Genomic DNA, 125,353 nt, shown 5'->3' with positions numbered 1-125,353 from the left:
AGATTGTAACTCACTAAAAATGTCACTTTTTTGCTTAGAAGAAAATTGTTTTTAAAATCTGTACAAGGAATGGGGAGATTTTCATCTCAGAAAAGCTTTTTTTTTAACTCAAAGGATTTGCCTTTTTTTTATCTAAACTATTCATCTGGAGTCCCTTCTAAGCACGGAAGATCCAGTCATCACATCCTGTGTCAGGATAGGTGAATCATCACCTGAAAGTGTCTGCTCCCTCTCAGCTGAAAATAGGAGCAGCTGGGGATGACTTGGTCTGACAGTGAGCAATGCTGTGGCCATTCAGTGCTGGGGGGGATGAATCCCACCCAAAGTCCCTATCTGCATATAAGCCATGGTAAAACTGTCAGCTAAAGACATGAGGAAAGATCAGCTTGCTTAAAAAATACGTGGGAAAATTTGTTTCTGATGAGAAGACCTAGAAACAGTAATGCTATCAGACATCTGCTGTTTGGTGCAGGCATCACAAATTCGGTAACTCTATTCTCCTAATTTCATGGAGATTTTCTAACTCGTTTTTGTCTCTCACATGCCCGCAGTAGCTCAGTTAGTCTTTTGGTAAAGTTTTGTATTTTCAAGGTAAGTTTGTTTCCGAGTATGCTAAGTATTACTGTGTATTGCAACCTGCATATCAGAACCATAGAGCTAATAGAAAATTGTACTTGATTTTAGCCCTCCTCCCATACATAAAATTGCATATGGAGAAGCAGTAATCTAAAGGCACAGTGAATTTTCTCCTTCTTGTACAGAAGCCTGCACAGCTAGCTAGTAAATGGAAAGCTTTAAGCTATGTATGATTTATTTAAATGCATCACTCTTGCAGTCTTTAGAATGCATGTTTATCATAATAGAAAATCACAATAAATTAAATTACTGACAATATGATGCCTAGTTTGCAGTCCATGCTCTGATAATATTTTATTTGACGTAAAACATAAATAAAACAGCTCTAAAGATTTAGCCCAGATTCACCCAATATCTCAGTGGGTCTCAGCTTCAGACTTAGAATCAATGGCATTCTACCCAGGGAGAATATTATCCACTCCTTTCATTTTAATTGATATTAGGACTTAGCTAATAACAATATAATATGAAAGGGTATAATTTACATTAATACAAATATGCTGGGTAAAAAGAAAGAAATGGTGATGCAAGTAAGTTAAGCTTTCTATCTTTCATAGATGAACAACCTTTCTTGGGTAGCAGAAGTCAGGAAAAATATGAAGCAGAACGTTTGTTCTTCAGCTTTGGACAGTGATAGCTTACTGCATTTATGAATAATTCCTTATAGTTTTTTATCACTTTCTACCCCGGAAGCTAAATTAGTTTTACAACTATTAATTGAATTGTCTAACTCACTACACTCTGTGAGATAGAAAGGATTATTAACTCCACTTTACAGATAAGGAAACTGAGACGGGGAGAGGAAACGATTAGCTAGAGGTCACACTGGGAATCAGAGACAGATAAATCCCAAATCTTTCGATCCAGTGCATTAAGTGTTGAACATCATTCCTTCTCCACACAAACAGACACTAGAAATGAGACACAACTCAAATAGAAGCAATTAAAACAAAAATTCATTAAAGATAAAAGCTTCAGAAATTCATCCTATGCTAGTGATCCCAGACATTATTCTCTTCTGTCTCTGTTGCATAGTTTAAAGAGCAGATTATCCCTGCTTCCTTCCTCCCTACACCACCAGTATGTGCAGCACATCAGATCACTTGATACGTCACGTAGCCCTCCTGCAAATATCTGCCCTGCCTACATGCTGTACAGTTTTATATGAATGCAATCACCATTTCCATTGGAATACACACAAGAACTAATGCTGTGAAGTATGGGGCCATCTCTGCAAAGAGACCAGTCTCTATATTACAGATACGCAACATGTTTTTTCTTTTAAGAAACTGCTGGGCAAGTTCGTGAATACTCTGTGCATGTTTTAACTCTCTAAATGCATGAGGGGATTAACAATAAAACAAACACTTCTTACTTTTGAGATTTGTTTGTTTGACCTTACCACACTCACTGTCCGGTTGTTTAGGAAAGCTCTAGCACACTTCGTACACTTCTAGCACACATCTCATACAGAACAATTTCATCTATCACCACTCTGAATAAAGTATTTGATTAAACCACCTGAATTGGTGTTTATTAGCTGACAGTCGTGAATACGTGAGCTAATTAAACGCTTCCACAGAGTACTTAGTCAACAGATTAGAATTTTCTTTGTTTTGATTTAAACTTCAGCGTCTTTGTTATAACTGCCTTAGCAATTACATCTAATCCTGGATTTCTTTAATTTAACAGATATTTTTCCATTATTTTCCACAGGAAAAATGTCAGGATCTCTATGAAAACCATAATATTATATGGGAAAAAATCAGGTCTCTATAAGATTCCAGTTCTGAAGCAACTTTAGTTTTTGTCTTTAGCACTTCTCTCCATTCTCCCTTCTCCACTGAATACCTGTACATAAGTTATTTCCATTTCTAACAGCGAAAGTGGTCTCATGTTAGTTTGATGGGGCAGAGATATCTCTAAAGAAGAAAATGGAGTAGTTACAGAGCAAACAGTAGGGCAGAAATGCAGATTAGTACAAAAGAAAATGTTTCAAATGTTGCAATTAATTGTTCCAAAAATCTTGTTTTAGCTACAACATTTTTACTGATAACAGCCTTTCTTAAGTTCTCTTGAGCAAGTTTATAAAATAAGGAGTTTCTAAATAGTATCGTGGATCAAAATCAATCTATTTTTAAATGTCTTATTTCAGACCTCTGCAAATTCAGAAAAGAATTAGCCTTTAGATTTTTTTAAAGTAAAATAAACAATATATTTGCCTGTGCTGATTTCAGTGGAACCCCTGGGAATAGGATCTGAAGGATTTTATTAGAGACACATGAAATCTAGAGCTTCAACAAACAACCTGGAATTCAAGAAAATGCAATTAAATACAATTAAAAAGACCTACTAATCATTATTGACACTATTACTGCTGCCCATTACTTTCTATAATTGCACATGATTTTCTGCCTGATAGTCCTGATCACTCTTACAAGGCCCAGAATGTGAATGCATTGTAATGTACCTCTGACTCTCATCAGCTAAATGTTAGGATGAGTTAAATACTAAGATTTGGTCTAGTTGTAGACAGAATATTTATTTGGCTTGTGGATGGAACACTTCTTTTAATTACTTGTGATTGTTCTTAGGACTGAATATATTCGATGAACAAAACTGTTGTGTAAAGAATGATAGATGAATATTTGAAAAACTGTCAGAGATCCTTCCCAATATTCTTTCCACATAGCAACAAAACAAGTTCAGTTTATTACTTTTATTTAAGAGTATCTAAGAAACAGATTTTATAATAAAAGTCTCCTGTTTGTTGATGACAAGTATTACAGCCTTTTTTAAACCTCAAATCACACATTTAAACTACAGCTATAGGGCATTAAAAGCCTGTGACATAAGGCAGCTGCACATTAAAAAAAAAAAAAAAGTAGGAAAGAAGGAAAGAAGGAAAAGAAAGAAACAGCCCTAAAAAACTCTGGAATGAAGCACTGCCCCCATTTTTGACCAGAAGCACTCCACAGAGGCAAATGTGCTCGGTTCATGATGCTCCCAAATGCCTGGGGCTGTGTAAGGGACAGGGACTGTCAGTGGCTCATGGACTGTCATGTCTGCACCCAGATTAATTTTCAAACCCATCCCCAGCAATTCCTCTAATACTCATTGTTGCCTCCTGAAATGCTGTGCAGAGGCTTCATCTGCTTCAGCTCCATTTTGGGTGCCAAGAGGAACGGAATGTTCTGCCACAAAATCCAGACTACAGCTGTGTCTGTTTAGCATTTTGTTTTGAGGCAATACAAATCCCAAGAGCCCCCATTTACTGCAGGTTGGGCTCTTTCTGAAGAGCCCAACCTGATGTCTGTTCTCCATATAGCCACCAATTGCATTTCAGTCCCTTATGGGAGCACATGAGCCTGTGACAGTGCTTATCACTTCGAGGTATGTTTGCATTGCTGCTGGTCAGTCCAGATCAGAGGTGTGCACAGGAAGCAGATCTTGGGGCTGTTTGACCCGCTCTTCTGTTCACAGTGCAGAGAAGTATCAGAGAAACCTAAACTGGATTCTTTGAAGGTAGAACTAACCCAGAAGATGTATTCCAAGAGTTTCTCCTAATGTGCTGCATTTACTAATGAGCATTCAGTGGCTGGGCCAAGATCTAATCTGCAGTAAATCCTCCAAAGTGCATATTGTGGATGTTAGGTTCTCAGCAGCAGCTGCTTCACTCTGCAGATCTGTTTTTCTCACAGCGTGATGCTTGCTAACCTAAACAAAGCCTCAGATAGCTCCAAACCACATGTGATGATAGTGGTGATGGTTTGGGGGGCCAAACTGAAACTAGTCTGAAGTAAAGGCTCTGAAATTCTCATAATGTAAAGAGTACTGATTAATTCATTGACTGTTACTTTATTGCACAAAATTACTTGCCAATGTGGATGTAGAGCTCTTTGCTGTCAGACAGTGGCTTCTGATGCTTAGCCATGCCAATCAGAAAACAGATATCCCAGCTCCTTCAAAAATATACTGTTTCTGACAACTGAACATTTATGCACACCTCTCTGATGCTGTAACTCTATTGCATTCCTGCAGCTGAGACTGCAAGCAGGCAGAGCTGGGATATGTGCTACCACAAAGACCCTGCGATGGGCTGAGAAGGAACGCTGGTTTTCATAGCTCTACTCAGTTAAGATTTAAATTCCATCATACAGCTTTTTTCTGATGGTTTATTTAAATCCTGCAAATGCAGTTTTATTAATGTGCTCTACATCCGATTAAATTTTGTGTATTTTTTTTTATCTCTCCATATCACCTAGCATTAAAAGTAGACTAACTGGAATATAAATAAATACATAAGTGAACTCAAATCCACCATAATTCTGCTGGGTCTGATTTCATGGTAGCATTAATCAGAACTGAAATCATTGAAAATATTAGAGTGCTCTTGATAGGTAGTGTCAAAAAGGAGTCCCCCAACTGCATTGCAGCTTCTGCTCTTGGAGACTTTAAACACCAAAGAGGATATCATGATAGAGCCTAAAATTAATCCGACACAAGGCCAAGACATGTCCTTCAGAGTCCCTATGAAAAGGGAACGTGCAAGATTTGACCAAATCTCAGAACTCAAAAAGTGTAAATGAAGGTTTTGGTACATCTCCACCTTCTGCCTTGTGGTTTCAGTCTGCTATAGAATTAACCTACAAAAGAGTATAAATCATGGCAGGACTACAGACGGAGATCAAGGCTGCTTTAGATTAAGTTTTAGGTATATATCATGGTTCAGCACCACCTGTTTTGTATTGAAAAAGAATAATACTTAAGGGATATTTATTTCAGTATAGTAAGAATCTTAAGAGCTTACATAGTCCTTTAAAGAATATACTGAAATTAAAGACAAAGTCCTACATGGGAAACTGACATTCCTTAGCATCTTTCAATAGACAGTCAACAGTTTTATGATAGTATTGTAAATAAAAACCATTCGTAATATACATTATTTTCACCAGCATCCTGTAAAAATCATCACCATTACTTATATTGTGCTACTCACATATTTTACAGACATATCCTGTAAGTTACAAAGAATAAACTTAAATCATACTACTCGCTGACAAATTTCTGTTATGCACCTATATTTATGAAGAATTTTATAAAAAGAATGTATTTGCTTCTTTCTAGCCATGCTCAGATCTATTTAATTTTCCTGTACTAGACTTCAGATAAAGTGGATTAAAATACATATAACTTTTTATTTATGCACTGTATATGAAATTGTTGCACAGTATTTCAGTTGCTGTTTTATAACTTTCTTCTTATTGTTTTGTTTTCTCAGTGTCCCCAGCAAATGAAGAACTCGATGAATAACCACATACTGTCCTTGAGCCCTGCAGTTACCCATTCCTCTATACAGTTTCAGCCACTTATCCGTGGTAGGAGAACTCTCAGAACTTCACAGTTGGATTCATGATAGCAGCCCACACAATGGCTCTGGAGGGATTTGAGATTTTTTAGTGATTCTTAGAATCCAGAGTTACACAGACTCCTGTTTCCTGAGTCTGGTCACAGGAGCAGCAGCACTAGTAGCATGCCAGGTGCACTGGCAGCCATGTAGCCAGCTGGCTGGCAAAAGTGATTTCTCCCTTCTGTTCATCTCTCGTGTCCAGTTTTGGCAGTCCCAGCACAAGAAAGACATGGACTTACAGTCCAGCCTGGCAAAGAAAAGGCTGAATGGAATCCAGCTGCCACTTGTATTGCCCAACTGGCACCTTTCTCTGAGCTGCACAGAGAAAGGACAAGAGACAAGAATCAGGTTGCAACAAAGGACATTTGGAGTGGACAGAGAAAAAAGTCATCTATGGGAGTGCTTAAGCACGGAAACAGGTTGTCTTGAGGATGTAGGAATCTGTCCATTTGATCAGGCACTGGAACAGGCTGCCCAGGGAGGTGGTTGAGTCACCATCCCTGGAGGTGTTCAGGAGATGTTTAGATGCTGTGCTACCTGGTTTAGTGGGGAACTGTTGGTGGTAGGTGGGCAGTTGGACTAGATGATCTCAGAGGCCTTTTCCAACCTTGATGATTCTGTAATTCCATGATTTATCCTTGAAGACAGAATTTATCTGGAGAAGGCCCACTGTGACTTGAACGCTGACCCTGCTCTGAGCAATGGGCTGGATTTGATGACCTCCAGAAGTCCTTTCCAACTCAATTCTAAGCCTACAAGCAAAGCTTGCTATCCTTCCACTATAATGCCTCTCATATCTAGTTTTTCACCATCTATACACTAAATCTGTCATCTACATCCTCACAATCTTGCATCCTGATTAATTCAAAACTGCTGTTTTCAGGCCATCTGTTATGCATATCCCCCCTCAATTGAGTATATACGAAATATAGCAGCCACACTATTCCCTGACCACAGTTTTGACATTACTGACTTCTTATGTCTCATCACACTGCTGCTTATTTCCCCACACAGTGCAGTGGGTTTGATTGCCAATTTGTCAGATTCTGCCACTGGGATCTGCCTGTGCTGGCAGATCCATGCAGCAAACCATGCACTCCCAAACTGGTGCTGGAACACCTTCCAGCCCTCCATTTCTCTCACACACAGTTCACTTACTGTGATGTTTTTTCAAGAAGCTGTCAGATGATGTCGACCGAGAAAGGTTACAGTGTCTGTCAATCTGTTTTTTTTTAAATGATTACATACTCTGCATGTTCCCCAATACTGTGGTACATCTTAAACTTCTAAGCAAACATTGGAAATTATTCACCTTCAGTAAAATAATTAGAGCAGTTTTTTCAAAGTGCATAGATTTGCAAACACACTAAGGGACATGCTTCTTCCTAAATGCATATTCAGGGTAAATGCTTGTTTTCCAGAAATACCAGTGAGAGACAGGTGTGCCCTCTTTCAGCACATTTACTTTCCATATTTATTTGCTGAAGTATTTTTCCAAGTCCACAGAAATCTCCACATTTCTCAAGGCAAGTCTTGAAAATTTGGTTCTTAATATGACGCAAATACAATAGCAAAAATAAAAATATCACAAATGACCATGATAGATCTTCAAGCTGCTTTACAGTCCAGTATTACTTATGAGTTTTTGCTGGATATGAAATTTAAAGTGAGAATGGAAAATAAATTTCTGAAACGTATATAGTGTTTTTTATAATGCTTCTGTTTCTTTGATTCTGTTCAATGGCAGTGGAAGACTGTAGTTGAAGTGGCAGTGCACACAGTGGAGAAGGACAGTGGTAACCTGGGAAGTAACCAGGAGTAGTTGTGAGTAATGAGGATGAATTAATTCCTAACAAAGCTAGCTTTGAAAAAAAACCAACAAAATGTACCTTGAAAATACAAGTCAATTGCACATATAAAACGTATGCAAACATAGCCAGGCAGCTGCACTCATCACAGGACTGTATGCTTATTTTCACCAGACTGCCCTGCCACAGCTTTATACTAGAAATGGAGCCATTGTATAGCTCTATGTCCTGAGTGGAATGGAGGTTAAATCCATCAGGCCTGCTAAGGTTTAATAAGTATGGGAATTATGTATCACTCAAAGAAACTGCATTTCAGGGATAGTTAAAAAAAAAAAAAAAAAAGTTAAAAAAAATTAAAAAAATATGAGTCTCACAGCTTCCAAAGCTTCAGCTATAAATGGGTGGAGATAGGTTCCTCTACCGGGCAGTTCAGAGCAGGACTCCCAGGAGTCATAGAATCCTAGAGTGGTTTGGATTGGAAGGAATCTTAAATATCACCCAGCTCAAACCTTGCCCTATCCCTGTAGGACCTGGTAAAAAGTCACATTCTGTCTTATAAAACCCCTTTAGATACTGAAATGCCTAAAACCAGATTGTGAACAAAAGGGTGAAAATCATCCTGCATATTAGTATGCATAAATGTAGGTATATGATTACAAATATAACATGTGAGTTAGGTGCCTAAGCTCCCATTCTGTATTGGTGATATATTCACTACAGCCAGTGGAGTCTCTAAAACTATGCAGCTGAGTAAATGGACTCGTGCCATCATTTATACCCACGTTGTGCTTCTGCAGAGATTCTCCTGGCAGTGAGGGTGTTGTCCTGGCCTCTGGCTGCTGTTCCAGAAGAACACTGTTCTCCCACATATCTGCTCCAGACCTGCTACGCCTGAATACCTGATGGAATCTCAGATGGTGCTATGTGCCTGTGCTAAATGAATTGGCTTGTGGTGGTGGTGTTAGGATGAGCTGAATTTTGTTCTAGCCTCCATGGATGTACTAACTAGATTTGCCCCTGAGAATAACAACTCCGTTAAGTGCAGTAACACATGCAGGTTGCTCTTTGTAGATAGATCAACCTGCAAACAAAACCCCTCCCAAAGGCTTGATTCAGATGCTTGTACACAGTCATCTGGTGATGTCACTTGAGATGTCCCATGGTCTTTAGCAGGTCACTGCAAAAATAGTCAGTCCTAGGGCACGTTTGGCTGCTACCCGAAGGTATCTGAAATGTCATGTGGTACCTCCACGTGCAGGCAACCAAGTTACAATGAAAAATGAACTAATTCTATAAGATACACTGAAACGATTAAAAGAAAGTGATAAGAAATCCAGAGGAACAATAAAAAATCATCATCAGTTATTCAGTATCAAATGTTGTGTGAATCAGTTCTTGGCACAGTAGAGTGGAAAGGGCAGCCGGTACTGGTGAGTCCAGTCCATGCCACCCTTGGCACGACATCCTAAAGCCCTCTCCAAAAACATAACTCCTGTCCTTGAGCAGATAACTCCTACCACTCTAACAGCCAAATGTGTTAATCAGGTATAGCTCAGAGGTATATGTAATAGTTAGACATGTTCAGTACTTTTCACTGGAAAGAACTATATTTTTGTTGTTTCTTATGCTCTTTCCTTTCCTCTGTAAGGGTGGATATGAGACAAGCTGGATATCAAGCTGCAAATTATGGGATATCTGCCCTCAACTCTCTGTTTACAACTCTGTTAGAGAAAGTTGATGCACTTACTGGATAACAACTCTGCATTTTCCATGTCTTCAGAAAAAAAACTGCAAACAATTACATCATCTTTGGCACTGCCACGGTTCATTTTGGACCAAGAATCAGCTGTCTAGATCGTGATAATTTGATCTATCTTACGCCAAATGAAAAAAAGAAGAAATTCCAGACAAAACCCTATCTTTCAAAGTGCTCTGACAAAATAAGCTACTTTAGGGAAGGATTATTAACATAAATAATGAATTAGTTTTGTACTGGATTGTCTGTGTAATGGGATGTCAGAAATGTCTGTGGCTGGACCCCAAACTGCACAGTCAACAGAACTTAACCTCACTAACTGGAACTGAGATATGGATTTGGTTCTAAGTCAAAGGAAGTGAGCAGTGATCACTTCCTACATCTTTGTTCATTTTTGATTTGAAAATCTTTATGAGAAAATTCGATATAAGGTAGAGGAAGAATAATATGAATACCAACTTGGCGTTAAAATTTCACTGAAAAGAATAAATGCACCAAAATTATAGAAAATACACCAAAATTATAGAAAACTTTGCCTGCCAGAAGACTAAGGAGTGCTATATTATGAATGCATAATTTCTTGAATACAAATACAAACACTGGCAAAATCTTAAACAGTACTGTTTCTATCAGTCAAAACATTTGTGTGCCCAGTGCACCAGAATACCCCTTGATGCATCCACATCATCTTTATTTAGCACAATATATTACTTGCAGATTGAACTTGACAGCTATGACCAGCTTATAAAGCAGTCCCACACAAAGTACAGCCCCCAACAGTACTTGTAGTAGGGGATTATTTTCTGGTTCTAGATACTTGTTGTAACAGTCTCTCTCTTTTTTTTTCTTTTTCTTTTCTTTTCTTTTTCTTTTTCTTTTCTTTTCTTTTCTTTTCTTTTCTTTTCTTTTCTTTTCTTTTCTTTTCTTTCTTTTCCTTTTCTTTTCTTTTTTCTCATTATTACAATATTCTATCCTCTTTCAGTAGAGACTTTGCAAATATGTGACTTGATTTCTTGCTGTTTGTTGCACGATGTGAGTAAAGCCTCCCATCTTTTTCATCTGAAAGACGTGAGGGACTGTGCAAGACGTGAGTCCGTGGCAATCAGGTCCACCGCTGAGCTCAGCTTTCAGCCCTGCCAAGCGTTTCACACCGCTTGCAGAGCTCGGGCAGCTAGCTCCCGCCTGGCATTCTCTTGCAGCTGGGGCTCCAACACACACATTGATTCAGCATTTACACAGCTCCTTTGATTCGACGCATGAGATCATGGAGCAGGAATGAAGCTGTTGCACGGCCGTGCTGCCGTAGCGGAGCCTCCTGCTCGCAGGGGTCCTGCTGAGGGATGCGTGCCGTCTGGCTGCAGCCCAATTCCCCAGCTCCGTGCCCGCCCACCTCGCCGTGCTGCCTGTCGCCTGTCCTAGGGCAGCGTTCTTACAGGTACCGAAATAAACTGGACCCGGGAGCACTGCTACCTGAGATCGTGCGATGCACAGAACTTGGAGTTTAGAATAAAGCAGAGAGTGCAATAAATCCCCCAGTATTATATTTAGTAATGGCATCATTTGTGTCATTCGGGAAAGCGCTCTCGATTCGTAAAACCCCACAGCTCTGAATAAATCACTTCTACAGTGGAGTGTTTGACTGATGAGACACTAACTGTCCTATAGTGAGAAAATTATTCAGACTGGGAAGATGACAGGTTCCGAGCATGAAAAACAATAAGCCACAGAGAAGCTGGAAAGAACAGCGTGTACAAAAGACCAAAGGGCAATTGTCACTATCCCTGAGTAATGACCATAACAACAGGTGCTAAAACATACAATACAACTATATAGAGCTAGCCAATTTCTGGAGTGGCAGAAAGTTCAATAGCCAAGTGAAACCCTTTATAAGCGAGAGCGCCTCATTAGCACAATGAAAGGGACCAATAAAAATCGGTAGAGATCTTGTTTGCAGTGCCCAGAGGCCTGCAGTGCGAAAAAGCTCACTGTTTTCCCTTTGCATCTCATCTCTCTATGCTGCAGCTAATACAATAGCTGCCAAGTGGAAGAATAAGCTAAAATTTTCTACAGCATTGAAATTGTTACACTTTCTTTCCTTGTCTTTTTTGTCAACAAGATTCCTGCCTTACCAAGTACAGCATATAATTATTCCAATTTTTACTCGTGAAGATGTACACTTTTTCTGATCTAGCCTGCCTGTCATATCTTGTTATAGCTTACAGAAATCTAAAATGTGCTCTTCTGATAAACTGACAGAATAATAACAGAGATATGTATAGTTAATAATTGTGATAGGGTTTCCACATTATTCTGAGAAAGACAGAAGTGAATATTATGAATAACACTCTAAATGTAATTTATATGAAAGTATAAATCCCTACCAGCTGTTCCAGTTTACTAACAGTCCTGAAATATTATCAGGTATTAATTGCTAATAAGCATGATTCATTATGACTTACAGTGAGCTGATTTACTGCTCTCAGTAGTGAAGCAAGCAAAGAGAAATTGGCAAGGAGCAGTTGTGAAAATTAAAAATATTTTTACTTATCCATAGGCCTGCCAAATATGAATTAATGTTTGTTGTAGAGCATGTCAGTACTTGTGCTGATATTCAGTACCTATGTCATGCGGAGCCTTTCTTTTTTTTCCTTTAAATTTACAAACACTTCACACAGCAGAATAAAGGAGCTCTATTGTAACATTGTGCCGCGGAGCTCAGCCAGCTGCAGATATGAAGTGGTACCAAGCTGTCATTTGGGGAAATGCTGCATCCAGATTTGTTAGGTCCAGTCAGATAGACCTGAAGGGATATTTAGTGGAATATTCTCCTGTATAATTGCAAATGACTTCAATGGTGAATTCAAGAGGTCTGAGAACAGGAAGCATAAGCCCCAGAGAATGATTTTTCGTTTGAAAGGCACATTAGCTTTAATCCCAAGCATATGTCCCTACCTCCTGCATGAATACAGGAAAATCCAACAGAATAAGCAATACCATCCTTTGATTTATTTCTCTGACTGCTCGCACTTCAGCTTTGTCATCGAGCGATCCATTTCAGCCTCATCTGGGCACCTTGCATCTCTTTCATTCTGCTGTTTCTCAAGGCAGTTCTTGCTGCTGCTGCTGCCTTCCTAGTAATGCACAAAGAGATTTTGGCATGAACATCTAATGACAAAGGCCTTTGAAAATTATAGAACTCATTTTTTAAAATTGTTTTGTCTGGTCGGTAGCTTGCAGCACCACGCCAAACAGAATCGTCAAATGGCTCAGTGGACTGAGATCAAAGATGGGCACCTGCGAGCAGAATCCTCTATTATCCTTTCAGTGTCAACAGTAATTGTTGCTAATTGAACAAGTTTGTTTAATAGTAATGCAGCCCAAGAGACCATATTCTGAGCGGATGGAAATAGATCTGGTTCTGCTGAAGTCAGCTCTGCTAATCCATACCAAGTGAGGAACTGACACAAAGAGGGGAACAGTTAACTCGTTGCTTAACCTTATGAGCTGTGTGACCAGCTGCTGGAACTGATGTCTCAGAACTTGGCCTGATAAAAGAAAAAAAAAGATTTTTCTTTGTCTAAATTTAACTGAAGTTAGGTACACACTTTGATATCAGTAGTCTAGAATATGTCCAACTGGACTTTAAGATAATAAAAATTAAAAGTTTAGAAGGACGCAAGAAGCTAGCCATCATTTTCTAAACGCTTTTACAAACTGATTTTCCTTTGCAAGAATCAAAGCTCCTCTTCTCCCCACCTAAATTTAACACACAACTCCAATCAATCAGCAAGCAGCAAAACCACAGTTCTAGTGTACAGATTTAAACGTTTAAAAAAGTAAATAAACAGAAATTCAGCACACCTTCAAAGCAGGCACCTTTATAAAAAGAGCTTGAATTAGAGCGTGGGTCTATCAGATACATTTTAAATCCTGGCACAGTGAATGGGGTGAAAAAAAAAACAACAACAAAAACCAAACAGCAACACAAAGGGCAAACAATCATTAAAAATAACTTCCTTTAATAGTAAATTAGATAGAGCTTTAAAATATATCTATTAAATGCACCACACTAGCTTGACTGTCAACAGCAAAATTATATACAATCAATGCTTTCTGGAGTAGCAGTTCATGTTAAAAATGAAATAATGTTATTTAGGGAGAGACTAAAAATAATTGTGATTGTAAACATAAATACTTTTTATTTCAGAATCGGTGCTGGTTCCTTCACTCAGCTTAGGCAGGAGAGCCTAAAATGGCTCCAAAGCCCACCCTGTCCTGTCTGGCTACCTGGCAATTCAGGCACACCTGATTTATTAGTGCTTGCAGCAGTTCCCAGCAGTGTCATAACGCCAATGCGATGCCGAGCTGCCGTGCAGATTGTGAGGTAAATGTCTACAGGAGTGCATGCTTTCAAGGCTGACCCAGCTGCGGTCTGAGCAGAGGAAGGTCGGCGTGGCTCTGGAGGTACACAGGATGTCGCACTGCGTGCTGCTGAGCAGAGGGCTGAGTAACACTCGGCCCTGGTGGTAAACCCAGCACTATCTACTTACAATGCTTCTATTATTACTTTTGCTTCAGCTGTAGTAACCCCCCCATTATGTTTACCACTTATTACATCACTTACATTATTAAAAATAATAATTAAAAAAAATCAATAAACAACCAAAGAAACAAACACATTAAGAAAAGAACTTGCAAAAACTCACTTGTCTAAATGCACTGCCGTGAGAGCAGCCATATATTCAGCATGAACATAAAGAGTCCAAGCTCTTTCTTTGCGATGAGAAGTGAGAAGCTTTCTAAAACAGAGACGCAGTGGGAGCCATTGCCCTACGTACCGGGCAGAGCCAGGTGGGTACGAGGCACTGCCATCCAGAACTGGTGCCAATACTGGGGGCTGTAGAATGGAGAAATGGATTGAGGCTCCAAAGCACAAACAGAAAGCAGGGCAAATTACAACGTGTAGTAATAATGTAGCCATGGAATGAACAGTTTTGAGATGGCCGTCTGGAAAGAGAAGTTGGGAACTACCAGCAAAGAAACTTCAGCTGATGTGGAAAGAGGAAATGACTTACAGTGCCTCTAAATAAACAACATTATATTGTAACTGTGTCTCTCTCTTTTGATTCCACTGATATTAGCTAATTGTGTGTATTACAGTGAAGAAAATATAGAAAAAAATACAAACCACATACAAAACCAGCAGCATTTGAACACTGGCTGGTAATTCTACGTTGGCAGTGATAGCATCTCTTACTTCATGGTAAGCACAATAGAAAAAGAATCAGTAACGTCTGGCCTTAAAAAAAACTTTTGATACAGAATTGTTCATTTGCTGGTGGTTTCCTGCACCGTTACCGAAGGCATGAGGTGTGGATTATGGAAATACCATTACTACATTTATCTCTTTAATTTATCTCAGATAACCTGCAAAAGCTTACAGGTTGAGATACGACACCATGAAACTATGTTGTGTAAAAGCCAATCTATTAAGAGTACACGGCATATGGAGAGACTATTTTAAATGATCACCAAAGCACAGAGGCATGAAGTCAGTAAGCAACGTTTCAGAGTATATAATCTATATTTCTGGAAAAGGAATTTGCTCAACACCACATTCCCCAAAAGAAAAACCTTGGCAACGAACAGGAACCAAATCTGCATTAGCTGAAAAGAGCAGGCCCAGGAGTGCTTCCAGGCTCTGTGCTTTGTGTGTGCTGAGCTGCATGCATCCTGCATCAGAGACCAAAACCCAGAGCCTCTCCAGTTTGCATCTTCCCCCTCCTCATCCCCATTTTGGTTTGTACAAGAAGGTCTCTGGCTCTGGTGGGTGAAGAAAACAAGATCCCCGAGTGCCTCACAAAAGCAGCCTGGATACACTGGGTACAGCTTCATTCAGTCTGGGTATAATAATTTGTGTGTCTGCCTCATTATAAGAAAGGCAACAGAAAAACCCAACTATACAGTCTAAAAACTTTGTTCAATACCTTTACCCTCAGCATTGGAGACCACACCCTCAAGCTGTTGTCCAAGGGTCTGTCCATGTTTGGAAAGTTTTTACTGTGTTCACATCAGCCATCAATGAACCATGTAATGCAACAGAACATGTGTTATTACTATTCCGGACAACAGGGATTCTGCAAAACCACACAGCACTCAGCCCTGTTCTGATCTTAGCACAGCAAAGGATGGTCCTGGGCACTCTGCTCCGGGTGGCCCTGCTTGAGCAGGGGTTGGACCAGATGGACCCAGAGGCCCCTTCCAACCTCAGCCTTCTGGGATTTAGAGAAATATTTATCAGTACGTTTCTACTCAGAACTAGGCAAGTACCAAATGCGTACTTTTACTAGAGGCAAGATCCAAGAACCTCTAACTTAACAGAAAAAGCAGAAGACAAAGGACAGTTGTGTTGCACAATATGTTATGCAGCACTCTGCGCACAGCTCTGTAACATTCAGTCCAGATGCCCTACAAACCTCCTGAATACACTTTGCCAAACACCCAAAATGGTTGGGCTGAGGACCAATTTCTTAATATCCAGAAATAGGAAACGTTTTGGTAGGCTGATAGCAAGCCAAGATAATTTCCAAAACAAGTGATGCCAAAACAATAATTGGATAGTAATAAAGCCAGGAAAGAGGGAGGAAATTAAAAATAAGTTCCAGCTAAAACATGAGCCTCAGTGCTACGCAGCTTCAGGGTCACTGTCCTAAAGCACAGCTAGACTCATTTCTTTTGCTCAAATTTCACTTTGCCCAGCTTTTAGAGGAGCAAAAAGGCAAGAGCTTGGCTGATTTAGATCTATATGCAAGCTGTGAATTACGTTATTTTGACAATAAGGCCTGGCACCACAAAAAGCCTTTGGAGACAGCAGTGCTGGCATGCTTCAAGCTACCCATGGGTTCATTAAGCCGCTGGCCAGGAAGATGCTGGATTCTCATCTCTAGTCTGAGTCTGGCAAAACCTCTCCACAACAAGTGTTTCCTTTAAGATTAGGAGGGAGGGTGTGTGAATAAACAGATGCTCTGATTTCCTACAAAAATTCCCCTGCCTATGAAGAGGCAAGAATGAAAAACAGTTTGAAGATACTTCATTATCTCTAAATATGTTTGTCTGACTTTAAAATAGTTCAGAAATAAAGGATGCTTACACACTCTCACAGCTAAAGTGAGCTAAATTAGAAAGCACAATAGAGGTATTCCAGCTAAAATTAAGGAATGTGATAACATTTAATAGCAATATATTAACTGTTAATTTACATAACTTTTAAATATATTTTTCATCTCTGAACCAATTTTCCAGACCAAGAGGTTATTTTCAGTTGATAAAAAATAACAGCTTTCATTGAAACTAGTATCTTTTTCAGCAAATATTATCTGTATGACTTTTGTTTGCGTAACTACAATCTTAGAAATGTTTGTTGTTGCTTTCTGGATTTCCAAATTCAGAAGAAAAATCTCTACAGGGAAATCTTCTTGTCTTTCTCAGTTGCAGACCTATTTTGCCTCAATTTTTAAGCAAAAGGAAAATAAAAATGTAACTCTGTACTCCGTACTGTTTTCAGAGTTGAGAAAGTGATGCAAATTACAGCGTAGATCAATGAAGAGGAACGAAAGAAAAAGGAAAAAATTGCTCATTTTCTCCTCCAAACAAGAAACAAAGGGAAGAATACAAAAGAAGTAAAACATCCAAATGATGAACAAGAAATGAGAATTCTAAATCTATAATTAAAAGAGCAGACTTTGACCAAGAGAAATTTATGTTTTGAATACTATAGCAGTGAAACAACTTAAAAATATTCATTAAACTATCTCCTATATTTTGCAAGTTTAGTAGTCTTCAAAGCCAAAATAAGGACAGAGCTGTCATTCCTTTGGCAAGGCTTACCAGGAACAGTGCTGCTATAAGAATGGAAATGAAACAGCATAATTTGTCCTGAGGACACTACAAAGTGTTCAATTTTTGAAGGATGTATCTCTTGAGAAAGCAAGATATGCTTTAAATACATTTGCTGACATGCTGTGTGAAAATATCTAGCCAGAAGTATGCGTTGTGTTAGATAGATGGTGAAAAAGGTGATTCCTTCAGTCATCCCTTCCTTCAATCATTCCCTACATTCACCCCTTAACATCTCTGCCAATATGCACAGTTTTCAAATACCACGTTCAGCAACAAACATAGGTCTTTATTTCCATCTATGTTAGCTAACATACTTGTTTTTAAAAAAACAGAAGTATAATAGCAAGGTAATTTAAAACGCAATGTCATTTTCTTAAGATACCTGTGCCCTAAGAAACAAGCATGTCACCTCCTGATTCACCAGATACCACCTAGGGATACCCTGCCTAATTTTGCATTGCTTCAGCAATGTTTCAGCAGCAGTACCTGAGGACATAAATGAACTTCAGCAAAAAACACTTTTTATGATAGGGGCTTCCAAAGTGTCATGCCTCACAGGCACAAATTCAAATACAGAAATATTGAGGTATTTTCTAAGTTAGTTAGTCATGTCAGTTAAACAACAAAATCAGTTTCATTTTATCATCTTGTTCAGGGTTATGCAGGAAGCCTATGGCAGAGCTGAGATCTCTGTTCCAGGCTTAAAACTTGCACTGCTGCACCATCTGCTCCTTTCCATGCGTCTCTGAAGACATTAAATACAGATGCAGAAGTACAACAGTGTGACACACCATTATCAAGCAATCAGATCCAGGCAGTTCCCAGATCTAGGTGCAGTTTCTAAATGAAAGTTCTAAGCACTTTGTCATTTCAAAACTAGGACTAATACATTCACAAGAAATAATCACCTATTAATTTAGCTTTAATGTGGTGTAGAAGGCAAGCCTACTAGAGAATACTACTACAAAGGCAGGACATTTTTCAGTATTCCCAGTCCATACCTGGTGAAGGAAGGGTGCCTGGAGAAAAGCCCACTTGCAAGCCAAAAGAATGAAAGTTCACTGTGTTGATTTCCCTTCTCCCTCCCCGCCCCCCCCAAAGAGGTCAATTGACACTGATATCAGGTATTTTAATGTTGAAGTAATATACCAAACTGAAATGCAAAGTAGATACACTGTAAATCATTACTCCAAAAGCCAGCTGCTTCTTGTCAGAAAAGGAAAGTTCCTTTTAACTGTCTTCTGAGACTGATATAAAACAAGTTATATGACAAGGTTTTTTTGTACCATATGTTATCAGGTATTTCTTAAAGCATAAATTATGACCAATTTTTTTTTTTTAATGGAAAAGAAGAATTATTCCAGACAAGCAATCCAGCTAACAATAATTCCACTTCTGATGTTTCAGGAAATGAGAAATGACTCCCCCAGTGGTGCTTTCAGTAACACTAGGAAGATCATTTGAAACACCTCGACATGCAAATTTCTAACACACTCAACAAATACTTGGATTTCGCAATAGCTTATGTGTTCAAACCCTTATGAAATTAAAAATTAAAAATGTTGCTTCAAGATATTCTTTCAAATATGTTTTTAATCCACACTTGATTTATTTTTGCAAAAGCCTTAATTTCATCAAATTGATAGGACATTTGGCCCTGTTCCTTCATAGTTCCTTTATAGTGGCTTTGTCATAAGCTAAATCATCAGAAGAAATTTCATTAAAATGTGTAGTTAATAAAGTCCTTATTCAGTCTATTAGATATTTAATCTCTAGAAAGCTCTTTAATTTCATAATCTCCAAACTTTAATGCAATAATATGTTTTGTATATATTTTTGTGTTATTATAAATTATATTTCAATAAAATATTTCTATCATTCATGAATATTTTTCAGTTATAAACCCTCATGGCATGTTGTAACGATTCTCATTAGTCCCCTTCCTTTGCTTCCTCATTAGAATGTTGTTACTTAATGACAGCGTTGGACTATTTTCACAAAAATAAATTAAAAATCATTTTTTTCTTGATCTATCTGTGTGATTATGACAAAGCACAATAAAAAAAATCCTGCATTTATATGGCTGTCACGGTGCTTGACTGTCTCTACCCATGGCAAACATAAAAACAAAGACAAAAGATAACCCATTTATTTAGACTATGGAGCAGGTAAGTGCCCACGTGTGCTCATAGTGCTTACTTTCCAGCCACACAACCAAACAGAAAATGACAATGGACTGAGGAACACGGAAGGGATGTGCTCAAATCTCACCTGGCATGTGCTCAAACTGCCACACAAACACACACTCCTGGAGGTGCTTCTGGCTGCTGAAGGCTAGGCATGTAATCATGGCATGAATAACATCTGGGCAAGAGAGAAGCGTGCTCATCTTTCTCCAGGTCATCTGCTGTTGTCCTTGCTCCTTACTGCCTGTATGCCAGTCTACTTCACAATACAGATGCACATTCATAACTTTTGTGAGATGGTGCTGGTTATGAGCATGAGAATCTTTAACCTTCAAGTAACTGAACATGTTGTTCCAGGACTGCCTTGAAATTGTGATCATGGACCTCATTATCAGAACCCTCTTCTTTCACATTCTTCGTTAACAATTATTGTTTATTTGACTGTTCATATGGAAATAAAGAAAAGATACAACTAAGTAGGGAGACTGGCTGTTTCAAATATAATTCTGATCATAAAAATTACCACCACTGAAGATAACAGAAGCTATCGTCATGGAGACCTTTTTGTTTCTGGCTAGCTCATCCCAGATAGTAACTAAGCATCCACCAGCTCCTTGCTTATTACCTACTGCCAGTGGGATGGGAGAATGCATTGGAAAAGCAAGAGCAAGAAGGAATTTGTGGGTGCAGATACAGGCAGTTCAGTAAGTGAAGGAAGAAAAATAAAAAATCAACGCAAAAACAATCATTCAGCACCTCTCACATGGAGACCAGCCACTTTCCAGGCCAATTTCAGACAGAAATCATGCAGTTCAGTGTGATTGCTTCTGTCTGCTAGACCCAGGTCAAGTATGAAAGGTTCTCACTTGCTTTCCAGTGGCGGTGCTGATCGGTCTTGATACATTTTCAGGGGGAGTGGTGATGCTAGAAGTGGATGAAGTGTCATCACACAAAGTGCTTCTCTACGTCTGAAAACGATCCACTTACTCTTCTGTTATGACCATAGTCATTTTTATTACAGTATAAACCAATAAACAAATAGGCCTGGACCTATTTGTGCTAAGATCTCTACAGATTGATACAGCTTGTAATAACAAAACTGAGTTTACCCTTGCAGAGCAACATCATAAAAAAAAATCGGGGAGAAAGCAATGATATTTGTAACAAAAATAAATCCCAGAAGGGAGTTAATAGCGGCTGTAATTTCTTTACATGTGATTACCTAATTTTTAGTTCTAAAAAGAATTATATTCGCCCATTTCCACTTGCTGTCCACCGACAACCTGGAGCGGTCGAACGGGCAGACACGAAGCGGGAGGCGCCATCAGCCTCCTCAGCGGCCGTCCCGCCTTCCCGCCCGCCGCAGCGCGCATGCGCCGCAGCCATCTCCTAGCAACGGGGAAACAGCGGCGCGGGCCGCTGCGGCGCGATCGCCCCCGGGCGGTGCGAGGGGCCGGGGCGCCCGAGGGCAGAAGGGCGGAGCGGCGGAAAACGGCCCGCTAAGGCTCGGGCGTCTTCAGCTCCAAGTAAGCAGAAATAACGCGTTTGTGGAAGTAGCGATGAAAGTCTTAAAGTCGGAACAGTAACGGGGGAGGTTTCGGCCCGGCCGCGTCGTGCGCTGAGGCCGCCGTTGGGGGCAGCTGAGTGCGGAGCTCCGGGCGGCAGCCTGGTTCGTGCCCGCCCCGACACGGCCGGGAGCCTTCAGAAGTTACGGGACAGAGTTTTAAAAACACCAAAGCCCTGGGTTAGTTTTCAGCTTGAGAACGTAGGTTAAAGTTTCCTTCAGCCACAGCCGAAACCGGCAGCTCAGTGCCTGCTTGGGCAGCACCTCTCCTGGAAGGAAAGCGGGCGCTGTTACAGGATTTACAATGGAGCTGTAGGGCTTATATAGCTATAGAACTTGTGTAGAATTCCTCTGAAACAGTAACGTGACAGGTATGAGGCCTGAAATAGCATGGACAGTAAGTGAGAGGGGAAAAAATGTAGAATAAAACTTCACATACGGAAGATTTACCCAAAAGAACACTAACAAGTAGTTAGGGAGAAAATCTCAGCCTGTTCGATGATGCTTCAGAGGTATGGGATGTATCTGCAGGCAGGACCTCCAAGACCCAGCGTGGGTTTGCTCACAGAGGAGCATCACTGGTGTGAGAGAACTCTTGTAACCTTATTGCTGATTGGAATTATCATCTATATAACACTTTCAATGCTGTATTATCTTAACCAGTGGAAGGTAAGCACAGCTGCTTTCTGATATTTGTTGGCTGTGAGCAAGCTTTCTCACCTTTGCTGATGGAAATACCAGAATGTTTAGGATTTTTATCGCTGCTGCCATTTTCTGATTAGCTCATGTTCTGCTGCTATGGTGAATGCCAAGATGGGCCTCTGAATCCTTACAGCTCATACTGCTGTCTGCAAACCTACTGTGTGTACTTCTACCTTAAGCTGTAATAGACCTTTTCTTTTACCCCCTATTAAAATATTACAGGCTAATTAGTGAGATTTAAAATTAAATAATACTCTATCCTTCTAAACTTAAAGCTCACAAGTGCACTAATGAACAGTTGAGATGCTTCCAATGCATGCAGGGAAGTGCAAGTACAATTTTGTACAAGACAGGAGAGGCTTCATCTCGGGTGTGTTCAGCTGAGGTCAGCTGTGCTTTCAAAAATTTCAGTTAAAATAAATCTGGGAAGAATTTCATAATTAAAAGAGGGGAGATTTAGATTGGATATGAAGAAGAAGTTTTTTTACGATAAGAGTGGTGAGGCACTGGCACAGGTTGCCCAGGGAGGTTGTGGATGCCCCATCCCTGGAGACACCCAAAGTCAGGCTGGATGGGGCTCTGAGCATCTGATCTAGTGTAGGTGTCCCTGTTCATTGCAGGCGAGTTGGGCCAGGTGATCTTCAAGTTGGCTCTTCCAACTCAAATGATTCTATGAAAAGACTTGCAAGAATGATGTGGGTAATAAAGAATTGGGTGTTTTGGAGGATGTTAGAAGAGCTCTTTAACCTGACCAAATGAAGGTAGAATAGAGTTATGTTTGTCATCTTTAAATATATATTGTTTGTACTGCATATAAATGTTATAGTACGTAGTATGAGTAGACTATAGGTAATATATGATATGTAGTAAAATTATTTAGGACTATATAGGATGTATAGAACATAGTAAATGTATACTGTGTACTATAAATATTTAGTAATCTAAAATATTTTGTCATATGCTAGGAAAGTGAGAAATGGACAAAAGCTTGAACACAACACAGATACACAGTAAACTATACTAAAAAAAAACCAAAAAAAATATCTGTAGTTGTTTGAACAATAACTTGTGCAGCAGCTTTTTAGTGAGAGGAATGGGAACAAAATACCCACTTTTTTTTTTTTTTTTTTTTTTAGTTATAGCATTGGAGTTTTCTGGTGGGATTAATGTGATGTGGTACATGTGGCAGGCAGGATTGAATCCAATCATTTAGATTGCTGCTTTCAGCTCTATAATGTCCCTATGAAACTGGCAGAGGGAAACATTCATTTTAAGACATGTGCATTGGTACAGCTGCTTAAAATCTTGAGTGAATTTAATTTTTACTTATTTTTAAGATGTATTTCTTCCTAAGGCAGACCTCTTTGACTTCTACATGAGGAATATCCAGCTATCATTGTTCAGAAAATGGTAACCTCTCTCTTTCTCCTCTGTCTCTTTTTTCTTTTTTTTTCTTTTTTTTTTTTTTTAGATTAAGTCAATTTTTCTTAGACAGAGAAGTTTCTCTTAGTTTCTCAGGGGATGAGGGATTTCACTGAGTCTCAGCGAGACATTTAAAATCACACACATAATTTCTAAAAATCTCCTTCATAGGAGTTGTCACAGCTTGGATTCTCCAAGGATAGACCCCAGGTTTGATATTACTTAATATGTTCATTATAACTTGGAAATGAGCAATAACATGGAGAAATCAAAATTTTCTACTGAGATAAGATAGTTTCTGTTAATTAAGATGATTGCTGGAAATGTCTGAGAGCTATTCTGCAGTTAGGTGAGCTGAGAACACTGCAACAGATGAAATTAGTTGTTGATACATGGAATGTAATTTACACAGGCAGGAATATTTGGAACAATGCACTTTTCAGTAGTAAACCTGAATTAACTATAATCTCTTGAAGGAATGACCTGTTTACCATATGTGGATAGCTTAGTGAAAATCTTCACTGACGAAATTGGGTAATAATTAATCCTCAAAAAAGGCATAATGTCACTGTAATAAATCAGTAGTGTTCTAGAATTGATTGTGGTATTCCAGATTAGGTTAATCATATCTGAGAAAGAAAGATTTAACAGTCAGAGGGGCTCTGGGACAAGAAACAAATACGTCTGGAAAAGCTATATGGAAAGAATAATTAAGACAGCTTTGAAAGGTGATAAATCAGAATGTACAGGGAACCATAAAAGAAAGTAGAGAGAAGATCAAGGCAGGGCATCTTTTAACTAAATTTGTACTGCAAGAATGTGGGAATGTTGTATTGAATTGAGTAACACATTTAACCTGTTGGCATATTTTTTAAGTCTGAGGAGTAGTTGCTTGAAGTACACTCGATGATTGGGCCTGTGCCACAGTGTGCCATAGAATGAAGAGTAGAGGGTTTAAACATTTATGTGGTCACTAAAAACTTTCTAACTATTGTTAGAAAGAGCATGCCAACTTGTTGTCTAAACATTTTACTTTGGGGAAATAAAAACCCTTAACAGATGGAGGAAAACTGACTTTTGGGATTGATTTCATGCATTTATCAGATATGTATCTGGAAGTAGCAGACTGATCTACCATGGAAAACTTCTTACCAGTGTAGTTTGCTCTGAGTCCTGTCAGTTGCTTTGCGATTTGCTCTCATGTTTGTTAATTCCTGTTACTTCATTTTATGCACATTCATGCACTGTCTCCTACACTATACAAATTGATGATACATTGTGCCTCTTCAGCTTAGAATCACAACAGGAGGGAAATACTCCTTAGTGCACCTCTTACCAGAAACCAAGCAGTTAAGCTTCAGAAAACAGCAAGTGTGGTTCTTGGACAACACAAAACCAGGCAGTACTGTTTGTCTGAGGCTGACAGGCCTGGTATCTCTCTTCAATTCTTTTCCTTTCTTCTGGCTGAGAGGAATAGGATAAATAGGAAGAAGGAGATGTGACAGTACTTGCAGGAGTGCAAAACTAGACATTCTGTTCTACCTCCTAAAGGGAGATGTTAAGGCTTCTATGATTTGGAGAAAAAGCAAGTGTTGAAAACAAAAACTGGGGAAAAAGCCAGGGAAGATCTTATCAGTGTCTATTAATACCCAAAGGGAGGGTGCAAACAAGTCACATTCAGGCTCTTTTTAGTGGTGCCCAATGTCAGAACAAGAGACAGTGGACACAATCTGGAATAGAAGGTGTTCTGTTTGAACATCAGGAAGTACTTCTGTGCTGTGTGGGTGGCAGAGCACTGGCACGGGCTGCCCATAGAGGCTGTGGGCTCTCCTCCTCAGGAGCTGGCTGGGCACAAGCCTGAGCATTCTGCCCTGGGTGGCCCAGCTCCAGCAGGGTTTTGGGCCAGATGGACCCCGAGGCCCTGCCGATCTTGGCCATGCCATGCACAGATAGTAGTAATGCAGCTTCAGACTTTCTTAGAGCATGAGTCTGTCAAATCCCAAAATAGATCACATAATAAGTAACTAATTGGAAACTATTCTTAAATCCTTCTTTGCTCTGCTGTTCCGTGGGAGTAGTTGCTTTCAGAAGGGAAAGAAGCCCTTGCTTCCTTGACAAAAGAGATTGGTTCCACAGCTGTCTATGTCTTGAAATTAGTATTGTACTTCTCATATCTTCCTAGTGTTCACTGTGTGTCAGGTCTTAGGTGTCAGTTATTTAAGATTTTAGAAGGCAGAAGATGCAAATGGATCGTGTAATGTTTTGTAAATGCTTTGTTTGACTTAAAAATCACAAAATAATATGACCTCTACTTGTATGCAGCAGGACTCTGACAGTGTCAGTATGTACCCCATGCAGTAAAGGAAGTGTTTATAGAATTTAAATATTTTGACCAGTACAACCACCGTAAGACTTTTCTCATATTTCAAAGTGTTATAAATCTATCTATGTTATAAAATCTTTTATTAATTACTTTACCTTTTTATTGATACTAATCAACTAATCCGTAATCTGGTGATTAAAGTAACTCAACAACTTCTGTGAACTGGTGAACAAGTGTATTGATGGAAAACAAGATGAGAGTCCAGTGATACTTTTGTTGTATTCTTTGGTGTTGTTTGGTTTTTGTTTTTTTGTTTTTTTGTTTGTTTTGTTTGGTTTGTTTTTTTTAGGAAATAAGTTGTCGAAGAACTTGGTTAATCACATTAGGAAATACTAGTTCTCTGAAGGAGTGGTCAGGCACTGGAATGGGCTGCCCAGGGAGGTGGTGGAATTACCGACCCTGGAGGTGTTCAAGGCAAGTTTGGGTTTTGTGTTGAGGGACATGGTTAGTGAGCACTACTGATGATTGGTGGATGGTTGGACTGGATGGTCTTGTAGGTCTTTTCAACCTTGGTGTTTCTGTGATTCTAAGATTCTGTAATCCAATGAAGCAGTCATATGTAGTTAAAAGCAGCAGTGCTCAATGTCTTGGAAGCCTAATTTATTTATCTTGGTATAGTGACTAGAAATAGGTGGCTACCTTAGATTTGTGGTGTAGGAAGTAATTCATGCTAGCAGGGAAGTTCCTAGAGTAAACTAATGAAAGGAAGTAAGCAGAGGAATAATGGTCATCATTATCTGAAGATTGGATACTTAAAGTCTGCTCTACTGGGTGGGCTTCTGCAAGAAATCTTACAAAAAATGGAGTAACTTTTCCTTATTTTGTTTAAAGTGGCAGAGATGCCAGGTCATCATGCAACAGCCAGAAGGTCTGAGGGTTCAACTTTTGAACTAAAAAGTCCACGTTTATGACCTTCCTTTGAATCATTTTCCACTTATGGGTAAAATGTTCTAGTCACAGAGATGTTACCAGAAACTGTTCCTTCAGCCACGTTTAACAAAACAAGGCAGTTGTGTTATGTCATGTGCCTAGTTCTGCTTGTACACAGTCTACTGTGATAGCATCAACCAGGCCTAGACCGGCATTTGGATTCATGTGGAGAAACAGGGTGAAATATTTATCTCACTCATTTGAATTGTCAGCAGCATAAATGTCAATATGTGAGCTAGCAAATCTAGGTTTCAATTTTGGTCAGAGGAAAAAACGGTCATTTTGGAAGGTGTGATTCACCTGACCAATTTTAGACACCTACTTTAGGATGGTCTGCCCTAACGGCTGTTGGACGTACTGGCTAGATCTCCATCCATTATTAAGAAGAGTGACTAGCTTAAGTACCGATGCCTAATTTAGTTCTGGTCCTGCAAAAAACTGGAGGCTCTTCTGAAATTTGGAGTGAAACAGGGCAGTGAGAGAGTTTTGGGGACTGTCATTTTGGAAAGAAGATGTAGTTAGACCTCATGTCTGCCTTAATGGCTGGGAAACAGCATCTGATCGTATCACTGCCCTGAGGAGGGCTGGGAGCAGAGTAAAACAGGGCTGTTTATCTGGCACTGAAATCAGTACATTCCAGGTGAAGGATGGGAAGTAGCACTGAATGGTAGCTCCATGGACTGCTCAGCTGTACACTGGCTACAACTGTTCAGTCAGAGTCCTTTATTACCTCTAGCTCTATATGATTTAAATGTTCAACCCTTTCATCTTAAGACACGTGAAAAACTGCACTCCTAGTAACTTAAAGAACATAAAGTATAGAGCACTACTCAAATAAGAATATTATTTGTCATAAAGATTTAATTAACTACATTTAATCAGATGTGAATAGAGTTTTAGGTTTTTAAAACATTTTCAGGTAACATAAACCCAACATTTAATCGCATTAAAAATACAAATCCCACTAAAAATTTTGTCTGGATTTAAAAATCTTTAGAATAATAAACTGAGTCAATGATGTGCATTCTATACGCAGTTATAGAGAGAAGTTGACTTAGTAACCTTTAAGTATATGTATTCAATACAGAAGATGCATTTCTAGCGTTTAATGTATTCTAGACTACTGTATGTGTCATAGCAGTCATTGTCTCACTAAAGGCAGAATACAAAGAGCTTTATGGGGACCAAGCACAGCAATAGTTGATGGCAGAGTGTACTGAAATCCAGCACAGTAACTGCAGTAGAGAAATAGACTGAAAGGCATAATCCATGGTAATGTAATTATCCAGTTCCCTGTGCTTGTTGCTGCATATGATACTCCCTTTTCAGTATTACTGAGGAACAAAATGCTTCTGAGCATGGGGAGCAACACAAAAATTCCTTAAAAATATCCTTGGAAGTTGGATGCACTTATAAAGCATAAAGAAATGCTGCTAAAAGCTTTGGTCATTCACAGTGTTAGAATATGTACGATATGTGAATCTGTGAACATTAGTTGCACAACACTTTCTCTTGTATGTTAATTGGTCCCTAGCCAAAACTGCAGTTTTGAAACACTGAATTCTTCTGTGTCTGTGTGTTCATATACTTGTGCGTGTATAGGTGCGCAAGGGTGAAGTAAATTGGAACTGAAAAATCTCCGGTGTTATGAGTCTTCCTCTCAAGGCTACAATTAGTGACCTGCCTACAAAGTTTTAAACTTCAGATCTGTGTTTAGGATGTGCTTATCAGCTGGATTCACTACTGTTGTGCTGTAGTTTGTTTGGGAGGCCAGTAGAGGACCAGCACCTGAAAAAGTTCAGAGGATTCAAGAAGAGCTCCAGAGTTTCAGGAACCACAATAAACCGTAGCCCTGACTTTTGTAATCAGCCAAGCTACGGATCTTGTTGTGCTAGAGAATTATCTCTTGTTGCACTGCAAGAAGCTGTCAGGCTAGGACTGGCTACAGGTGATAGTTGCTTTCCACTTGAGAACTACCAAGTTGTTTTTAAGGAATATTAAGAGTGCACATTTTGCTTTTATATGGTTGTATGGGGCTGCTGATTCACGGCCTGAACCTTTGATTGATCACCTGAGGCGAGCACTGAGTCAGCCACGGGAGCACAGGTGAAGGCAATTCTCCTGCGCTGCAGGAAGGGGTGGAGCTTGGCTGCACCTCTCCTAGACCCATTTAAGAGCTGACTGCCAGTGGGGAAGGATTTCTCTGGAGATCTGCTCCATCAGGAGTTCATCTCGTGAGCCCAGGACAGGGTGAGTGACTTTCTCTCATTTCCTTCAATATAAATTATATTAGCCAAGCTCCTAGATATAGATATAGATATATACACACACACACACCATCTGTATATCCATTGATTAAACATACAGTGTTAGAACAAACCTAAGTTTGGGGTAACTGGGGCTGTGTTCTCTGCAGTGTTAATGCTAGAGGGTCGTGTTGTGCTTTACTTTTTGCCTGTGGCTTAACTGGAGGGCTCTCAGATGAAGTTTTGCAAGCCACGTGAAATTAGGTCTACATGGGGTTATTACATCCATATGCTTCAGAAGCTGCTATTAGATGCAGCTGAGAAGGTCTTCCAGGTTCACTTGCACGTGTGCTAGTATGAAAAAAGCAGAAGACAGAACCTGGTGTAATATTTTTTAAAAAAATTGTTTTAAAATCAGTGAAAATTATACCATGCAAAACTGTACCTTTGTGCCCACAGACCTGATTTTTGTCCTCTGTTAAATATGGACAGAGAATTTGAATTTGAAATCCTTTCTCAAGGTAGGACTCATTTGTTCATTCTACAGCTGTACAGAATGTTGGCCAACAGATAATGTATAGGCAAACATAGGGAAATAGCCTGTTCTTGTGTGGTTTATAGGTGCAGTCAAAACTGACTTACGAAAGTGCGTGTCTTGCTTATCTGTACCACGTGAAGCTTGAGCCTGGGAAGTCTTGCATCTTTCCTTTTAGCTAAGTGGTTTTTTGATAGATACGTTTTTAACGAATGTGTTCAAGTGTTAGAAAGTTTGTTGCATTGCACAAATGAAACATTGCTGCTTGAAGGGATAGCTTTCTGTACAGAAATTATGGTGTCAATGAATTCTCCCAATTGATTAGATGGGTCAAATAAATGCAAAAGTCAGTCTTACAAGTTTTCCTAAAGCACTGGTAAACTGATTCGTGAAGCAGAGGAGAGTTTGTCTGTTTTTTATTTTTCATTTTTGTGTTTTTGTTTTTAGAATGGGTAAAAAAGTGAGGAAGGAAGTAGAGCCTCCACCCAAGGATGTGGTAAGTATATAAACTACAGTGTGCTATAAAATAAACATTGCACAATTATAGGCTCAGCTCTACCATCCTTACGTAGTTCCTTACTCTCCTAGCTTGCCCACGTTATTCTAAATATGTCTTTTAAAGATAATTCTGTTTCTGCTTTTTTTGGACAGCATACAAACCAAACTGACTGGGCATGTGTAGTTCTTTGAGGAGATTGTTGTCTTTGGCAGGCTTTGCAAGTAGTAATATATGAAACAATCCAGGCTTCTTTATATTTGAGGAGCAGTATTAGTTTTCCATTTGTAAAAATCAAAAGAAGGTAGGAGAGACCTGAAATCTGCTTCTCTTGAATTGTGGAAGCATTCCCAAGGATGAAAGAGTTAAAAGCCTAGATGAATCTGCAGGGCTTTTTGTTTTAAACTGAATACAAGAGTTTTACAGATATTTTGAATATATATAGCATATATTCTGGATCTCTTGCAAAGGTATATGATCTCTAGGAGTAGTTCAGGGTTGTTGGTTTTTTTTTTTTGTATCATTGAAAAGTGGCACAGTAAGAAGTACTTGGAGTTGAAGCCAAATATGGAATAACGATGGTATATGACTACTTTTTTCCCCAAAAAACTGGAGATTAAAGATCTGACACTAGCTAATTAACACTTTGAGGGTTTCTCTGAAGCTGTGAGGTACAGGGAGACCCAAAAAGAGGTAGAAATTTGAAGTATAGAAGTTTTATAAGTCTTACTGGTTTATTCAGAAAGAAGTAAGATTGAAACACTGAACAAACAAAACACAAATTCAGCACCAGATACTGAATTAATTAATGAAGAATTGTTTCATTGGATATTTGCAGAAAGAGCACAAAATTAAAGGCAAAGCTCAGTATGTGTGGTTTGGTTTGTTTTTAAACAAAAAAAGGGCTTTCTGAGAGTAATGGAACTGGAAAGCTTTTTCAAATGTCATAGCAAAGTTAATCAGCAAAAACTACATCATAGTGTCAACGCTAGTTAAGCATAATTTTGACCAATACAGTAAAAGTAATCGTTATGGTTGAATTCAAATGTTCAAAGCCATGATGTCACTGATGTTTAGCAGTTGTCTGATCTTACACAATGCATGGGAACTGCTGAATCATGGCCAGAACCTCTGATTGATTGCTAAGGCGAGCACTGAGTCAGCCATGGGAGCACAGGTGAAGGCAATTCTCCTGTGCTGCCTGAAGGGGTGGAGCCTGGCTGCACCTCTCCTAGACCCGTTTAAGAGCTGACTGCCAGTGGGAAAGGATCTCTTCTGGAGATCTTTCCTCTGGAGTTTTGCAGTGAGCCCGGGATGTGGGTAAGCATCCTATCTATTCTTTTTGGTGTAGTAACCTGCTTAGCCAAACTCTCTGGTATTTTTCATAATTATGACATCTGTACATTCATTGATTATACACACAACTATTTTGTGGATAGATTAATATTACAAATGTAATTCATAAGCTCCAATCAATTGTAAATGCTTATGAATGGAGACTTGAGTTAAAACTTTAACATGAAGGGTTAAATTGACCTAACACTAACCCAAAAAACGAGGAGACAGAAAAAAGATACATATATCTAAGACTAACTGAAACAGACTTGAATAATTAAACTAAATATCTTTTCAGTCTAATAAAAAAATGGAAAGGCATAATAATGGGTTTAGAGCCTAAAGATATGCTATTCCCTTCAAAAGTAGTAAAAAGGGACTACTTTAGTAATTATCTAGAAAATCAATTAGAAACAGGACCTTAGCTCCTGTATTTGGAAGCCACCATTTAGAGTTTCTGAAGAAAAGAATGGTGCAGCCTTCTACCAGTACAGTCAACTGTGAATAATGTTAGGAAAGATATTAAACAATTGGGAAAGAAAAAAGTAAACTTACAAAAAAGGTTAGTAAAACCATTAAAAAGGAAAGCATTAGAAAGAGTGAACTCCAGATGGCATCTGTGGTTTTTGGCTTAGACACTTACCCTTATTGTACTTCAGGCTAGCATCTCTCTTCTAGCAGTACTATCGGGGAAAAAACAACCGAATGTTGCATGGCAAAACAGTACTAAATATGAATATGGATCCTTGATTAGTTTTTACTGTTAGCTAGGAAAATCTTCTAGCTATGAGAATATTGTTGACACCGATCATGTCAAATCAAATTTCAAACCTTTAAATTTCACCTGGCAGGAAATGAGATGCAGACAAAACACCTGATATATTAGCTATTATTTTCTGATTGATAAGCTGCTTACGGAAATGTCAAGTCCAAGAAAAGAAACCTTGAGAAAATATGGACAGGTTTATGTAAGAGGGCAATGTGTAATTCTCTGAGAATATATGATACTGTAGATAACTAATTTGTATAGATTTCTAGGAATAGGTAGCAAATACATCTCTTAGCCTAGCCACTGATTAGATGTTTCAGAGAGTACTCCTGAGAACCCTTTTTTCTCCATCTTTTGTATATTGCTTTTTGCTATTATCTGTTCTTGGAGAAGCCCAGTCCTCAGAAAAACAATAATTTGGGTGTCCTTCTTGCTATGGATGACCTCAGACTATATTTTAGGCAGAAGAAATGTTAGCTTTCGCATAGGTCAGTAAGAACTTTTCATACATGAAGGCTGCTCCAAAAGTAGTGCCTCCTATTTTATGATGTTGGCCCACAATGTCAGAGGTGGATGTTGGTGGTATGGCAGTAGAGGCTGAATCTTCCTACCAGTATCCTGTTACATTTTGTTGCCATGTGACAGACAAAATGATGTCTGATGTGGTAGTGTGGATGAAGCAAAGGTGTGGAATTGAATTCCTCCATGTGGAGAAAATTGCACCCATTGACATTCATTGACGCTTGCTGAAGATTTATGGAGACCCAAGAGTGAATGTTAGCACGGTGAGTAGGAGGGTGCTGTATTTCAGCAATGGTGGCAGTGACATGAAAGACAAGCCATGTTCTGGTCAACCGTGAAGATTTTTACAAGCACAGCATGCAGACTCTTGTTTATTGCTGGTGATCATATGTAGCTAATGGTGGTGTCTGTGTTGAAAAATAATGTTTTGTAGTTGAAAATTTTCTTTATCAAGTAGTGTTATTGTGCTTTTTATATCTGATGTAGTTTCCATGAAAATAAGTAGGAAGTATTACTTTCAGAGCAACCTATGTAGATAGTATCTTAAGTTTGTTCTAGACAATACTGCTATTTATTCGTCAGTTAAAGCACTTGCGTTAACAGAAAGCCTAAGGTTGCCACTAGAGAAAATACTGAGTCGTTATCCCTAAAAGAAAGATGTAGCTATCTGGGGATTTTTGAAAATAGCTTCACTTGTGACACTGATATTAAAAATCAAAGTATGAAGGAACAGAAGTGGTACTGTCAACTCTGGATGGGAACACCTTTTGAGGCATCAATACCTAAATATTAATTTGACTTGACTTTAGTAAGCCTTTCAATGCTGTCTTTCGTAACATAGACAAACTGATGAAGCATGGACAAGATAAATAGACAATGATGTGAATTAAAAACTGGCTGCTGAACTCAGAGGGTTGTGATCAGCAGCATGAAGCCCAGCTAGAGACCAGTCACTACTGTTGTGCCCCAGAGGTTAACCTCTTCATTAGTGACTTGAGTGACAGGACAGAGTGCATTTGCAGCAAGTTTACAGACAGTATGAAATTGCTGGGAGTGACTGATGCACCGATTGGTTGTGCTGCCATCCAAAGGGTCCTCAAGAGATTAGAGGAATAGAGAAAACAAGAATTTCAGTAAGTTCATTCAAGGGAGGTGCAAAGTAGTAACCTGTACAGACTGAGAGATGACCAGCTGCAAAGCGGCTTTGCAGAAAAGCACTTGGTGGGCAGTAAGTTGACCATGCACTACATGTGCACTTGTGGCAAAGAAGGCCAGTAACACTGTAGGGTGCAGTAGACAACATTGGCACGGCAACTTGTGGGGCATGACTGCTATCTTTCGCTCAACTTTGGTGAGATCAAATCTGGAGTGCTGTGTCCAGTTTGGGGTTCATCTGGTACAACAGTCACATGGACTCACTGGAACAAATCTGGCAAAGGGCCACAAAGATGCTGAAGGGCTTGAAGCGTTTGTCTTCTGAGGAGAGACTGAGAGCTACAACTGTTCAGTCTTAAGGGAAGGCTCTGAGGAGTCTTGTCAATGTGTATAAACAGCTGATGGAAGGGAATGAAAAACTCAGAGTCCCACTCTTCTCAGTGGTGCCTTCTAAAAGGGTGAAAGGCAAAAGGTACAAACTGAAACTCAGGAGATTCTGTTTAAAGACGAGGAAAAAAAAGCACATCTCTTTTACTAATGGATGATGGAACACTGGTTCATTTAGTTCAAAAAGAGCTTTTAAAGGATATTTTAGAAAAATAGCACGATTAAACAATAGAATAAAAGGAGATAAATACATCTTTCAAAAGGTGGGATCTGTCCAAAAATGAGTCTAATAGGAAGGTGCCTGTTACATTTTTCAGAGAGTAGGAATGAATCTAATACCTATCCAAATGTATAGATGCAAGACCAGTTCGACTCTGCCTATATGCCAACCTGCAGTTAAAGCCTAGGACTTATCAATGAATTGTAGTTTATACAATTACCTGTGAACGTGAGAGGCAAAGAAAATGGAGCAACATAGTAATAATTTTATTATTAGATCAATGTAAATAACTGAGATTTAAAACTCTTACTTTGTATTTCATTTCTTATTAACCTTCATCTGAGATCAATCTTTGAGTTTAATTTATGTTTCCCTGAAAGAGTAACTTTAATAAAAATTAATGTTTCATACTATCACCAAGTGTTTGGCCAGACACAGCCCTGCTGATGCCAATGAAGTTTCTGCAGGGTTGGATTTAACTTTGCCTCTTTATATGTCACTTTTCATTCAGAGCTTAATCTAATTAAATTGTCTGCAATTGCCTGGGAGAGCTATTAGGAATCTATTTTGAATTGTAATGTAGAAAATATATATTGTAACTTATTCTTTTATTATTTATATTTTTACTTTATAGAAGAATAACCAAGCCCTACAATCAATAGAGATAGAGAACATCTTCATCAGTGTGTGGAAAAAGGGCATACAAGGTGTGGCAAGGATTCTGCTCTGTGGCAGATTGTTTTGTGAATATCCTTCTCATAACTTCAGCCCTTGAAGTGCTGTACCAGACTTGTACCCTTGTGGAGCAGCTGCAAGGGAATAGAAAATTGCATCTGGGAAAAAAAAATTCTCTTGCTAGAATAAAAAACTGCCCCAAGAAGCTTATATTCTGTACATATGTAAGAAATATTGACAATATATCTTCGTTGGTCATAGAGAAGTAATATGTATTCAGCCAAGCTGAACAGACATGAATTTAGCATCAAAGAGGTATGACCTATTAGGCCTCTTAGCTGTTTTTTTGTTGTTTTTTTTTTAATTGAAAAAGGTTCTGCTCTACATGTTTAACTATATCCATGTCAGTACCAATTTGCTGGTAAAGCTTACCCACCCTGATAAAGCAGTAAGAGTTTAGATATAGTCCTAATGTTTTCTGCTAATGAAAAATCTAAAAGCAAAATTTCAGTCTAGATATGTGTGTGCTCAATTTTCCTCCTCTTGTACTGGAGAGGTGGCGTGTGTTCATCTGGGTTTAGTTAATGACTTCCAAAACTTCTCCTGTGCCTCCACCTTGTCACAACAAGCATGAAGAGGGACAGATCTGCATATTTTCAAGACCTGCTTGGGGTTAGGGAGTGCAATTAAGCACATTAGCCAGATAACCTTTTTATTATTAGGGAAACATGGAACTTCATAGAATCGTAGAATCCTTAAAGTTGGAAGGGACCTTTAAAGGTCTCATCTAATCTAACTCCCCTGCAGTGAACGGGAACATCCAGAGTCAAATCAGGTGCTCAAAGCCTGGTTCAGCCTGGTCTTTAGTGTCTCCAGAGATGGGGCTTCCACCACTGTCCTGGGCAACCTGTTCCAGTGCCTCACCACCCTGGCTGTAAAAGACTTTTACCTTAGAACCAACCTGAATCTTCCCTCTTCAAGCCTGAAGTCATTTCCTCCTGTCCTGTTAGCACAGACACTGCTAAAGAACCTTTTTGCTTCTTTCCTACAGCCACCCAGTAGATACTGAAAGGCCACTATCGGGTCACCTCCCAGCCTTCTCTTCATCAGGTTGAACAGCCCCAGTACTTTCAGCCTGTCCTTGCAGGGGAGGTGTTCCATTCCACAGATCATTGCTGTGGCCCTTCTGTGGACACACACCAACAGGTCCATGTCTCTCCTGTACTGAGGATTCCACATCTGGATGCATTACTGCAAGTGAAGTCTCACCTGTGCAGAGTAGAAAGGTTGATCACCTCCCTCGCCCTGCTGGCTGCTCTTCTTTTGCTGCAGCCCAGGATATGGTTGGCTTTGTGGGCTGAGAGCACACTGCTGGCTCATGTCCAGCTTGCCATCCACCAGTACCCCCAAGTCCTTTTTGGCTGGGCTGTGCTCAATCACAGCCATCATCACCGAGTTTGTATTGGTGGCAGGAATTGCCTTGACCTACATGCAAGACCTTGCACTTGGATTTGTTGAACTTCATGAGGTTCTCCTGGGCCCACTGCTTACCGTAAGTCCTTCTGGATGGCATCCTGTTCCTCAGCTGTGTTGATCTTACCACACAGCTTGGAAGATTTTTTTCTGTATGAGAGAAATCGGAACTGGAAATGAACGCTTTGTATCATTTCTGATGCAAAGCTCATCAGGGATTATCACGGAATTACTTCAGTGTGTGCAAGATTGTGGTAAGCTAGTGGTCAGCAAGTGAAACGAGTTGATGAAGGCACAGGAAGGGTCATTTTAATTTACTTAATTCTAATTACTCCCACTAAGTAGTAATGCCGCAGAGTAATCAAATCTTACGTCTCCCCATATTAGATTTGGAAGCTGTAGGATGTTCTTTTAGGTGTAACAGAATTGTGTAGTCTTTTTCCTTCAAAAAGGTGTACAGGGAACTGCCAGGGTTTTCCTCAAATCTTCATACAAGATGAAACAAGATGATTGTATTAAGTCAATTATTCTTTGTTACTTTTTGAAAGCATTTCAAATTGTTACTGAAAGTTAAAATTTTCCATTTATTGATGAAGTGTGGAAGTCTACTGCAGCTGACAGCAAGGCTCAATATAAATTCATACTATTCTTCCTTTTTTTGTTTTTGTTTTTTTTCCTAGTTTGAGCCTTTACTGATTGAAAGCAAAGCAGCAGCAACAGTTGTACTAATGCTTGATTCTCCAGAAGAGGAAGTTTTGGCCAAAGCATGTGATGCTATATATAAATTTGCATCAAAAGGTCAGTCTTCATTGCAGTACACTTTCTTCTGCCTTACTTATGTTTTGCCAGCAGTTCAGAACTTTTTGGTTTCCTCACACTGAAATTTTCAACCTCTGTTAAAATTTTGTTTTGTTTTTCCCTCAGAAATATCTGTCACTCCTGTATTTGCAGTTAAAAAGAAGTCCTGTGGTTTGTATGGAGATTTTTAACATTTTATTGTAGAAATTTATATTCTCGGAGAAATAGTTGTTTCAAAGTTCTTGTATCTCAATGAGATGCATATTCTGAAATGGAGGGAAATAGCTATGAACTGCGTACCCTAAACTCTTGCTGGCTTTCTCCCTGCTGTCCACAGTAACACAGAAAAGATAGGCAGCTTCCCCCTTTGTTCATTATAAAATGAATTATAAAAAGTAGTGTGGGAACTGAGAATACAAGTTGATTTTGGATTTTGTTATTGTTTTTTTTTTTAATTCACTTTTGCATGTGTGCTGCTTTTTCTTTTTTCTTTCCTTTGAGCAGGGAACAGAAGGCTGTAATCATATGAAACACTTTTGTTGGTGGAAATCTCAGGTGGAAGTTAGTGGTTCAAATCATGGTAGTTGCTTCAGGAAAGTAAATTTGGAAGGCAAAAAAATAGGAAACTAAAATGAGGTTCACAACAACATAATTCGCCTGTACTTCACCAAATAGAAAGTTATCCGCTGTACTGCTATTGTAGTCACTGGTAAATGTGTGGGTGGCCAACAGACAGAAGAATCCTTTCCTTTAAAAATAGGAATGAATCCTAGAGAACTGTTCCTATGCATTGAATTAGAAATCCAAAGTGTGTGATGATGCTAGACTATCCATTACACACATTAAGAAGATACAGTTTAATTTGAATAGCCAATTTTAGTACTGGAACTTCTGGCTTCTGAATGCTTTTTTTTCTTTAATGTTTCTTAAATTAATTGTTTTTATCACTTTTATATTAAATATTCAGATTGAGACGAATTATGTTGTAACTGGTAGCTTTTGAAAGGCATCCAAAAAGAGATTAAACAGATTAATGGTCCTTGATAATGTGATGATGAAAAGCCAACCTATATCCTTCCCCACCACTTGGCACAGTAGGAACAGGTTCTTCCTTACTTCTCTCCAGAGATGTATGGGATCACCATTTCCCCTAGTCTTCTGTTGTGTAGTAATATGTTATCTGTCCAGTTACCATGCCAGTGAAGCACCTAACTTTCAAAGCAGTCATTTTGGATTATCTGTAAATTCACTTAAGAGCAAGTGTCACCAAAACTAGTAAAAATAGTCTCTGCTGCTACGTAGCAGCAAGGGCAGGCTGCTCTGCAAGGCAAGGGAAAGCAGGAGTCAGTGACAGCAGAGCACACAGGGGTTCATGACCTCCAAAATGGGTGCAGTCCCATGAGTACAGTGAGAACACGTCCCACAGTGGTAACCAGTCAGTCAATGGTCCAGTGGTCACCAAGCAGTCTGTGGTGATGAGGCAGGTTTGAGGTCAAGCCAAGAAGTCACATCTGTGGTCAGGGTCTGGATCAGTGGATACATAGCCAGGAATGAAATGAAATGCTCTTGAGAAATGAAGAGCAGGGGCTCGACTTAAATGCAGTTCCTTATAGAAGTGGAGAGTCCCTGTGTAAGGCTTTTTTCAGAACGGAGCGAGTCCTGATACACATTTTCAAACTTTTTACGATAATATTGAGACCTAAAGTTATTTTTTTTTCTGTTGGAGACCAAGATTCTGTTTTAATGTTATGATCCAGGAAGGAGATCAACAGGATATCAGATCCATGAACTACATTTTTAAAGCGTGCGTTTGATATATTTTGTTTGATACTCTAAGATCTTAAGTAACTTTTTGATGGTATTATTGATGTATATTGACAAATTTATGTTCTATCTATTGTATTTTAGGTCACTGAAATACTGTTATACTTCGTTACATTAGAACTATGAGCTTGTTGCGTTGTTTTTTTTACATAACTTTTAACCTATTTACTCTTCAGGTGATGAAAACAAAGTGGCGCTTCTTGGTCTTGGAGCAGTGGAACGTTTGTATAAACTCATCTCACATGAAGATCCAATTGTACGCAGAAATGCCATGATGGTATTTGGCATCATGGCTTCTAATCGTAAGAGTCTCTGTTTCTCAGTATTTTTCCGTGTATATGGTTGTAGCTGTTACAGCAATAGGTGGCTCATATAAAATTAATAAATAAATGTTAAAAAAAAAAATTCCTATATCAGTAGTTCAAAAGAACTGGTTTTGCTAGAGATTTTGGAAAAAAAAATTGAAAGATAAGTGTATTTTCCTCCAGTCATTATTTTTGCTTTGACAGGATGAAACTGGAAGAGTTTACTATTGGAATTCTGTCTATCTGAGAATGCCTGACTACTTATGATACCCAGCTAATGTGGATATGATACATTTTGAACTTTTACAGAAGTTGGAAATGAGGGATAAAATGCTATTTATCACATACAGAAAATGCTGTGTTTACTGAAGGCATTGGTATAGCTACATTTATAGCATCTAACTCGGATATCAGCAAAAAAAAGTCCCGAACTTTGAAGCACTGATATGTATATTTACCCAACTGGTCAGTGTTGCTGTAGGTATTTGTTATCTGTATCTGAGCTAGTGAAGTGGAACATCTCAAACATCTCTCAGAAACATTTGAGTTATGGCAAACTTGTGTATCTAGTATAGCAGTACCACTATTAGATGTATTAACCACAACATAATGTTACTTTGGACCTTATGCAGAAAAACAGGTAGTGATGGCTTGAAAACTAAATAAAGGAAGAATTGTTTTTAGTTTAATCGCTGTAAGCAAAAATATTTTATCTATTCGCGTATAACTTGACAACTAGAACTATGTAAGGTATAGCAAGAAGCTGCTAGATGCAAGAATTTTTAATGTGAAGTATTGAGGAACTTTTCATATATAAAATAACAAAGAACGTTACAAAGAATGTTATCCAGTACTTTAAAATCTCCTGTGCATTTTCTGGGCCCATTTTCTTTGTTTAACTTTGGTTACATGTCAGTCTCAATCAGGTCTTTCTGTCACTTGTGGAGTAACCTTAAGTACATTTCCCTTGGAGCCGAATCTGTTTCTTTACTTGCTTGCCAGATGAAAGACCTCACAAATTTATTTCATTGTAGATGATGTCAAGAAGTTATTGAGGGAACTGGATGTCACAAGTTCACTGCTGTCACACCTGGTACCAGAAGGTAACTTACAGTATTCCTTGTGCAAAAAATACTCTCAAAAAGCATTTGCTATTGCTATTTGACCAAGCACTTTAATGACATTCTTCTCTTATGATTTGCCATAATATATATTAAATAGATGATCACTTTTATAGGCAAAGATCAGTTATTCATTAAGTAAAGTTTTATACTGTACAGATTGAGCAACATGTTTATGGAGAATTGAGATGCAATTAACAGCTAACATTTATTTTTTACCATATCTTAAACCACAGGTTTGTGACCATGTACTGTGTGCTGAATAAACTTGAACAAAATATTTTATTTTTTTTCTTACAGAAGATGTGGTTATTCATGAATTTGCTACTCTGTGTCTGGCACATATGGCTGTTGAATATACTACTAAAGTACAAATATTTGAGCAAGGTGGATTAGAACCACTTATAAGTCTACTATGTAGTCCTGACCCTGATGTTACGAAGAATTCAGTTGAGTGTATTTATCTCCTGGTACAGGTAAAGTTTATTGATTTTTTTTTTTTTTTTTTTGGGGGGGGGGGGGAGGGGGGGAAATTACAGAGGCAGATAAGCATTTCCCTGTGGGGTCAGTAATTTTAAAATATTTGGTTCCTTTACTCTCCAGCACTCGTCAGTGTGTATGAAAACATTAGTTGTCACATGAGCTGTGAATATAGCTGATTTGACTATACTTATGTCCAACTTAATGCAATTATCCATGCTGTACAGCAACGTGAGATCAGAATCAGATTCAGATGTGTTTTCAATTAAATATGTATTTGTTTTCTTATTTGGAAAATAGTAGTCTCGGTAATGAGAGTTATAACCAGTCTATCTAAAAGGCTGGAATAATTCTAAAGCTATATTAGTGATTTCATTATGCCTTGTTTTGGCCAGTAAGTCCGTAGTTACGGTTGTGAACATCTTTCTAATGATAGGTGGATGCTGTCAACAGCTACTTTCCATACTGGAGGAATAGATTTGTTATTGGCTACTTTGACACTCAGCACTAATGTCATCCATATGCTGCTTAGCAAAAGAATGGTGCATTTGTATGTCAGTTCTCTTCCAAAGCTTAAGCGAATCAATTCAATAATGGATTCCGTTTATAACTCTATCTCTTTTGGGGCATCAGAGCATGTCTATTCAGAATCACATTTTACTCTTTCTCCTTTTTTACTATCTCACTGTCTTTGTTGCAGGGTATATCTGGATAACTGCACCTGGTGCTTGCTTATATTGATAAGGATAATTGCATGCTGCACATGTGCAATGAGCTATTTAAAAGCAAATTGTAATTTATTTATATTTTTTCTATTTTAATATAATCTACTACTGTCTTTTATTAGGCAGCATATATATTGTTTAAATTCAAAAATTTTAATCATTGTTTTATAATTATTGAAGGAAAAGATGTAACCAGGCAATGACAGTGTAATGGGAAAACTATTTTTTCTCCCATTGAGATAAATAAAAATTATGAAATTAAATTTTAAACTTTCTTAAAAATATGTTGAGATAAACATGGCAAAACCAAGAGTAAACTGGCTTCTTTAGCTAGAGCTAGATATTGTAGTGTATACCTCAATAGCACAAAAGATGTGGATTTTAATGTAATGTGGGGGAGATTGTACTAAATCTGGTTCTTGGACAAAAAAGAAAGAAATCTTTAGAACTGCGGGTTCTTAAGTATTGACTCCTTTTTGTATTTTTGAAACTAGATTTTTGGTGTTCTTTCTGTAAACTCGGGAATTACTGTACTGCTTTATTCTCTATTGCTAACTTTCCTTGTTGAATATTTTACTACAGGATTTTCAGAGCCGTGCTGCTGTTTGTGAACTGAATGCAATTCCACCCTTGCTGGATCTACTGAGATCTGAATATCCTGTTATTCAGTTGCTAGCCCTTAAAACCTTGGAAGTAATTAGCAAAGACAGAGAAACGAGGATAATGTTGGGAGAAAATCAAGGATTAGATTGTCTTCTGAAGATACTGGAAAACAATGTATAGTTTACTTGCCATACAAGTTTTTTTTTTGTTCCTTTGCTGCTAATGTTTGTGTGACTAATGAGAAATATTGTTTGTGTTATGGAAGAAAGATAACAGAAGAAATAGCTCCTTACTTGGAGCTAGCTATGATGGAAACAAAATAAGCAAGGATACTCAGCTTGCTATAAAAAGCAAAGGGATTCAAAAAAATGTTTGTTTTATTGCTTTATTTATGGTACTCTTTCCCGTTTGCTGTCCTTTCTCAAATGGTTGTAAATATCAGACAGATTTGCCATATACTTTTTCATATGATGTTTTCTCTAAAATCTTTATTAGATGCTGAACTCTGGTGCTGATTTGCATTTTGAATACTGACTTTTCCTGAGTTTCCTTTGATATCCATGCCTTTAAATATAATTTCCTTCCTTGGAAATGCCATTGTTTATACTATAATTACATTCACTATAGTGCTTCTTGTCACATGTCAGTCACCAAGGGAAATATAATGCATAGAGAAATTTGTGAAGTTTTTGAAATTCTAAGGTGTCAGGTCCTTTCTGAATACTTGCCTAATCCATTTAGATATAAATGAGAAATGTTTTGTGGTTGGTTTTTTTTATACAGTTTTTAATAAGTTGAGTCCTAAAGCAGATCAAAGTATGTATACAAAAGATACAAAAATGAAAAGATGTAATTTGTACTATAAGCAAACTGTCCAAGAGAAAGTTGTGACAATTATCCTCCAAAGTTAAAAGCCAAAGATATTTTAATTGTGGTTTGAAGGTTATTTGTCTGGGCTTTTTTCCTCACTAGGAATTCAGTGATCTACACGTGGAAGCTCTTGCTGTGCTGGGAAATTGTCTTGAAGATGTGCATACTATGCAATTGATTCGGCAGACAGGAGGCCTTAAAAAGCTACTTTCGTTTGTTGGAGTCTCTACTGTTCCTGATATTCAGAAGAATGCAGCAAAGGCAATTGCCAAAGCAGCTGCTGATTGTATGTGACTTTTAAAAAAATCTGTGTGTGAATTTGTTTATGAAATAAATTTTTATCCAGAATGAGGTGATCTTCCCTGGTTGAGGATAGTACTTCTGCAAGAACATTGGATAATGTTTTTATATATATAAAAACATATATAAACATATATATATAAACATTTAAATATTAATTTATTTTAAGATTAATTTATTTTAAGATTAACTTATTTTTAAGTGTAATGTATTCTTGCAAAATGCTGTCATCAAACAGGAAAATACGAAAAAATACATAGATCTGAAAATATGGCTTTCGTCTTTCATTCAGTGATACCAGGTAACTTGCATCTTAAAGTGCCTCTGCTGACATAATTTCTCATCGATATCAATTAAGACTTAGTTGTGAGCTTAGTTCCCCTTGTATGCAACTGCTCATCTAAATGTCAGGCAATTGGATTTTAGGATATCAAGATATTGGATATTAGGGAAAAATCTCAGAGTGGTAATGCTTTGGAACAGGCTGTCCAGGAAAATGATGGAGTCACTGTCTCTGGATGTTAGGGACACAGTTTAGTGGGTATGATGTTGATGGGTCTTTGTGATCTTAGAGATCTTTTCCACGATTCCGTGATTCAGTTTCAAGTACAAATTCCTTTAATGAGGACATGAAAAAAAAAACATTTTGAATGGCTTGCAGATTAATATTTTCAGCAGAGTTAAATGGTTTCATTGTTGTCTTTTTATAATTCATCCAATGGTTTTTGATAGACATTTCTATAATTTATCAAGGAATCCTGAATTAGGTAGTATGCACTCATTTTTTTTTGTCCACAGTGATGCTTTTTAAATAAATCCGCTTTTGAAATTCCTTCCATACATTGGTTTCTGAGTTGCAATTTATGCCTAGTACTGCTATGGAAGAAAATGCAGTGTAAGAAATAATATACTTCTACCTTCTGTAAATTTTGATTTTTATCAAGGGATTTTTATAACAATAACAACGACTGCAGAAGTTGAATATTTTGTTCATATTTCTATCATTTCATTAAGTTATGGTTTTAATTTACATGTATTTTACAAATATCTGATTTAATACACAGCTAAAATCTCTCCTTTCTACTGTTCAGACCTCCTTTCTTCTTCATCTTCTTTCCAATTCTTTTCTCACCTTCCTTAGTTTGACTTCCTGAATATTTGTAATTACGTGGATTGTAAATTATATATTAAAAGAGTAGAATCTACCTTTCCTAGTATTCTGTGTTTCGGTATGCTTTTATCTTTATCTGCTGGAAGCTTTGCAAATCACAGAAAATTATTTTCTTTAATGTTTAGATATCAAAGATAGGAAGGAATCTTCTTATGCCAGTGTTTTCTTTGTGTATTTTTCCAGCATTGTTATTTTATTATGCTACTTAGGACTGTCAGTATCATTTTTATAGTCCTGTGTCAGTCTTGTAAGTAGTATGCTAAGCAGATTTATATTTGCTCCTACTACTTTCTATCGCATCTTCATCCTTTTTCATATTTATTTTCAAATAAGCATAGCCTTCTCTCCCTCTTTCACTCCTTTTTCAGTTTTTGTGGCCTAATATTTTAGCAGCTGTTAGTAGAAGCATGTCTGAACACAACATTTTTAAAGTGCGGTGGCAAGAAGTACACATAATATATTGCAGTGTGGCATATGATCTTATATCATTGAATGTTACCGTCAGCAAAGATGCATCTTCTTGTCATATATCTTTACAAATGGAGTCAACGTGGTTTCATTATAAAGGTTTGCTCTCTTCTTCAGCCTATGACAGCTGGTATAGATGGAGCAAGCTGGGAAAATAGATCAGAAGATTTAAAATATTTTCTTCCAAGCTGCAGAATTTTGGTGACAACCAGTTAGATAAAGGGCAACGTGTAGCGGTGCAGTAGAAACACAATCCAGTTGTTGCTCAGCATGACCCCCAGAAATATTGAATTTATTTCAAGTACCTTGAGCTACTAGTCTAAAGTCAGCCTTCCAGTGGAAAGAAAAGTGATGCACGGAGGCCATCTAAAAGAATACTGCAAAATCAAAAAGAAAACAAATAAAAGAAAACAAATATTTATCCCAATACGCAGATGGTGGGATTTTTCTTTTTTTTTTTTTTAAATGTTTGGATCATGGTTGGAAATATACCAAAAGGCCTGTCTAATTAGCAGCTCTAATTTTTACTATGCTAATACTTGACTCATTGTAAATCCAATACGGTAAAACGTAACTCTGAAGTACTTAAGTGAACTGGGTCTGTTTAGCCTTGAGAAAAGAAGACTGAGAGGGGACCTGATCCAGGTTTATAAATATCTGAGGTGTGGCGGCCATAGCGGTGAGGCCAGTCTCTTTTCAGTGGTACGTGGAGAAACAGACGTAAGCTGCAGCATAGGAAGTTTCGCACGAATGTGCGTAAGAACTTCTTCACGGTGAGGGTGACGGAGCACTGGAACAGGCTGCCCAGGGAGGTTGTGGAGTCTCCTTCTCTGGAGATATTCAAGTCTCGCCTGGACGCCTACCTGTACGACCTGGTGTAGGGAACCTGCTTTGGCAGGGGGGTTGGTCTCGATGATCTCTAGAGGTCCCTTCCAACCCCTACAATTCTGTGATTCTGTGATACTTAAATGGCTTTTTCATTATACTAACAGTAGCTATAGAGAAGGCCACATTTTTCAAGTTTGATAATTGATTGCGTTTTATGAATATTTCCTCCATACTTGAGGGAAAAAGACTGATTTTCATTAAATGAAAAACAGTACTTCTGCTATGATAGAGCATGATATTTTTTTAATCTTATTAGCTGCGCATACAGTAGTGTCTGTTTTTGAAATGATTAGTTTTTTTCCTGATGTGATCATAGCAAACAGTTTTGTTTTGTGCCCCTATCAGCCATTTAGAAAGGATTCCTGTAACTTTTGGTTGCTGTTCTTGATGTTATAAGGCAGACTTAATCACTTCAGAGTTATTCTCTCTACCAGAATATCCTATATGGTGCAAACACTATATTCAATTCTAAGTAGCATCTTCAGGATGCTACTCTGAGTTTAAATTGATCTCATTTCTATACGTGATTATCTCTTTGACACTGAAAATTAGTTTTGTTCTGCAATGTTATTTTGAATTTAATGTGTTAACCTATCAACAGTCCTACTTTGTATACTGAGATTTATAGTGGTAAATTTTATTGTGATTCCTTCCTCGCCCAGCAAATAATGCAGTCACCTTGCAAAGTACAGTTCAGTGTTGTCAATTACTGAATGTCTGTGAGCAGGTTGCATGGACTGTTGATTAAGGAGTGCCTGATTTTCCTCTGACACACCACAATAGCAAAATGCTATGGAGTGTATATGGAGAAACTGGTGACTGTGCTCACTCAAGTTAACTTCATTCTGACAAACTTCTGGTTTGAAGCTTTCGAAGTTCTTGACGTATATCTAAATGCAATTCTTTCAGAAGGGAGCTTATTAAATGTGTTCTGTGGCCCAATTAACATATGATGTTTTATAATACGAGTTTTTATTTATCTGGGTTGTCTCAACTCAAGGTCAATGGGAGTTCATCATAATAGTTAATGTTAACTTTTTCCATTTGAAACTGATATAGCTAATTCCATAAATTGACAATGGTGAGATGAATGGATAGTCAGTGGAACTCTTTGATCATGACTTTACAGTAAGAAATAGGAAACAGGAAAATACGTTGAAAAACAAAAGTTAGCATGCGATGGAGTCAATTCATGAAATGCTGGACAGAAGTGTTAGTACTCCAGTCTCTTTTGGTTGGATGTGCCTAACTATTTAATGCTATTTAGCATTAAATAAATGCATTCTAATGACTTAGGGATCAAGAGATTCATCACTGTAAATGTTGGCATTGAACGTGAGAAATGCTTAAAGACAGGGTGATATTCAGCTCTATGTTCTTTCTGTTGTAAAAACCAAAGGGAGTAACGTGTCCAAAAAGAGGGAAGGTCAATATAAAATATTCTTAAGTAGAATTGGCACCTGAATCTTAGTCTTAATCATTTTCATCTATTTAGCTAGCTAGCTAAATATAGGTACGTAATGCTTACAGTAGTTTCAAAATCTATTTTTCTACATCCTTGAAAAAATCTTTATTCTGCTTAAAATATTTTAAGCTGTTATTTTCACCCATTCAAATGAATTATTTTCATATCATATAGGCATAAATTGTCTTTAAAATGTTACAGTGTTTCCCATTAAATAATATTTTTAAAAACAAGAATAATTGTAAAAAATCTGTATAGTACTAAGTAACTCAGTGTGTAAGAACCAAATTACTGAGGCATGAAGAACCTCTAGAGATCATTATTAGGGATTATGGACTACTTTGGCAAGCAACAGGCCAGCAGTATACTTGATTGCTTGTCAGAACGGTCTGTAATCCCAATTAAGGCCCTCTCTTGAGAGCTTGCTGATACACATCAGGGTTGTGGCCAAGGTTCTGCAGATGCTTGAAATTCTCTGTTTTATCTGTTGCATCTTTTACTTTGTGACTTCCATTAAATATCTCTGATGATTCTAAAAACAGTTAAAATTGAGCAAGAGAGGAGAAAACAACCTTCTGAAGTATATGCATTGAACCAATTTTTTCACAAGCAAGTTTTTAATCACATTGTTTTTCCTTTGGGTTTGTGGACTTAATTTGTTAGCATCCATTCACCATAGACTTAGTTTTATTTAAAAGAATACTTCCACTACTTTTCTTTGTTTTTTTTGTTTGTTTGATTGATTGTTTTTCCTTCTAAATTTTCATTAGACAACAGACCATACAGAGACATCGATCCCTTAAGAAATTAGCAGGTGTGAGTGCAATTTCCAAATGTGCATAGGGACTTCATGGCTCTTGAATTTCTTTGATACATTTTAAAATTTTACCAATTAACTATAACTTCAGGAATGTAATGAATCTACTTCAGATGATGTGTATGGCTAAATGTTTATTGCCCCTTGTAACTGTAGGATTTATATGCTGTCCAATGCTTTTGTAAGAAAGTTTAACTCATGGCAGTTTCTAACAAATACCTGGAGAAGAGAATGTTTGGACCTTTCTTCCAGACTTCTGGTCTAATCCATTCTGGAATGAATTAGGTTTTTAGCATGCTTGTCAGACTCCTGTGGATATGTTTGATCTTTGTCAGCATTAACTAAAGTATAACCTTCTGAATGGAAAAATCTCTATTAATCAAACCTGTAGGCACTGCGTGGAACTTACAGCAATCAAAGTTTGCTTTCTGTTATGTAGGCTATGTGTGTTTAAAGCTGTGTTTAATAGACATTTCTTGACTTGATTCAGAGTTCACTGAAGTCTAATGGGTTTTGAATCACGTCCTTTGCATGCATTTCTTAATTGCTAGTGTGTCTGTTAGCAAAATATTCTCATTTCCATGGTATCAAAAGCAAATGTTTTATAGGAAATAAGTGTATGAAATCAAATTCCTTTCCTCTCACTGATTGGTAAAATGAATGCAGGTTGATACTATTGTCCTTTTTTTTTTTTGTTTGTTTAAAGCTGAAAACAGAAAAATCTTAAATGAGGAAGATGTTGAGAACTGTCTCATAAATCTTTTGGAAATTGATGATGATGGAGTTAAAGTTGCTGCTTCCCAAGCTATTTCTGCTATGTGTGAGAATTTAGCTAGCAAACGTGTGTTTGGACTCCAGGGTAAGTAAGGTGGGAAATGAGAATCTGTGCTTTTCCTTTATAAGGAACGTGACTTTGTAGATGATTTTGTAGATTGTCATGGTTTATTTAAATGTTCATATATACAACTGTTTGTTTTAAAGGGATTCCCCAGCTAGTGCAGTTGCTAAGCAGTGATGATGAAGAGGTAAAAGAAGCTGCAGTCATAGCATTAGCCAATTTGACAACAGCCAGTCCTAGTAATGCAAGGTGAGTCTGCAATAATCAAATCATTATTTAAAACACTAACTTGAATGCAAATGATAATGTTTGGATTTTTAATGAATATCTCATCTTGTCCTTATCCTACAAAGAAGGACTCTTGAATTAGCCTGTAAGGCCTTCTGTAGTGCTCATGAGTCATCTGGAATTGGTTGGTTCTCATCGGGTTTACAAATGTTATGCTATCCTTGCTAATCTTTGCTCTATCACAGAGAGGTATGAAGCAGATGGAATGAAAGCAGAGGTATAGTTGTGTTTTGGAAAGAACATATGACAAAAATATGCCTTTTAACCTAAGAAATTTAATGTGGGGTATTTTTTCAAAATTCACTGTCAGTAAATTATCTTTTAAAATTTGATTGCTCATGCAGTTTTTTTTTTACTGATTTGTGATTGTCAACACTCAGATATTCTGATACTGGCACTGTCATTCTCTTTTTTTTTTATTGCTTCCCAAGTAATAAAGAATGCTCATAGTGCATTCTCTAGAAGAAGTGTACTGTCAGTATCTAAAGTAGTTAACGATGGTTGGTTAGTTGACTGTAAGTTCCAACATAATTGTACTAACTAAATTCTACTGTCAGTTGCAGAGTTCTGTTATTGCAACTCTATTAAAAGTTCTGTTCAAGGAAAAGAAACAGAGCAGTCTGACATATATGAGCAATCACATGTAACCAACAAACCATAAAATAAAATTCCTTAAAAGTTTCCTGGAATATACTCAAGGAAGTTGTAATCCATTCACAACCATTCTTTGAAGTGAAAAAGTAAAATAATGCACCAAATAAATTATTTGTTTCAATTTACTGATTCAGCTCTAATAGTCACCAGTATTCATTTAATGTTGCCAGATAATATTCTGTTTTCAGATTCACATAGTAGATTTTTTTTGTCTGATTTTCTGCTCTCCTCATGTGCATGACTCCAGTTGGTGTCAGTGGGAGTCATACACATAAAAAGAGCACAGTATTGGAGTCCAGGGGTCAAGCTCTCAGCTCTGCTACAGCTGTTTTTTGTAGTGCAACCCTTTGAGGTTTCACATTCTGAAAAAGAATCAAGAGTTTTGAGTTGGTATAACAGCTTTTGCTAACTTGTTCAATGTCTTTTGCCAAGGAGATAGTCATGACGTTGTTTAGCTCAACTGCCAGAACAATTCTCTGAGACTTCAGGCAGGGAAATAGCTGTCTCTGTTCCTCTGAATTATAATTGAGGCTGTGTTTTTTCCTGCTGGGAAGTCAGGGAATTGTAAAGGTGGCTTGCATATACTTCTCTCTCCTTGCAATCCAGCTCAACTACAATATGGAAGCACCAGATAATCTAATCACAAGTCTTCTGTGAAAATCAGGAAGCAATAATTTACATTAAATATGTATATTGGATGAATGCCATGTGACTATATAATTACTACAAAGCTTCTTTTCTAAATCAAAACCATTAATAAGTCATAGATGGCTCCAAGTGCGACTGGGATCTACAAATGAATATATAGAATTGAACCCTCAGCTGACACAAATTGGTGTAGTTCCAGCTCACTGACCGACTGTCTGGCCCATACTTATTCTACATTCACATAACTGAGGAAAAAAAAATAGTAGTTTGGAAAGAATGCATTGCAGATTGGGTTACCATAATCATATTATTCATTCCAGAATATTTTGTGTGTCTATCTTGTAAATCACTGAAAATAAGGGTATATATAATGAAGATGTTGATATACTTTTTAATGATGTGACCTTGGTGTATAATTATGTTGATAATATTCAGGTCCCAAATTGGACTAATGAGACTAGTGCCCTTTTATTGGCTATGTATTAGATTCTTGTTAAAAACCCTCAAAGAACATTAAATCATAAAGCTAGTAGTATCAGGAAGACCTTGCAGGGAAAGCACAAGAAAATGGCTGCAGCAGAAGGGAAAAAACATTTATTATAAATGTGTTTTCACTATTTACCATCCAGCCAGATCACAAAATTTGTTCTTGTTGAACATATATACTTGTGTTTTGCTGTATATATGTTTATGACTGTTGTGGCATGTGTTACATTGGTTGAAGGATGTGTACCTTGCCCGTTCATCGTGTACAATATATATTAACAGAATGCAAATAGTAGACAAAACACTGCTTTTTTTTTTTTTTTTTTTGCTTTTTTTTTTTCTGGAGAATCGTTGTTGTTAGGAATATTTGATGAAGAAAAGTTACTTGCTTTTCTTATAATATGGAAGAAAATACAAGTTAAAACAGAATGTGTACTTGAGGCTCCGATGATAGCTGTCTTATTAGGATAGTCTTCCATTGACTCATAACAGAAAAGCAGCATAGGCAATGGGCAATACTGCCCCCCACTAATATATATTACCCTTGACCTCTAGGTGCTTCCCCACAGCAATGAAAGGCTAGATCTGCACTCCTGCCCAATCAATCCTTTGTTTCTCAACTGAGACAGCTAATAAAGGTGTCAAATATGGTAGAGCTTTTGTAATTAGAACACCTGTTCACAATGTATGGGACAGAGACTACATTGTCATTTTTACATCAGTCCCCAAGCAACTGTTATTTGGCAAAAATAAATAAACTGATCAATGACTCCAGCCCATATAGTATTTTAACAAAAGGTCTAGAGCAGAAGAGTCCAATGCTAACAATTTTACTGGAAAACATGGATTTTCAATATGATCTCCACCAGAATGCATAAAATTTACTGTAAGTAATTTTTAGTGTATTCCATCGTTCAACCTTTTGCTGCATAGCTGATGTTGTCATGCTTCAGTAGCACATTAAAAAAAAAATAGTAAATTCCTTATTAATTCAAAAACCTATATCCTCAGATTATAATTTTATTAGAATTTTATCATCAAGTAGGATGGAATTTTAGTTGTTCCTTATATTGATTATAAGGTCTTTGTAAAACAGAAAACACTTGGCAAATAAAAATAAAATTTAAAAAAATTGAAGTATACTGTAGTTTAGCATCTCATGTATTTATTCTAACATATGGTTAAAAAAAAAAAAAAAAAAAGACTTGGGGTTGTTACTGTGTGCATTGCTCCAAGACCATGCTTGTGATATATTCCAGAATTGGTTTCTGTTTCCCTGCTTCTGGGAAGAAAAAAAATTATGTTCAACTATTTGCATCCATTTAAAATTTTTTAATCCAGAACACTAACTTGCATTGTTGAAACCATATACGGTTATATGGATGGCTGCATGCCATTTTATAGAATCCAAGAAATCTGTCCTTTTTTGATATGTCCAAGCATCAGGAAATGTAAGTACGGTCGCTTCAATGATGTTCATTATGCTCAGATTGAAGAATCACGTACAAATGAAGAAACAGCAGTGCCATCTATTGGACAGAAAAATAAGTCATTCTGTGTTACACAACTGCCTCCAGAACAAACGTTTTACTTTCTCTTCTGCCGACATTTTCCTGTGTAAAGTATAACCGATTGTTTTTACTCTTCACGTATTTATGGTGAGCTAATCATGTTAAATATAAATATGATATCGGTTAGAAGTAACAGATATAAGATATCGAATGTACCAGTTAGGTATTAGTTAACTTGACCAGCCATTTCCTTCAGTATTGTCTTAGCACAAATGCCATTTCTAATAGCTGGCTTCATAAATCTGGCACTGTCAGAATGCTGGTCATCTACTAGAATTACCACTAAAGGAAAACATATACTCTGAAACTTACTGCCCTGTACTAACAAACTAATTAACAGCCTCCATAATATTTGTCTTAAATTGTTTATGTTAAGTGCAAAATTTATAGCATTCAGTTACTTTGGTCTGGGGGAAGAAAGGAAAGCATGGATTTTCTTTGTCTGTACTAAAAACTGCAGGAAATTGTGGTAACCAGTTGGACTGACAATCTGGCAAAATATTTCTCCCGGGGTTTATAATTTGTATCATGCTACACATTTCTTAGAATCCTATCTGGACTCAAGATAGTAAATCAGCAAAGCTTGATGTTGCATGATTTTCTAGTTCTTGAATTCTTCAGAGGAATCACTGGACCCATTTATATCAAGAAAACTACGTTCATGTAGGCAGCTATAGGTATTATTACAGAATCTGGATATGTGCTTTGTGATATGCATGAAGACTTCCAAGATTTGTGAGTAGATTGAGAACAGGAAGCTAGGCTGGGAAATCATTGCTTATAGGCAGTGCCCAGTGAGGAGAAAATGTTTCTTCTTTGACTTAAATCAATGTTGCATCTATTCCAAACTGAAACTCATATTCTGATCTAATGATTCAAAATATATCCTTAGTCCTCTATGTGTGGATAGTGCTCACCTGTAGTGAGAGTCTCATCTTCTTAAGAAGAGACTTTCAATTTTCAAACTTCACAGGAGGTTTTATTTATTTTTTTTTTTTTAGAAGAGTTTGGCTGTCAAGGAATAGATTAAAAGACTGTCTGATTTTCTTATGTTTCAGGTCTTGTTATTATCATTAAGAAGTAATGATTATTGTCATTAGGTACTGATATAATTAGATAGCAATCTGTCCTATTAGCAAATGGAAAACATAGTCATAAATTTTCTCTTTCAAGACCGCCAGTGGAACCTAATTCACATAAACAGATGAAAATTGAAGAGCCAGAATTCCCTGAGATATTTGCATGAATGCATGTGTTAATTTATGAGAATCAATATGAAAAAAAATCGTAGTATATGAATGCTACATTTAAAAACAGATGCAGGTAATAATCCATAATACAGCTTTTGTCTTTTTCATTGTTTAACATAAGTTGGTAATCTGGAAGGAGGAAATCAACAATGGAATTCCACTAGCTGTATTGAATACAGCTAGTATGTTTTAACACTGACCCCTAGTGACAAAATTATATTTTTGAGCTACAGTTCAGCCGTGAAAAGGGGAGTTTTGTGATTTGTGTTTTTATTTTTCACATTAGTGCCTGTTCTGCTGAGCTCTGTACAAATATGACCAGTTAACTCATGTCATGATTAAATTCCTGTTTTGACTTTCTCTTGCTGTATATCTGTAGTGTGATGGGGACTTTCTAAACAGAAAAGACAGGACGGTTATTACCTGTACAAGCTTTTCTGTACGAGTTAGATATTGTTTTGATTGAAAACTGCAGAATGTTTTATGGTAGATTTCTTCCTTGTCAAAAAAGCTGAATCAAAGCCTAATGCTGTGATGTCATGCAGAAATGGGTTTGCACAATGACTTTAACATCACGTCATTTGACTGGTACACAGCTCGTGGACTGTACCCTAAATCATCTTCCACTGATAGGTGCAAAATGTTTCATACAATCACCTGCTGTTCTTTCTTAAACTTGTGAATGTGTGGATATGGAATCTATAGACCCAGACACTGTAGCTGCATTTTGTACAACTCTTTTTTTTTTTCTTTTCCCCCCTGTGGAAGAAAAGTATTTTACTAGTTGTCATTTTAACTGTATTGCTATCAGGAGTTAAACTGAAAACAGAGTCCAGTGTACTGTATTCATGTCTAACACAAATTTCATGTACCATATTCTAAGTCTCATGAGGGCATAAGTCCTCTGAAGTGTCCCTGCAGTGACATTCAGTGGTACTCACTGAGATCAATTATATACTTTCTTTTATTAAATTAAAGGAGGTAGAGAGTTGGAGTAAATTTCTGACAAATCCATTGATGCTTTTACATATATATTTTCTTTGTAGCTATTTACTTATTATGAATCTAATTAAACATAAGATATTTAATTATATGATTTAACTTATTTTAGTCTAGTTTGAAATTATTTTAAGTGTATATAAGAAAAGAGCAGGTCTGATTACGCAAACTTCTGTGCTGCTGTGAATTTAAGCAACTGTGGTTTATTATCTGATTAGAGGCTGTCATATGCACACGAGAGTAAAATCAAGCTTTCACAAGTAACTTAAAACCTTTAGACTTGCAGTCTGGGTAATTTATGTTTACGCAGTACTGTATGTGTACTTAGATGTACTTTAAATTTTAAGAAAGGGGAAAATGATGTAAGTTTATCTGCTTTGAATCATCCTGAGTGCTTGAACCATTAGCAGGACAAAACAGATTGCTGCCATTTGAGATAAGTTTGCGGTTGTCCAGAAGAGATTTAATCAGAAGGGACGGAGAGCTCAAGTTTCACAATCCAAGTACTATTTGTAGAGAGACGACTGACTTGGCACAGTTTTGTCATTCCCCTCATCTGGTGCTTTTGAAGATGGTGAGAAGCTGCTGGCAGCTCGGACACTGTGTTCCAAGCAGTTGGTGTGGGGATTCTGCTCTTTGCTTTCATTACACCTCTGTGGAGCTGCTCTGGCAATTCCTGAATGTTCTGTGTTGTTTTGCTTTTGCGACAATGTGGATTCCAGACTCTCGACACTTGTGCTGTTATTGGTTTTTCCATGTGCTGTTTTTTGTATTAGAAAAAAGAGAGAGGGGATATTGTCTCTTTCATGAGCTTATCTGAGCTGAACCTATGTGAGGTTTTTAAGGGATATTGCTGAATTTCATCCTTTCTTCTAACAGTGGAAATGTCAGAACTTCTTTATACAGATTGCAAATAAGACTATAATTGAAAGGCTCAGTGATCAGGAACAGATATTTCATTATCAGTGCTCCTACAATATTTCAAATTCAAATTTGGTATATCGGGGTTCTAGAAGTGAGATCTTTATCAGGAAAATTCAGTGACAGACATAAGAAAACATGAGTATATTTCTCAATGAGAGTCAGATATCACAGACTTCTAGCCCAGACAGTGTAAGGTTTGATTGCTTCCAGACCATGAAGTTTATTGAGTTTTGGGTTGGTTGATGTTTTAACAAGGTACTTATTATTAAAAAATAGGAATGGAAGATTCTGTTCCTGAAATGAAAAATGAATATTGTTGATGTAATCAATATTTTTATTGCACTACAAAGAGCTCCCAAACCATAGATCAGCTTCCCATGTGCTAGATTCTTACCTGTAATAAACTGACTGACGTTAGTTTACTTTGTGTAGTGAAGAAAGCAGAAGTAATGTTAGTTGTTAAATAAAATGAGAGTGACTATATAAAACAGTCAGTTGGTTTTGAAAATAATTAAACTGCAAAATGAACATTTTGCTAAATGCAGAAGGCGTTTACCAAACATGATTACATAACAAGGTAAATAAAGAATTATAAAACTAATAGCCTTAAGGGACAAAAATGAAGTTTTTCAACTTCTGGTTATGATGTTCTTTTTCGGTCTCTGAAGTTGCTTTCCACTTAGAAATTATGTGATAGAGCTGGATCAAAAACACCGTATGTGAAGAAGTCGTCACACGATTTAACACAGATAGAGTTGATTTTAAAAAGTGTGTGTAATTAGATGCATAATTCTTATGCATAATTTACATGCAATTATGTATGAAAATGAGATATGCACATGCATAAATGGCTAGCTAAGCACCTCACACACAATCACAGTAATTTTGCACAGAAATTAAACATGCAGTTGCAAATTCATATTGGAAAACGAAGTCCATGAGGAGTCCGGTGGCCTTTGTGAGAAGGAAATTTATTTTTTTAATAAGGAAAAAAATCAGATTTTTCTTCAGTCAAGAAAGGAAGAATTAAACAGCATAGAAAAGAATCAGAAGTAAAATTTAATACAAACCTATTTATTTTCAGTAGTAATAGAAGGAACAGAAACAAACATCATCGTTTTTATGAAGCGTCAATCTCACAAGTGTTAATTAAACCAGAGCAAATCCAGAGCAAACAGTGGTGTGAAGCTGCACCACAGCTCTTCCGCTCCGTCTCTGCTCCATGTGAGGTGGCTCGGTTTAGCGGCTTGGGGGGCGGACTCCGTTGTTTCTGTCAGCAATTCAAACACGGACAGTTGCTCTCTCCATTATGCTGAACCTTCTCTTCAGGGGGAAAAGCTGGCTGGATCCGACCATACGCCCTGAGAGTCAATAATCCGTTCTCTTTCTTGCCGTGGCTGGGAGACTTGGGGGGGAACAGAGCTATTATGCTTGATGCGATGCCAACAAAGCCGTGGCTCTTGCCCCAGAGAATCTGCACGCCTGAAAAAACAATAATCTGGGTGTTTAGTCAGATTTTTACTGATGATTGTTTACGCAACACTCTCTACCAGTTTCTGAGCTTTCCTATGGCACCCCTGACAATTAAAACAATGACACATTTAGTTAAATGAAAATCATATGCATCCCCATCTTAACTGTTTAAAAATAGCTTGTATTGTGACAGTTTTGGTAACAATTTTATTGTCTACTTTGAATTTAATTTGTGCAGTAAAAGACAGTGAACAAAACTTTTGTTTTCCCCAAGCTCTTAGCATTTATTCTTTGAGTTCTCAGTGATCTTTCAGAGAATTTTCAAATAAATATCTTAATAACTTGTTATGAGGTATATTTAAAATTAATCCTTTAAGTTAAATATTTAATATCTGAACATTTAATGCTTGCTTTTCCACTGATGTGTATGAAAAATATTTTAGCTATTCTTGAATGTAGGCATTTGAAACAATTCAAATGTAATCCTATTGTGCTGTACTCTCCAGTTAAGATAGATGCCTTACCCTGTTATTTAGACACCCTAATGATCACAGCCACATAATTCTGTATCATAGCATTTTAATTATTTCAACTCTAATTTGAGCTCTTCGTGTTTGGGATCCAGATAGTCAGCTTTTACTTTTGAAGAAACGTGATGTTAAATGCAACATCCTTTTTTTTTTTTTTTTTCTTCCCCTTGTCACTATCTTATTTTCTTTTCTCTCACCTCTCCTGAGGATCCATATAATTTTTTTCACATAAAAATTTTACCCTTTCCCCCTCTCCCCCCCCTTTTTTTTTTCCTCTCAAGCTAAACCAAGATTTACATCTTCCCTTGAGGATGAAGTCTTGTGCTGGGAGCACTGATGGAAGTGCATTATCCCAGAAGGATGTCTGAAACAGAAATTGTGAGTTCTGGAGGCAGGGAGAGGCTAGCAGTGATCTATGTTAGGCTAAGGCAGTGCTGGTAAAAGCTTCTTGCTCTCACTTTTGTTTCCTTGTAATAAAAAACTACACAGTGCATATCTTTGCCCAAGATGGAAGAGAATTTCTTCCATACTTAAGTCTTGATGTTGTAGTATTTTGCAATCTTAAGAACTTATTTATATTCACTCTTTCAGTTCCCTGTTGAGGTCAGACACTGCTGTCTCTTTAGCACCTGGAGCTTTGTGGCTCTTCTGTATTTTCCAGAGGGCTGTGGGATAGGAGTGAGTAGAACTGTGGGTTTTCTGCTCTTCCCTCATACCTCTGCTGTAGACATCCTTCATCAGGTCACAGTGCTTCCCCAAGGTGTTCCAGCCCTCTTAAAATCTTATCCCCAAAGGTTACTTTCAAATCTCATTACCTGCTGTTGTCGCTTCTCAGATGAATTCTTGTTGCTGTGTGATCTGTTGTGCTCCTTGATTAAACTACTGTCATAAAATGGTGATTCAGAATGAATCTGTGTGGAAGTAGAATACAGGATTGAAATAAATATGTATGATTGTCTAAACCGGTGATTCTCAACCTTTTTGAAGTTGAGTGGCACTTGAGAAAATTGGCTGTGCTGTGTAGCTCTGAGGTCAGTTCTGAAAGCACGAGGAGCTGCACCTTGCTCTTTTGTTAAGTACCTGTGTACTTCTGTGCCTTATGCAGATTGTAGCAAACCTGCTTATAATGCAGTTGACTACCTGGCTCTGTTCTCTCTGTCAGTCAGCAGGGACTGTTTTTATTAGGATTTTCTACTGGAGAATCCACATGCTCTGAGGTGTAGCACAGGAGTAGTAAGTCTGCCCTTCGGTGAAATGCTGGATGTATTACACCTGTGAGATGCAGGGATCCAATCCATTAGCAGTAGCTCTGTCTCGTACATCCTGGAAGCACTGGAATTTGCATGCATCCACTGTAGAGAAAAAAAACATTTGTTTAGTTTCTGGATAAAGTACGTGTGTATATATACTGTGCAATGCTGTAAATCTGATAGCTTACCGACATGCCTTACTGTGCATGGCTGTGCACGTGTGTGGTGAGTCTCTCCCACACTTTGCTAGTAGGTACATTAAATCATTGATGCATGTGTCACCGTGTAATGTGATTATATGGTAGGGTTTGCTGTGTATTTGCTTTGTATACTTTGCAGAAATGAGTGACCATCAGCATTCCTGAGATTTCCGTGTTTTATGAACAGTTTGACAGTCTTTGATAGGTAACACTTTCTTGTTTATGCAGTAATTTTAAGCTTGTGTTTACTTTGTAAAATTTACCAAATGGTGAATTAGATTTTTGGTAAGAAGCCATTCCAGTGAATGGAAAACTTTCACATCCAACTTTCTCCTATTAATGTGCTGCCAGAAAGTTAGCAAAACTTATAAAGTCTGTGTGATTTGTTGTTGTTGTTGCTGTTGCTGTTGTTGTTGTTGTGAAAGTGCTCGGATATGCCAGCATAGGGAGACTTCATTATGTTTTTGATCGAAAGTGTGCTAAAGCGATAATGTAAAAAAGCAGTTGCATGGAAAATTCAAATTGCCACCTGCACATTTCCTTTGCTAACAGCATTACCAACTTTTGTTTAACAAACAGATGAGCCCAATATAAAATTACTGAGGGCAGACAGTACATTGGGCATATGCCTGAAATCATTTGATCAAATTTTATGTAGAAACCCAGTGGGAAGACAATTCAGTTTTTATAGTGTTCTGTTTTATAGTGACATTGGAAAAATTACCACTGAAATGAACTAAGATAATACAGATGTAAGATGATGCAGACAAAGAGATGGGTCTGTTCTTTAGTAGAAAGAAAAGCCTTGGCAAGAAGGTTAACAAGAATCTTAAATTATGGAATATCTTATGGTGTTTGAAGAATGTAAGCTATATTTGTATCAGTAGTCTCTTCTGCCTCTGGCAAAGAAACCAAGGAATACATAATGAGGTGGTAACTCCAAAAAATGTGCCTATCTCCAGCATTTGAGATCCGAATTTTTTTAGAGCATTGTAGTTTTCTCTAAGCTAAAACCAAGCTCTCTCTTGTAGGGTCTGCATCAATTGTAGTCTAGAGCTTACTGTCATTTAGGAGACACATCACCAGCTGCTTTCAAATATATTCTGTATCCCATGTATTAGGTATGAAGTTGATTTGGGGAAAAAAAAAAAAAAAAAAGGAAGCACTGTTCGGGTGAATGCTAGCAGCAGAATAGCAGTGTTAAGGTGAAGTGCTCATAGGCCAGTTCCTTCTGCTGTGACCGAGTTGTATTGTCGAGTAGCTATTAGTTTTGCAGTACATCATTTAGATCCTCCAGATGTGGCCTCCAATAGTACAGCTGCCTATATCTTCTACTGTCTTCTGCTTTAATTTATGCTTCCTTACCAGTGCTTGGCTGTTCTCTCACCTAGCTCTATGAAGGGATCCTCAAAAGTGTCCCAGCATTTGCCCCCCAGTTTGTTTGTTTTTTTTTTATTTTTTTATTTTTTTATTTTTTTTGCAAAGAATCTGTTTTGCTGGTCTAACTCAGAACTTGGCCACAGCAGCAGCCTTCAGGCACAGGCTGCATGTGTAGGAGCAAGGAGAATGTTTGTTTGCTACTGATTGGCTGGTGATGTGGAACCATGAAACTTGGTACTAATGCATGAGTATCCAACCTTTTGGCTTGCGTGGGCCACACTGAGTGAAGAGGAGTTGTTCTGAGATGCATATAAGTTGCTCTGAAAGTAATGCCTCCTATTTATTTCCATGGAAACTACAGCAGATACAAAGAGCACAATAACATTATTTGATAGGGCAAATTCTCAGATACAAAACATTATTTTTCAATGTAGTCACCACCATTAGCTATGCATTTTCACCACCCATGAACAAGAGCCTGCATGCCACGCTTTTAAAATCTGCACCAGAGGAGGTGAATCGTTGCCGCTGCTGAAATGCACCGCCCAGTGCCTCACTGTGCTCATAACCACTGGTTGGTCTCCATAAATGTTCAGCAAGCATCAATGTATGTCACTGCATGCCATTTTTTCCTCATGGAGAAATTCCACACCTTTGCTTCATTTGCACTTCCATGTCAGACATCATTCTGCCAGACTGCCCCTCTGCTGCCATCTGTCTCATGGCAACAAAATGTGATAGAATATTGGTGGGAATGTTCTGCTTCTGCTGCCATACCACCAACATCCACCTCTGGCGTCGTGGACCAACATAATAAAACCAGAAACTTCTGAAAGAATCAGTGTCCTAATAAGTTGAAAAATCCAGGAATTTGTGGCTTGGTTTGCTTGCTTAGGTTGTGCCTTTTGAGCAGTGCTTCCCTCTGTGAGTTAGATCTAGGTAAGGCATTGGAAGGAAGGCTTTCACAATTCAACTTTTAGTTTCTATTTCACACTGTGATTTAGAGCATAAACATCAGCCTTTCAAATTATTGCAGGTAAGCAACGTTTCACATTCTTGAAACGTAAGACTAATTTTGTTGGTAAATATAACACAGTAAGTGGAAACAAATGTCCTAAAAATAACTAAGATTTTTTTCTTCTTCATTTTCTTAGTGCTGTTGCAGAAGCTGAAGGAATTGAGCCTTTAATAAAGACCTTAAATGCTGAGAGACACAGAGCCATTGCTAATGCTGCTGCAGTGCTAACAAATATGGCCATGCAAGAGCCTTTGCGCTTACGTATTCAGAGCCACGGCGTGATGAGTGTGCTCACAGGGCCGCTACGTTCTGCCAGCAGCCAGGTGCAAAGCAGGGCAGCACTCACTGTGGCTGCCTTTGGTTGTGATGCTAACGCAAGAAGTGAGGTAAGTCTTCTACAAGATTGGGTTTGTTTGTAAGAATTCTGAGTCCTTTTTGTTATACTTACTGAGGATCCCTGTATTTTGTTTGTCTGCTCTAGAAGTTGGTTTCTAGATAGTAACTAATTTTGTATGGTTACGATAGGCTCATTCAGCTGAGTTCACCTCCATTTGTTATGAAGACTTGGAAAAGGTTTTCCTTAATTTTTATTTTTACTGTTGTATTTGCCTGCACAAATTCATGCTACACAGCTTTCCTGTAGCTTTAATGAGTTTCAGCCAGGACTGTATCTTAATCACTATGTTTATGAGTATTAAACATCAAACTTTCTTTCAGCTGCAACTGACAGCTGTATTTTGAAGATGATAAGTTCTCATTGCTCCCCTCAGTGTTTTATTACTGCCCACTTTCATGGCCTGAATGGCAATGCCTGATTTTGATTTATGAGATACTGAATGTGCACAGAATAAATGTAATTCAAACAAAACTCAAAATGTAATTAGTTCCTCCATCAGTAGCATTCAGCTAGTTGAACTTTTCACTGTTTATCAGTGGTCGTATTATTTTCATAAATAAGGACGGTGCTCTGTGCATTCATAGATCGTAAGCTGGAGATTTCTCAAGGGTCAAAGCTGTTACTTAGGTCATGAATAAGGGGAGTGGGTAATCCATCTACCTCTTTCAGTGTCCTTAAAATGTCTTTATCTTCAGAAATCCAAATGAGCAATATTTCCTCCAGCATTTATAGGAAAGACACTGTAGCACGCGAGAGGATAGAATGTTAATAAGACTGCCGTATATACAGTACTATACAAATTCAAATAGATTGTGATGTAAATTAGTTGCTAAGAAGCAACAGAAAGGAGAAAAAGGTGTATAACTCTCCATGGCAGTCTTGGGCTGCATAGTCTCTTCAGTTTCTATTTTGTAATCTTATAACTGAAAAGGAGAGTCAGAAAGGATGTGTGCCACTCTTGAACCTCACTTCAGCTCAGAGCAGCACAGAAGTAGAGAACTACCATAAATGGCCTTTCTGGCAGCCCAGCATTGCTTGTCTACAAGTCTTGAATCAATCTTTGGATGGAGAAATTAATATGTTGTTTTTACTAGATTGAAGTAGGTGAAATATGTCAGCATCCATGTCTTCATGTTCTTATAGTTAAGAAATGCAGGTGGATTGGGACCACTTGTTGAGCTGCTACATTCAAAGGATAAAGAAGTCAGAAGAAATGCCTGTTGGGCTGTCATGGTCTGTGCAAGTGATGAACTAACTGCTGTCGAACTGTGCAGGCTAGGGTGAGTAGAAATAAGATCAAGGAGCAGAGGGAGGATTTTAATGAGATAACTCTGTTAAGCTTGATCTTTCTGTATTGATAGGACAAAATTAAGCTGTGCTTTTTGGTAAACAGAAACTATTTTTGTATTGCCAGTGGTATGGCTGAAATGGTCCTGATTTTACAGAAGAAAAACTGCAAGCCTGAAGAAAGAACTGTCAGGAATTATAAATATGTTTATTGTTTCTGTAATCAAATTAGCTTTCTATTGAAGATTTACTTAAATTAGTCAAAAATAGGGGCTAAAAATGCCCCATACATTTGAAATTGAAAGTCAGATTTCAGGCTAGGTTCAGTATACAGTGAACTGTACTTACTACACAGGGGCTAATTTTTGTTAAAGAGCTCTGATTAACTACAGATGTGCTGAACTGTCATTTTAAAGAGAATCTGTCATTTTCCTTCTTGAAATCCCCAAGTTCCATATATTAATATTTGAATTAGAAAAGCTGCTTTAGCAGTAAGTCACAAGACTCGTATATGAGGTGACTCTTATTGTTGAAGTGAAATATATGTAATTGCCCTGCTCCCTCTGCTGGACACTTCTCTGGCTGCTGCACAGATGCTTGCAGCCCATATGTGAGGGAATTCTGCAGTCGGACCTCAAAAACAGATCTGGAGGAGACCTCAAAGGTAGTGCTGTCTGTCTGCCTACTGTGACTGAATCAGGTACACTGATATATTTCAGCTTGTCCAGTGTGATTGTAAGTACTCTTTCTGAACGGGTTTTACAGCTCCTGAGGCAACCTCTTCTGGTGCTGAGGTATCCTTATAATTAGAAGGATTTTTAGTTTTAAATGTCCCTTACAGCAATTCTGTCCAATTATATCTTGCCCTAATTTCAGTGAAATTTAATAACCACCTTTTAATAGCATTTTATTTTTTAACTTAGCTGAATTTTGTATCAGAAATAGCATTGCCAGCAGGAGCAGGGAGATAGCTGTCCCCCTATACTCAGCTCTAATGAGGCTGCATCTTGAGTACTGTGTTCAGTTTTGTGCCCCTCACTGCAAGAAAGACATCGAGACCCTGGACTGTGTCCAGAGAAGGGTGAGGGGTCTGGAGCATAAGTCTCATGAGGAGTGGCTGAGGGAAATAGGATTGTTCAATCTGGAGAAGAGAAGGCTCAGGGGAGACCATATCACTCTCTATACCTGCCTGAAAGGAGGTAGTGGCGAGCTGGGGGTCTGCCACTTGTCCCAGGTAATAGCCAAGGACAAGACAAGTTGTGCCAGGAGAGGTTCAGGTTGGATGCTAGGAAAAACTTCTCATAAAAAGCTGTCAGACACTGGAATGGGCTGCCTGTGGAGGTGGTGAAGTCATCATCTCTGAAGGTGTTCAAGAACTGTGTAGATGTGGTACTAAGGAACATAATGAACAACATTGGAGGTAGGTGGACAATTGGACAAGCTGATCTTTATCAACCTTAATAATTCAATGAGTGTATGCAATTTCTCGTGCTCCATTTAAATTTCTCAATTTCCTCTTCATGACAAAGCAAAAACATTGAACTGCATTTTGTTTTGAAGTCTGGTATCACTCTGTCACACATCTCTAAATTTCTCTGTTATTTACGCTGTTTTGAAGTGTTATCTCCCAGTCTGGATGAGGTATTTCAGCTGAGGTCATACCATCATCAACTAAATCTCAGTGATTATTTTCCATATCTTGCATACAGCACTGTTCTTATTTAATCCCTTCTTTCTGGCAGCATCAGAGTAGGACTCTAATTTATATGTCCTTCTAGTTTGAATAGTTTGAATAGTTTTTCAACCAGTCAGGCACTACTTTGTGTTATTTTCATATAGATCGTATTTCTCTGACTTGCTCATAACTATTTAAAAAGGAATGTTTGAAAAGACTTATTAAAGTCACAATGTATCTCAAAGTCGAGACGTATCTCACATCTACTCCTAGTGCCTATACATTAAGTCAGTTATCCTATAACAGAAAGGATTAAATTGGCTTTGTGTGATTTGTTTATAACATACATAATGGCTATTACTAGCCGCCTTATCTCTTGCATGCTTCCAAATTGATTGTTTAGTATTCTGATATAATATTCTTTGGACACTAAAATTTGGCTGAATGATCTCCACCATTTCCTTGCTTATTCTTCTTAAATCTAGACACTATCTATGCTCTTCTCCACTCTTCCGGCTCCTCACCTGTTTTCCCCAAATTTTCAAAGATAAGTATAAATACTTTAGAAGTTGCTTTTGCCATTGCAAAACGCAGTATGAGGTAAGTTTCAGGCATTGCTGCCTTCGTCGTCTGAAGCTTACGTGTTATGCCTACTGCTTCTACCTTCTTATTAATATTGCTGTTAGGCATCTGTTTGCAACCATTTTATCAAAACTGAAGCAAGAAAGGCTGCAGACGCTTCAGTCTTTTCTATGCCATCTGTTATGAGTTTTCTTCCTGCACTAAGTCATAGACTTACATTTTTCCCTTTGATTTGTAGTATATGAAACATTTATTTTTGTTTTGGGTCCCTGAATGGTTGTATCTTGATTTGCCTGTAGGCTTTTTGGTTTTCTCCCTTACTTTTTCTTCCCTGTTGGAAGTCTTCATATTTCCATTTCTGGGTTTTCAGGTAGTCACAGTATTGTTAGTGCTTCTGCATTTTGTTCCTTCTTGGCTTGTCTTTCCTTCATGTAAGGCCAATGTGCCTCTAGTGTCATGTTGCTATACTCACTAGACTCAATTTTCCCTTTGAAAATCCCTTTGTTATCTTACATTCTGATTGCCTGATCTTGTTGAGATTTGCTTTATGACAAATAGTCTGTATGGTTGTTCTGTTTTCTCACAGTGTCTCTTCTAAAAGAGATGGTTGTCCCTTGCCTTGTCTGCAAAACTTGTTATCTGTTGTCTGATTTCATCTGACACACTTTCAGAAGTCTATCTTGTACATGTCCAGAGCTGAGGCACCTTATGTAGTTCAGAGAGAGAAACAGACAGGCCAAGTATGCCATCCATTTTATATATACAAATATATAAAAAAATATAAAATTAATTCCTTAGAATATGAAGAATTTCTGCATGTGTGTATTGACGTACACATACAAATTGGAAGATGTGCACACACATGAATACATCTCCCTCTTTTTTTCCTGATGTGTTTCTTTTTAATTCCTAAACAGTTCCAAAACTGAACTGTTTCTCTTGATTCAACTTCCTTTCTCTTCCTAGTAAGTTCTTCCTAAGTTTCACAGGCTAGAAGCTATCAGTACGTGCCAAGGAATAAATCCCTGCTCTCCAGTATACCCATGATTATTTGTTTCTGCTTCCATGCTGCAGAACCGCCAGCCTGGTTGTGCTGCCACAACTGCTTATGCTTCCATGCTGAGCTGAGCTGAGTGCATCTCTGCCAGTTTCTTTCCCAAGCACAGGAGCAGCCCTAAACCAGGATTCACACCTTGACTGACTGGGAGCTTGAGTCTGCCAATTGCTACGATTGTTACAAGCTGGAGAGGGATTCCCTGAACTGTATGGTGTAGTCACCTCTGAACATAACTCCTTTTACTTGGCTTTGACATTCTTCTTTTCTCCAGTTCTCTGTGGTACCCAGCATCTTTCTCATAAAAGGTTGTGGCACCCTGTTAGCATTTTTTTTTTTTATGTAACTGTTTAACTGTTGAAAAGAATTGGTTTTGCTTTTGAGCACTGCAAGGCAATTTTTCTCATCTAGAGAAAGACTTCACTGTAGCACAGCAAGCTCCTTGCTAGTCTAAATAGCATTAGGCTAGCTCTTAGAGCTATGTCTTAAGTCTATGTCTTGGTCTTGGTAATTCTGAAAACTGTTTAATAACAATGAATTGGTACTTAATGATGAATTAGTCATTGTGTTTTGTTTAACAGTGCTCTAGACATCCTAGAAGAAATTAATCTGTCAAGAGGGTGCAGAAATAACTTTAGTGAAGCTGCTTTGGAAAGGCTACTTGATAACAATCTTTCCCAAAAGTACAGCCAAATGGGATATTTATCACCAAGTAATGTCATTACTGATGGATTCTATGATTATGGTAAGGTAAGTTACTTTAAATTACTTTACTTAGAAGCAGTAAAATTTTCTTCTTCATTTTGAAAAAAGTAAGAAGACTGTAACAAAAGCCAGCATCTGGCTTCCTAAAATAACTTTGCTTGTTTTCTTGTTATGCTGCCTCCCGGGTTTTATAATAATTTCTTTTGTTTATCTTTCTTTATGGTGAAATCTTATAATGTTTATTCTATCCCCTAGTTACAGTCTTCTTCCCAATCTCCTTACAATCCTGTGTAATCTGCTGAGCTCCTAGTTCCTTACCAGGGACTTTCTCAGAAGTTAGTTCTTCTGGTATCTGTCACTGCAGTATATTTGATAGTAATCTGACTCTGAATGACCTATGGACTTTCTGTTTATTTTTACATAAAGAAGGATTTGTGTTTTCACCTTGGTCATGACCCTTTCTCTCACACAGCACTGCTGATATATATAGACTGGCTCCACTATATATCACCAGTTAGTATGTTCAGTTTAAATTAGGGAAGTACTTTACAAAATGCCCAAATTAAAAATATTCTTACTGAGAGATCAGTGAAATGTATGCCTTTAAAGCGTTTACTTACTTTTGGAAATTCCATCCTAAATTGCATTGTCTTCAAAGTCAGGAATATTACCTTATCCTAGATTATATTCTAGATTTTAGAATGACATAGTAACAATAATCACAAGCTAGATTATTTACAAATAATCTTTTCTAAGAAAATTGAAGAAGGAAAATGCAAATAGGGAGAATACTGGTTTTGTGTATTTAGAATGAGTTTTATAAATTCTCATCTAAGTCTTCTGTTAAAGAAAGAAATGCTACATGACTCTTAAACTATTTTTTGTCTTCACTTCTAACTGAGAACACCACTGAATCTTTTGCTGTAATCTTCTTGTAGATAAAACCTGGTGTAAAACTTCTGTCTTTGGAGGAACTGAGTATGCAAGAGCTTACTGACCATCGGGCCATAATCTTCATTAATGCTAAGCCACAAGAAGAGTGAGTAATCTGGTAATATTTATTTCAATAACTCATTTTTCCATCCTTTCCACTGTTTCCAATATGAAAGTACTACCTAGTTTGTACTGTGAGAGATCTATTTCAATTTTAACAGAGTGCTACATGTCCTAGAAGGCAAGAGATTGGTATTTCATAAAACAAAAATTTGTAAAATCACTATTTTTTTCCCTTTAGACAGAAAATATTTATTCATTTGATTTGATCTGTTTTTTGTTAGAAAACTTAGTGAAGAAGACTCGTTCACTGAGCACCCTTTGGTTTCTCATGGTGGAACATCCATTTTGTTAATAGCCATAACAGAGCTTGTCATCTACCATAATAATTATGCCATCAAAACTGAACATCAACCCACAACAATGAAACCTATGATTTGATTATCTTTGTGTGCAGACAAATGCATGGGATTTTAAGCACAACGTCCCAGGAAGCAGCACAAGGCTTTTGGACTTGATAGACAATCTATGCCAATTCCTTCTCTGTTTAAGCTGAAGCCAGCCTAACAAATCTTAGATTTGAATGCAGGAAGTTGGTATTGGCCTTGTTTAACTGGGAGTCATTTTGTATAAACAGTCTCACAGATCAAAGAATCCTCCACCAGTATTTTGCAAATCCAAAATCATCTTCTCTGTCAACACATCACATATTTGGTTTACAGTATCATAAGCTTCCCTTTTAAGCTTGTATACAGCACCATAAAGATGTCTGAGAATATCTATGACAAATTAACCTTTTATGCTCTTTGTTGATCCCTAAGCTTGTCTTTTAACTATTGGGTTTTCTTTCTTTGACCTTCATACAGCTTACTGCCTTTGCACCTTAGTTTCAATCCTACTACCCAGTTACTTGTCCATCATTGGTAGCCTGTGCTTTATTTTTGATCTCTGAATCAATATTATGTTTATTTCTATTATTTCTCCCTCTTATATACTTATTAATATATTTACTGTCCTTTAAATTCAAAGCTCTATTTTCATAATTTAACATGCAAATAATATCTTACTACTTTGCAGTGTCCTTGCAGTAGAGGAAAAGCCACAGCATTTATCTTATGAACAGACTACTTTGTCACCTTTTACTTCAAGAAAAAGTAGTAGAGAAAAAGTAAGGTACGGTATTAAAATTTACTAGTTATCAGTGTTCTGTTATTGTGCTGAAGTTAAAAATATAATTCTGATTGAAAATAGTAATAGACAGTTTCCCAACAGAGTACAATAGCTTAAATACAATCTTAAATAGGTTTTCAGGGTCTTTCTTTCACATCCTAATTGCAGTAATCTTCATTTGTCTAAGTAGTTATTTGTTCTCCCCATGCTGTATTTGAACATCTCCTGTTTTTCCTTTCAGTATCCCTAGGAGGCAGTGAAATGCAATAATTTTCCAGCCTGACAATTAAGCCACAGGAAAATTAGGGTAGTTCTTTCTCAGTATAAAAGCTACGCCTATGAATGAGAAGTCCCTCTCCTGCCTACATCCATCCTTTTTCATTGAGTAAATTTCTTCCAGTGAAATTCCAGAAGTGACTGAAAGCAGTGAAGAGTGTGTTCAGTACTATCTCAATTTTGACAGCAATAAGTCTAAAAATGCCTCACTCTGGAGAGCTCCGTCTGATCCATACAGTACATTAGGTACAGTCTTACTAGTCCTTTTTGTGGGTCTGACCTAGTGAGCAGGTCATCTTCTACCAAATAGGTACAAATCTCTAATCTCATTGTGGAAAATTCATTTTCTTCTTCTATAGAAAAAGTGTTTGAGCCTGACCCTGCTTGATGCTTGGGGATTAGCGGTCTTATTCTGGTTTGTTGCAGCTTCACTAGCTTCCCTAACAAGGCATAGCAGATAAAGTAGAAAGCTCTGAGACTATTTTGCACAGTCTTAAAATGCAGAGCTTAGAGACTTGTTCTGACAAGATAATGTGTGTGTTAATTTCTGTGTGAGGGCACCCTTGGGTAGTTACTTTTTAATATACAAGGGCTGCTCCAAACGTAATACCTCCTATTTTGTAATGTTGGCCCACAATGTGAGAAGTGAATGTTGGTGCTATGGCAGTAGAGGCTGAACCTTCTTGCCAATATCCTATTCCAGATGACAGCGGAGGGGCAGTTTGACAAAATGGTGTCTGACTTGAAAGGATACATGAAGCAAAGGTGTGGAATTGAATTCCTCCAAATGGAAAAAAATTGCACACACAAATGTTCATTGATGCTTGCTGAATGTTTCTGGAGACCAAAACATTAATGTGAGCCCAGTGAGTCAATGGGTGATACATTTCAGCAGTGGTGACAGTGACGTGAGAGACAAACCACGTTCTGGGCAGCGATGCAGACTTTTGTGAGCACAGCATGCAGGCTCTTGTTCATTGCTGGTGAAAATGCATAGCTAATGATGGTGACTATACTGAAAAATAGTGTTTTATAGCTGAGAATTTTCTCTATCTGTGCTCTTCATATCTGTTGTAGTTTCCACGGAAGTATGCAGGAGGCATTACTTTTGGAGTGTCCAATGTAATTTGTGTCAATTACACAGTAAATAACTGCACTGTTAGCAATCTTAACTCTTGTGGAAAGCAGAAATTTTCATTTAGGAAATAACAAATGCCTGGCTCAATTTCCCAATAGTAAACTTGTATGGATACGAAGACTTCTTTCTTCAAGTATAAAATAATTGCTTTTGAATGTCATAATCAAGTTGCATGATTTATAACCCCATTGTCATTCATTTTGAATCCATAATTCATACATCATTATTACTATTAATTTGTGAGATATATGGAAGTTACTTGAAGGTCAGTGGCTGACTCCAAGTCTTAAACGTGCTTATACTTTTTTCTACATATTTTTTTTCCTTTGATCATACATTTCTGATCAACATTATTTTGCGAAGTACCACTGAACACAGTTTAAAACCACTGTTTTTGAAAAGTGATACTGGTTTATATAAACTGTAGTTGAAAGCTAAGAGAAAGGAGAATTATAGTTGTCTGCTGGAAGTGTTTGAATTAGATGTAGAGAAAGTGACTAGCTGATAGTTTGACATGTATTTGCATAGACAGATAGCAACATTTTTGATCAAACAGTTGCATATCTGATATATACACTGACTGAACTAAAATGTTAACTTCAGTGTAGACTGATAAACGTGTATCTCTTGCATGCTATATACTTATAGAGCATTCAAGAAAATACTTTCAAATGCTCGTATTTACTCCTTTTTGAAAGACAGGCAAGAGATTTTATTGTGCACAAAAGAAAAAATAGGAACAATTGCTGTTCTTTGGTAGCAATATAGTGCATTGGCTGCTGTCTACCTCATGCTGGCTCTCTGATATTCTACAGGACATTCGTACTGAACTTGCAACAGGAATCCTAGCAGCTTGAAAACTATTTACCATGGTTAATTCTCCTCTGCAGTAGTGCTTTGCATTTGTAGCATGTCATAAAATCGTAGAATGGCTCGGGCTGGGAGGGACTCCAAGAATCATCAGGTTCCAGCCCCCCTTCCACAGGCAGGGCTACCAACCTCCAGATCTGGCATTAGAGCAGGTTGCCCAGGGCCCATCCAACCTGGTCTTGAACACCTCCAGGGATGGGGCATCCACATCCCTGGCAGCCTGTGCCAGCATCTCACCACTCTCTCTGTGAAGAACTTCATCATGAGCAGTAAGGCAATTTTCAGAAATAGGAGTGGGTTTTTTTCCCCTGATGTCATAATTCTCATAATAAAATGGGGATAAAAAAAAAGGATACGAAAAGGTTAGTAGAAGCCTACTGCAATGGTCGCTGTTCATTTTACAGCCTTCAACTGTAAGGCACAGTTCCTTACAAGGCAAATTTTTAGACAGATATAATGGACTGTTGAGGAACAGGATAGAGACAAATGTAGAAGAGTTAAAACAGCCACTTCACCAAGGAACAGAATGGAGTCGTACCTCCAGGAAATAAGCAGCAAAAAAACAAACCAGTAAAAGAAGGGCACCCTTCTATCGAGTTTTTTCTTCCTGAAAAAGTGGGATGAAGGAGAATAAAAGTGATCTAACCGTCATTTGAGTAAAAGGGATTGTGCTCCTCTTGTAGCACAATCACTTGGCACACTTCTCACTGGGAAGAGAAAGTTTTAAGAGGATAAAGGGGAGGAGCAGGAAAAAAAACGCAGTCAAAGAGCAAGAAATATGTTATCTATAGATGTCTATTATTTTGAAAACCTGCTAAATCAGATACTGGACAGGTGAGAGTTCCCTTTAATGAGTTATTCTTAAGCGTAATACCTAAGTGCGTAAATTGAGTAGTAGCTGTTTGTTCTACTATTATAAGGATCCCTGGCTATAGGGTCAAAATAGATAACAAAAACAGTTTGCCTGCTTTTTTAGAGTGTAAGTGTAATTAATAACTGGAACAGTTTAAGACAGTGGTGAATTTTCTATATTTTGAAGATTAAATCCTAATTGGTTGTCCTTCTAAAAAATGTGCGTTTTTGAAACCTATGAAAAGGACTTTTTGTGAATATGATAAATCTTAATAAGTAAAAATTGAAAAATATTGTGAACGCAAATTGCTTGAATTAGGCTACTGATAATGGTAAATGCCTTTCTGCTTTGTACAATGCCTTCTTAAGTCTTAAGAGTGCCATTCATTGTAAAAAAAATTTTAAGAATAATTTGAAGAGCATACAGTAATTATATTGTACCCTGAAGCTCACTCTCTTGTGGCCCTTTGTTTCTTTTCTTTTTCTTCCAAGAATGATGACAGTATTATGGATTAAAAAAAAAAAAAATAGAAATGAAAGGAATTTTGTCATATTTCCCAGTAGAATTACTCAAGACGCATGCTGAAAAAAGACATAATGCTTATAAAACACAAGTTCTATGCATTCCCACAAATAAAAAATCCTAAAATGTCTGATTCTATGGACCTTAATAATAGCCCCAGTGAGATGCTGATTTTTGCAGTTCCTACAGAACTTGTGAAATGCACAGTGTTTTATCTGAGCAAAGCAAGCATTTCATTTAGTCTTCTGCTAGTTGGTTATGGGACCTGTTCAGGATAACAGTACTCTAAATTAATGTATTTTTTTTTTCTTCTGTGTAAGAAAAGGGAAAGGGAAGAAAGAGGAAAAAATGAAAGGAGTTGAGATTATATCTGAAGTCCAGGATGAAATAAATCCAGAAGATGCACAGTGGCAACCACCGCCTGACTTCATGTTAATGGATTATATTAATGATGCTTCTAAAACAATTCTACCACTCACTACTACTCGGGAGCAGGTTGTGGCTCTTGCACAGTGAGTACCTAATTGTATTTCCATAAATAATGCAAATAAGTTGATTTGGTAAAATAAGTTTTCTTTTCATGGGACAACTTTTTCAAGTTTGTTCTTTTTCCCACCCATAATTGGAATCAAAAACAGCTTTGGCCTGGTATTTTAATATGATTTTTTATTTTAAGTTTATTATTTTAAATTTATTATTTTATTATATAATTTAAAATTTATTATTTTATTATAATTAGTTTAAAGTACTTAAAGTATCATTTGCAACAAAGGGGTATAATTTTCTCATTCTGAAAATACTCATGCTGGCAGCTTCAGGTTTTTGGCATTTATACATCTGTACTGAGCCTTTCCATTGAGCATTTCTGATAAATCAGGATTTCCAGCGTTTTATTGTAAACTTTTTCTGTTCGTTCTCCATATGAATGCACAATGAAGACTGTCTTTAAAGTATTTAAAATATTTTAATTCTGAGAATTTTCTTTTATTAGAGAGCTTGTTTCATGAAATATATCCCCTCTCATTCTTCTTCACACTGCACATATTTTGTGGTAATACAGATGACCCTTATTCCTAATTGTCATCTTGGCTGTGATAATGCCCTGAAGGTTGTTGAACAGCAATCAAATGTTAGGAGAGTAACTAATGTTTTTCCCCCCCTGGATTTTAAAGCAAACAACTAGAAAGAGGCATTACTGCCATTATTTTCTCACTGCTACAGGGATATGACCCAGCCCAAAAATTGCTGTGAACATTCTGTTGACTCCAGTGGGTTTTGAATGAGGGTTAAAAAAACAGACCCAAATGCAAACATTCTGTGTTCTGCAAGAGAAGGTCCAGATTCCCAGGAGATGCCCTTTTAATTCCCTATATGTAGAACTTCGTGCAATTGCTGCTGTCTATGCATGCGCCCAGTTAGTGGGATGTAACCATTGCAAAAAAAAAAAGTCTGTAATTAACCAAACATTATCAGTGAAGAAAAAACTGCACAATAGTTGAGACTGCTGCAACTTATGTCTGTTCCTTGCCTTAGGATCTTTCTTGCTCTGTAAGTTTAGAAATTGCTCGGGGTAAGAACTCTCTTGTATTTTGTTTTCTATAGCAAAAGCACAGAACATTTTTAAAAGGAGTTTCCAGGTGCTACTATAATTAACATCCTGATGATTTAATAGTGCCAGAACATTGCAATGATGTGTGTACAGACACATGTTATCACTGTGTGATTCATTAGTAGCACTGGCCACTCAGCCTAGGCACCAATCACTGTCATCTCCAAGCAGTGTGTTTTCTTTCATCTTCTCCTTAGTTTAACCTTTACTATCTTAACAGTTTCCTGGAGAGTTTGGCGTCAGATCCCACTGAGTCTCAAAATTTGTTTTTTTTCTTTCTACTAACCTCATTTTTAATGAAGCGGTCTGCTATGATATGAGGAACGTCTTCTCTGTTGATTGCAAAATTAGACAAGATGGGTATTCATCCTTAACTATCCAGCTGTGTATAAACTACACCGTCTTTCTCAAGGTGGAACTCATGAAATATTCCTTCAAATCCGCTCTTCAGACATACAGATGAAATATTTGCAAATACACAACCTGGTGAAACGATTATCAGGAACTGAAGTAGAATGTTTTCTGCAGGGATTTGTATTCATAAGCTGCATTTTCTGTGTGTGCCTGGGTAGCATGTGCTGAATTGTCAGGCAAGGAGGAGGCAGCTGCAGGAGCCCAGGCACATCCATGCTGTGTTTGCTGGCAGGAAACCGGCGTGGGTTAGGGAATGCACCATGGTACTGGCTGCCTCCTTTTAAACAAGTGCAGCACATCTTTGTGCACGTGCAGGAGTGGTGTGCATGTAAGCTCAGGGGCCTTTGCTCCCTTTATTTAGAGCTGGCCGTAGGCAAGAGCAGCACAAGAGATTATTTTGGACCCCTTTGCTTCTTCAGGCTCACACTGTAATTCCCAGCTTCACAATACCACATCCAGTCTGCTCAGCAGTAACTCCTGTGCTGCTGCTACCTGCACCTCCCTAGGCCCTGGATTTTGAGAAATAAGACCCCTTGAATTGTTTTGCATGCATGTGAGAATAGAACCTGTTTGCATAGGTTAACTATGGAGGAAGTGATGCAAAAGTTTGCTCCCGGTCTGAGGTAGTGGCTGTCGTGTCAGCGCTGCAGCACCTTGTTCAGAGTTACAGCCCTCAATAATACCCAGGCTTTTAACTGAGGACACTGAGAGGAACAAGGGTCTGTGCATAGAGGAGCTGGGGCAGAGGGGAGGTGAAAATGTGTGTGAGAGGAGGTAGGGACGTACAAATCAGAGTTGGATCCTATTTGTGCACAGTCACCCAGAAGACATTCTCTTGGCAGTGTCTGCATAGCTTGTGGGTTCTGATTTTCTTTCTTTCTTTAAACTATTGTTTATTTAAGGGTAAAGACAACCTCCTGCCCAAATGTTGGCTTTGGCATAAGAAAACACACGTAGAGATTGAGGTACCTTTTCTGGATGTAGTTACTTTCCATGTTGGGAATGTTGTCTATGACTTTATTTTTGTCACATTCTCATGCTTTAATTAAAATTTCAAACAAACACTAGGGCTGGAGATTGTACTACATTACTCAGGTCATTGTTTATCTGCAGAGATGAACATTAGTTTCTGAACTATTTACTCAGTGATTTCAGTTTTGATGAGGATGTTCTCTGAGTATTTGGTGCCCACGCTAGACCTCTCCAGAAAGACTGCTGGCAGCTTTCACTTTGGTCTGTGATATTTATGTTTACAGTTATGTTTAACTGTAGCTAATATTAAAAAAAAAAAAAAAAAAAAAAAAAAAAGCTACCAAATAAAACAATAACAGCATTCAGAGCAACAGTATTAGAGTTGTATATATCATTCTCGTATTGCTTCTGTACCTTCCATTTTGTGATAAATTCAAGAGGCATTGTAGGTTTAATTGATCCTGGTGTGCATTGGAACAGGTTTGTTGCAGACAAAATGGGTGGTGCAATTGAAAGAGACAAACTACACGATTTCAGCTGGGAACTACACATAAGTGAAATAGAATTTGAACTGAAATCCAACATTGTGCCTATTGGGAAAGTTAAAAAAGGAACATTTTACCACAGGGCTTTACTTTTCAAGGTATGTTAACATTTACTTTACAACATAATGTTATTTTTGCTAAATGAATATTAAAACTAGAGTATACTTGCATCAGTGTAATCTAGTATTTATATTAATGTAATATCTTGTGTATATGTTTAAGTCTACAGAAGTGTATACATATTTTACTGGCAAAATGGATTTCCCAGTGAACGAAAGCCAGCATTGCTTCTTTTTGTAAACATTCTTTTTCTCATTAAATTGTCTTAAGTGATATCAGCAGAACACTTGATAAATGGCAAAAAGTCAAGATATTTGTTTGGTAGTCAAAACATTTTATATTTTCTGTAAACTGTAAAATGTTGAATTATGCAGTTTCCTGGGGGATTTTTGGATGCTGTAAATGTAAATATGTTGAGACAATTTCTATTCATTATCTGTCCAGTATTCTGTGACAATGTATAACAGCTTTTATGTTCCAGTTGCTTAGACTAGAAAGCTTTGTTTCTTCCTCTGTCTTCATGTCAGCCTGTTTAGCCGTGCTCTCCTTTTTCCTTGGCTATTGGGTAGCTGGCCTCTTCTCCTTGGATGAAAAGAGAAGAAGGGCTTAGACACTAACTAGGAAATAGTATAGAGGAGAAGGAGTACAATGCAAAATACATGACATTCATGGGAGAGAAAGTTCCTGACATACGTTGTGGAGGTATGAAAGAAGAAATTAATTGTGCTGAAGCAGTACTGAAGTTCTCTTACCCTCCACTGTCCTCTCACCATTATGTTTCCAAAGAAACATTTCTAGGGACAAATCCTCTCTCTTAAAGCCTCTGCAATCTCAGTATGGGATATCTTTCTTTGTAAAAAGTAAAAATCTTTCAGGATTTTATTTCTTCACAGCAGATGCATTCTAAAAAAGTGGGTGTTTTTGTATCTGGAAGCCCTTGCAGCACTGCTGGGGACAACGTAGAGCTGAGGCCATGGAGGTGTTCTATCTAGTTCACCTCATGTTCCATTGCTTCATACACTGAAGGTGCTGAAGAGCAAAGAGCATGCTTTGGAGTGAAGCAGCAACCCTAAATTTAATACTGATAAAAATGTTACCTTTCTACACTTAAATAGTGCATACAAAGTATACAAGGTACATCTATCATTACTTGTATTAATGGTTCTTCAGACTGAACAGAGTCTTCCAGGAAGAATACCTTTCAGCACAGTGTGGATACTGTTCTTCATTTGAGATCTGAAAGACAGGCTGATGCGTGAATATGTTGGTGTCTGAGAAGAGTAAAAATGAATAGTTTTTATGCAGTGCATAGAATGTGGTAGAAACAGCATCTATAAGCAGTCTGTGTAAGCACAACCAACAGTAAATATTTGCAGTTTGGAAACACCACAGATATTTACACAGTCTGTATCAAGAAAGCTCTTTATGGTATTTCTTCTCTTTTTAAGCATCACTTGCTATCACATAAGCTAATTGTATTAAATGATTAACACCTTTTCTTTCTCTTTTAGGTGATAGCAGACAGACTTGGAATTGGCTGTAGTTTAGTTCGTGGCGAGTATAACAGAGGTTGGAATGAAGTTAAATTGGTTGATGACTCTCCTCAAGGAGTAACTGGGCTTCTGCTTCCTCCTCAAGAGTATATTGTAGATCTAATGTTTGTGCCAGGCTTTCTGATGAAACAAGAAAGCGTAGAGGCTGATCAGTACAAATATATTTAATCACACCCAAATTTCTCAAAAATAAGCATTTTAAGATGATTACATGCTATTATTTATGAAACAAAAGGGGGTTGCAGTCCAAAGAAAAAATATGTATTTCTACAGACATTTGCTGAAAGACGCTCTTCATTTTCTGAGAATTCACTTTAGATATCTGCATTTGGTATGTGGTTCTAAACATAGAATTAAACATATTTTACATAACCAACCTCAGTTCTTAGAAATTAGGTAGGGAGTGGAGACTATTAATGTTGATACTATATTAAGACTAAAACTAAAATTTAGTAGATCAAGAATATTTGATATATTGTGCTTATTAAATAGGTTTAAATTATTTCCAAACTACATTTTTTTTTTTCCTTATGGTTCTTCAACAGTGTACTTTCTGCCTCTGGGGAAAACATTCCATTTATATTTCTTGGAACTTGCTATAATTATGGATAATATATTCTATGTAAAATTAAATACTGTTTGTCCTGGCACAGAGAAAAGAGATGATAAATTAGTGCTTGCAATCTCCCTTTAATTTCTAACTGTAAGGATTCTGTGATTTCTACCTTTCTAATGAATGTGAACCAGCAAAGCAGGAGACTGAAGGCTGGTGGTGTTGTCAGTGGGATTTTGATATGAGAGGACTTAATGCCTTGACCCTGCACACTTCTCTGTGTTTGCTTGTTCTGCATGTATAGAGACTGTTACGGCAAATAGGATTCTAAGTGGATAATTTCAGTCTTTTTAGATCAGTTTGCTGGCTCATAGACATTTCTGAGGGGTGCTTCTGTACCTACACCTAGCTACTGAAAAAGATTCTTCTATTTTCCCCAAAGTTTATGCAGAGGCAGCACGGATTGTTGGCAGCAGCATACCAGTGTTTCCATGCTTCCCCTCTGTCACCCTTGGTCTCTGGTCAGTAGTTGAACATCCAGGTTAATTTCCACTTGTTTTATCTTTATGTTAGCAAGGGACAACTGCTGTCTAATTCACGGAATTAATGCATTTCAGATAGTTTCTGATTTTACTAATTCACCAGTAGCTCCTCTGCATGAATCTGAGCCTCTTCTATTATGTGACTCCCTTCTCCAAAAATCCAACTTGTTATCACCACAGTGTCAAAATGGAGGCTGTGCAGAGGCAGCAGGCTTTTACTGGCTAGTGTGCCAACTTGGTTAAAATAGAGAAGTGCATTAATACACTCATTATATTCATAGCTCTCGTGGTAGTTTTTACAAAGCCATCTTCCCCCACAACTCACTGCAGTACCTGTTTTCTTCAGAAAACTTGAAAATAAGCAAAAAATTCCCCAGGCAATGCAAAACCCCAAAACAGCATGCATAGAAACCCTTGTATATGCCATCACAGCAAAGCAGAAGAATAAAGGAGGGCAAAAGTCTATCTGCCCAAGTCGCCTATCTCCAGAAATGATCGATAAAGCAAAGGTTAAGAACACGGCACAAATACACTTCTGCATTTCCAGAGCAGTTTGCAGTTCAGGGGCTGTGCCTGACGCAGATGTCACCGAGGGGAGGATCACAGGGCTCTGCTCCAGCACCTTTCCATGGGCTTTGCTAGACTGCTGTGTGGCTGTGGGGTGTGATTGTTTCCTGCTCTTTACCAGTATGGCCATTAGAGCAGAACTTTGCTGATAAATGAAAAGCTCTTTAGACCTCTTAATGAGCTAATTATTTTTCTATTATAAAAATGCTACCTCTGACACTGAAAGATATCAAGTATTTTGGGATGACTACCTGGCCTTCCTTGTCCGCTATCACCAGGCAGGATTCACACTTCAGATACGGGTGGTGTATGTGCAGCAGTGCCAGCAATGTGGGGGCAAAAATGCGCTCGTGTGTGTCTTTGACCTATAAAAATGTTATTTGTAGGACATAGCAGGAACTCATGTGTTGGAGGCTCAGTGAGCTAGTAAAAGCTTCTTTCTCATTAAGGAGGGAGCCTATTTGCATGCTAATTAACCAGCCTGCTCTTCCAGCTCATTGATGTTTCACTGACATGCTGAGATGCCATCTATGGAAACTGTGTGCAAAGCAGAACCAAAGACAGCTCCTGCTTGAAGCTGAATAAATGCTGAGGGACATTTATTTAAGGCAAATGGCAGGCTGGAAGGTCTGACCTCCCCGGGCTGGGCAGCCGCAGCCAAAGGCCTGTTTTAGACTATGAGACAAAAAGCTCACAGCTCTTTAGTAAAAGACTCTCCTAAAAAGTGCAGAGCTGTTTGGTTGTGCAGCCTTTTCTAGTCTTCCAAAATCTGCCTACTGCTTCCCATCGCTCCCTTGTGACTGCTGCAGAAAACTGCCGGATACAACAGATTCCTATATGAATTCCATAGCATGCAACATATTCCCCTTTGCGATGCTAGCATCGCGCAGGCTTGCTCCAGAGCACTGTGCTGCCTTCCTGTGGAGCAGGAGCTGCTCCAGGGAGCCCACACCCTGCTGCAGTGGGCCGAGCACTGGCACACCAGAGAGCTCCCAGCCTGCAGGCCCTGCTCTCTGCTGCTCTGTTCTTCTTTCTCGTGCTGTCTCCATGAGACGTCCCTAAACTATCCCATTGTTTATGATATTAGCTTATTGTGTTAACCTATGTCCTTCAACAAATGAGCAGCTCTTTCTAGTTATAAAAGGATATAAGGTTTTGGTGGTAGGAAAAAAAATCACCAAAAAGTGTAATAGCAATGGAGTGTATTAAATTCCTTTTTAATTCAACTTCTCTGCACAGGAAGCTTTTAGTGACAGAGCTTGAAAGAAGAGTCTTTAAAGGCCAAGTGTCAAAAGGATATTCTAGAGTCAAAAGGATTTTCAAAATGTCATTAATTTTAATTGGCATTAGGGAACAAATTAGAAAGGATATAGGTGGAGTTCTGCTCTGTGATACAAGAGATTTCGTTAATGACATCTAATATCTAAAGTTGAAAAAGTAGTATGTTTTCTGATAAATAGGCTCTCTTCAGACACAACTTACCTGTGGTTGATTGCTGCTGTCATACAGCCTCTTCTCCAAGATAACAGCAATAGAATGAGAGGGAATGGCCTTAAGTTGCACCAAGTGAGGTTCAGATTGGATGGTAGGGAAAGTTCCTTCTCAGTAAGAGTGGTGATGCATTGGCACTGGCTGCCCGGGGAGGTGGTGGAGTCACTGTCCCTGGTGGTGTTCAAGAACTGTGTAGATGTGGCACTGAGGGATGTGGCTAGTGGGTGTGGTGAGAGTGGGGTGGAATTGGACTAGGTGATCTTGGTGGTTTTTTCAGCCCTGATGGTTCTATGATTCTGTGATTCTATCTGTGAATCCCTCAAGCAATCTTTCCAGTCAGAACGACTTATCACACTGCTCCACTCTCTGACACAGTTCTCTGTAGATATTCTGGAGATATTCAAGTCTTGCCTGGACGCCTACCTGTGCGACCTGGTGTAGGGAACCTGCTTTGGCAGGGGGGTTGGTCTCGATGATCTCTAGAGGTCCCTTCCAACCCCTACAATTCTGTGATTCTGAGATTCTTATTTCTCAAATAACAAATGCACTTAAGGAAATCACAATCTGTTACTAGATAGCTGGAAAAAAAAAGAAAGTTTTCCAAAGCTCAGGGCCAAACAACTCATTTTGAGATACTCCCGTCTTCCTGACCTGACCCATGTGCTGTGAATTGGTCCTTCTTGGTAGATTGGTTCCTGCGCAGTGGCAATGGGCACTCAGCCCCTGCTCTTGCAAGCCAGCAGCACTAAGGTGGAGGTGAGTGAGCAGCACAAAACCAGGGAATGGCTCCATGCATCTTCAGTGAGTCAAGGGGTTTCACTGTGAATTGGAGGAAATGAAGAGTTTTAGGGTATTTTTCATCAGCTTTGTTTTGTGCTTCTCCTGATTAGAAAATGCATTACAAGTATGTCTTTTGGGGATCATCTGAGAGAGAAGGAAAGGTTTGTAACAGCATTTATGTGAATCCCAGATTTAACGATACAACCAAATGAATGAGAGGGAACGAAGCCTGTTCTGGTGAGCCCCGTTCCTCAGGAGCTGCCACTCACCAGGGAGGAAGAGAGCTGTTGTTGGGGAACACAGCCCACTGGAGGGAGGAGCAGAGCTTACCCTGCTCCTCAATCATTTCTATTTCACTTTTTTATGATGCAGTCGCGAATTAGTTCTTTCTGCATTTGTAATTAGAGAGTAGAGCAGATGGTCAGGGTTTAGTTCAGGGCGATAAATCCATTAAGATAACCTACAGGAAGCTGCTGCTGCAGCAGTTGCCAAATAATTACTTGATGTTTTGTTCAGGCTTTGGGCACTGGGTGGAAGGGGAAGCAGCATGGTTTTTTACTGCCTGAGCTACAAGGGATGAGAAAACACACGCATGGCTGTGGGGAATGTGTTATTCCTGGCCATGCGGCTCAAGAAGGATGAGTGGGAATGGACTCAAGTTGCACCAGTGGTGGTTCAGGTTGGCTATTAGGAAAATCTTCTCTGAAAGAGTGGTGAAGTACTGGAATGGGCTGTCCACAGAGGTGGTGGAGTTACCATCTCTAGAGGTGTTTAAAAAAAAAAAAAAAAAAAAAAAAAAAGGGTAGATGTAGTACTAAGGGATATGGTCTAGTGGGCACTGTTGGTGGTAGGTAGACAGTTGGACAAGATGATTTTAAAGGTCTTTTTCAACCTTCATGCTTGTATGATTCTATGAACGAAAACCGTGTAAGCATGGATTTGGGTTTGCGGAAGGATATTTGTGTGATTTCTGCACCTTAGAGCTCCCTGCCTGGCTGGATGGTGACACTCCACTTGTCTCCAGAGCTGGTAGCTGAGGCAGAGCTGGGCTGGGACATGATCAGAGCTGTGATGGACATAAGCACTCTGTGCACCACTTTAAGTAGACACTGAGCTTTCTGGGAGGGACCCATTCTTCAGCTCAGTGTGTCCATGCACCACAGTCAGAAGGCATTTGTAGCAATAAGCCAGCTGAATCACAGTTTGGGGATAATTTACTTTAAATTTTACATACTGTTGCTAGGGGAGACTTTCAGCTGCTTCCCCTTGTGCGTAATGGGGAAAAAAAAAAAAAGAGGAAAATTAAGTAACAACTTAATTGGCTTTTATAGCAGTCTGCAGGGGAAGTGCAGGCCTGTTCTCTGCCTAGCTACAAAGCACGGTGTGTGCCGTAACCAGGGGAGGCTGTATTACTGGCATGACAGGGCAATGATTTTTTATTAAAAAAAAAAAAAAAGAAAAATCAGAAAAACAAAATGTCTCCATTTGAGGGCTGCTTTCTGCCTGGGAAGGACTTGTGAAGTGGTTGGAGGGTGGCAGGTTGGGCACTGGGTGAAGAAGGGGCTGGCGGCAGCCAAGGAGCTGCTGTTCTGCTGCCTCCTCTCACCTATGCTCTGCCCAGCAAGCAGAGCTGGCAGCCAGTGGAGTGCAGAGCCAGTGGGGTGCAGTGATGGGCCCTGCAGCATTGGATCCCACAGTGATGGGTCCTGCAGAGGGTGACACAGCTCTGACTGCAAAATCTCAAATGTGAAATGAGGATGTTGGCATTAGCTGGATCTGCATGTCCTACCTTTGTGCTCACAGTGATCAACAAACAGCTTGCAACGTTCTGGGCAGTAAAGAGGATGGTAGGCCAGGGCTGATGAGCGTGGTACCTTCTGCTCCCACTGCTGCCCTGCTTGCACAGGCCAAGTGCTGCAATGCCACGCACAGCACAAGGAAGAGGGCACAGCAACAGATCTGCTTTGTTTCATTTCTCACTGCCTTCAAATTGTTGCATTTCGCAGTAGAGTCAGCAACAGACAGCAGTAAGGAAGATATTGACAGTCCATTTTTTATTGAATCTTGTCTTCAAAAATTCAACCAGCGGTTAAATCAATGCCAATTACATTAAAACGCACATGTTTCAAGACTAATCACTTTCTCTTACTCTTCTTCATTTCCTGGTACCTAAGGCAGAGCTGCTCTGACCTGTCTGTTGGGGGCTGGGGACAGGGCCAGTGGCAGAAAGATGCAGATAGCACACCACCTTCAAAATTACTTGATCAATATAGCGAAGAGCAATGCTTGTAATGTGCATTTAAGAGAGCAAAAGCATGAGCATTTCTGCATGCAGACCCTGGCCTTGCTCTCTGTAAAACCAATCCATAACAGCCACAAACAGATGTCTCGACAGGATTTTTTTCCCTGGCACCAATTAGTGTGCACACTAAATCTTCTGGCTGCAGCACAAATTCAGTTGTAATCTGACAGCAGTAAGAGGTGACTGACGCCTGCCCAGCTCACTGCTTTGGATGCCCCGCTCAAACAGGAGTGTGTTCAAACAGAACTGTTTTGAGCAGTATAGTAGCTCAGTAGCTGCTGGTCACAGTGCTGATCTTTTTGTTCACAGCGTGATTTTATTTGCTTTCAAAGTTTTTCTTAACTCTGTCCATGTTTTTTATTCCCTCTGAGGACTGGCCTAGGATTCTTTATGGTTCTGTCTGTCTGTGTATTGCATGTGCTCATGTTACACTTGTCATGGATTTAATTTGATTCTTGTACTCAGTAGTGCCATCATTCTCAGTCTTCCAGAACCTCATTCTACTCTACTGCAGGCAAGCTAAAATTATTGTTGAAAAATTTTAATATAAAGACACTATTCAAAAATACCATTCAGAGATCTATGGCTGTGGGTAGCAAAGTGTGTGGGAGGATATGGACAGGTATCTATCATGGCCTGTCACCTCCAATGGCTCTGGAACGCACCCTTGAACAAGTGCAGAATCCTAAAAAGCAAACAGAATGTTTCAGAAAGATATTCCCTGATCCTGGCAATGCCAAAGAGTCATAGCTTGCTGCACTTTTCATCATCCGAAGGGCCAAGGAGTAATCAGCAAAACTCACTCACATTTCAGTAGTCCCACAAGGCCAGTGCAACAGTCCAAAGGAGAGTGGAGGCTAACGGGGTTATCATGGCCTCAATGAAGTCATGTCACCACTGAGTGCTGCCATGTTGGACGTGCTGGAACTTCAATATGAACTGGAATCAAAGGCAGCCAGGTGGTATGCCCCAGGGTGCTGCAGGGAACACGGGCACTAAGCGTGCTCCATGGGATGGATTGTGCAAGCTGTGCCCAGGCCCTTGTCTGCACAATCAGAGCACTCATTCCAGACAGCAGATGGAGGAGGAAGGTCCCTCTGCAGAGCCACTTTGTGGAGCCCTGTACCAGGGGTTTGGTGTTTGGAATCCTGAGTGTTTTGTAAGTTCCTTGCAGGTGGTGACTCCAGCACTGAAATCTGGGTGGGTTATGTCTGACTGGTGTCCAAGTTTCTGGGGCAAGGGAAAGTCTTCCCTATCAATCCAAAGGCATCCCTCCTTCATTTCTTTAAGGTTGCTAATAATTATTCTTCAAAGCCCCACTGGGAAGTGCTTGTTTTATGAATTTTTGCATGTTTTCAATCTGATTCCTACATGCTTGATCAGAATGGCGATTGATCTTTAAAGATCTACACTATTGACCTATCTTTTTTCTCCTGGGATCTATCTGAAGAACATGGAACCAGGAACACATTGCTATGTGTGCAGTGCACCCTGCCCAGGTAACATCCCCATGATCTCTCAGCATCCTGACCACATCTGACTGTGCCAGGAGGAGCTGTGTCTATTCAAGGGAGGAATGGAAAGCTGAGTTAGCAGAGAGGAGCAATCCCTTGGTGCTGGCGTGCTACTGGTGAGATTTCCAGGGTGCCACAGGTGCATGCTGTGCCTTTTCCCCACTGCTGAAAGTCTCCAGCAGCCAGCAGTTATTGCATCAGAATCTGCATTTTTCTCCTGTTGCACTCGCTGCTCTCTCTGGCTTACAGTAGTTCTCCATTTAAGAGGTCCCTGAGTTACAGACTGCTACAAAACCCGTGTGTCTGTGCTGGGTATCACTGCATGCTCGCTCTGGTTTTGTTTCGCATAGCCATCTCCTGGTGCTCAGGACACTGGCCTTTCCTCTGCCTCAGCACAGCTCTCGCTGTTCTCATTACTGCCCTCTTTGTACCAGAGCTTGAGACCTTGCAGCCCCTCCTCCTTCTTACTCCCTAAAATAATTTCCACTATTTTTGCCTTTTTAGTTGCATTTTACTTTTAAAAACTTGCCTGTGAATGGCTGTGCCATTAACCTCTGTGCTCTTCACAATACTGTATACTTTGCAACTTCATTAAAGTCCGAGTAAAAGGAAATAGAGTGCCTCAGTGTAGGATATGCAGATGGTGTTCTGTTCTCTGTAGCTGAACCAGAAAAGACAGTTCCTCATTTTTGATCCAGAAAACAACCTTTGTACCTTTCCATCTAAGATGTCAATGAAATATGGCCGATATGCCCTTTTTTTGGTGATTCTTTTGTGACTATTTTAAAGGATGAATCATACATCAGAATATCAGATGGAAAGCTGAGGGGTAAGATATCTGGGTAGTAAGGGAGGGAAACAAGTAATATGGCTGTATTAAAAAAAAATAAAGCTTATATATATATAGATATTTATATATATATATATATATATAAAAGAAAAATAACATTAAAATTAGAGGCTGATAACTGTAAATAGTTTGTTGTTGCTATACAAACAAACAAATTCCCACTGAGGGGAATTGCTTCTGCTGCTAAACTAATAACCATCCGCCAATATAACCCCAACAGCCGTGCTGCTTTTTGCATCCTGCTCTCAGAGGATACAGCTACTTTGTTTAAAGCATGAAATAATGCAAAACCTTGCAGGATGATATAGGAGATCTAAAGAAAAAGGAAAGAAAGGGCCTTTTAAGGAAATTGAAAATGGTTAAGTGTGCAAAGTGGCCTGAAAATATTTTTTTTTCCATGAATGCATTACGTTGCAAAGGACACCAACAATCAGGGGAAAATGGTATTTGATAAGAGATTCATTCATCGTGCTTATTTCCCAGTGCATTAAAAATGTCCTTTCTTTTTGAAATGCATTAGATCATTAACTACAGGTAAACATGAAGCGTTTCCTATTCTCCTTCCAAGCATATACATGTGTGTACGTATTTATACCTTAATTTATCACCTTCTGCTACCAAATTTTCATTTGAAAGAGTTATAAACACATGCAACAAACCTCTAGCCTGTAAAGATAGCAAATTGCAGTGCTTTAATGAAATCTCAAACCCTCACTGAGTCATAAACCTACAGCTGAAATTCATACAGCAAAAAGCACTTTTTAGAATTATCTGGATTCCATCCAGGATGACTGAAATAGGGATCAAAGTAAGTGACATGTGCTGGAGGAATGGTGTGTTGAAGGCTAATCTAATGCATATGTTTAGGGAGAGTCCATTTATCCATAAATTAAGTGGTGAAATACTTCAAAGGACAAATATGATCTTGAACACCAATATTTTGGGATACTAAAATGTTTCTATTAAGGAATCTAAGGGATGTTACCATTCGTAAAACCACACAGAGACCGTTTCCATGCAGACTGGTTTAACAGCTCTGAAGATTGATCCGTTAGCAGAGGAAAACACCTACAATGGAGCCAGGTACTGTGAGTGGCAAGTAAGGGATGGAGTCAGGCAGGGTCGGATGCAAAACCCACAGAGTTACAGCAGAGAGAGCTTCCTGGGCTTTGCAGGGTTTCAGAGGGAGCCTGGTGTGTCTTCCCTATGTTTGAATCAGCAGAAGGGTCCTTGTGTCAGCAAATGAAGAATTCCTTTTGAAGGTAAAAGGAGAATTACACAAGTATGCACCAGGGAAATTCAGGGTGTGGGGGTGTTTCAGTTCTCCCAGGTTAACATTTGGAAACTTGTGCCCAGCAGGCACGGGGTCTGAGGGATTTTGAAGAGCAGAGAGACTGCTTTGGCTGAAAGAAATAAGTTGGACATAAAGATGAGAATCTGCAGAGTACGTTTGCTCAGTGCAGCTCGCTGTGTGTTCTATTTTTCCCTGGTTTCATGGAGAGGGGGAGGAAGCAGGACATTTCTCATGTGTCTTCACAGATCAGTGTAACAGCCTGCACAGGAGCCCCCTTGGTCACCTCTGTTTGCAAATCCTCTTTTATCTCCATAGTTACACTGCTCCAAGAAAGCCGCATCCGGTAATTACAAAATGCACACTGAAGCCGTAATGCTGTTCTCTGGGTTGTATTTGTTAAGCTTGTTGGCCAGATTGTTTATCGTGTCTCTCTAAAAGGCTCTTTTAGAGAAGATTCTAAGACTTGTCTTCACTGTATTAGGATCCCACCAAAATACGCGTGTTTCTTTTCCCCACTGCTTTAAATCGTACATGAGCGATGTAGTCATCTCCTCTCACATCAAAGCTCCCGCTGGTGTCTCCGTCCACCACTAGGTGCCAGTAGGAGCATTGCTTCAGGGAGACGGGAGGCTGAGATGGGCGATCTGAGGGGCCGGCTGTGGCTCTCCACACATTTCTCGTAATGGTGTGTGAGTCTCTTGTGTGTGTCTCTTCATTTCTGTCTCTATGTCATCTTACAGCAAGGAGAAGGGAAGAATAACTCTGCTTGCAATTCACTTACCCCTATCAGTATCTTTAAATTGATGGGATTTTCACTTTTCTGCCTCCTAAACCCCCAAAATATCTTCTGATCCTATTTACGATATGGTTTAGGTTTTAATATGCAGCTGAGCGGGATTGGTAATCCTGCACATTAACAGGAGGCACCCACAAGGGGATAATCTGTAGTGCTTTTTCTTATGGCAATGGATATCTCTTGGCAAAGCAAATCTTGTGCTGACAGGATTTTCCCATTAGTGGGTTAAGCTTTGAGCAAGGCCCTGGTTTATTTACCAGCTGGGCAGTGGCACTGCTGGCTGTACGCAGAAGTCCCCATTCCCCAAGGAGCTGGCTTGGTGGGCCACCACAGCCGCTCTCCGTACTCACTTTGGTTTTGTGTCACATTTTGTTTCTCATATAAACTCTGCTCTCAGAGGTTGTGCTCCACTGTGCCAGGCTTTGAGCTGCAACTTCACAGGTGTAGTTCAGCTATCAGTGTATTTAGTTACTGGAAGAAAAAAACAAACAAACAAAAAAAAACTTACAAGCTTTGTAACATACCAAACTGTCAGTGAAACAGAAATGGCAAAAGTTCCTGGTGTGGGTTGGTTGAGAATTCCCTTTGGAAAAGAGATTCCAACACAGTTCAGTGCCAGTGAGAAAACTTTGACAGTGCCAAGTATTGTTAATATCAGTACATGATGAGGAAAGAAGCTAGAGCTCTTATTAAAAGCAGACGGTTTTGTGGCATCTCTGTTCTTAATCAACAAGAATGTCTGGTTTCCACTATAGTTCAGAAAATAAGTACAATTATGAGACTGGATGGCTATTGTTTTCTGAGGCATATGAGGCATCATGGCAGACATGAAAGCGATACCAATACTGGGATATGATCAGACAATGTGCTGAGATCTGTAGGAACACAAGTTGTCTTCTTTGTGACAATGAATGAATCCACCTGAACGCAGAGAATGGTGGCAGTGTTGGAAAAATTCTGTCCCCTTCCTGATATAAAATATGTACATGAGTAGAGTTCTAAATATCAAGAGCATACGGTTGGTTTTGAATGGAGAAAATGGTGAAACTGGTGAGAGTGTAGCTGTTCAAACAGATCTGAAGGCTGGAACTTAGAAAATTTATTCAGAGAACCTCAGGTGAGCTGCCAGAAGGGATTTAGTCCAACCATTCATCCCATTACAGAGTCAGTGCTTCCTAATGCAGTCCAATCAAATATTTGCTTAAGACGTTCTTTCTTAAAATCCACATCCTCATGATGTGATGAGGTGGATTGCATAGGTCTTCCAACCATTGGTTAGGCCCTGGGGAAAAGACTGAGTTCTCTTTGCAGTAGTGCAAGCTTATTGCTGTTTGCCCTGCAAACATTGTTCTCTCATTTCATAGGAGCTGCCCTTCTAGGATACTGTCTTTATTCCCTCAGTCATCTCCCTCTGACACTAGAAAGGGCCAACCCCTTCAATCCTTCTACTTTATGTGGTGTTTTGCAGAGGCTGATCCTTCTGCTGCCGTCTTTTCTCTCCTTTCAATCGATCCTTTTTCTTGAAGCACAGTACGAAGCTAGACACGATGCAGCAGCTGGGCCCAACCTGCCTCAGCAATTAGAGACTGTGTGGGTGCTCCTGCCTACACACCTTCACCTTTCCACAGCCCATGACCCACACATGCATTGTGACCTGTTGTAACACCCACGGGCTTTCATAAAGATCTTGCCACCACAACCATTTCTTCCCAACCCTAGATCTCTGCTGTTTATTACTTGTTAAGGTATGAAAGTGTGCACTTGAGTTTAAGGAATTGCATCTTCAGGAGATTGATCTACTTGCCTAACCAACTGCTAATTAAGGTTGCTTTTTATTCTGTTACTCTCCTCCAGTGGTCTTGCAGCCCCTTCTAGAAGCATTAGGTATCATCTGTGAACATCAGAGCCGCTCTCTATAGTCAGTTACCACAGTGTAGTTCATGTTTGCAGTAATAACAGGTTTGGGGTTTATTTTCCCACAATGCAAGAGACCTTTAGCCAAAGCAGTCCTTTCTGTGAACCATAAAGGCAGAGCCCTGAAGAAGAGCCTAACTAAAACTCTTCCAGGAAATGGAACCTGTAGAAGCATGGAGTCTTTCTTCTTTTAAATCAGTGACTTGCATTCTGTATCCAGTAGCAGAGCTGAAGTAGGATTTGCTCCAGGAACTTCCTCTTATAAAAATAATATTATAATAATGTAATGATCTGTGTAGTAACATCAGACTTCTGTTATCACTTGTGTGCTTCAGAATCTGAAAATAAAAATGAATGTGAAGTTTTCTGTATTTAGGGAAAAGAAAAAACAAACAAACAAACAAAAAAAAACCAACAACATTAAAATACATATTCAGTAGTGTGATCCTTTTGTTGAAAACATGCCCAGCCTGTTCTTCCTTGTACAAGTTTGTAAATACTTTGTATTCCTCCAAGCACTGTCACTGTGGTTTGCTGTAACAGGAAAATAGATCATGTTTGTTAAATTGAGCTTTCCTGCTTTCAGATTTTTTCAGCAAAAATAATCTCTAAGTCAGAACATCAGCTTCATGAAACTGGCTGGGCTTAAATGCCTCCCTGCTGAGAGTTACTAGGCAACATCTCATTTGGCTTCACCTATAACAGGCTGTTTCCATTCTCCCTGGCTCTGTTGCCTCAGTAATAAAAAGGGTGTGTTCACTTACTTAGTCCTGGTGTAGTCTTGAAAGTGTTTAATGTCTTTAAAAAGCTCTAGTGCACTGAATGTACCTTTCCTCTTAATCTTGTGTCTTTGGAGCTCTGCATTTTTTCTCATTCTCCCTGTGCTTTCTAAGCAATTTCATAACTCTTTTACAAACATCAAACAGTTACGGTGATTATCATAGCCAGCCTAACACAGAGCTTCACCAGAGCCCTGGAAGGTGTGAAGCAGCAAGAATGGCTGCAGCTACTGCTGTGGCACAGTGTCACAGCTGGCAGTGGCTGCATTGCCATCAAAGGTGGCTGGGCTTCTGCATGCAGCCAGGTGCTGGCAAACCAGGCAACACCTGCCTGAGTACTGAGATTTTGGCTGGGATATCAAGCTGAAGTGCTCCTCCTAGCTGCACATGCATCCTGTCATGTGTTAACACTGAGTATCACTTACCTGGGTGGGATTACTGCAGGGTAATGACAGCGGTTTTAAACTTCTCTTAAGTTTTCCTTAAGGCATGCACAGTCTTTGTGAAGATCAGCATAGATCAAAATAGGCGGGATGAGAACTGGCCAAATAAACACTTCCTACCCGTGCTCAGGGACACCAGACCTCGCTGACACCTTCTGAAGGTGAAAGAGTGAACGCCATACCAACAAAATAGACAATGGAGCAAAGAAACTACATACCCTCAAACACTTGAGTGCAGATTGCACTCAGTTTAGCACCTTGAATGTAAGCAGCCAGCAGAGACCACCTGTAGTGAACTGTCACGTTAGCGTTGGCTGGGAAGTTTGCCTGAGTGAGAGAGCACTTACACCTGTAAACACCATAGTGCACCTGGAGGTAAGCAGCTGCTGGAGCCTCTTTACTCATACAACAGAATAACCTGAGAAAGTCCTGTGAGGCTCGGGTTTGGTTTGTGCAGTGTACAGGTATGTAAATACATGCACAGTCCCATAGCTTCACAGAGAGCACCTGGCCTACAGTATATTGGTATATCACCAAGCAGCAATGTAAAGCGCAACTCTGTTGGCCCAGAGAAATCAGTGAGCTAAGCAACTTTATTTTATTTATTCAAATTAAAGTACCAAAACAAGGTTTGGCTCCCATTATTTTTGTAAAATTAGAGTGATGGCACACCACCTTTCAGAGTAGCTCTGCCCTGTGGTTTGAAGGAGCTATACTGACAGACATTCTATATCCCACCCTGAACACTTCACTGTACCTCTAAACGTGTTTGCACGTACCCATGTGTATATGTCAGTAGATGTATAGGGAAAATGATCTTTCTTTGTAAGCATGGTCATCCTTTCTACTAAAATGCAACCACACAAATAAATGTGAAAAATTGAGATAGTAGGTAAGGGAGGTAAGAGTACAAATTTCTTGAATTAGCTCTCCTGATGCTTTGTTTGTTTGGGTTGGGTGTTTTGGTGTTGGTTTTTTTTGTTTGTTTGTTTTGGCAATCTGCCTCTCATTCTGTGCTGCATCACTGATTGGAAATGGTTGCACAGTGACCTCATGTAGCATTGGGTGTATAAGACATGGCTTTCTTCATCCTTCTTTTTGCCAAATTATCACTTGCAAAAAATTATCTGGATCAAATGCGGTACTATTTAGTACTCCTTTATAAAATCATCTTGTGTTTGAGCATGTCTCCTACAAAGATGCATTTATACAAACTAATGTTATGTCTATAAACAGAGCTGTTGACATTAATGGTCTCAATCCCCGTGTGATGTGAACTGCTGGATATTCAAGACCTCTGATCCTGAGATCTTTGGGATGGAAACGGGATTATTTTCTGTGCCTATAGTACCAATCCCAGCATGACAGACCCAGCTAAAGGCCCAAGGTGTTATGATACACTATAAAAGACCATCATAGGCTGGAAGAATTCCCTTGTGCATCTTCACTGAATTTGTTCCATATTTATTTCCATAGCAAATAAAGAACAGTTGCTTCTCTGAGCTGAACATAATCTGCCAGGCAACTGTAAATCAATTTTCCATCTTTACATGCAAGAAATCTTTCAACATTACTATTTCATTAATTAGTTTCAATTATGATACTTTTTCTCCCATTGTGTTTTTAAATAACCTTTTAACAAACCCTAATTTATTTTTCTATATAATTCTCAAGAGATTTTGACTCCTTAAATAAACTATCTCAGACCTTCCTTAGTCCTTGCAGCATCTCTACAAGTAAGTAATTATTCTCAGTTTTGCTGAGGGAAGACTCAATGAGAATAACTTCATTGAGTTGCTGAAGACTGCAGCCAAGCCAGAATTAGACTATGCAACTCCTAATGGTATCCAGATTTTCAGACATTATTTTTCTAAAACTTTTTTGGCACTTAATTGTTTGGAGGGGGTGAATTATTGAAAGAGAGGAGGTATAATTTAGCACATATTTTTCTAACCGTGGCATCAAAACTACACAGCTAAGCCAAACAGGGCAATGTTGGCATATGAAGAGCAACACTTGACATCTTTTTCAGAGCAGAGGTGATACAGGCTTGGTTGGGAAATAGGCGGCTGTAGCTTCTAGCTGTACTGCGTATTTGCATGCAGCCCAAAATGTATTTTATGTACCAAGAGGATGTACTTTATAATGATGTACTTTATGTTCCAAGCCAGCTTTAGATGAATGGAAATGGTGTGAAGCAGATTGATAACAGTATTTTCCTTGTTTGGGAGGCAGCGTGGCTTTCTTTGTGAGCTCAAAGAGAGACAAGGAGAGAAGGAGCAGATTACTTTTGTATTACTAGCAGCTTCACCTTCCTTTCACCAGAAACATCCATTATGTTATCCACGTATCCACAGAACTGCACTGATGCTCTATCCTGTGGCACCATACTGCAAACCACTTGGATTTTCCTTCAAGTTTGTTGACAACCTAGTCTGATTGTGGTTGGAACTGGAGAAGGAAGACTTCTTGCTTTTGAGCAAGATGGTGAGGGCTTAGCTAGTCCTCATGTTGGTATTTCCTGGTCTTCAACATTGGTAGAAGAAACAAATCCTGCCAGCACAACAACTGAACCTTTCTCCACTCACTTAATGACTTTTTGCACTGGGAAGCCAAGTGTTTTACAGCCATACTCCCGTGCCTTTCCCACTTCCTGCCTTACCCATGCCATGAGCTGTGGAAACACTACACCTATAGCATGCCGTGTACTGCTCAGTACCCCATCACCTCATGGATTTCACAGCTCTTTATGCATAAATAATGCCTAGCCCCAGCCTTTGAGGCAGTGGTAAGCCACACGTCACAGAATAGGAAGCTGAGGGACAGCTGTGGGAAGTGACTTGCCCACAGCTTCCTGGGGCAGGGCAGGGAAATCTAATTACAGAAAGGATTCTCAAAAGCTCTCCAAGTGTGAGCTGCTGCCAAAATTCACAAAGGCAGAATAGCTTAAAAACAAAGCCCTTATTGAAGAAGTGGCCAGATTTTTTCAAGACTGAAAGAATTTGTCTCAAGGCAGGTGTGTCCATGGGGACTGGTTTTAGTAGCGCTGAAGAATGTGTGTGGAAGGGCAGAAGAAAGAGAAATTCATGCTCATTCTTATCATTCATTTTGCTGTCTTCTCTCTTTCTTCTCCCTGCCTCCCTTTAGCTCTATGATATCCTTCCTCTCTCCTCTCTAGAAATCTCTTTGTAGTATCCCCCCAGATCTGTCTTTCCTGACTGAACTCACCCTCATCCTGTGTCAGAACCGTCTTAGCCTCCATCCCTCAGTCCACTTCCCCTAGTGCCAGAGATGACCAAACACACAGCCAAGTGCTCACATCTGAGTCAGCAGCTACTTGCATGCATCGGGGGTGGCTGTGGGGACCTGGCCTGCAGGTTGCAGAGGTGCTGGTAGAGCAGGTATCAGATGTGCTGCTTCAGATCCTCTTCTTTGCACACACAGTTTGTCAGCGTTTACAAAGTGATTTCCTGAAAAAGTGTCATTTACAGAGAAGCTGCTACAGCAACTGGGGAAAAAGATACAATTCACCAATGATGCTTGAGTATCCTGCTCAGTTCTGGAGACCAAGACTCTGCTGTCCTGATGCATCACTGAGATATAGAAATGTGGATCTGGGATGTGGAGCTGGGTTCAGATGTCATTTCTGAAAGACCAAAAGGCAGATCAGGACACTTATAATAGGAAGAAGGAACAGGAGAGGATATTTTGCACAATTCATAGAATCTAAAAATCATACAATTGTGTGAATTGCACAATTCATAGAATCTGAAAATCATAGAATTGTAGAATTGACATTTAAGTGTCATCTGGCCCAATTCCCCTACAATGAACAGGGACATCTACACTAGATCAGGTGCTCAGAGCCCCATCCAGTCTGACCTTGAGTATCTCCAGGGACGGGGCATCCACCACCACTCTGGGCAACCTCTGCCAGTGCCACACCACCCTTATTGTTAAAAACTTCTTCCTTATATCCAATCTAAATCTCTCTTGGTTTAGTTTGAAACCATTTCTCCTTGTCCTACCATTACAGATCCTGCTAAAGAGTCTGTCCCCTCCTTTCTTACAGCCCCCCTGTAGATACTGACAGGCCATCATCAGCTCTCCCCAGAGCCTTCTCCAGGCTGCAAAGCCCCAGCTCTCAGCCTGTCCTTGTAGAGAGGTGTTCCATCCCTGGGTTCATTTTTGTAGCCCTCCTCTGGATGTGCTCCAACAAGTCCATGTCTCTCCTATATTGAGGACTCCATATCTGGACACAGTACTGCAGATGAGATCCCACAGTGCAGAATAGAGGAGCAGGATCACCTTGCTGACCTGCTGACCATGTTTCATGTGATGCAGCCCAGGACAGTTGGCTGTCTGAGCTGTTAGGGCACATTGCTGGCTCATGACCAGTACTTGTTAGGGAAGGGTCAAACATCGCACAAAGGAGGGCACTAGAGTCCAAAAGAGATCATGAGAATTAGTGGTTTCATTTCAAGGAGGAGTCAGAACTCAGGCATGACGAGATGGCCACTAAGAGTGATTGTTGGCAGCTAGAGAGTGAGCACTCAGGAATGGGGTGCTGAGATCAATCCTTCCTGATGTGACAGTCTCTCAGGGAGAGTTTTGACTGAGCTATGTGATACCTTCACATTTTCTTGGACTGCTGAAGGAGAAAGCCTTGTGAAGGGCTAGGATTTGAGCAGAGCTAGAAGCAAGTGTTCCTGTTTGGGAAGTTTAGGAGATTGACCACACTGTTAATCAGAATACCAGGTGCAAAATGAACTCTCACACATCCATTGCCCCAGGAATGACCCTAATCCCAATCCAGAAAATCTTCACTCCCTATTTTAGGCTTTACATTACCTTTTAGTCCTGGGCCTCTCCTGAATGCACTTGGGTATTCATGCTTGGGTCCATTATGAACAAAGGTCATTAAACTTTGTCATGTACAATGTCTAGCTGGAGTTTCCTTAGGCCCCCAGAGAAGGAAAAAAAGGGGCTCCATAACACTTCTCCTGGCAATAGTCCAAATAGCCGCTTGCCTCTGGGCTTGGGCTGTAAGGAGGGCATTTTCCAAAAACTGATCACATGTAACTTTCAGTGACCTTGTAGCCTTCACTTTACTTTTATGAATGAATCTCTATTAAAAGCAGGGGGTAAATGTTTTTTCTTTGTCCCTCTTTCAGTTTACAAATTTGTCTTCTCCTATAGCCAGCTGTTAAAAGATTGGTTCTGCCCCTGCTTTCACCTTTCCTGTTTTATCAGCTAAGACGTCAAACTGAGGCCTGACCACTTGGTGTTAAAGATCCATGGCTCTTTTTGTAAGGCAGTGGCCTGGCCAACTCTAGACTCTAAATGCTGCCTTGTCTTAGAGTTTGAGTTAGCCTCTCACATCCTGAATTGCTAGGCGTTGTTGCCTTGAGCAGTGAACAGCTTCTATGTCCTAATTCAGGGGGACAGCAGTTAGGCAGTAGGTGAAAGAAACTGCACGTACTTCTGACTTCCTAGCGCTGCTAAGAGGCTTAATTTTTTTTAGCTCCTGCAAGTTGTTTGTTTGACATCCACTGTTGAAAGGGGCTGTAGAAATTCCTATGATGGGTCATTATTTTGGCCCTGTTCTGTTGCCCTATCAGCCTTGTTTCAATTTATCTTCTTTTCTGCAAGATTTCACCTTCTCACACTTCACCTGCCTCAAGAACAAGCAGAAAGTGCCAATAAGAAAACATTGCCTAGAACAGACAGTGAACAAATCACACCAAAAAGGTATAACAAAACTTCTCCACTCTGCCCATGCAGTGGTATTTAACAAGTCATTGAGCACCTCCCCACAGATAACTACAGCTGAGCAGAGGGGTTCAGCTCTGCTTGTGATGACTTCCCAGCCTGCAGCAACCACAGTGGTGGCTGCAAGGGCCTGTCTGCTATCAGACCGTCCTACTGACTGGAGAAGGACAAATGAGACCATTTACTTGGACTGTGGGGGGGGCAGCAGCCTGTGGGTTTTGGCATGATGCAGACATGATTATGGGGTTGACATGCACTACAGCAGGAAGACCTCGTGGAGTGAGGTGTGGTATAGGGAGTAAGTGGGAATGGAGGTGGAGGATGTAGTGCAAAAGAGATGGTATTCTTATTAGGAAAAACAACATGGTATGGTTTGGGGATGCTGCTCTGTGGAGGTACATGGATGGATGGATGGTTTTGGAGAGGGTAATGGTGACTTCTCAGGATTACCTGCAAATACTGTTTTAAAAACTTTACTTTTATATTCCAAATCTGGTAATTTTATTTTAGAACATAGAGCAGCTCAGATGGCCGCTCCGCAGTGACGTCTAAGGTGTGCTTGCTTTCAGACTTGCTACAACCCTAGATCATCTAGAAAAAGCAGCTTCCCACAAATAGATTATACAGACCTACTTTCTCTCTCCAAGTCTTTCTCCACACAGTGCTTTAGGTAGGTCATATATTGAGAGGGGAGGCTTGTTATCTACAGTTTGCCATTGCATCAAAGGAAGTTGCAGATGCTCGGCATGGATCTGATCCAATGCTCTTTGAAGTCAATGCAAAGCCTTCCCTCAGCTCCTCATTCAGTTCCCCTCTCTCAGTAGCTCCTTATGCAAATCATAGTCTATTTTGTGTATCTCTCCAATAGAATCAACATGTTTCTCCCAAACATATCCCTTTGGAACTGGATAGCAAACCTTTCAAAATTCTTGGCATTCTCTTTTTCTGATGAAGCATGACTCGAAAGCAAATTGGAACCAACCAAAGCAGGGGAAGAAGCAAGCCCTGACCCCACAAACCTGTGGAAGTACCAATTACTGGGAACTATTATCATGCTGACTGCAGTAGGACTGCTCACCTGGGTAACAGCCAGGAGAAACAGGCTTCAGAGAGGGACCTGCTGAAAATCAGACACAACGAGATGAATGCAGGCCACTTGACAGCAGAAGGTTGTCAGGAAGCCAAACGGGAAAGAGCTGCCCAAACATAAAATAAAATCACCTACATTTTCAAAATAAAGAAATAAATGAAATCATGTATGGAACTCATGTATGAAACTATGTATGGAGCATAGAAATCCTAGAAAGTTGAGGGCAAACTGATGAAAAATGAGGCCAAAATTCAGAGTAGAGGCTAAAACTACAATCTGGGGCAGCCGCACTCACGATGGCAGGGATGCATCCTAATGCTTGTGCCTTTTAAGACAGTCCTCGCGCATTCGTGTGCCAGCAGCCCCCTTACAATTAGAAATCCAGGATACAGATGAAAGCAATAGCAGGTGGCAATGTAATTGCTATCAGCCTTACATCTGAACCTCTCGTTTGCCACATAAACTCCCTACAGCTGCCTCTCAGCCCTGTGTCTTAGGACAGGTTTGAAGAAGGGTTGGAAGTCTGCACTCTGCCCACGGTGGATGGTGCCATTTGGAGGAAGGGAGGAGAGGGGCTGCTTCCCTTTTTCCATTTGCCAGAGCAAGACTGCAAACGTCAGCCATTTGGAGGGAGCTTTTGGTGACACTAAGAACCTGGAAAGGCAGAGAGGCCCTAGGCTGAGGCGCCGCAGAGACAGGCCGTGGGGCGCAGCGCCATGCCGGGCCGCTGCCGTTCCGCGCTGCGTCACAAGATGGCGGCAGCGAGCCGAGGTGCGGCCGGGCCTGCAGTGCGGCGTCGGGATTTGCGGGCAAACTGGCGATGGAGTGCGAGGCTGCTGTGCACACAGCGCCTGTAGCGTGAGGGGGGATTCTCAGGGCTTCGTGGAGTTCCGCTGCAAAACCTGCCTGTAGGTTTGGCTGCCATCTTCGGAGGAGCTGATATGAAGCCAAAAGCTGTTTTAAACCTCTCTCAGTTGTGCTGTGGTATTTTGCTGACCACCTGGTAACTGGTGTGTTCCCTTAGACGCTGCCAACAAGCATGCCTACAGAACACACTTCAGCCCAGAATTGAAAGGTCTGGGCAGATTTATTTGCAGTTCATTTTCCTGTCTCCAGAAATCTCTGTGGCGTTGGCCTCCAGGCAGAAATGGTGGAAAGCTGCCAGCTCTCTGCTGGTATTTTGGTGATAGACAAAAACATTCAACTTGAAATGCAGAAAGGCACAACTTGAGGGAGCAGCATAGCTTGCAAAAGGAGATGGCAACTCTGGGCACTGGAACAGGCAGCCCAGAGAGGTGGTGGATGCCCCATCCCTGGGGACATTTCACTGTTAGGCTGGATGGGGCCCTGAGCACCCTGATCTAGCTGTAATGTCCCTGTACATTGCAGGGGACTTGGACTAGATGGCCTTTAAAAGATCCCTTCCCACTCAAACAATTCTCTGATTCTGTGACAGACAAGGGAATTAGGCACTCGCCAAAATGAAGTGACATGAATATGAAATTTGGTAAGTAACTGGGATAGATGATGGAAGAAATTTGGGTTGCACCCACTGTGAGCATTCAAAACATGTATAACCTGGGTGATTTTTATGGCTTAGGCTGTATTTATTAACATGACACTTCAAAGCAGTGAAGGTGTGTTCACCATATAAACTCAATTTGGTTTTGGTGGCAGGAAAGAACTGGTGGCGCCATAGCCAACAATACATCCTAAAATGTATTCTTGTCTCTCAACAGCTATTCCTAAAGAATTGAAACCTCTCAGAATCTAAAATATAGGGAAGCAGCATTTCTACACTCTAAGGAACAAGGAAAGAAAAATCCAGTGTGTGGGTTCCCAGGCAGAAGTCCTGGGAATGCAGAAACTGAGCTGTAAGGACCTGCAGAGGACTTGAAATGAATGTTGGCATGGCATACAGAGGGCAGTGAATTCACACGCGTTCCCCTAAGCCTTTATGTGCCAGCCCACAGGGCCAGCTCTGGCTGCCCAGCCCCACTGCGTTAATTAAGGGATTCCCACTGCCCAGGAACAGGTGCAGCCCCACCCAAACAACAACGCTACAGACAAAAGATTACAAATAAGGGCTAAATCCCTCTACTGTACATTGCAGTGGTGAGCAGGGACAGGTGGCCTAGGGTAATTCGGGTTCCATCCTCATGCTAGGGTGGGAAACTGTAGCAGCTCATTTGGATCTGATAACTCCTTGTGGGCTGTATTGATGTGGAAGCTGATGAAGGCATGGATTAAATCAAACAGCCTGTGTGTAACTGGCAATGGAATTATTCCTGCAGATTTTTGACAGCTTGGAAATAAAGGCAGAAACACTTGTTTGTTTAGCCATAACTGATGATAGAGATTTTGCACGTGAGATGAGTGCATGCACAGAGCTAAAACCCACAAGTAACAGTTCTCATGAACCTTTGGGACTGATGATATCCAGAAGAGACCTTGAGCATTTCAATAACAAAAATGAGGCATTTGTTGTCCGATTTGATCTTTGATTTTTCTTTTTTTTTTTTAATTTACTGCATTTGCTGTTGGCATTAGCTATGTCTTGACATTAGTGTAGATACTTACACTGTAGATCTGGGGGCACGTCGTACTACATTTTGGGCTGTGGGCAGCACAGATGATCTTTCAGCTCTGCATTCTATCCTGATGGATATATCAAAACCTTGTATCTTGGGTATATGTAGCTCTGCTGCTAAAGATCTTGCAAGCTTTCATGTGGTCAAAAGTCTGTTTTCTGCACTTAATAGATAGGGCTGAGTTTTAAAACCTTGAATTCCTCTCAATGAACAGAAACCCCAAACTAAGGTTTAATCAGTGCAGATTCTCATGCTAATTGTTAAAGGGCTATAAGCATATAAAGAGGCTATTCCAGATTTCAGGATGCTTTGGACTAATTATCTTCCTACCTTAGATGTCTTGAGTAGTGTTGAAAATCAGAGAAAATAAGCATGGACCACTCTAGATGCTAGGCACTTAGATACTGCACTTAGATACTTTGAGGAGGCTTTTGAACCTTTAAGTGTCACAGTGCCCTTTAAAACATGTAGTTTTCTAAATATGGGATCTCTAACCTGAAGCTTGTTGTTGTTGTTGTTGTTGTTGTTTTTGTTTTGTTTTGTTTCTTCTATTGCCTGTGAAAAGGAAATGGAGTCTCCAAAGGCCAATTGACTTCATCTTAAGGAAGTTCCCTCCTGAAGGTGATTTGTTACAACCATTATTTTCCTCTTGACTATTTATGAAAAACTTATATTCAGGGATTCAGTCACTTCAGCAGAGATGTCCTATCCCATCATCAGTGATCTCAGGTATCCTGTATAGTCTGCAACTGAACTTGCAGAAACCTGGGTCTTGTGTCATGTCAGCAAACTCCAGGAAATGTCTTGGCTGCTGTGTAGTACTTAATATGACGTCGTGTTCCTGTGTGCAAATAACTGAATCAATCTTCTAGCTCATATCCAGCTTTTGAGTGCCTGAAGTTATTGGCAATAATGACTCACTCTCTAAGTCACTTTCTTGAGGTCACAGGACATTGATGCCAGAACCATGTGTTTACATGCTCAAAAAAAGAGCAAAGGAGAGGATCCTGGGAAGTATAAAACTATCAGCGTAACCATGATAATGAGAGTCAATTATTAATCAATGTGTAAGCACATAAGTGATAAGAAGGCAGTAGCACATATCGAAATGGATTAATCAGGAACATATCACTTCAAATTAATTCAGGGTCCTTATTTGAAGGACTGACTAGCCAAGTGCACAAAGGGATAGATGTGATGTATGTTGACTTTGTTAGTGTCAAATTACTTGCTCTTATAAACAAAACTGTGTAATGAGATGAAAATGAAATAGGGATTAGAATGAGAACATAATGTTTGAATCATGTGGAAGCACTGATGCCAAAGCTGGACATGTCAATTGGGTCCTGCATGCATCTGCTACAGTCTCGATGTTTTCAACAGTAAATTGTCTACTGGGAAAGGGGGAACATAACACAGTTCCTGCAAGCACTGGCTGGGACAGGCCGGGAGAGGCTGATTTGGAGGACAGGATCAGAACTCAAATTGATCTTCACAGATTGGAGAGCTTGTCTGAAATCAATAAGCCTCGCTGTGATAAAGACAAGTATGAAATGCACTTTTAGGACAAAAGACAGTTCAAATGCACGGTGTGTGAAATGGGAAATAACTGATAAGGCAGCAGTGCTACAGGAATGGATCGACAGGCTATTGTGAACCACTTGCAAGTTAAAGGTGGGTTAAAGCTTATACAGAAAAGCAAATGTTGTTTGGCAATATATTAGCAGCAGTGTCTTGGGTAAAACACTGAGGTAATTATTCTGCTCTACTTGGCACTGTTGAGGCTTAGCTTGAGTACAGTGTCCAGTTTTAGACATTACATTTGAAGAAAAGCTGCTGGGACATTGTAGAGAACACCAATATAAAGGTGTTTTTAAAGTATACACTGAAGCTAAAGGGCTTTGTGTAGCCTCAGGAAGTGATCTTTGGTAGATGACATGGTAAAAATTTTCATTCTGAGAAAGGTGCTTAGAGAGTGGAATGAACAGTGTTCTCCCATGCCTATCAGAAGGTGAGAGTAGGAGAAGAGGCACCAGGATAGGTAAAACAGAGCAATGCAATGCATGTGTGGACAATTTCAGCAGCATCTCCTTGTGCAGATGTTTTTTCATGTCCCTGACTTAGTTAATAATTGGCTACAAAGATAAACGCCTCAGGGCTAAAAGATGCAGAGATGTGGTTTTGCAATGCCTGAATTGTAGGTACTGGGCACCCCGCCTCAAGGCTCTGAGTATGGCGAGAGCAGGTGATCAACAAAGAGTGCAGGAGCAAGCCAGTGAGCTCAGCGAGAAGCCAGCAGGTGCTGTAAGACATCTCTGGGCTGAAGAACACCCTGACTGCACCTGCAAATGCAGACTGACAGATTTCCTCTGGGTATCCTTTCTTGGGTCTGAACAACCAAGGCAGCTCAGGTCTTCAGAGCTAAAAGTCATCGGAATAGCTTTCATGTCTTATTGCAGCAGCACAGCAGCCATGTAGCATGCTTTCTCAGGAGAGACACTGGTGGGTTTAGACAGCAGCTGAAGAGAGATTCATGGGAGCGTGGGCCCACAGGTGCTTTGAGCTGTGTGGTTCTATCTGCACCTCTAAGTCTTGCACCTTCAAAACAGGAATCGTTCACTCAAAACTTGGCTCTAATGAAGAGTATCTATAAATTTTAATAAAATGACTCACTGCTTGAGTTCTAAAAGCTATTAGACAAGTTCATAGAAAAGGCAGAGAAACCTGTTAGCTTTTAGACTCACAGGAACAGTGTCTGGCAAAAGAAGTTGCTCGGCTCCTTCCACAGTCACAGGTGGGTGAAGGAACTGGATTGAGCAGTGATGTGGCCCAGGACAGTCACAGCTGCCTCCTTGTTCATACAGAGCCAATGGGGAACGTTTGTGAAGAGTTTTGTAACAAAAGAAGGAGTCTTCTAACAGCATCTGAAAGAGTCACAGAGCGAGAAAGGCATCTTGGCACTGGGGGGGCTTGAAAAATCATCAGGGGGAATCCTACAACTGAAAGTAGTAGAATGTGAAAGAGGGAATTGAAAGAAAGAAGTGCAGTGTGAAGAGGCCATGCAATCAGGGAGTATTGTAAGAACACGTACTGTGCTGTGATCTCAGTAGTCCTTACCAGATAAAGAAGAAGAAGGACCTTGGTCACTAGTTAATGACCAAGAGGTTACAAGCCACTGAAGGAACATGGCCATGGAAAGAGTAAATATTACTGTAACAGTATGACTTGAGGGCTTTTAGCAGAAAGGTGAGGGCTGACAATGCTCTCCAAGGAGCCACGAGGACTCTCCGGGATGAAAGTGTGCAGTCACAGTTCTGGTTGTCCCAGAAGATGAATTCTTGTTGAGAAAAGGTCAGGGAAAGGTGATTTGGATCGGTCTAACATTGAGTTTCATTTGCATATGCTGGCAAAAAGAGAGCCAGGAAGGAATGTGGAAATTGTATATAAACCTAAGGGAAAATCCCATGAAGAGAGAGATCTTTAATGGGCACTCGCTCTTGCACAAGAACAAACAGTCATATCCCAGAAAGGAAGAAATAAAGGGAGGGAATTAGGAAACAGGGATTCTCTGACCCACAAAGGAGCGACGAGAGGCAAAACTTCATTCCGGAGCATTCCCTCACCCCACGAGTTCTTGTGCGTACTGGCAACCGGGACTCCTTATCAAACTGTGCTTGTTAAGTTCTGCTTTCCTCCGGTGGCCTTGAGCACGAGCTCTCGGGGGGAGCGAGCTCCCTGCCGCCGCTACCTGCGGCTCGGGGCCGGCTCGGCCTCCGGGAGCTGCCGGGGGTGCTGTGGCAGCGCTCACACCTGAGCCGCTCCCGCACACGGCCGCAGGCTGCTCGTCGGCCCGGGGTTCGGCCGGCTCCCCTGATTTAAATGGTATTAGCGTTGCACCCCGCTATTGTCGGGGCAATTTAGGAGGCGATGAGACAGTAAATTGTTGGTGGTTGGAACGTAGGCAGCTTTGTGCTCTGCCAAGCAGGTGCCTGGCGGTTTTAGTCAAGGATTGGTAAATTTACAAGAGCGCAGTGGACGTGCCCTCCCCGGGCTATTGTGAAATTCAGGAGGGAACAAAGGAGAACGTGAATATTCACACAGCCGCCTTTCAGCGTGTGGCATTTCTCCGCAATGTTTAAAGCTTTTTTTTTTTTTTTTCCCCTAAAAAAAAAAGAGGAAAAAAAATCAGAAAGTACCTGTTTGCGTTTTAAAGCGCATGGAAATCACCCGTGAGCAACCATATAATTTGATTTGCTAAGCAATCTGCGAGGCGATTGCACATCATTTATAATGTTCATTGAGCATTTTGCTTAATTGTGTCTCTTTTTGTAAAGGAAGCACAGCCCCCTCCCGGCTGCGGCCGGCACAAGTGGCGAGATTCCCATGGACGGCAGCTTTGCCGCAGACAAACGCCGGCCTCGCGCGAGGCTTTTCCCAAGCGGAACGGCCGGCGCGGTGCCGACGCGCACGTCTGGGAGCTGAGAATGGGGCGCAGGTACGAGCTCGCCGCTGGAAGCCCCTCCATTCAGGATGCGGGCAGGTGCTGCCCGGCCGGCGGCGGAGGCGCGGCTGCGGGCGCGGTGCCCTTCGGCCGGCGGCCGCTCGACGGGGCGCTGCGGGGCGGGGGAGCAGCGTCGGGTCGGGCCGCGAGCCGCGGGATCTGCGGAGCGCTCGCGGTCGCCCCCAGCCCGGCAAGGCTCCGAGCGCGGCCTCCCCTCCGCCGAGCCCGGGGCTGGCGCCGGTCCCGCTCCGGTCTGGGCGAAGCCGGCAGCCGGCGGGGAGCGAGCCTCGCCCGTCCGCCCGCCCGCACCTCGCCGGCCTCGGCCGCCCAGCCGCACCATATAATTTGATTTTCCCCCGTGCCCGCAGATCGATTGCAGCTCATTTGTTACACTCAGCGGCTCCTCGGGGCGGGAGAGCGGGGGAGAAAGGCGGGCCGGGGGAGCCCTCCCTCCGCCCCCCGCCCGCCGCCCGCCGCCGGCACAAGTGTTGGGATTCCCATGGGCTGCGCTGCTCTCCAGCTTGCCGTGCTGGCACCCCGGGCCGCGCGGCCGACAGAGGGGGGTTTGTAGACACGGTGACCTCCGCGATCTCGCCTTGAAAGAGCCTGAAAGGAGGCTCTTTACGCTGCATTACCAGCCAGGCGCCCAGGTACCGGCGCCGAGGGGAGCCCGACCCCGGCTGCAGGTGCCTCCCCCCTCCCCACGGCGCCACGCTCGCCCCACGAGCGATGCCGAGGGCGGGGTGAGGAGCTTTCCCCGGCTTATTTATGGCCCCCACGTGGTGGCGGGGCCGGGCCGAGCTCCCCGCGCACAGCCGGGGCCGAGCCGGTGGCTGCGTGGGATGCCCTGAGACAGCCCCGAGCGGGGCCGGGGGTCCTCGGGAGCGCTTCTGGCCCCGGTGTCCCTCGCTTCGGAACAGGGAACGGTGCAGGAGCGTGCGGACAGGGAGCGGGCAGCTCCCCATAGCTGCGCTGCACTTGGCTTCAGTCTCCACTTGTTGATTGTAAGCAAAACCGGGGAGACGCTATTTTCCGTCAGCTGAATTGCCGTTTGAAATCAGGGGTTGCAATAAGGCTGTCATGTTGTCCGTTTGCTTTTAATCTTTTCCTGCTAAAATATCATTCGTGCAGATGCTAGGCCAACTTTAGGCCAGTTTTTGAAAGACTCCCTCTTCCTTTCTGCATCAAACACTGTATCTCTGAAAGAGCTCAACACACGAAGGAATCGCAGCAGGAGCCGGTGAGTTTTGTAATCTGCTGGAAAAGAAAAAAAAAGTCACACTCTCTATTTGCCCCATTGTGACTCTGTGGCCTCTGGACCTCTGGTTAAACAGAGACTGGCGGGGTGGAGATGGAGATTTGCAGCAGAAAATTTGACACAAGGGAAGGGGAACTCCCCCAGCTTGTCTCCTTGTATATGTGGTTTCGTGGCACTGGCTTAGCACCGCGAGTTGGATAAAACATGCAGGTAACCTAGGAGTAAGAGCTGGAGTTTAGGCCTGGGTGGATAATCCCACAAACGCCTCTTAGGGCACCTGAAGCATCTCATCTCTAAATAAGAAGTTTCATTATTCTGAACATCACATGGATTTGGAAATGCTTCAGAAGACTTTGGAGTGAAGGACAGCATATGGGACGTGGACCTTGGTCCTTCTTGACAAGACTTTGCCACCGTTCCCTTAATTCCCCATCAGTGCTAACACGTGTCCCTACTTCCATCTTTAAGCAGTTGGGACAGAATGCACAAGATGGGGAGCACACGTGGGTACACACAGCGGAGAGTCTCAGGAGCGTGCAGCATCCTCGAGGATGATTAAGGTTAGGGTTGAGTTAGGGCTCACTTAAGGTTGGGTTAGCGCTCCGCTCAGGTTGGGTTAGAATTGGATTAGGGTTGGCTTAGGGCTTAGTTAAGGTTGGGTTGGGGTTGGGTTAGGTTTAGACTAGAGTTGGCAACGAGGGGTGTAGAGCTTCTTCCCTCCGCTCTGCTGGGTCTGGATTTGTCTCATTGTCTTAGGCTTCGAAGGGGAGAAATTGGTGCCCCAATCCAGTTCCTGCCCTCAGGGAATCGGAATGATGCTCACTGGGTGCTACTCAGGCACTTCCCCGCTGGAGGTGCTGCCGGGATTGTCACTCCCGCACGCCGACGGATGTCAGGCGATTCCCGACGGGCAGGCAAATACCGAACCAAGGGCGTTTGCGACACGGGCGGTGCTTGCCCAGGTGCTTGGCCGTGGTGCTGCGACCGCCTCCCTCTTGTCACAAGTTTCCTTTTCACGAAGTCTTGGGCAAGCTTGCGTCAGGCATGGCGATGCGCGTTCCTTTCCCATGCGCAAATGCGCAGAGCGGAACAGTAGCATTACAAAGCTCTGCCCCACGGGCACGGCTGCGTTCAGGCGATGTCCCTGAGCGGGGTCCCCGGGATGCGGGGCACAGAGCTGTCGTCTCTCCCCATCAGGAAGCCACCAGCAGTTTGTCCTCGCTTTCCAGCAGTCGGTCTCTGAAAACCTTCCCGTTGGCAGCCCCGGTGTCCTGAACTCGGGAAATCTCGTTCCCGATAGCTCTGCGGGTTCCCGAAATACCCTTCCGTCCTCCCAGCAGCGTGACGCTGCGAGAGACCCACAAAAGGTCCCCAAGGCCGATGGAGCTGCTCCGCAGGGACGTGCGGGCGGCACACGGCAGTCGCGCTGATCACGGCCGGTTCCGAAACTCTCCATCGCCTCCTGGGGGAGCGTGGCAGAGCAGAGGATTGTCACCCGTGTCCCCCTGGGCACTGGGGAGAAGAAGCAGCGCCGGCAATTCGGGAAAGTCCCTTGAAGTCTCCTGAGCGGTGGTTTGTCTCCGGGTGGCACCGTCCGAGCATTCCGTGCGCGGTGTGTAGGAGACGTGCACCCGTGTTTCCAGGCATGACACCTTCACACGCAGCGGGGACGCGATGTACGTGGGGCACACGGGAAAACTTTTCCCATCGGGAGGAAAGAGTGGCTCCGGCTCCGGCTGTCAGGGAGCTCTCGCTTCGACGCCGGGCGAGGCGGCGGACGGGAGCGGGGCTTTTTCCCCCCTCGCCGTGCCGGTGGCTGCGGCCACTCGTGGCTGCGTCCGCGGCCTCGCGCGGAGCTTCCCTCCCTCCCGCCCCGTCCTCAACGCAGTCCGAAGGCGTTCGGAGAAGGACTGTGCGAGGCTCTTTGTTCCCCCCGGGACTCACACGTCCCCGCCGTTATCACGGCGCTGTCAGCCGCTTTGAAGTCGCGGTCATTTGTCACTTTTCGGAGCGGCCCCGGCTCGCTCCGCTGATAGAGGGGTTCGCTTCCCCCTCCGGTTTGATCTCTGCCTGCGTCGTGCGAAGCTACCCTCGATAAAACCTCGACAGCCTTTGCCGGGAAAATATCGCAGCGCTAATGACGGAGATAATCCTTCCCTAATCTGATGTGTAATCCATTTCCCCGCGGTGAGAATTGTGAACGCTTTCATCAGTGAGAGTCCGTTGGGGAATTATTAACCGGGCCTCAGCCGAACGGGACGGCTGCGGGGAAAGGAAAAACGCGGCGCGACCCCGTGTGCCACCCACCGACGGGGCCGAGGCGGCCGCCGCGGCGCTACCGGACGTTTCGCGACCAACTCAGCTCGAAAAGCGCCGCTCTGCCCACGGCTCTGCCGGCAGCGGCCGAGCCCCGCGGTGCCGCAGCCCGGGGCAGCCTCCGGCCTCCTCACGCTCGGGAGAGGCGCCGGGGCCGCGCGCCCGACGTGCGTGAACCGCGGGCGGCTCGGAGCCTTCGACGGCGCGGACCCCGCCCCCATTGGATCGTGCGCTGCCCGGGGCCGGCGAGGCCGGGGGCTCCCTCTCCGCCCGCCCCTCGCCCGACGGCATCCCCGAGATGCCCCCACCCCCCCTCCGCCCCACTCGCACCCCCCCGGCGGGGCGGGGGTTGGGGGGGCGGCTCCCCCGGCGGGCGCCGATTGGCTGGCGGCGGCGGTCACTGGCACGCGCCCGGGGATGTCGTTATAAGACTCCTCGCGTGCCGGCCCGCCGCGCCAGCCGGCTCCGGCCTCCTCCCCGGAGAGCGGCGGCACCGGGCCCGGCCTCCCAGCGCGCCGCCGTTCCGCCAGGGGCGGGGAGGGGCGGGGGCCGGGGCGGCCGCGAGCGGGGCCGGCGGGAGCGGGCGGAGGCGCGTCCCGGCAGGGCCGCCCCCCCCGCCTCGCGGCGGCGACATGGACACGGTGCTGCTGGAACACTTCCCCGCGGGGCTGGACTCCTTCTCCTCGCCGCCCTACTTCGACGAGGAGGACTTCTTCCCCGAGCCGCCCTCGCGGGAGGCGCTGGGCGCCGACGGGCTGCCGGAGCCCGACGTGGACTTCCTCGGCCGGCAGCTGCACGAGTACTACCGCGACGGCGGGGACCCCGACGGCGGCTATTGCTGCGAGGCTGCGGCCGCCGCCTTCCCGCCGTCGCCCGCCTCTCCCGGCTTCGCCTACGAGTGCTGCGGGGCGGCGGGCGCGGGGCTGCTGTCGCCGGGGGGGCGGCTCCGGGCGCTGGGCTCGGCCAAGCGTCGGCGGCGGGAGCGCTCCGAGGCGGAGCTGCAGCAGCTGCGGCAGGCGGCCAACGTGCGGGAGCGTCGGCGGATGCAGTCCATCAACGACGCCTTCGAGGGGCTGCGCTCGCACATCCCCACGCTGCCGTACGAAAAGCGGCTCTCCAAGGTGGACACGCTGCGCCTCGCCATCGGCTACATCAACTTCCTCAGCGAGTTGGTGCGCTCCGACCTGCCGCTGCGCAGCGCCGGCGGGGACGGCCCCAGCCAGCCCAAGAAAATCATCATCTGCCACCGCGGCACAAGTAAGTGGCCCCCGCCGCCGCCCGCCCCGTCGCGGCCCCGCCGGGGCTGCCCCGCCGTAACCTCCTGTCTCTCTCCCCCTCGGCCAGGATCTCCCTCCCCGAGCGACCCCGACTACGGCCTCCCCCCTCTGGCCGGCCACTCGCTGTCGTGGACCGACGAGAAGCAGCTCAAGGAGCAAAACGTCATCCGGACAGCCAAAGTGTGGACCCCCGAGGACCCGCGGAAGGCGAACGCCAAACCCTCGCTCAGCGACATCGAGAACGAACCCCCCCTCGGCTTCATGCCGTGAAGCTGCGCCCCTCCACCCCCGTGCTGCACGGACAGACCTCCACCCCAAGTGTAACTTAAGATTCAGACTCCAAGGGCAATCAACTTTATTTATCTATTTATTACGGAGTAGACGTAATGAGGTAGAATCGTCCGTTCTGAATGTATAATTTATATAATTTATCGTGATTTTTTTAAAGATATGCAATAGGTTTATCCCACCAGCACCTTTTTTTGTTTGTTTGTTTGGAAAAAAAAATGCCGGAACCTGTGAAAATAATTTATTGCCGCACGCGGACTCTTCCTGTGTCTGTGAGTAATAAACCCGGAGCACACCTTCCGAGCAGCGTGGCTGTGGAGAGCGCTCCGGCTCTGCTGTCGCCCGGGGCCGCCCTTATAGTGCCGGAGGGCGGCAGGGGGGCACTCTCTATTTTCTCTCCACCCCTCCTGACGTCCCCTCCTGAAGTGTTTCCAAGTGATGTCTTTGTCTGTTTCCAGGAGGTCCCGTCCTTTCAAAGCCTTCGTTCTGCTCGTGGTTTCCAGCAGGACGTCTCCTGGTCCCGCAATACCTCCCTTGCGAGGTTTGCCCCCCCGCGGCCTCATTCCCGGCCACGGCGATAGGCTCTCGTTCCCCCTCCCGCCTCCAGGCGGACAAAGCTCTTCCCAAAAGTGCCGGGGAAGGGGACAGGGCACTGCCGCACCTGCGGAACGGCCCCCGTTCCCCTCGCCTCGGGGACACCGCAGAAACGAGGCGGGGGAGGGTGGGGGTGGTGGCGGGAGGGAAGTTGGCGGGCAACCGGTGGCAGAGAAGCTCTGGTAGCTGCAGCGTGCCGGAGGGCGGTCGGGGGCCCAGGCCCTGCACCTGCCCTGGGACGGGGGGCGGGGGGGAAGGGGTGGGGGGGTGCAGCGAATGCCGCCGACGAGGGCCGAGGGGGAGGAGAGGGGCGGCCGAGCGTGGCCTGGGGTGGGGAGGGGGCTCAGCCCAGCTCCGCAGGTGCTGTTTTTCCCGTGGCACCCGCGGATCTGCCCCGACGGCGCGGCCCCGACGGCCCCCGGGAGCCCCAGATGCCCGGCCCAGGCCGGAGCAGCGCTGTCCCGGGGAGGGACAGGCGGATGGGAATGGACCTGGTGAGCCGAGGTGTAATTATTACTCATCATCATAGAGAGGGCATCTCTCGCTTTTTTTTTTTTTTTTTTTTTTTTTTTCAAAGCAGCCGCAAAGTGGGAGCAATATGTTGCATGCATGCTAATTGCATTAACCTAGTTAGACACATTTAGTTCCCTAGCGCGGATGGCATGGATCTATTCCAATAGCAATTAGAGGAGCTACTTACCCACACTAACGCGGCCCGGGGAAAGCTCTTGCTTATTTCCTTGCTCGTTTTCCCCGGATCCTGCAATGCTGCGAGCCTCGCACGGTCCTGCGGCGGAGGGAGGAAAGGAGGGAGGGAGGGAGGCGGCACTGGCGGCGTTGAACTTAAACGGAGCTCTTTGAGCGAGAAAAGCACCGACCTATAACTCGATCTTGTCCTGTATTAGGACCTCATTAAACACAGAAAGTCGCTTTGGCACAAATGCTTCCATCAGGCATGTAATCTCATTACACTCATTAGAAAGTCAAATGGTAGTCGGACTTCGCCTTAATTATAAGTTATGGAAGTGTCGTACCGCTTCCTTCTGTGCATGGCCCCGTCCATCTCAATTGGCTGTGGCGATGCGGTATCCCACCATTAAAACACTACAATCATTGTTATGGGGCACCTTTTCTTCGGCGTGCCACTTTTTTTTGTGATTCAATGCTTCAACACATCCTTTAGTATGGTGCAGATGAAGCGGAAGAGCCGGCCCTCGCGGGGAGAACACCAGGGTCTCTATCTTGTCACTCTCCCGTCCCGACTTGCCAAGTCCCTTTAAACGCGACCTTCAAAGAGACTGACAGCTTCTTTTGACTTCCTCAGCATCCATTCACCCGAGCGCCGCGCTTCTGCGACAGAATCCCGCAGCAGAAGGGGCGGCCGAAGGGCCCGTGCGGGTCCCCTGCCCGGAGGGAGCAGGCGGACCCGGGTCGCTCCCGCACACGACCTCGGGGCAACGCTGGACTTTTGCGGGTGGGCAGCGCGACGCGGCGCGGGGCAGCGTGGGGCAGCCGCGAGTGACGGCCATTCGACTCCTACCGCCCGCCTGCCCCTTTTCTTCCAGCGGCCGCGACGGGGGGCAGCGCCGGCCATCGTCCCCCCCCGGCCGATAAATGCCCGTCGTACCCCGCACGGGGAGTCCCGCAGCGCACCGGCGGCGCCCGCCCGCCCGTCCTCAGCCGCGCTGCCCCGACGGCGCCCCAAGGGGGTCCGTTCCGGGAGGAGAGGGGGCAACCTCGGGGTTGTAGAGAGGGGAACGGGGGGAAGAATCCCGAGCCCGGTCGGACGGGATGGGGAGAGACGCTCGCGAGAGCCCCGCTTCCCAGGTGGGAGCCCGGCGTGCGGACCCGCGCTGCCCCGCAAGCCCGGCGTCCGAGCTTCCGAAGCCCGGGTGCACGGCCCGCCCCGAGGGGTCCGCTAGGAAACACAAAGCCCGGGGCCGGCAGCGGAATGGGGGGCACCGACGGGCCCGGCCCGGCACCCCGAGGCGGGGCGGGGCGGCGCGGCTCCTCCCGCAGTGCGCGGCGCGGGGCCGTCGGGGCACCGTGAACGCGGCCCCCGGCGTGGTTCCCAGGCCCGGCGCTGCCCGCCCGCGCCCCGCACAGAGCCGCCCGGCCCGGCCGCGGCGCCGCTCGCATTCACGCACCCCGCGCGGGCACCGAGTGCCAGCTGCGAGGTCTGACAAACACCAGTTGAGTGTCCCCGGGTAAATCTCCCTCTTTCCAAAGGCGTGCCGCAGCCGGTGGGAACGCCTCGAGAGCGCTCCGCGCCGCCGGGACCTGGAAGCGCGGGCGGGAGGCGATTCCCACGGAGGGGCCGGGGGCTGCCAACAGGTGCTCGGCTCTGGCGGAGGGCGCAGGGGGACTCCGGGGAGGCCGAGCCTCGCTGCCAGCAAGCAGCCTGCGCCGGCGCCTCCGGCTTTACATGGCGTGGAAGCCGCAAACAATCGCAATGATATCTTTATTGCTAGGTTCATGTCCTGGGCTATAACATATCAATCCCTGTCGTGGTTCTCTCGGATGCACCTGGTATTTCAAACTTGTTCTTTTTGTGCTTCTGGGTCCTGGACTGCAGCTGCCTAAAGCGAGCAAAGAGAGAGGCCCTTACAATGTGTCCAAGACGTGTTGGCATGGTTTGCTTGTCTTTAATGTACCATTAACCATTGTCTTTACACAATATGGGAACTGTAAAGCATGACATGTGTTATAATAAAACACATTTTCAATGATACACTTGGACTCGGGGCTGGGACGCGAGCAAACAAACAGGCCCGAACCTTGTTTTGTCTCCCTCGCTGAGCCCACTGGCAATTAAACTTAAGACCACTGCTCTCCCCTGATCGGCCAATTAAATTTTACGTCTCCTAATTTTTCACATAGAAAAAAAGTCTCGGGGCTGGCCCCTAAAGACATTGATTTTCTTGCTATCACCTGGCGCTCAGACCTTAGTTCCATTTATCAAGAAGGGAAACGTCAGGCGTTACATAAAGTGACTCTGTTACCATAAGGCTCTCACCATCCTGCCCCATTGTTTTCCCTTGTTAATAACTCATTACCAGGATTTAACAAATCAACCATTACATATGTTTTGTGTCTCCATATTTTGATCCGTACGATTAAGCAGATGTTACGATTGAAAATTGAAAAGTCCAAGGCTACTCTAGTCTGAAAGAAAGAGGGCAGCCTCAAACAACGAGCTAACAATGAGATTCAGAAGATCTTCAGAAAAACATTTACGACCAATAAACAGACTCCAACCTGCTCCATTTCAACCATTGTGCGCCTTTGGGGAATAATTAAGTTTAATAGGAATAGGTCCGCGGGGTTTTCAATGCCAAGCCCACAGGTGCGGGGTGGCACGATGAATGATTCGCCTGATTTTTGCCAAGCTCAAGGGCCCTTCTCGTGGACTTTCAAGCAGATACGAAATATTGTCATTTCTTTTAATTCACGGCATTACTTTCAGACCGAACAAAGGGGCGGGGGGATGAATGGCTCCGGCTGTAAATGAAGCGCTCCCGGCCGCCGCGAGCCTCGCCGGAGACCGCCCGGCGGGGCCGAGCGCGCCGCTCCCGCCGCTCGCGGGGGCCTCCCCGGAGGGGACCGAGGGGCCCGAGCCGCCCCCGCGCCGCTCCGCGCCGCCCCGCGCCCGCCCGCGCCTCGAGCCGCCCCGCGCCCGCGCCCCGAGCCGCCCCGCCGCGGGTCCGGACCCCGCGCGGGCGCGCGTGCGCCCCTCCGCTCCCCGCCGCTCCCCGCGCCGCCCCTGCGCCCGGGAGGAGCCCGGCGGGGCGGCCCCGTGTCGGGGGCGGCTCCCGGCCGCGGCCCACGCCGCCGCCCCGCCGCCGTCGGGGCCCCCGCAGGCGGCTGCGGGGGGCGTCGGCGGGGCTTTCCTGCCCGCCGCTCCGCGTTGCGCATGGAGGTCTCCAAGAGGGGGCCCGGTTGCGGGGCGGCCTCGGGGGCGAGGGCGGCGGCGCCTGGGAGCGGCGGCTCCGCCGAGGGCGGCCCCGAACGGTTCCCGGCGAGGAGCCGCGGAGCCGCGCCGCGGGGCCCCGTCTGGCGGCGGCCCCGCCGAGCGGAGCGGGGCTCCCCCCGTGCGGTCCCTGGGGTGGCGGCGCGGGCTCCGGAGGCAGCGTTCGGCTCGGCGGCGGCCGGCGTGGCGGCTATCAGAGCGGCGAGGAGCCGCGCCCCGGGGGGCCCCGCGGGAGCGCCCGTTCCACAGCGGCCCCCGCGGTCCCCGCCGTCGCCCGCTGCCCCGGCGACCTCGGTCCCGATGCTTTCCCGTGCACCTGCTCGGCGCAGCTCGTTACGCCGAGCGGCTTGGAGAAGCCCGGGGAGGCCCGACCACGTCGCTCAGGTCTCGGGAGAGAGAGGCCCCTCTCGCGGCAGTCCCGGACTCTCCGGGACTCTCCGGACTCTCAGCCAGGCTACACTCTGACCCTCCGGGTACCCCCGGCCGGGCCCCCGGCCCTCGCCGCACCGCCAGCCTCAGGCGGAGTGGTGCGACTCGAACCTGCGGCCCCTTCGGGCGGAGTCTCCCCGGGCCCCGAGACTGCACGGGCGGGCTCACGCCGCCGCCACCTCGCGCCCCGACGGGGATCCCGAGCCCCGTGCCTCCGCGGTGCGCGCCGGGCGGACGCGAGCTCCGGGTGGAGGAACTCCGCGCCCAGGGGACAGAGGCGGTTTTGGGAAATGTCTTCTTCGGACGCGTCGGCGGACTCCCCCGCCCCCCCCCTCGTCTCCTGAATCCACAGGGACCAAGAACGGCCACTCAGCACTGCAGTTGCCACTCTCCAGCCCCGGTCGGAGCCTTGGACTAGGGAAATCCGCCGCCCGGCCTCGGGGCTTCCCGGCGCACGGCGGTGTTCCCCCGACGGCGCCGACCCAGCCCCAGGGGATGCCTCGCGTCCCGGAGGAGGGCAATGAGGCCGTCCCTCGGTGCTCAGCGCTTCTCGGGCAGCCCCGCATGTGCCTGGCCGAGGCCGGCAGAGTTTGGAAGAAAAAGGACGTGGTGGAGTGGTGGAGCGCGGAGACACGGGGCAAGGCCGGGTGGCAGCGGCTGGGTAGCTACAGGCGCGCCCCGACGGGGCGGGCGGCTGAGCCGGGAGGCTCCGCGGTGCCTGTAGCACCTCGGCGGGCTGCCCCGAGCCGTCCTCGGGGTCACGGAGACGCGCCTGCTCCGCAATTAACCACGAAGGCGGCTCGCCACGTCCTTTGCTGCCCGCCACCGCCCCGCACTGAGGAGGGGCGGCCGCTCGGCAGCCGCGGCTCCGCGTCCCGTCCCGGCCCCGACGGATCTGCCCGTGCCCCGCTGCGACAATGCCGCGAATGCGTCGCTGTCAGCGCGCCGGGTGACTGATGAGGCGAAGGCGCGGAGCCCTCTCCAAGGTCAAGTTGAAGATCCCGGTGGCGGTTTCGCTGCCGAACAATGGCCGGCGCGGGGGCCTCGGGGGGGGCTCCCCGGAGTTGGTTTTTACACCCTCGCCTCACTTTTCCCGTTCTGTGGAGCCGAATGGCTCCGCGAGGGGCTCGGTGGCACGGCTCGAGGGGCGCGGAGTGCGGGCGTGGGGTCGCGGGGTCGCGGGGTCGCGGGGGGAAGCGGCCCTGGGCAGGGAGGGCAGCGCAGAGCTACGCATCGCCCCGCGCACAGCTCCGCGGCCGCTTTGCTCCGCGTTCCGACAAAGTTTCCAATCGGAGCGGGGCTGAATAAACCCTCGGCCCTCCTCTCTCGCCCGCTCGCTCCGCTCCGTGATGATTGATATTTTTTATTCAGCCAACTTTTATTTACCTTGCAAAAATGTTCGGGACCAATGTGATAAATTACAGATATGCAAATTTCTTTGAATGGCGTTGTAAGTGTGTCTCGCTGGAGCTGAATGCGGCCTTGCAGTCGGTCTGCGCGCACTCAGGACCCCAGGGAGCTGATCAAAGCACCCTTTCTCTTTCATCCCCAGTATTCTCCTCCGAACTATTTCGATACAATATGTTTCCATGATGCACTCAATGTGCGAGGGACACAGGACTCATTACAACCTAGCTAGTTCTGCCGACCCCTTTGTTCCGAGGAATAAAGTTAAAAAAGGAGGAGGGGGCACGGGGGGAGCTGCCCGTTGCCAGCTCTCTGAAATGTTAAAGCATGCGTCATTTTTCACCAGGTCTCGTCTCGATATCCTCAAAAGACAAGCTATGAAACCGGCCTCGGCCCTTCTGGCATTAATTACGCCGCTGTCCAACCGATCTGTTTTTCCTATTATATGCATTTCTCAGCGGGGATTTTTTTTTTTTTTTTTTTTTTCGCAAGACTAATGCAGCTGCGAGCCGAAGTATGAATGCATTTTATCAGTATAGAAAAAGATCGGCGGAAAGGCTGAAAAAGATGTCAAAGTCCGCGGCGGCGGTTTTCTCGCCCGCCCCTGTCCGAGGAATCCGCTGGGCTTTGGGAAAGCGCTGCGAACCTCCCCGCGCTGTTAGTAATGGGTTCTGCCTCGAATTCGCAGCTCCTCAGAGGGGAAAATCTCAGGACAGAAAAGCAAGGAGGGTGCCGAGTGCGGGTTATGCGCTCGCTGGATGCCCGTGCGCACAGCGCGCCTTCCCTCGCTCCCTCCCGAGCGTCTGGGGAAGCGGCCGCGGTCGGCGGTCCCCGCGCGGGGCGCTCCGCTCCGAACCTCCGCGAGGTCCGCCCGGGGCAGCGGCTCCGGCGGGTGACAGTCAGAAAGAAGCCGCATTTCGGCGGATGGCGTTTGTTTAGGGGCTGATTGGTTGACGGAAATGGCTGGCAGCCAGTTCTGGGAAAGATTCCAGACCTGACTCCGATTAACCCTCTCTGGTGAAACTCTGCTGGAAACCAACTCACCAGCAATTGCCATTAATCTACTTACTAATTAAGCCAATTCATTTCTAAAGGAGAAAAATTCCTTTCTTTGGCCAAAGTGATGGGAGGAAATTTGAAAGAAGCGCCAAACTGTGTAACTGTAATTCAGCCAAGGACTGCTAAAACGAGGTGTTGATATATAGCTGGAGATTTAAAACAAGTTTCTAGGGCAACAATCCTTTGGAGGCGGTGGTATATAGTGCATAGTAGATGAAGCTCGAATAATGGTGGACTGCAGTGTGCAATTGTACGGACGTTGGTTGGAACCGGGGCCGCGTTTCCCAATTAAGCCCTTCAAGGCTTTGACTCCTCCGATAATTTATCCGCCCCGTTGCAGCGCTTCGGCCGTGGGCGACCGCTACGGGACCCAAAAACTACCGGAGCGGAGGCATCGCCAAAATTTTGCCCGGTGTCAAGGATGACACGTCCGGGTCTGGAGGCTCTGGAGTGGAGGGGGCCGCTCTCAGTGAGGCTTCTCTTTCGGCGAGCAACGATTGGCTCCCGAAGAGCAAAGGCCCCCAGGAGGACCAGCCGAGGCCAGGCACCCCGAGAGCAGGAGAGGGAATCCCCCTGCTCCTGAGGATCCCACGTTGAATGGAGGAGGGAGGGTGCCGCCGGGGCCCCGTCCCGCCGCTCACCCCCGCTCCCGTTTCCAAGCCGAACGCCTTCGGTACCGCCCGGCAGAGGCAGGGAACGGGAGAGCAGGGACCCCCCGACGGCCACCTCCGCGTGAGAGAGCTGACGCGTTCAAGGGCGGATGGTTTAAATGCAGCGTCCAAGTTCCCCCGCGTTTGGTTTTTGCGAGGTGTGGGGCTGCGAGGGCAATCGGGAGGATAACAAATTCAGCGCTCGGGGACTCCGAGGCCGGGCGTGGAGGCGGCGGTCGGGAGATGGGGGCTGAGCCCCGCGCACGGCCGGACGCCCCCGGGGGCGGAGGGGTCTCGGGAAGCGACGCGGTGGGAGCGGACCCGCGGGCGGAGCCCGGGGCAGAACCGAGGGACGTTTTGTGACGGCGAAAGTCGCCGCGCAGCGCCGGTAGCGCCGTGTGCGCTCCTATCCCGGGCGAACACCGAACTTCTTGCGTTTAATCTCTCTCCGAGATCACAAAAATAGGATGCGATATCCTAAAAAGACTAATGACATTTCACAGGTAATGCAATTTAGAAAGCAACACTTCCATGTTTTCTTTTCCAACAATGTGCATTTTTGTAAACTGCTATAAATTGCGATTCAAAAGCCCTGATCTCGCCATCCCCAATCATTTTTTATACTGATCAAATGAATGCAGATACTCCCATTTGGGAGGGGCGACATGACATTTCCCTCGGCAGTTCTAAACAGGTCACGGACCTTTCACAGACCCTAAGGCAGTGGGAGGGAGCTCTTTACGAAACCGTGTAACCAAATCAAACCAATGGTTACCCCTTTTCAATACCGTTGGAATGGTTTGCACAATGCTATTCACATAGCAGCAGAGAAACTGAAAGGATGGTCATCCAATGGAAATTTCTTTGCTTTTGTTTAAACTTGCGGAGCTCAAAAAATACTAGAAAACAATTACTTTTTGTATGACAAAAAGATAAACACTCTCCGCGCAGCCGTGCGCGTACGTCGCGGCCCTCGGCGTGCCGAGATATTTATCCACGGAGGCGCACACATGTGTGTGGGGATGTACATTTATCGGAGATGTTGCTTTGTTCGAAGCCATAGGCACAAAGACACAACATGGCTGCCCTGGAGATGACCTATTGCTTTCAAGTTGCTTGAACACATCAGAATTTCTATTGTCGAGGTTGATTAATTGTAACTGATAAGTTACCATGAATAAAGATTGTTTTTCTGTTTAATGTGGTGGGCCTGATTTGGTAAATGCTTCATTCATGTAGCCTTGCAGCGCAGCATATGGGCGAGATTCATTCAGTATCGCAAACATATACGATTTATTATGCTCGTATGGTCACGGCCAAAAGGCCTTTCTATTTTAATGACAAAGTTTGAATGAAAAATTCCATTTAAAGAGTCACTAACGTTAAACGTGCCTTTGTGATTTATTCCGGCTCCCGGCTGCCGGTGAACCGAGCGCCCGGGGCAGGGCCGTGCCCGCGCTCCGCCCGCACCGCGCACCGCGCATCGGCGGCGCCGGGACCCGCGCAGTGCCTTCACCCCGTCCCCGTCGGGCCCCGGCCGCAGCCGGCCCTGCTGTCCGCCGTGCACCAGCTCCAGGTGTGGGAGTAGCAGAGGGGTTTGTCTGCGGTGTGCAGGCACGCGGGGGATGCTGCGCTGATGGCCAGGATAGCTGATTCAGCCCCACGCGGCCAGGAGAATCTTTTCTGTTCTTTTGACGCGTGTTAAACTGTGTGAATACGATGTCTTCGACTACCTCTCGTCGGGATGGATACTCGTTGTTTAAAACTTAAAAAAAAAAAAAAAAAAGACAAACTTTGAACTCCCTTCTGCTTACCAGTCCCCTACTCTCGAAAAGGGACTCAAAGGAACAAAGAAAACCTCGCTCAACAGGAAAACCATCGAATAACGCCTCCGGTCCACAGCCCGCCTCTGGGGTCTTTAGATCCTGTTCCTGCCCATTTGAGGGGGCTTCTAGAACTGAATTTAACAAAATCAGCGCCTTTGACAGGCAGGCAAAGTAGAGCTTATGCACCACCATGAATAATTGATTAAACATAGGGTTGATATTTGTGGAAAAAACACCAAAAACCAACCAAACCCTTGAAAGAGCCCTTTCAAGCATTTTAAAAAATATGACCTCTTAACCTTTTCTTCCCCTTTTGACAGAGTAATTTGAAACAGAAACAATGTAATCTATCAAAATAAGTTGTGTTACTTCTGTAAATCAGATATTTATGTTTGAGCTTTCTCTTGCTGACAAGCTGTAAAGGCTCACTGTTATTCTAAGGGTTTATCTCCGTGGTTCTTGTCTTTTCTGCTCATTAAGAGTCTGTCTACAGATTACAAAGTCAATAGATGCAAACACCAGACTGTGAGAAAAATCTCCCTGAGTACATAAAAACCAACAGCAGTGGACGCTGTACAATGGAAAGCATAGATGTTTGTAGGTGTTCAGTTTTATCATCTTCAAACAAGAGTAATGGGAGTAAACACTGTGGCAAAACTTCACCTTCCAGTGTTGTGCACTTCCTTTTGTCATTCCCGAAGGCTGATCTTTAGTTATCATCCTTTCTTAATGGCAAATTTAGTAAATAGCTTAATTGAACTATGGTTTACAGGTATTTTGACTTTCTTACACAAAACACCAATGCTAATTATCAGTCCAGCTGCAATGCAAAGGATCTGGTTGGAATGACTCTATGGCTACGTTTATGGATCATCCTCTAAAGGGATGACTGACCTCACTGGGGCTCATTCATTTCATTAAAGCACTCCGAGGGATCTTGGACCCTGAGCAGGTTTAAGTTGTTAAGAAGTGCCTTTAGGTGTGGACTTCTAATGTTTTATGCCTTAATGCATTGGAGTTTTATGCACATTTTGTTAATACTTAAATATATACATTGCCAGTATTCTTCTGTCTGTGCTTATACATTAAATAGAGATTAAAACTAAAACTAGACAAATGTCAGCTCCAACCCAATCCAAAGTAGAGGGCACTTATGCATGAGTAGGCTGAAGTGCACAGCTGGATGAATGGTATCAAACTTTCAAAAGTCATTTATTCATTTGAATAATACTGTTTTAAACCTCTGCAAGAATTACATTGTATCATCTTTAAGTTTTGGGAAAAAAAAAAAAAAAAAGCATAAGCATTTCCAAAATATTCATGTGCATACCAGGAGGTCTGTAGTGGGAAGCTACTCAAGAGTAGTCTGAATTCTGCACAGGTGCCACTTCTGTCTGTGAAAGGCCCAGTTGCTAATGCCCAGGGAGTTGTTCAAGCACACGCCTTTAAGAGGAATAGCCAAGAAATAAATGAGGTACAGGTTTAAAAAGGACATTTAAGCAATCATGTCACACACACAAATTCATCTGTTTATCACGTACTTTTAAAACAACAACAACAAAAGGTAGCTAAGATCATTAAATAACTTCCCACTGACTAGAACTCATGCAATCTTTGCGGACTGCCATTCTACCTTCCGACAAAACTACATCAGCACGTATCAGAGGTACTATCCCCTGGCTGTGTGCAGACGGGTCTCTGATAACAGGCGCTAATCAGGGTTGAGAGGCTGGCTGACCGCTGGAAAGGAAGGACGGCAAGGCCACGGCTTCCACGGCTGACCTGGAAGCCCCCCCGGAGCGGGTGCTTCGCCCAGCGATCGCTTCTACGGCCGGGCCGTCGGTGCGCGGCCGTGTGCGGCCGTGGAGCTGTCAGTGGTGCTGAAGCGCGGCGTGGGGGGAGGGAACGGCCTCAGGTAGGTGTGGGCTGGGGGCGCTGGCAACGGTGTGGGACGTGGGTTCAATTTCTCGCGTCTCTTTTTCGCAAAGATCGACACTTGTTAAAATGGTAGCAGCAATTCTTTTCAGGCAAAATGACAGACAATAGACAGAGCTTGCCACAAAAGAAACATCCAAACTGCCTATATTTGCACAGATCTGTTTGGGAGATCTAGTAAGAGAAAGACTTCATGAGGCAAAACTGCTAGAAGATTGCATTCTTCTTGCGCTGAAAGAATCAAACTGAATTACTGTGTGGCTTCTTCTATTAACAATCAACAAATGGTATGAAAAAGCAATACAGCACAGCAATGTTTTTAATCTTGGTCCTGTTAAAAACAAAACAAAACAAGAACAAAATAAAAATAATAAAAACAAAATAGAAAAACAAAACAGTTTATAACCTGAATTTCAAGTCTATTTATTTGTGTATTATTTAACTCTATAACTGTTTAATTGTACTTAGTATCATCTGTTGAATGTAACAAATACAGCTTCATATACTTCACATAGTTCTATGTAATGTGTTTTATCTTTGATTCATGAAGAGACTTGCATAATAAGGGTGCTCTTATTTTGAATGATAAAACATTTGGAACTAGAAGAGCCATTGTATGGGAACTGCTGAATCACAGTCTGAACCTCTGATTGATCACCTGAGGTGAGCACTGAGTCAGCCATGGGAGCACAGGTGAAGGCAATTCTCCTGTGCTGCCGGAAGGGGTGGAGCCTGGCTGCACCTCTCCTAGACCCATTTAAGAGCTGACTGCCAGTGGGAAAGGTGCTTTTCTGGAGATCCTTCCTCTGGAGTTTTTGCAGTGAGCCTGGGATGTGGGTAAGTATTCTGTCTATTCTCTTTTTGTTATTATGATCTGCTTTGCCAAACTCTCTTGTTTATTTCATAATTATGACATCTGTATATTCATTGATTATACAGTCATAAACAAACAAGCATCTGAAATATCCCTACTTGCTTAACATGTATATATTAGAGGATTCCTGCAAGTCCTCCCCTGTGTCTTGAATAAGATAGCTGTGTTTTTGAGATAAATGTAAATTTGCTATTAAAGAACTTTTTGCCTCAAATCTGAAAGAATTCTCCACTTGTATACTGGGCAGTCATCTCCAGTAAGAATGTAATAGATCTGAATCACTTTGAATGTAGCATTCCACATGGGGAGGAACTGACTGAATTAATGCCCCGAAAGCATACAGGACTAACTTAGCTCTCTTCCCAGTTTCACCAAACTTCAAACTGGAAGAAAGAAAAATCTGATTGTTCACAAAATACTGTGACATACAATGTATTCTTCATGGTTGTCCTTATCACTGCTATTATCACTGTTATTTACTGATCACAACACAGTCAATGCTAACTGCAAAACAGTAGAGGCAACTAAATGTTTCCAGAATTAGGACTGTCCAAGGGTCAAGTCTATCAGAATGATCAACACACTTGTGATACCTCTAACTCATCCAAAAATAAATGTAGTTTGTACATACAGAATCAGAATAGCTGAAGAAGAGCTCCATAAACAGAATACAAGGAGTACAGCAATGTTCAAAGTAAAAACTTGTATGCTGGAGTGTATAACAAAACCAAAGGGAAATGTTTAAGTGATGTTCATGCATTTACAGATAAAAAATGTAGAAAAGGTAGCAATTCTCTATATTTACGTAGTCAGAAATAAATACAAAAATTACAACAAATCATTTAGATATGTGTAGATTGTTCTAGACATAAGCACAGCCTCTTGAATTAAACAGTGCTATCTGCATATGGATATTGATACTAAGCATCTTGCCAGAGAAAGAACCTAAAGGTAAATAAATTATTATACCATATATCAAATAAACAAAAGGCCCTCAGAATGGTCCTGTTTTTTAAATAAACCATTAACTAACATTCCTAAGAGAGAGCGAACAATATTGTGCTTAACTGCAATCACTATTAAATAACTTTAAAGATATAGAGATATTGAAAAGAAGAGGGTTTAGTATTATAATAGTGCATCTTTGTTGTTGTAGTGTATTT

The 125,353-nt window shown here is 42.1% G+C and overlaps 2 protein-coding genes across 6 annotated transcripts; both read left to right on the top strand.

Annotated features, from left to right (window-relative positions):
• The first annotated feature begins 21,070 nt into the window (after window positions 1-21,070).
• Window positions 21,071-99,377, top strand: ARMC3 (armadillo repeat containing 3). 5 transcript variants are annotated; one of them, XM_085227272.1, is made up of 19 exons: window positions 21,071-21,221; window positions 29,925-29,973; window positions 34,996-35,068; window positions 37,190-37,307; window positions 39,308-39,433; window positions 40,471-40,539; window positions 40,858-41,033; window positions 42,345-42,539; window positions 43,338-43,521; window positions 49,051-49,203; window positions 49,326-49,431; window positions 61,990-62,239; window positions 63,394-63,530; window positions 67,409-67,598; window positions 68,492-68,592; window positions 69,624-69,719; window positions 73,696-73,887; window positions 76,851-77,013; window positions 78,487-99,377. In XM_085227272.1, exons 4-19 carry the CDS (start codon window positions 37,238-37,240, stop codon window positions 78,694-78,696), a joined length of 2,418 nt encoding a protein of 805 aa, XP_085083398.1. In that variant the 5' UTR covers window positions 21,071-21,221; window positions 29,925-29,973; window positions 34,996-35,068; window positions 37,190-37,237; the 3' UTR covers window positions 78,697-99,377. The 5 variants fall into 5 exon arrangements, with proteins under 5 accessions (XP_085083398.1, XP_085083397.1, XP_085083396.1 ...); XM_085227271.1 differs by lacking the exon at window positions 34,996-35,068 and having other exon boundaries at window positions 67,430-67,598; XM_085227270.1 differs by lacking the exon at window positions 34,996-35,068.
• A 10,411-nt stretch (window positions 99,378-109,788) lies between these two features.
• On the top strand, window positions 109,789-111,746 carry PTF1A (pancreas associated transcription factor 1a). The gene is made up of 2 exons (XM_085227273.1): window positions 109,789-111,138; window positions 111,226-111,746. The coding sequence occupies exons 1-2, from the start codon at window positions 110,514-110,516 to the stop codon at window positions 111,426-111,428; spliced, it is 828 nt and encodes a 275-aa protein (XP_085083399.1). The 5' UTR covers window positions 109,789-110,513; the 3' UTR covers window positions 111,429-111,746.
• The last annotated feature ends 13,607 nt before the right edge of the window (window positions 111,747-125,353 follow it).

Source organism: Meleagris gallopavo, chromosome 6, assembly GCF_905368555.1.
Source record: "Meleagris gallopavo chromosome 6, MGAL_WU_HG_1.1, whole genome shotgun sequence".
Taxonomy (NCBI): Eukaryota; Metazoa; Chordata; class Aves; order Galliformes; family Phasianidae; genus Meleagris; species Meleagris gallopavo.
The sequence above is the reverse complement of the archived record's forward strand: the minus strand, read 5'-3'. Positions and strand labels throughout refer to the sequence as shown.

Excerpts from the sequence above, each read along its gene's own strand:
- ARMC3 (XM_085227268.1), top strand. The coding sequence starts at position 36,415 with ATGTCCAGCTTGCCATCCACCAGTACCCCCAAGTCCTTTTTGGCTGGG. Across the intron at positions 37,308-39,307 it reads ATATAAATTTGCATCAAAAG|GTGATGAAAACAAAGTGGCG; the intron begins GTCAGTCTTCAT and ends TTTACTCTTCAG. Across the intron at positions 63,531-67,408 it reads GTCGAACTGTGCAGGCTAGG|TCATTGTGTTTTGTTTAACA; the intron begins GTGAGTAGAAAT and ends ATGATGAATTAG.
- PTF1A (XM_085227273.1), top strand. The coding sequence starts at position 110,514 with ATGGACACGGTGCTGCTGGAACACTTCCCCGCGGGGCTGGACTCCTTC. Across the intron at positions 111,139-111,225 it reads CATCTGCCACCGCGGCACAA|GATCTCCCTCCCCGAGCGAC; the intron begins GTAAGTGGCCCC and ends CCCCTCGGCCAG.